Source organism: Thunnus albacares, chromosome 9 (genome assembly GCF_914725855.1).
Source record: "Thunnus albacares chromosome 9, fThuAlb1.1, whole genome shotgun sequence".
Lineage (NCBI taxonomy): Eukaryota > Metazoa > Chordata > Actinopteri > Scombriformes > Scombridae > Thunnus > Thunnus albacares.
In genome coordinates, this window is record NC_058114.1 from 23,910,956 (window position 1) to 24,042,471 (window position 131,516).

At 39.3% G+C, this 131,516-nt stretch overlaps 8 protein-coding genes and 2 long non-coding RNA genes across 10 annotated transcripts; 1 reads left to right on the forward strand and 9 right to left on the reverse strand.

Annotated features, from left to right (window-relative positions):
* Positions 1-29,587: 29,587 nt before the first annotated feature.
* On the reverse strand, positions 29,588-32,194 carry LOC122988369 (granzyme G-like). The gene is made up of 5 exons (XM_044360620.1): positions 31,614-32,194; positions 31,313-31,472; positions 30,859-30,991; positions 30,451-30,672; positions 29,588-30,344 (listed from the first exon to the last, which is right to left on the reverse strand). The coding sequence occupies exons 1-5, from the start codon at positions 31,669-31,671 to the stop codon at positions 30,192-30,194; spliced, it is 726 nt and encodes a 241-aa protein (XP_044216555.1). The 5' UTR covers positions 31,672-32,194; the 3' UTR covers positions 29,588-30,191.
* Positions 32,195-47,140: 14,946 nt separating this feature from the next.
* LOC122988371 (kallikrein-11-like) lies at positions 47,141-48,074 on the reverse strand. Its single transcript, XM_044360623.1, has 3 exons — positions 47,968-48,074; positions 47,451-47,671; positions 47,141-47,346 (listed from the first exon to the last, which is right to left on the reverse strand). The coding sequence occupies exons 1-3, from the start codon at positions 47,977-47,979 to the stop codon at positions 47,202-47,204; spliced, it is 378 nt and encodes a 125-aa protein (XP_044216558.1). The 5' UTR covers positions 47,980-48,074; the 3' UTR covers positions 47,141-47,201.
* A 10,442-nt stretch (positions 48,075-58,516) lies between these two features.
* LOC122988373 lies at positions 58,517-60,800 on the reverse strand. Its single transcript, XR_006404784.1, has 2 exons — positions 58,784-60,800; positions 58,517-58,590 (listed from the first exon to the last, which is right to left on the reverse strand). It is a non-coding gene; the product is annotated as an uncharacterized LOC122988373 (long non-coding RNA).
* A 2,959-nt stretch (positions 60,801-63,759) lies between these two features.
* Positions 63,760-66,225, reverse strand: LOC122988370 (granzyme E-like). The gene is made up of 5 exons (XM_044360622.1): positions 65,921-66,225; positions 65,643-65,796; positions 65,215-65,350; positions 64,704-64,931; positions 63,760-64,590 (listed from the first exon to the last, which is right to left on the reverse strand). Exons 1-5 carry the CDS (start codon positions 65,976-65,978, stop codon positions 64,462-64,464), a joined length of 705 nt encoding a protein of 234 aa, XP_044216557.1. The 5' UTR covers positions 65,979-66,225; the 3' UTR covers positions 63,760-64,461.
* Positions 66,226-69,990: 3,765 nt separating this feature from the next.
* LOC122988364 (granzyme E-like) lies at positions 69,991-72,617 on the reverse strand. The gene is made up of 5 exons (XM_044360616.1): positions 72,156-72,617; positions 71,878-72,031; positions 71,448-71,583; positions 70,935-71,162; positions 69,991-70,821 (listed from the first exon to the last, which is right to left on the reverse strand). Exons 1-5 carry the CDS (start codon positions 72,364-72,366, stop codon positions 70,624-70,626), a joined length of 927 nt encoding a protein of 308 aa, XP_044216551.1. The 5' UTR covers positions 72,367-72,617; the 3' UTR covers positions 69,991-70,623.
* Positions 72,618-81,852: 9,235 nt separating this feature from the next.
* Positions 81,853-82,585, reverse strand: LOC122988372 (kallikrein-11-like). Its single transcript, XM_044360624.1, has 2 exons — positions 82,163-82,585; positions 81,853-82,058 (listed from the first exon to the last, which is right to left on the reverse strand). Exons 1-2 carry the CDS (start codon positions 82,388-82,390, stop codon positions 81,894-81,896), a joined length of 393 nt encoding a protein of 130 aa, XP_044216559.1. The 5' UTR covers positions 82,391-82,585; the 3' UTR covers positions 81,853-81,893.
* A 564-nt stretch (positions 82,586-83,149) lies between these two features.
* LOC122988374 lies at positions 83,150-86,222 on the forward strand. The gene is made up of 3 exons (XR_006404785.1): positions 83,150-83,214; positions 83,276-83,896; positions 85,022-86,222. It is a non-coding gene; the product is annotated as an uncharacterized LOC122988374 (long non-coding RNA).
* A 9,660-nt stretch (positions 86,223-95,882) lies between these two features.
* Positions 95,883-97,758, reverse strand: LOC122988365 (granzyme E-like). Its single transcript, XM_044360617.1, has 5 exons — positions 97,626-97,758; positions 97,351-97,510; positions 96,922-97,057; positions 96,416-96,643; positions 95,883-96,302 (listed from the first exon to the last, which is right to left on the reverse strand). The coding sequence occupies exons 1-5, from the start codon at positions 97,681-97,683 to the stop codon at positions 96,138-96,140; spliced, it is 747 nt and encodes a 248-aa protein (XP_044216552.1). The 5' UTR covers positions 97,684-97,758; the 3' UTR covers positions 95,883-96,137.
* A 4,031-nt stretch (positions 97,759-101,789) lies between these two features.
* Positions 101,790-104,014, reverse strand: LOC122988368 (granzyme G-like). Its single transcript, XM_044360619.1, has 5 exons — positions 103,880-104,014; positions 103,605-103,764; positions 103,176-103,311; positions 102,670-102,897; positions 101,790-102,556 (listed from the first exon to the last, which is right to left on the reverse strand). The coding sequence occupies exons 1-5, from the start codon at positions 103,935-103,937 to the stop codon at positions 102,392-102,394; spliced, it is 747 nt and encodes a 248-aa protein (XP_044216554.1). The 5' UTR covers positions 103,938-104,014; the 3' UTR covers positions 101,790-102,391.
* Positions 104,015-107,525: 3,511 nt separating this feature from the next.
* Positions 107,526-109,803, reverse strand: LOC122988367 (granzyme E-like). The gene is made up of 5 exons (XM_044360618.1): positions 109,671-109,803; positions 109,408-109,567; positions 108,978-109,113; positions 108,467-108,694; positions 107,526-108,353 (listed from the first exon to the last, which is right to left on the reverse strand). The coding sequence occupies exons 1-5, from the start codon at positions 109,726-109,728 to the stop codon at positions 108,189-108,191; spliced, it is 747 nt and encodes a 248-aa protein (XP_044216553.1). The 5' UTR covers positions 109,729-109,803; the 3' UTR covers positions 107,526-108,188.
* Between the last annotated feature and the right edge of the window lie 21,713 nt (positions 109,804-131,516).

The window sequence follows — 131,516 nt, forward strand, 5'->3', positions numbered from 1 at the left end:
AGCTTGCGCCACAGAACTCCACCATCACTTCATGGCAGCAGCCAACATTCATTGTGAGAGACAGGTGCTCCAGTCTGGCTTTATGCTTATTCATCCCAGAATGTTCCTGGTACAAGAATATAACCCTGTGTCTGTGTATGAGTGACTGTTTGTGCAAGCGAGCGTGTGTGTCTGTTTGTTCTCTCATTTCCCATTTCTCATATCTCATGTCTGTGGTTTCACAGACAGCAGGGCCCATCTCACGAGAGCTGAGGCATGACTCAGACCTACGCAGACTTGTGGCTGGCGGCTGTGACTCAGAAAGGAAGGGAAAGGGAGAGGAGAGGAAAGGAGAGGAGAGGAAAGGGAAGGAGTCAAGGGGGAGGGAGCAGAAAGAGAGAGAAGTGGAGGGTGTCAGAGATGGGATGTCTTCTCCCCACTCACTCAGGGTAGCAGAGATGAGCAGCTGGCCATGAATACATGAGTGGCAGCATCACTCAACATGCACACACAGTACCCACATGCATACACAGACGCTTATACACACATGCAGACACACAGGAGCAGCTGAAAATAGCAAAACAGAGGCCTTCCACAACATCTGCTAATTATCTGGCAGAAAGCAGGCCTGGGCCCAGGATCAGAGTAGTCCCAGCTGTGGGCCTGGACTGGATGATGGCACTGATAGAAAAAGAGAATGAGAGGAGAGAGAGAGAGGGCTTGGTGAGAAAAAAATTGTCAATAACAGACAAAGGGCTTTACAACAAGCAAACTGGGTCCCAGTGCGACAGGCACATAGATCAGTCTGTCATAAACACATAGATTTATTTTATCCATATGTGCCGCAGAGAAACAACCGGGGCCCCAGCCTTCCAACAGCATTGGCAGCAATCACAATATCCTTGACAGTCAGTCAGTTTGCCCACCTTCCCTCCATCTCCCATCTCCATCCCTCTCTCCCTCCCTTTGGTCTCCTCTGCGCTCAGAAAAAGAAAGACAAACTCATTTCCATACAAATGGAGTGAGAGCCTGCAGCCCAGGGACCCAGTGGAATTGCAAATATTTCATCTTTGCCTGGGAGCCGTACGCTTTTACTCCTTGGCCATTATCCTCTCTCTTTCATTCTTCTTCTTTTACTTTCTACCTCTTCTTTGCTCTCATACCGACCCACCTCTGCTATCCACCCATGCTTATGTTGACTCCTTTCTATCTCCTTCTATTGTCTATTCTTCAAAATCACCATTCTAACCAAAAAAAAAAACATCTTCCTACAATGTTCACAGTATTACAGCCACTCACTCTTCACTCTGGTCTTGTATCTGTACAGTAAAAAATAACTTTACTACAAAGCTACACTCAATTTAAGCTTCCAATCCAATCTGTGCATTGTAGTTACACTTCACATTTTCAAAGCAACTTTTGGTGCAAACATTATCATGACTTTCAAGTACTGCAGCTCAACCAGAGAGCAACTGCTGTCCTTCAGTTTCAACTTCTTCCTCTGTCTTTCTCTCCCGAAACATCCCTCCATCCTCGCCTCCTTGATAGCATCTGCCCAGTGCCCACATTCTTGAGCACACATGGTGTCCAGCAGCTGCCAGGTCAGCATAGGTGCTGGAGCACAGATTGCCTGGCGCTGGTCTCCTACCCAGGCGAGCTGCCAGTTGTGGACACAGAGACAGCAGGGAGGTGCTGCAGAGGGTAAAGGATTTAACAGACTTTATACGGCACAGTATGTCGGTTACATTCTTTAATTCTTCCATTACTGATCAAAAGTATGGAAAGCATGCAGAGATAAATTGCCAGAAGTTGCCAGATATTAATCTATACAAGAATGGTAATTGTCAAATAAGTATCGGATTTTCTGACTGGAATCATTCAATTAACATTAAAATTTAAATTTGACATTTTAGCTATCGTGGAGATATTGATGGGGCCACTGAACCTGCAAATCTCAAAAGCATTGAGTATTCCTTTTCTATTCGAGCTTGCCAAATTTCCATCGAGCATACAAAACCTCTCCGTACTGCCTAGTATTTTCTGCTTGCTCTACATTTTATTCCCAAGAGGAAGGCCCTGGACGGGAGATAGGGAGTCCTTTACATGCCTGATTTTACTAGTATACAAAGAGGAGCAGAGGGAGGACAGGCTAGGCCCCAGATGGACAGTGTGTAATGTTGTTAGCTATAGTTAGCCAATTTAGTCACACTGCCAGCAGCTCTCATTACATGATCTAATTCTCCTTTTCTATCTCTCTTTCCCTCCTATTTCTCTAACAGCACACACACACACACACACACATAGGCCAGAGAGGACGGAGTGAGAGCCAAGAGGTGAAAGACAGACAGACGTGTGTGTGTGTGTGTGTGTGTGTGTGTGGACGAGAGGAGGGGGTGGAGCTGCAGCAGTACCAGTATGTGTTCAGGAGGTTATGCAGGGCCTCACTCAGGAACTTCTAGTTTTCCACCAAGAGAAAGGCATCAAAATTGAATGAAGATATTAATAATTCACCATCAAATTTCTCCAAGAAAACAGGTTTTCTGAAACGATAAAGCAAAAATCAATGCTGCCTCTCTTCTCTCTGTCTCTCCTTCGCTCCCCATCTCTTCATGCATGCGTGGAGGAGAAAGGAAGAGGGGGTGGAGAGGATCAGCGTATGTGGCTGTATACCTCTTTGTTTGCGCCCCATGTGTGGGAGCTTCTGTTGGTGTGCTTCTGTCTGTGTTTTAGCAGGGTGGACATCAGCTTCGTGCCCAGCAGCCTGTGCTGTTACTCAGTGAATCCCCTGGAGGCAGGAGCGCTGCTTCAGCCTCGCCACCTCCAGACTGGGTCAGAAGAGAGGAGACACCACGCGGAGGGAGGTGCAAATCTCTGTGGGGAAAAATAGGCACACATGCACAAGCACATGTAAGCATAGACCCATCTGAGCACACACACTTAACAAAAGCCCTCGCTGCAAGACAAACAGGCTGCTCATGCCTTTTGAACAAAGCCGTCCTGTTGATGTGGTCGTGTGTCCATTGTGAGGATGATGTGTTGAGTCAACCAGCATACAGCATGAGGTAATTATCACCTCTGTATGAAGCTGTCTGGAGAGGAGACACATGCAGGTACACACCCAGTGCATGCATGTGCGTGTGTGTGTGTGTGTCACCGTGTGCGTGCATGTCTGTTCGTGTCAGGATGTCAGACGCACCACTGTGTCTCTGCTTGGTGTTGTCTTTTTTTATGTCTCCAGTCCAGAACACCAACTACTACGCTGCCTCTCCCACTTAACCCACAGAGAGCTAAATGTAAAAATAATACAAAAATATGTCATCTCTCTCTCCTCGTCTTTGCTCAGTGGTCGCATGGATGGCTTGTCAGTTTTCTTCCACAGTAATTTGAAGTCGGGGAGTTTGCAGCAAGACCGTGTGGGCAGGGTAGTTTACCAATGTTTTTAGAAACACTTGACTCGTAAGGTCAGTTGGTTCAGACATTTTTGGCTCTGACGTGATGAGGAGGAGGAGATGTAAATCAGAGACACAAATTGGAGGATAGTTTGTTAAACAGTTTTCTAAATAAAAATACATTTTATTAATTAAAGCGATTGCACACAGAGATTGCACACAACAACATGGAAACCTTTAAAATATAATGCAATCCAAGGTGATGGACATGCAATGAAAACAGTACATTCACATTTATAATGTTACTCTTTTGCTAATTGTGTTCATAGAGGTTTTTAATCAACTGTGGTTTTAACAAAGAAAAAGATGTTTTAATGTTAGAACAATTAAAAGATAATTAACATCAAAACCTCTGTGCTTGTAGAAGTATGTACATTTTTTTTCTTCAGTAAAGTACCAGTATATAAAGACGTGTGTGGACATTTTTGGACCTTACATATTGTAACATATCATATCATTTCATATCAGCTCACCACAATGTTTTTTTAAAACATATTTTAATTATATTCCATTGTTCTTCAGATAAAAGTGTTTCTTTAAATGAAGAGCAATGATGAAAGAAAGGCTTTATGGGTAGTGATATAGTGCTCTATAGGGTAGTGAGTGCCCTTATTTGCTGGAACACATCCTCCTCTGGGAGATAAGAAGCACCACGGACTAACTTCCTGTGATTGGTGAGGACAAACGATGAGGCCTTCTGTGTTTATGTGTGGGTGGCACATCTGGCACTGGAAGCTAATAATCTGTGTGTGTGTCTTTTTCCGTGTGCCTGTAGGGACAAGTATCTACTTCTGTTCAAGTGCTAAGTGTGTGTATTTGTACTGTATGTATTTGTGTCTATGTGTAGTCGTACTCTCTGATGTATGTGTGAATGTTACGAGCATGCACAACACAAAGTTTCTACGCGCATATGTGTGTACATTCGTTCCAAGTGTGTGTTTGGCGTGTTGCGAGAGATGGAGGAGGTTCTGCTCCTCTGACACAGCCACTGTGTCATGAAGACATATCCAGAGTAGAATAAATCATTACACTATGTTCTCCGTAATAAATTAGTGGGTTGAGGTAACCCAAGGCAAGGTAATACAAGGTTAATAATGCACTCTTATTCCCCACTGGCAGAAATAAACAATCTCCTCTGTTTATTTGCCTTCGCTACACTCCCACGAGAAGCCAGAAACAGCAGGACAGAGGCGTGGAAAGAGGGAAATGGAGGGAGAAAAAAGATCACAGGATGAGAGTGAGAAAGATAGATGACAAATAGATGATGCTCCATTCCCACTCTGACACCCACCTACCCCTCCTGCCGTGTCCTTCGTTTCACTGCTGAGAAAAATTAAAACAGGTCGACCCACGTTTTTTTTTTTTCTTTCCCTCTTTCTCTCGTCCCTTATTCCTTCCTAAACATCAGGCCATCTCTCTCTGTTTATCTGTCTTCCTTTCTCTCTCTTCCTCCCACTCGCCTGGTCATTGCATGGGTCAGGATGGGAGTCACGACAGGCGCTGGGATGAACCCCCCACTATCTGTCATTCATCACATCCCACAATTGACAGCTGCCTCTACCCACTCACACTTTTACCTCTGCATTTCTCATGGAAGACAATGTGTTGCATGTAGCAGCGATATACCAATACACCTATTTATATAGCTCCTTGATATATTCACCATAGCACATGTGTGTGTTTGTGCATAAATAATTTTCCACCTGAGAGGATAGAAGTCATGGCCCATTTCTCTGTGATACTCCAAACACAGCAGGTGATTGTGGAGCTTTTATGTAAAATGAACTATTAGGTGTGGGGAGCTGATTAAGTGAAATTTTTAAAAAAAGCTGAAATTACAGTATAGTGTATTTACGTACATGCAATAAAGGGGATTTTATGTTCAGGTTCTTTTATTGGGGGGAGAGCAGCACTGGGTAACCAAGGATCACACAAATAAAATGAGTATAAATAATAATTTATTACAAAATTTTAAATGATATTACAGTAAATGAAAACCCAAGTTGAAAATGCTAAAAATATCTATGACAAATTAAAAGACAAATTAAAAAGCTTTAAAACTTCTGCAACTAAAAATAATTAAAAAGACTCAGGAGCAGAGTTTCTTAAAATATCTTTTAAAAAAAGAGAGGGGTAAGGTAGCTAGCCTACTTAAGTGTCCTTAGGTCTGCACTGGCACACCAGTCTGCTAGGCTCGTCCTCCCTAGGGCCGCTTTTAATAAACTCTGAGCTGGATGGTGGTTCTAATTATGTCCCCTTAAGTTTGCCAAATATGTTAATACTAGCTGTGTTCTTCTTATTTCATCCATTTCCACCTGTAAAGCTGATACTGGCGTAGTCTTTATGGCCCCACAGCACAGTCTCAAAACTTAATACTGGATTGTGTCCAACTTTTTAAATAATGTCTTCGATGCTGATTCATAGATTATACATCCATAATCAAAAACTGACCTGATTAAACCGATGTAGTTTTCAAATCAGATCTGCTATCCCACTCTCTGCCCCTCAAACATCCAATAATATTCAGTATCTTCTTACTGTTTTCTGTTTTCCAAGTGAGCTTCTTCAAACCAAATCCCCAAATACTTGAAACAATCTACTCTTTCTAAGTTTCTCCATATATAGATTAAGATTGACTTCATTATCAAGTTTCTTTTTGGTAAAAACAAACAAAAAACCTTTGTCTTTATAACTGAAAATCTAATACCCCATTCCAGTGCCCATGCCTACATACATACATTCTCTATTGCTTGTTGTCTTAACTAAAAACTCTATATTTCTTCCCCTTTTCCACATAACCTCATCACCTGCAAATAATGAGACGTCAGTAGACCAATCTACATTGCTAAATATTTCATTTATTATAACTGAAAACAATATTGGACTTACTATACTTCCTTGAGGGGCTCCACTTTCTACTAAAATCTTTTCCTATTCTTACTGAGATCACCCTCTTTTTCTGCTTCCTGCTGCCCCCTTTGACCTCTGGCAGGTAGCTAGTTGTACCTTCTCTGGAGGTACAGTTCCACCTCATTGGGGTACTAGACTGTGCACAGGAGTGGGTGATCTGTGACAGCACAGGTAGATCAACATAATAAACATGCAAAGAAAATACAAAGCAAACTAACATGCAAAGCAAATTACAAAAAGAAAAGATAACTCAAAATACATGCAAATGATACAACAATCAATCTAAAATAAATACACAGAAAGAAAGAAAGAAAGAAAGAAAGGAAGAAAGAAAGAAAGACAGAAAAAGTTTTTCTGTGTCAGAGATGATGCACAGTCTGCCATGACTTCTGTGAGGACAGTGTGTGTCTTCATGATCATGCAGCAACACAACAAGGGACAGAGAAGAGATGGATAACAAACTTGTCATGTTTTATTGCAAGAGATGGTGTTCCTTCTTCATGACAGTTGTCCCTGTGGTGACATTCAGGCCCCCGCAGCCATCATCCGATGATCTCACTGGTGACACTCACGCATACATAGAAACACACACACACTGAGCTGCCCAGTCATGACCTCAATGCTCTTCCTGAATAGGCAATTCTCAGAATCAAGCTTAAGCAGAAACCTGGTATGTATGAGAAGCCCACACATGAATGGCAACACACACACACACACACACACACACACACACACACACAGATGCAAAGGTTGCAGCCGAAAGGTGTAGTGGACTGATCATTGCACATGCAACCCGTCACCTGCACAGTGAAACATGACAGATAATGCAGGAGTAGGAGGTAGAGGCCAGAGATACAGAGCTGAGTGGGTAGCAGTGTGAGAGAGAGATAGGAAGTGAAGTAGCTAAAAACAGAGCTCAAATGTGAGGCGAGCCTGTCAGAAGAACTACTAAAACCCACCACAGGGACTTACTAACTAGGTCACACAGGACCTTTGGGTGTCTGGGTGAGCGCTGCACTTTTCAAAGAGAGGCCAACTTCTCTCCATTAAGGTAGAGTAGAGGAGTTTTGGATCTATCATGTCCACCTTAATCTCCACCAGGGGAATGCTCATTATGCCCTATCTACCACTATGATCATTTTTTTTTAGCATTTCCATTTCCCTAGGTAAACACTTATTTTCACCTCAGGCCAGCATTTGTGCTGCGTGTGCATCACTAAAATGAGGTCGACATATCCCTATTGATTCCTTTCAAATGAGTACTTCTCTGTAAAATTCATTAGATTGTTGCTCTTAAGGTGTGCTTAAACGGAATTAACCTGTACTGGTGAAAACACACAGTAAACCATCAATCAAGCAGTTTGAATACCTACACCAGCAACAATATGGCATATTCAGATTCAACAGATTTTGTTTTGTTTTGAATAAATAGAACATCCTCCCTTTCAAAAATGTGCTGCTGACTGATAAAATCCCAACAGGAAAATCTCATTATAGAAAATTATTGTTGTAGTTATATGAATACTGGATTCCCTTTATTCTTTTAAGTCCTGGCAAATTTCCTCAAATTTCTTGTTTTCATTTTTTTGGTTTCACAATTGTATCACTCCAGCTTGCACACCAAAACAAGAAATGTATTATTAAAGGTGCTCTGCCTAGTTTTCTCATTAAAAAGCACAAGTTATATTTACATTCCGTGGCATTGTGCACATGCTCAAGGTCTAACAAAAGTGCTGAGGCACTTTAGCAGGTTTCTCTTGTTTGAAATGTGCATTGTTTACATCCATGTTTACTAGCATACAGTCTCTGATTCTTCCCTGCCTTTTGCTGGTGCATTGCTGCATTTCTTCACACATTACCATCACCTGTCAGGCGGTGGAATAGTGTGAAACCATTAGTAGGACTATGTATTATTTCATGTGTGTGTCCACATGCACAAGACAAACAAAAGCTTCCAATAAGAAGCTGTACCTTGTTCAATTCTGCATCTGTTTAGAGCCATGATTCAACATTTCAAAGACTCTTAAATTATGAGTACCGTAATGCCTATTTCAAATTTGATCTACAACATGTACCGTTAATGTCACGGCACATGTGGTAAAATGTTTTGCTGTTAGATATAGAGGGTTTAATTACCACTAAGCCTTACAGCTGTACTAAGAGGCCACAACATATACTGAACGTCGCAACTGGCAACAACAAACAAGGGTGAAGACCTTACCTAAACCCCAACTCGCTTTTCACTTTAGTTTCACTTGTCCCCTGCAGCGATGACTCACTCGACTGGGTGGTTGAGGCCAGCCCACTCCAGGGTCCTCTTCTCTTATAAAACATGGGCTGAGCTCAGCGCTGGTTTCAGCTCATTTAGGTTAACAAATAGATGTAGACAGAAACTAAACCAAAATACTTCAGGGATGAGGGTTACTGTCCATTGAAGTCTCAAAAAAAATTTCTTGCTTTCGGCGTCTTACCCCTGATCAGCCCGTATTAAGGCGGAGACACACATGACAACTGTTGAGCCGATCATGAATAGGATATGGGTGCGATGACTGATGGTGTTGACAGTCAGCAGATAAAATCATATAGCATATGATATGAAAACATTATCATCTGAACTCTTAAGATGCAGTCGCTGACAGTTCTTCTCATAAAGATTTATTTAAACATATTTTCGACTAACATCGGCAACCGATGATGGCACTTGTGTCAGCTGAGGGAGACATACCGGTAAGGAAAAGCTACTTACTACAACATAAAATCAAAGACATACACACACACAAAGTTTACTTACCTCCAATTCCCTCTGTAGGCTCTACAGTCCACATTACCTGTGCCTCTCCGTCCAGGATCTCACCCAAACTCAGTGCTTTTTTTTTGTTTGTTTTGCCTTTTCAGCACAAATTGCTCTGCATATAATCTGTACAAGTGGCTGGTTGCCGTCCAGATTTGTACCCATCTTATAACCAATAGAACCAATAGGAAAAAGGACAACCTGTGACCATGATACAAGCATTTATTAACAATGTGAGCAATGGTACATAATGTTCTTGGCATTTTTATAGTCTCTATAAAGATAGGAATTAATTCAACATGTTCGAACATGTTTGCCAATACCTGTTGTACCTGTGAGAATGTATACATGTGATCACTGCAACAGCTGGGAAGGAAAGAGAAAGTGTGTATGTGTGGATGTGCATATACATGATCAAATCTGTGTGTACACATCTGCTGTGCTTGGCTCAAGGTTGTGACAGACAGAAGTGCTTAAAGTTCTTGGCTCAAAGAAACTGTAATCAAACCAACACCCAAAGCCCACACAGAGCAGAGGGGCCAGCAGCCCACACACGCACGCTCACGCACACGTGATCACACACATCCCCACATAGAAACTCAAACACTCTCTCTCTCTCTCTCTCTTGCTCATACAGGCACACCTACGATCTCACATAGCTTTAAGCACTTACCTGCAGCTTTTAATTGTACTTCCTGTGTTCTTATTCCACAAAACTCCAGACACCCACAACCTCTTTGCTGCCTACCTTGCTCATAATCCCTTTTCTCTCCTTTAAGACACCATGCAGCCGCATTTTCTATGACTACGCCTGTGAGTCAACTCATTACATCCTCTTTTTGTCTTGGTTTTATTATCTCAACGCAGCGGGCTCGGTCTCCAGCCTGTTTACATACATGCAGTATATGGTCAGTTCCATATGGGTGGTCAGGCAAGGATGTGAATGAGATCTAAGCATTTCTGTATGATTAATGCAGGATGACTCATTCGCCACAGCCTCTCGTCATACACACACAGACTCATAGGGGCACACACACACACAGCACATGCACATCATTAAATATATAAAAGGAGTATATGTATGTATTCATTTTACACACCCACATACATTTCAGTACTCAGAGAGTTCTTGTCAAATGTCAAATGCTTTTGTGCATCTAATATGTAGGCTGTGCCTGTTGATGTTCTTACTCAATTTGACTCTGCGTCAGATTACTCTGCAGTTAACATTCAGTCCATTCAAAGGCTAACATCGAGTGCCGAAGCTTCGTCACAAGAGTGTCTCCTTTCACAGAGCCTACCCATATTTTTTATGGTTTTCTGTCATTTTGGGTGGTTCAGAGCCTGTACAGTAATTCCATATGTGTCAGCAAAGAAGGAATTCAGTGTGGGTGATTGTAAAACATAATTGCTTGAACATAAAACCTCAACTTTTCCTGAAAGTGAATAGTGTGTTACTGGATGATGTGACACGTGACACGCCCCTCCCTTCTCGCCCTCATGTCAATTAGACTTAGTTAAGATGAAGAGGCATCTGTTTTGATCATTTCAATCTCTGTACAGTGGCCAAGCTACAGTGTAAGATCCACCCAGACATTTTTTTCTATGAAGTACAAATGTGATACTTACTGGCGTGTGGGCAGATCAAGAAAGCATTTTCATAAGGCTGATAACATACACAATGTATATTAACAACAGACCCCAGTTCCCCTGAGAGAAGGAGCATCTATGTTTATTAATATGTATGATCCTGCACATTTTCATCTGTTCATTAAAGCATGCATGACTTTGTATATAACAAACCTGTGTGCATTATGTACTGTAGGCCGGTGAAGACCAGTAAAAGTATTCTGTCCTGTTGTGTGTGTTTCTCTCCCTGCACTTTGTCACTCACAGCTCCTCTGGTTACGACCTAGCCCCTCTTGGGGCCTCTGGGGCCCGCTGGCTAAATTAGTTTCAGCAGCACCAGGAACCAGAGTTGCAGGCCCCTAACCTCTCTTTGGATTACAGAACTCTAACCCTCCTCTCTGTCAAGGCCTCCTAAGGCCTTTGAAGTTGATCATGGCTTTTCCTTCCTCACGCCACTCGACTCCAAATGAATGATCTACCCCCACCTCTGCCCTTCACCGACCCTCCCTTGTACTCTCACCCCTTTTTCTGCTATCTCACCAATCGTCCTCCTCCCTCTTTCCATCTCTGCCTCCAGGTTGAGGTCCCCCTCCTGTTTTTGCTCCCTTCCTTGATTTCCTCCCACTCCACTGGCCTTTATCCCTCTCCCTCTTACTTTGGTCCTCATTCCTCATTTCTTTGTCTCGCCAACCCTAAAAGCACCTCTCCTGTCCTGTCCTGATCCTCCTCCTGTCTCTATCTCCATCTTTTTGTCCTCTTTCCTCTCCGCCTCTGGTATCTAAACATCACTACTCTTTTCTTCACCGAGGGCTTAAAATATGTTTCCTCTCCCACTCTTTTTCTCAACTTCTCACATCATCCTGTATTTCCTTTTTCACGTCGTATTCTTCTTCACCTAATTTTCTCTTTACCCACTCTCTTGTTCTCTTCCATTTTCCTCCCCCTTCCTTCCTTTCTTCACCCCTCCCTTCCTCCTTTGGACTTTGTCCCCAGGGTTTTTTGCGTGCCTCACACATTCCTTTGCACTGACTGGCTCTGTTTACATTGACATCCTCTATTCTGTGTGTGGACCGCGGCACCACAAACCCGAGAGCACAGAAGCACACAGAGATGCACCCAAACCAAGTTCATTAACCCCCTTCTTCTCTCATTCCAGAGAAAATAAATGAGAGTAGGAATAAATAACATAATGAAATAAATAGAAAGTTCAGAAATAGAAAGTAATGCGTCATTATAACCACCAGACAGAGGAACATACCATGCTTTATGTCTTCACATTCTACGACCCATTGACTTTTCTCTGCTAATTACACTTGCACATGGTAGCGTGCTCTCTAAAGGTGGACATTTTTCATCCACATGCTGGGACGGCAGGATAGTTGGAAGTTCAAATGGAACTCAAACACATTAGAGTACATTATGCCAGCAGAGGTTATGGAGTAAAGTCAAGAGCTGCCAAACTCTAATAGCACCCTTAATCATATACCACCTGATCCTGCTAAGTGAAAGCAGGGGAGGCACAGCCCAGATTCATTGATAAATAAATGCAGCCAAGTGGATCTTTTCATAGCTCTGGCAGCCAGAGGACAATATGTAGCCATGTGAGCTATGTTTATTTTATTAAACTAAGTAAGAAAGAGAATAAGGTAGCATGGGTGGGGGTAGGGGCGGGTAGGGTAGAACAAGACAAAGGTCAGCAACAGGGCTAGAGAGTGAGGGAGAGAAAAGAAGGGAGCATTAACAGTTGATCTATCATAAGGTCATCTTTTTCCGCTGCATACACGTCACCTGTGCGTTGCCTACCAAAGGACAGTCAGCACATTCAAATGTCAGTCTGCTGCTTGTATTGTGTAATGCTGCGCTCTCACATCCACACACACATGCCTCTGTGTGCTATAGTGAAGCATAGCATACATTGATCGCATGTATCTGCTCAGCCCAACCCAGTCCATTCCAGGTACTGTGTTGCACAAGGCACTCCCACCCCATCCAACTCCTCTCCTAAACTCACCCATATTAGGTTGTTATTTCTCATCCATGACATAATGTTTGTCTGTCACCATTTCCTGTCTTGTGCTATTCTTGTATTCACCTGTCAGTCTGGCTTAATGTGTTTCATTATTTGCTGAGATAATGCTCCATTGTGGACAAGCCTTAGATATTCACTGGAATGACTCAATAACAGTTGGCTTTATCACTAATCTGCTATTGTTAAACACTTATACAGCCAACATTCATGATTTAGCGTAGCTTGACTAAACCTAGTGTTTATGGGTTAAACACAGGCATGACCAATCCAGGGCTCCTCCTCAGTCTACCCTGTTTCATCTTGTGTTGTTCTTTCCCTCACTGATTGATCCTGTACTGTGTATTCACTTGTGTGTGTGTGTGTGTGTGTGCTGACACGTCCATCATGCCAGGTCACAGTTAATTGCCAGGCAGATTATACGGTGTTGCAAATGGATAAAAACATTTGCGCAGTGAATCATTTCTACTTTACTGGCACACACGCCTTGACTTCCAGTAAGGATCCATAGCTGCACGCCCGCCTCTTCCCCAGGCTTCCATGAAAACCGACATTGATGCCAGCGACTCTGGAACTGCCCAACAAGGAGTTAACACCTCAGATGGAGAGACATAGTGGAAGGAGGAGTGGGAGGAGAAGGAAGAGGATGGTGTGAAGGAGAAAAGGAGTGGCTGAAGGCAGGCGCAAAGGTGGTGAGCTCAGGGCTGTGGAATCAGGAACTGCTCTTTGCTCTTTACTCTGCTACGCCCCTGCACTACCGCCACCGCAACACCCACACCTCCACCCATACTCTCTACCCGTACGACCTCTGCTCCACTCTGGTCTAGCTGGAATGCTGACTTTCACCCCCACCCACCCCCTCCTCTCTCTGTTTCTCACCCCTCCCTCTCTTACAAAATAAGAAGAAATAAAGGGGAAGCAGCGGCCCCTGTTACTGCTTGCGGCTTTGTGTGACTGCCTGTGAATGTGAATCAAGTTTCCAACAAAACTCACAGAAAAAAAAAAAAAAACTTCTAAATCAGAGCTCTACCTTCTGTCTTGGTGTACTGCAGAAGTGCCACTGTCTGACTAAAAATATCTCTCCAAGCAGCAGAAGGAAAGTCTGATTCCACACGAGGCTCTATTAAAACCCACAGATTCGGCAGTGCAGACCTCAGCGTGATTCCAGTGAGGATCATTCCTGCCTCCAGAGCTGGAGTTTGTACTGATTGAGAGCAGGAAAAACATTCACACACAGTCTCAGTTGAGGCAAATTCCAGTAAAAGCAATTTGTGTAAAATATGTGTCCAGGGAAAAAGCCTTCAGAGTGGGTGCGCTGATCTAAAAAATATTACTTTTTAGCCTCGAATGAAGAGATGTTATCGCTCTTACATGAATACACAATTCCTTGTAATATTTCTGAGTGATACAAGATGTATCCTCTCTATGGTTCAGGAAAGCATGGTAAGGCATCTTTTGTATGTCTGCTCCTTTTAACACCTCAGCCTCTTACATGAGACAGATCAGGTTAACCTTCCCCCTGACTTCAGACGTTTCAGGCATAGCTGGCATGAAATACTCATCAACATATTTGTCACTATCTCTTTTGTGGTAATGGACCATAGATGCTGTCTGTCTCCTGTTCCATGATATGACTCATTAAACTATAGCACATGAATAAAAGCCTTGTGTTTCTTGATAACGAAACATTTCCAGTTGGCTTTTTTAAGTGTTAGTTGGCCTTTGTTTCTGATAAAGATGAAGATAAGTATGTTTATCTGATGGAATAATTTATCAAACAAATAAAACTTTCCTTTGAAAAGAGTTCAGAGTTGTTTGCGGTAGCTAGGTCAACAGCAGCATAATAGATGAGTGCTTAGAGAGAGAGAGAAAGAAAGAAATAGGGCGGTAGCTGGCACATCTGTCATCCATTTGGGGTGGGGAAGGAAGGGATGGCTTTCTGCTTACCTGTGCACCGTCAGCCCAGGAGGGGTGGCGAGGACATTTGTCATGGAGCCGGGGAGTAAATAGTGAAGAAACAAACCGCCATCTGTCTGGGCCCATTGATTTTCACATGAAAAGCAAATACATCCTTTTTGTTTGCGCTGCCTCCCAGCCCTGTCTGCCTGTTGGGCGGGCGCAGAATTAAAGTTTACCTTTCGACATCATGTTCCTTTGATAATCTTTATATATAACTCAACCTCGAACCTGATGACTCCCTTTTGTGGGGTGCCACCGGCTGAAAAAAGGAGCAAACATGAAGTGCTTGAGCCCTAGTGAGTCACAGAGAGTCAGCAGTGCCAGAACAGCGGCAGGTTGGCGAGGTAAGCAGATAGCATGTCTGCTCTTAACAACAATGAACAATACAGAGCCATGGTGACGTGTACATGGCTGACCTGAACAGAGGGCAGTGACAATGAAGGTCAAGGATCCAGCCTCTCACATCCTGTGCTTTCATAGCACCTTTGAAAATGCATCATTTTTCTTCTCTATCCTCCAGCATGCACCTCAAAGGGAAGATGTCCATTCACATCTGCGATATGTCACAAAGGTGTGGCACGAGAAGAAAAGACAGAAAGAGCGAGATGCAGAGATTGATGCCACGAAGGAGAGAGAGCTTAAATGTCTTGTGTCACCACCACCTGCCTCCTCTTATGAAATCTCTTCATGTTCCACCCACTGAGTTTCCAATCCTCCATTCTGTCCTTTAACAGACGCTAATTCAACCACTGAATCTAATCCCTAATGTAAAGACCTGATAAATTCCTTTCACTGCCACCATGTAAATGTTTATCATTAAATGGGGGTATTCACAGAATTATCACTGAGGGGCGTAATGACTATTTATGAGGTCTGACTAAGGTTTGTGGGCAGATAACCTAACAAAGAGCGCCTAGGTGCTCTCTGTGTGTATTATCCTCCCTATTTGGCTTTGATCGTTTTGGCATTTTGCTGCAGACACTTTAGATATACAGCTGATGCAACCAAAATGTCATCCCTTCTTTTTGTACAACCGCTGGAGTGAGGGCCTTTTCATTTAGGGGGAGAATTTGAAACAGCTCTAACCTTTCATCAACAATGCTGCCACTTTACGCTGTGGAATTCCTAATTCAATGAGAGGCGTACCGAGGCACCTGCTTTCATCAGTGCTAAGGTCCTCTGAGAAAGTCAGCGGAAAGAGAGAAAAAAGGATGGAGAGAGGCATTAGCAACTTGTTGACAAGACCGGAGTGTCAAAAACAAAATGAAACACGCACCTAAGGGCTTGTGATGTCATGTGGCACAAACAGGTTTTTACTGTTGAGACAAAAACAAAACAGATACACACACACGCACACACACACACACAAACACACACACACAATATATTATCTGGATCACCTTGTGGTGATGACAGAGACACTGACACATCATGCTACGTCATTAGATAATTATATATGAGTATGCGTATTCGTGTGTTTGTGCATGTAGAGTTTGTGTGTGTGTGTGTGTCTGTGTGTGTCTGTCATTGTTCTGTTCCCATGCCCTTTCTTGTACATGTCAATCCCCACCTGTTCAGTAAAAGACGGAGTGGAAAACCTTCAACTATGCAATCCCCTCAAATGGTCTTCTCTGCTAGGACCCGCATGATGTGTCATTGCTGGCTTTGTTGTTACATTCCCGTCCCTGTTCTCACATTATCTAATTACCACACAAACAGTCTGATGAGAAAACTGGGTATTATCACAAGGGCCATTTAATATCATATTTCATATATCACATATCATATTTTGTTTTACTCAGCCTTTCCTCATCTTTTTCTTTCTTTCCTCATTCAGTTCCCTGTCCCTCCCCTCCCTTTATATCCCCCATATCAGCCTCTTACAGCCCCCCCCCCCCCCCCCCCCCCCCAACTTCTCCTCCCCCTCTCCGCATTCCTTGGTGAGTGGGTGGAAAGTTCAATGGGGATGTGGGATCCCAGAAGGGCAGGGGGTTTGCCTCTTACCAGAGCACAGTATGTGTGCAAACCGGGGGCTTCTTATCAGCCCATCCAATCTCTCTCCCTGCATGACTGCAACTCAACAGCAAGGCCCCTGCTCCTACACAGTGTCAGCAGTGGTGGTGACTGCTTGTAGGTGTTGTGGTGTGGTCCAAAATGTGTCCCAAAGAGTCATTCTATAGTGCGGTAAGTGTTTAAAAGACTTCTCATCATTAGATTTCATATGAATAGATTAAACTTTGTACGCATCTACTCACCTTTACATTGTTATAGCAGGGGAGGGGGGGGTCCCTGAATTGTTGTGTTCTCCTTGCTGTAAACACCTATCCACTTCTGTTCCCCACTTCAAGATGGACTACAGAGACAGACGCTGACAACACTTAATGAGAGAAGGACCTCTGCTGGATATGTCTTGATACTGCAACCCTTCAGTTATCTCTTAAGGGAGGAATGAGTGTCAAGCTTTGTTGACTCCACTCTCAGTTTGAAGGTATAACTTGTTTAGAGTGTGAATATAAGATTTGAATTAATGTTGGGCTTTGATCATGTAGTGATAGGGTGAAGTTGACAGACTGCTCATCAATTTAAGTACAATCTTTCATCTGTTGTTTCTCTTGTCATTGTAACACCTCATTGCCTCACTTCACATACTTGGCAAGTAGAAAATGACAGGGTAGGGCAGTGTGGGCAGGTCATTTCCAGCAACTTGCATAACCTTCCTATAGTGACAAACCCATCACTATTTTCTTAGTGGCATACCGTACCCTTTTGTCACTGTGTTTACCTTTGGTTCTATCTTATCTCTGTTGCGCTGCAGCAAACTGGTTTTAGTAGCAACTCTGGTCCGTGGGCTGTGAGTGTAGGAGACACACAGGAAGTGGTGGGCGACCAGTAAACTGTATTTCCTCTTCCTGTCTATGTCCTCCCTCCCTCCCTGCCTGCCCTTTGGCTATTAATGCAACTCTGAGCTACCCACCACACACCCACATGGCCACTGGGAGCTAGTGTGCACTAGAAATCACAGACACGGACACACACACACACGCACGCACAAAAACAAATATGCATACAGTCCCACCAGCAGATGCCAAGTGATATCAGTGTAAATAATTAGTGGCTAAACAAGCAGGCAGCATATTAGGTTGTACAGAGAGCCACACAAAGAGCACAGTACAGTATGTGCCCTCATGGCTGGCTCTCATATCAGTCCATTAGCTCTTGCTTCTCCCTCCTACCTTGCTGGTACATAGACAACAGACAGCAGGGTGCAATTAAATAGGTGTCCATCACTCAATCATGATGTCTATCACAGCTAAGGAGGAGGTGGATGTAGAGTATGCATGCACAGTTGGAAAATACCACTGGTGTGATAACAAGGTTGCCCATTCTTTAAGCAGCTGCACCTGCCTCTGCAGACTACCGGGCACGTGTACATCAAGCAGGGATGCACACACATACACACACACACACACACACACACACATACACACACAGCCACACACAATACAGATGTACCATTGCAGTTGGCTGTGAAGGGAATTATTGTTTTTTTTTCTGTTAGCTATTTTTTCCTCCCTCCTTCAAGTAGGCCTGATTTTTCTGAAAGTGGGCTCAAAAGTGGGCTGACAAATTTGGCACTTCAAATGTGCACTTTCAATCTCTCCATCTCTTTCGTTCTTTGTTCAATTTACCACTTACACACGTGGCACAGCCTACACACACACATGCACACATACACACACACACACACACACACACACACACACACCCATGATCCATGTTCCCATTGCAGTCCTTATCTCCTCCCCCCGGTCATCCAGCTCATCTGTGAGAACAGAGAGAACACACACGAGCATGAATCACAATGAATCATGCAGCCCAAATAGCACCCAAAGAGAGGTGTTGCATTTAACCAGGACACAGACTATTTATAATGGCCTGTGTGCACATTCTCATTATAGGCCACGGAGGATGCTGACAATGGACAGGCAGATGAGGGGGTAGTGACTCCTTTTAAATGTCACCAGCAATGTATCTTCTTATCTACAGGCTGTTGTGGTGGCGGTCTGTCTGAATACAATATTTAGAGCAGGGTGAATGAACTGGAATAGACGGGGAGAAAAGATCTTTTATAAAACATTGGCTTTGACACAATTATTTGCAGAGGAGGGGGCACAGACGCTCTATCACCATATAAGATTACTGATTTATTAGATTTAGTCAGTCCTGTAGTAGAGGGCTCTGACATTTCGCCTGCTTAGAGTGAAGTCAGCTAATTTGATTAAGATCAGCCTTAATGATTTAAACACTGATTATAGGTTGTTAATAAGAGCATGTATAATTTCATCAATGGTGATTCAATTCTGATTTAAAAAAAGGTAAAATAAATAAAAACAGAAACACAAAAGGCAAGTCTGTATACAAGCAAAAAGTGTCTCTTCCATGCAGACCTCTGCCTAATAAGCTTGTTTAAGTCTAATTAGTGTAACAAGTATCCGGAAAATAAATAAACATAATTATCATATCAAATACATTAGCTGTTGGGGGGATGATAGACTAATTTGACAAACACTTTGTTCTTCTGTTTTCTTTTGGCTTATTTTCTCTCCGCACATGCCAATCACGCTCAATGCATCACATCAGGACCAGAGAGTTGGGAAGTGCAGGCTCATCAATCCTTGGCAAACTAACATTCAAATTACACTGTGTCTGATCCTGAAAGCAACAATGCACTGAACCCCCACCCCCCAAATTTGCAGAATAGCAGGGTAGAAACCACACTGAAACAGCTTCGAGAAGCAATCAGCACCTGAACAATTACATCTAGTGAATTGATGAGATATTGATTGAAGGTAGCCAGACACCTGACCAGAATCTGCAGATTCTCAACACCCACACTACAAATCAGTATATAGGCCTATGCCACCCACCAACACAATAATGAAAACACAGTATGATGGTAGAGGATACAGAACACTGGAAACCCAGTGTGCACCGTGACAGTCTTTCTTCTATTCCAGTGGAAGAGGCAGAGGAGAAGAAAGGAGGGGCGATTTCATTACCAGCCAACATGTAGACTCATGCCGCACGGCTTTACCCAACCAACCGTTGTCATGGTAGCAACTTGTCATGTCATCTGCGTCTCACCTTGAATGAATGGAGACCTGTGGGACATGTGTCCTCTCCTGGGAGCGTGCACGGGGTCTGTAGTGGAAGTGCGTCAGCCCTATACGAACAGCTGGGGACACACCCACGGCAACATGCACCACTGTTTGTGTGCATGTGTGTGTTACGTATGTGTCTGCTCTCTTAGGAGATAACAAGGGAAGCTGGCTTCCTCAGAACCACATCGTCACCACAGCGAAGACAACAACAGCAACAACAGCAGCAGCAGTTGACCAGCTGCTCCTCCATCTGAAACCTGCACTTCACTATAGGGTCATTCCTGTTCTACCTTTGATCAAGGAGCTATTTCTGTGTTTGGGAAAATGTAGTCATAAACTTTTGCCTATGGGTTATCGCCTGTATCACCACTGAGTTTCAGTTTTTAAATGTGCAAAAATGACTAACTGGTATCAGTTTACATAATATACTGTGTGTATTTTGCCTTCTACAGCGAGAAATGACTGTTGTGTTTATCTTTGAGGTGACAGCAACGTTTCTTTTGAAAACTATCTGCAAAAATCTATCTGGCTGCTGAAGAGCTGTAGAATCTGTGTTGCTTTTTCTGATGGTGTGCAATAACATCGATCATGTATCTCATTTCTGGTCTGATGGCAATAACAACAACAAGGCAATTCAGACTAAAATTATCTCTTATTTGAGCTGGAGATCATAGAGTTAATTTTCTAAGGAAAGTTTCACTTTTACCACTACTGATCAGTTAGTCTCATGAAAGAGTCAATGTGTTCAGACTGCATCATAATAATTAGGGTTAGGATAGGGTTGTACTTTTTTAATAATTTCTTGTATCTCTCTGTGTTACTCTGCATTCTATCCATAAGACTTAGCCATCATTTTTCTGCACTGTTTCTTGACGTCGTCCATGTCGCTTGAGTTTATTGAATAGAAGCGAGATAGCTTTGTGTGTATGTGTGTATGTGTGTGTGTGTGTGTGTGTGTATACAAGTTTGAGTGTGCTGAGGGGATGATGAGGGGAGAGGAGGAAAGGCACAGCAGGTTTCTATGACAACAACTTTTTATTTGTGCTTCCTCAATGGTGTTGGTGGAGTAGATAGATAGATAGATAGATAGATAAATAGATAGAGAGAGATAGAGAGAGAGAGAGAGAGAGAGAGAGAGAGAGAGAGAGAGAGAGAGAGAGAGACAGAGAGAGAGAGAGACAGAGAGAGAGAGACAGACTAAGAGAGTCTGGCGAGTTCTTTGGAGACAGGCTAGTAGGCTGGGGTGCATGGGCAGGCGGGGGTGGAGGAAGGCAGCAGAGTTGTATGCCTGCATGCTTGCTTTGTCTAGAACAGAATGTCCTCTTTGTATACACCCCTCCCTTGTTGGATGACAAGTAATCAACAACTTGCTTGCAGTTACCCAGAAATACCTTGTGAATATGATGACATGTGTCTATACTATCTGATAAGGGCTAAGCATTCCTTCTCAAGAGCAAATGGAACAAAACTCATTTGCCTTAACGTTCAGTGTGGGAGGGCACGTGCGTGCTTGCCTTTATGAGTATGTGTGTGTTTCTGTACGGAGACTGTCCTGGTGAGATGAATAATAAATGTGACACACATGCAGCACCTAAACAAGTGATCTTGTTTCCAGATCAGTAGAACGTGAAAGAACTTGCTAGTGAAACTTCTAACTGTCCTCATTTAGTTTGATGCCGAGACCACATGAACATGACGCCCACCATGTGCACCGGAGTAGAGTAGCCCAAAAAATGTAGTCGCTGTGCATCTGCAACATAAACAAATGAAAGTTTTGCACACATGAACGCACAAAGACGCAAACAATTGATAAAAAGTGTGCAAATATACTATCTGAATGCATGTTTAAGAACTAAATTTGTTGCTGTTTTGGTCAGTCCTCTTTTTTGTGTTTGCTTGTTTTTGAAAATATAGGTTAAATAAAAAATACAGATAAATTCTCTTAAAATAAAAATGATGCCCTGTTGCCCTCATTTAGTCTGATGCTGAGCCACGTGAATCTTACGCCCACCTTGGGCATCAGAGTCAGCTGCCCTAAAACCAGAGATAGCCTATCCACTACACACAAAATCACAAAAACATACACACAGAAAAGCACAATGTATACAGTGGTATTCATTCTCCTTCACTCTGTTGCCAGCAGCCTTATTTTATTCTCTCGACAACAATTTGGGCATGTGGGCACACATAAACAAAAACACATGTGTGCGCACGCACACACACACACACACACACACACACACACACACATTGATAGACTGTCTATCTGTGTGGGGAATGACTCACCTCCTCCACCTGGAGTAGAGCCAAGTCTTTCTCGCCTCCTCCCCCTTCATCTGTGTGAGCCCTTCACTTCACTCACTCCAGCTTCACTATGGAAGCATTTCAATCATTCAAATTAGCTGTAATCACAGCCAAAGGCATAGAGTGGGAATGGCAGCACGTCACTCTGTATACTCAAGAACACTTAATACATTGATTTTATATTGAGCATGCTGTGTTTCAAAAAGGGAGCTGGGGAGGAAATAAATAAGCTATCCAGGCCAAGCCTTTTCTGCCACGCATGCTTCCAAGACAAAGGATGGAAGCAGGGATGAGAGGCCGGCTTTATAATGAACCACGCTAAGACTCCTTTCAGTCTTCAGCCCTGACATGTGAGAAGCAGTGCATCAGTGGCACCAGCTGCAGTCTTCATATAATGACACAAATTATTGGCTTGTTAATGGGCAGCTTAGCCTTGAGTGTTCAGCCTGCAACACCATTCCGGAGAACAGGGGAACACGGGATCAATCTATGCCTCCTTGGACGTTGCTGTAAAGCACGGGATGCATCCTAAGGACATCTTATCCACATCGCAGTGTCTCTCTCTCTCTCTCTCTCCCTCTTTTTCTAATCCATACTGGCCCCTGGAGACTCATATTATGAGACTCCTACACACGCCCCTCCCACACCTACTCTCTCCCCCACACACCACCCTCAGAACCACTATCTGTCCACCTCCACAGTCGGCTTGTGGACAAACCCAGAATAACAATGTGATCTTGCCTCTTAAAGGCACACGGGCAGCTTTTCACATTATTATCTTTCAGTTCATGACTGTGTGACTACATTTATGTGATCCTCATAACACTGATATTGGATAAAATATATTTAAAAAAAAAAAAAAAAACGGTCACACATGAATCTCAGGTGGATATAATTATTATTTCTGGAATGTATCTGTTGGTATTCAAGTGTGCACTGATTTGTGTTATAGGGTAAATTAAATAATAATAAATAAATCATCATCTGAGATAAACAAAGCAGCATCACAGTCAAAATGCATATCTGACAGACAGCATCAAAACACCAAGCCTCTGCAAAGCTGTGGCTCCGGAATAGCAATCAACATCAAACAGAGAGTCAAGTGCAGGCACTTGTGGGCTGCAGTCAATGAACCTCTCAGAGGAGGTACTGGTCCACACTCCAACTTGCATGAGGAAGCCTGCAATGGGTTTGCTTAGAGTGCCCCCTTCTGTCATATCAATTAAAATAACATAAATGACATGGCAAAAATAGAAAAAAACAAACATTCACAGTTTCAAACACTTAAGAGAGAAGCATTTTTATTATGTAACTAACTGGCTGATTGCTTAATTGACAGATTTCTGTCGTCAGTTTGTCTGGTTGATTGATTGATGGAAAAAAATCTGACATTAAATCAACAGGTGTGCACCAGAATGACAGTTAAGGCATTCATTTTTCAGACTTAGCATAAACATAGCTCTTCAACATGTGCATTCTCTTTGAATATCTCAGCAGGACTATTTTGCAGGTTCTCACCTGATTAAAGTTGTAAGCGAAACTTGACGGGTCTTAGAATACCACAATGGAAAACTGTGGTGTTGCACAGGAAGCCATGAGGTGTATTGTGTGTAGGAGGTGCTGAGGTAGAAAAAGGGTAGTACAGAAGTTAAGAGTGCTTACTGCAACAGTATCTACTTCTATTTTTAACTTGACTGTAGTCTTAACTTTCTAATCTTAATTGCCTACAGCAAGAGCGTTTGTTTTAGAGACACCCCAGGATTACAGTTTCAGAACAGCTTATTGCAAATAGATCTGATTTTATTTCTGCTCAGTAGCCTGCAGTTGTAATTGTAGTTAACTATAACTTATATATTCATCATCTTCCTCCTTTATTGCATCTTTTTTTCTTTTTAGTAACTTTAGCTAACGTTTGGAAGACTTGTATAATGATTACACCATATTTGTCAAATGCATTCAACTTATTTATTTACACATTTTCTTGTTATGTCATATTGCGTACTAAATGTCATTGATATAATTGTCTTTGCTGCATCTCGTTTGGGTACCACTTAGGTGAAATGTCAGGTGTCCCTCAACTGAAGCCTACTGTAAATTTAAACCAAACTATGCTCCAAATTGTATGCAGCAGCAAATGGTTCTGTGAGGAATATTGTTGTTGTTGATTCAGTGGTTCCACCTAGTGGACAAGGGGGTGGAAAGCATCAGTTTGTTCAAGCCTCTTAATATACCGCTTTTTCAATTGTCTTGAACATACAGCTTTTTGGCAGAGGCCATTTTAACAGCATTTCCATACACCAAACCTCAAGTCAATGTATTTACTATTGTTCAAGATAACATAGAAAGAAAGCGTTGAGAAGAAACTCTCTATTGGGAAACATTAAAATATAGTGGACCTACATGCTTCTTGCAAACATTTAAGGAACAGATTAGATGGTGCATAACCAACCACTTGTCTATAGGTTATTTTAGGTGAGCCATCTCCAGGGCCCAGGTGTTGTGTATGCAGGCTCATTTATTATCTCTCATCTAATGTAATAATCATCAATCATTATGTAATCATGACATTATTAGTTGCACCTGTGCCTTTGCTGCTATGACAAGTCAAATGGCTGCCACGAAAAAGGCTGGTGAAATATTACTGGACTTTTTTTTTTGTTTTTTTGTTCAATTATAAGCTACAAACTACAATGGTAGCCTTTTTTCTGCTCAATTGGGAAACAGCCATGGTTGTAGTTAACTCTTGCATGAGCTCTATCAATGAATTTAACCAAGGAGGAACTACATCATTTTTTAGCTAGTCAACTCTTTAAAGTAGCATAAAGCTGCGGTAATCTCTTTAGCTGTCCTTTTACCGGTCCATTTGGCTAGATAGGAATATTTTTCCAGCTCTTAACCAACTACTATCTTATAGAGTATTTATTATTTATGAGCTCTGTTTAGCTAGCTACAACAGAACATTATTATTTCTTTATCAGCCAAAATAGTTATGTGAAGTTAGTATTGGGCCTACTGGGGTTTCAGGACTAATGTTAGGCTGTTAAAATGAGTTTTGCTTTATCCTAGTGTTGGGGTAGTGCTTACAAATAAAAATCATAAAATGTTGCAGGAGTATTTTGGAGGCTAATCATAGGTTTACCTAAAAGTTCAGTTGTACTTGGTGCATTAGATTGTGCAGTTGCTGTACTAATGTGTCGCCACATACTGGTACACATACTTGAATAGCTTGGAACTAATCTTTCCAGTAACATGCAATCAATTCTAATTTGTAAAGCTTATAAGATTAAGTTTCTTATTGTCGGTGTCTGTGTAGTGTATTACAATTATAATTTTTTTTCTTTTTTTCTTTTGAACAGAAGAAGTTGAGGAAATTAATATGTTGGAGCAGTTCATTCCCCATTTGGTTTAAGTGAATGATGCAGTTGCTGGATTCTTATATTTGGTGGTTTCTTCTTGGCAAAAATATTATTATTCAAAATATTCAGAAAAACCTATAAACTCCCCACATATGTGTGCCTCCCTTCTTTCATAGGTGCAGAAGATATGGTGTTCATATGAATAGAGACTTGATACAGGGCCAGCAGGATCAAGAGATATGAAGTCAGTGAATAAAGCCCCTTCGGAAAAAGATACAGGAGTGCTGGTGGATACCGAGATAGCAGGGGAGACAACACCTTATCAGCAACGGTCAGTGTTCACAATACAGTAGACAGTCAACATATTATACATGGTGCTTGTGACAACAATGTTAAATTTTGAAGGTGCAGACAAGAAGTAATCTTAAGTAATATTTTGAATAGAGCTGTTTTAAGTGGTTAATGTTCCTTGTTTCTCCTACATTTCAAAAGTGACCCAGGCATGACATGGAGATCCTCTAGGGGACTATACAGAGCCAACTAGCTACTGTATAACAGCTGTGGTGAGTATCACAGTGATGTAACTGAAGTAGATTTTTATGTAGTGTTTTCACCATAATGTGCAGCTATGCTGAGCCCTCATGATGCCTTGCTAAAACAGTTGCTGAAAACTCTAAAAGCTCTTACCCTAACTTATTACTATGATAAATATTCAACAACCCTTTAAATATGTCCATCTACCCATTACAAAATATAGAAGAATTAGAATTTTGCAGTGTTCATTTTACTTTAGTGGTTCAAGATCTCAAATTCCCCTTTATAGAGTCAGAGGCATGCTTATATTGTCCTTCAACATAACACTCTACTGTATTGCTCCAATGTGGAGAAAGGTTTATAGAGTCAGAGGTTGCTCATATAATTAAAGCTGCAAGCAGTGTTGGTCGGGACCTCGCACTATGGCCCGTCGGGATCAGATCATTTTGCTTTTTAAAAATGAGGGATATTTATTACAAATGTGGTGTGCTTTTATTTTGAAAGATTGATTGACAGGATGAGAATTTTCTGCAGGGTGAGACATGTCTGTCTTGCTCACACCTGTGTCATCAAAATCATGCAAGTTTTGGGCCCATTCACTTGAATTTCAATTAGTAAATTGAATTGTTTGTGTGTAAAACAAATTATTTTCCTCATTTTCATCAAGTCTATTTTTAGAAAAGGAAAGACTTTTAACCCACATGACCTGGTCAAAGTTTGATTTGGAGTTTGAATGGAGAGTGTGAGCGAACCCACACCTTTTTGAACATTTACTGCTTCCACATAGTTTTAGATACAAACTTCATTTGAACTTTAAATGAGTCACGAGACTTTGACCTATAAATCTTGAATTTACATGTTTTTTCTATCTTTTATTGTTTTTGAGATATTAGAGAGTGAGTTTTAAAGTCTTTTCTTGCTCTTCCTGTGATTTTATAATGAGTGTGTATTGCGGAATGTTTCACAGCACTGAGGGAGTGACATCACCAGGAGCAGTTGGAGAGGAGGATTTTAGAGTACGCTTTTTGTGAAATCTCCTCATAAATCCCATGACTTTGGCCAAATCTTACATAATTTAATTTCATATTTTTTAGTAGGAAATTTCATTGTGAATCCATTCATACAGGTTTGAAAGTAGTCAGGAGTTTAGACGTCAGAAGCCTCTGTTTGACACAAAGTCCATGCCCATAGATTGCCTCCCCATTGGTTTACATTGTAAGGTGTGATGTGGCACTGCAACCGTTCGAGTTATTACAAAGTTTTTAACACCTTTTTTCAGCATAGTGTCATAAGTCACCCATTAAAGTTTGAAGCTGATACCATTAACGCCCTCAGAGGAGATAGCGTTTGTTCGGGGGCCAAAATTGGGGCAAAGTCTTATTTTGAAAGGCTAATTGTGGACTTCCTGTTGGATTTAGGTCAGGGGTGTCAGTGTATGATTTGTAGGTCTTGTTGAGACAAATAATTGAGTTTTGGTTTGATTTCTCTACAACATTCCTACGGGCCATGGCGGCCATTTTAGTTACATAGGTGGTGCTAGAGAGCACATTTTGGCACTTTAGGGGTTCATTTTTACATTTTATCAAATTTTTCACCAGACCTGATGTGTGTGCCAAATTTGGTGAGTTTTTGAGCATGTTTAGGGGGTCAAATTTAGGTTTTGAGTCCTGTAATAATAAAGAAAGAAAGAAAGAAAGAAACAAACAAACAAACACATGAAAAACAATAGGGTCCTCGCCCTTAGGTAAGGACTGCTGTTTTACAGTAGTCCTCTGCCTTTTGGGCTCGGTCCCTAATAATACTCCAATATAGAGAAAGATTTGTGTCTTCATATACTTAAATGTCAGTGTCTATACTTTCTATATTCATGTATATCTTAACCACAGACCACCACGCAATTATGTAACTAACTTCAGTATCCTCTTTTTTTGCAACCAATAAGCTTTTATTCATATTTCTGTTCATTCAGTGAAGTGTATTAAACCGTTACATAAAATAGTTCTGTTCTTGTATACTTGTATCAAAACCAATGCTTAGAGCAGGATGACTCAAGACTGCAGAGTTACATCAAAGCCACAGATACATTTACGGTACAAACAGCACCAGGTTAGAAAAATCTGCACTCTATGAATCAGGTATTAAGGCTATCGACAGAGGGTTTTCCTGAGTAAAGGAGCACAGGACCACACCTCTGACAACACCATAACAACAGCTCTGAGACACTAAGTATATATTATCTTTGTGTCCTGGCCCCTGCCCATCTCTAGGTCCCTGAATTATTCAGAGTAAGTAGGAATAAGAGACTTCTCAAGATTGTGGGAAGGGTGAACAGAGCAACATACTGGGAGTTTTTCAGAAAAATGCACGCATCCCTCAGATTGAGATTTTAGCAGCCATAACCCCTTTAAACAGTTGATATAGAAGTTCACAGATGGTCTGACAGAGCATGGAGTATCTGCAAGACAGATAAACCACCTGAGAGCTGTATCAAGTGACCACTAGAAGATCTACATCTTGAGGCAACTGTAAATTGGCTTCAACATTGAGGCATATTGGCTGCTTCCTCATCTGAATACATACAGAACCCGTCAAAAGTTCACACACAGTTTTGACCAGTACTGTATGTAAGTTCAATATTTTCAATAAGTAAAACCTAACAAATGGGTTTTCTGCATGGATTATTATATTTATAAATATATATTTTGTGCATTATTAAACAGATGCATATGTGTTTATTAATACAATCACCAATATGGTGTCACAAACTGATTCAGAGTCAGCAACAAAAAAGGGAATCACACATGAACAAAGCTTCTAAAACAACATTTACTGTCAACTTAAGATAAAATATAATAATGTTAGTCAGCTAAGTCAGTAATGAATACAATGCGTGGATGGGTGAAGTATGTGAGACATGCAAACAAAACCCTAACCCATCTGGCTGGTGGAGGCCTGGGAGGAAGAGAAGAGCAAGAAGCCACCCATATAGGCTGAGGCCTAAACTACCCAGATGCAAATGACGATGGTCATGTAAAAATGGAAACTGCCTGTTGGTGGTGCTACAGGAAAGCATATGCAGTCACCAAAATCAAAACCGTCTTTAGTCAAGACATGCTGGTCAGATTTAAAAATTGTCAAACAGAGGATTGACTTAAGAGCCTCACTGTTACCTATAGAACATGTTTAATCATTTTGTTTTGACAAAAATTAGGAATATACAAAATCAGTTACATTTGATTCTTACATTCTTCTCAGTACAACTATCCTGACAGTTGTTATACCTTTCATCATTTGTATGGTTTCACTTTGTTTTAAATGAAATGCTTTTACAAATTTCTGTCACCAGTTTTTGATAATAGATTTCATGTACTGCACATATTTTCTCATATTATTGTAAGCTATCAAAAGACATTGCAGTTACAGTACAATATCACTCTTGTCCCAGATGTCATAGCTGGAGGAGGATATCAAATGATATTCAGCAGAACTGATTGGTCATATAGCAACAGTTTATTGTTTAAAAAGATGGTACAAAACAGGATTCTTTGTTTTCATTTCATCAATTCAAAACTTAGATGCAAAAGCAGTAATGTATTTAATATATAGAATGCATTTAAGAGCAGTAGGACATATGTATCTAATACTGTATCAATAGATATTTACACTGATTAAACATCACTGAGTCTAAATTTTTGAATGGTACCCCAACCCGTCACTCCAACCTATACTGTGTGCCATTATTGGTGTATTGAAGTCTAGCCTCGAAAAACCCACATACTTGGTTTAAATTTGTAATGTGTCTAGAATAACCTAAAATGCATTGACAGAAACTATAGTTATCAATTTTGTAGCCTACTGCAGCAGAAAAACAGCTTAAGCATAAAAAGCAGAAACATGTCACTCTCTTCAATTAACCAAACCACATTCATATATTTTATATCGTTTGACTGAACTTGCCAAAAAAAAAAGTCATATGTAGCATATTTTTATTAAATCTGTGTAAAGCAAGGAAATCCAAACTTTTGTATGGCAGCACTGTAAATTCAAATGTTTTGATTTGGTCAATCAAGTGTTACATGTATAAGAACTCTTTTATGTTTTCATAATTGTATCAATCCAGCTTCTATAGTCAGAAATCTTAACATAATGGTAGACTTTTGGGCCACCTCCATGTGGACTGAAGGTGGAGGACACCACCCCGTATGCCTTTCCATCTTCACAGACCAGTGGACCACCAGAGTCTCCCTGGAAGTACATATACAGGATGCAGTTATTCCTCAACAACAGTGAATTAAGTATCATGGTTAACCAGATTAAGTTTGTCCATGTTGTGTTACATAAATGTACGTACCACATCAGGTCCATTGTGTCCCTGAGAGCAGTATGATTTTTCTTTAACACACGTCTCAATTAGTTTTACATTGATTTCCATGAGTTTAGGAGCCATATATTTATTGCTGTTCTCCGTTCTGCCCCAGCCAGAGACAATACATGATTGTGGTAGTGAGTCACCACTTTGATCTGCGAGAGCAATGGATTCCACATTTTTGCTAAATTTTGCCTTGGAGTGCAACTTGAAGAACAGGGAGAAAAAAAATATAAAAAATATAAACATCAAACTGTACAGTATTTTAGTACTCCATTTGATTAATGCATTTAATAGATAATTTAATACTATGATGAGAGAAAAATTGGAGATGAAAAACACAAAACCATTTTTCTGCTACTACAGGGGTTTTACAATTTTTTTTTCTTTTACCTTGAGTAACATTATGTCATTTTTGTATTCAGCTTCATTGTATTCTTCATGTGGAAATGCTTGTTCCACAGATATGTTCTGTTGGCCATCATTTTTTTGGGCATTGTGAACTCCTAGTGAGACGTTGTAGGACCTGAAATGACAAAATTAAAAGCAAAAAAAAGTTAACTGGGAATTCATTGATTAGGAATTTTTTCTTTGAGTTTTTGTTTCTTTTCTTTGTGTGTTTGTGTATGTATTTTTGTCCTTAACTATGATTAAAAAAAACAGATTTGTGAAAGCATTATATTCACAAAATAAAAACATCAAAAGACTTGAATTTATGTCACAATTCATGAAGAATATTTGTCAAATTGATGCTATAAAGTTGAAATCTTAATTCATGTGGGGACATAGAAAAAGAGTCTCAGAATCATCCGTGTCAGTAGGTAAACATAAAGTTTGTTCAACTTACTTGGCTTGACAGTGGGCTGCAGTCATCACAAAATCCTCATTCAGAAGAAAGCCACCACAGTGTTTTTTTTTACCACTTGGCATCTCCCTCTCCAAAAGCACCATGTAGGGCCTGCTATGTGCCACAGCCTCATGACCTCCAATGATTTCCCCTGTATGAACTAGAGGAGAGGTAAATAAATGCACTATACTACACAGTACTGAGAGTGGAATGTAGTTTCTCATGTACTGCGATCTAAACTGCATGTTATAATAACCTGTGTGTACATTATATAATACCGTAAAAACTATGTTTAACTTACCTTGATCATCAAGAGTCAGCGCAAGTATCAGCATAACAAGTTTACACTGGATATTCATGATGAGATCACAGTCCACTTGAGCTACTGAAGATCAATGGCACACATCACCGATAGTTTCAGTCTTTAAATACTCTGCTGCTTAGAGAAAGAAGGAAGTGTTTGCGCAATGTGCATGTGCAAACTATGGGGCTTTGAAGAGGAAGCCTCTATAACAAAAGTTAGATTTTCAAGGAACAAGTCAAAAGTCTTTATACAGTGTTTGATAAAGTACATATGGTGTATGTGGTTTATTGATGACTGTTGTAACACACAGCCTTGAAGATTTATTGAAGATCATTTCGTCCTCAAGAGCATTTTGTCCTCAGTGCTGTGGCTCTCTCAGAGATCACACAACACATAGAAGTGGTTTGAAAGTGTTGTTTGTGAAACTTGTAGTAACATGACATTAAACCTTTTAGCTACCAAAAAAAATTAAAAACTCATCAGAGATTAGTCGACACACATTTTTATTACTGTAATTAAATTATTAGGCATTACAGTGAAGTAATATTTTGATGAGTCTTTAAGGTTTTGAAATAAAATGATTCCCCACCAAATTCTGAATCCTGAATTGTGAGACAGGCAACAGTTAGTAAGTAACATTTCTGTAGTCTTTTACTGTGCCAACCACTGTTAGATCTTTTTCCTGAACATAAGCCACTGGCGTCCTCTTCATGCCCCTGTTCCTTTACAGTAATAAAATCAGTTGTGATGAGGGAAGGATTTGTTTCTATTTTGTCAATTATTTCTGTTTTGTTTTTTCTTTTTTTCTGAACTATTGTTGTATTGCCTATTCATTCATGTGTTTTCAAGTTTGTACTGATGATTTAAAGTATGGATATAAAGACAGCATTATTTGAGTATTGCAGGGTAGAACTATTTAGCCTTAGCGTTATAGTACAGTATTCTAAATAAAATTGTAATCTATGTTATTACCTTTGTTGTAATTAATGAAATTTTATTCATTCTAACATAACCCTTGGATGGTTTGAGTGCTTATATAGAAAAACCTACACAGACAAGCAACATGGTGATTATATTTATGCTGTGGTGTTTGTATTTTCAAACGGTATGCTTTACTTTTAAAAGCGAAAGTATTTGAGTATGAGGAATAACCAAAAGGTGTTTGCAAAGGAAACACAAATGCAAATTTGGCTGGAGTTGCTAGAGCAGGGGTGTCCAAACTTTTTTTTCCTGAGGGCCACATACAGAAAAATATACAAAGGACTGGGCCACTCACTAGACGTGAGGTATACTGCCTCACTTCTAATGCACTAATGCAGGTAAATTACGTTTGATAACTGAACATGTTTGAAGAAAAAAAGCCTCCATCACAGCTCTCCATTAGTAGATTTTCATTTTATTTTTTACAAAGAGGTTGGCAGGTCATTCTCTCAGTGACAGCCTCAGATTGTTTCTTAGGGTGCTGATCCCCCTTCATTGTCCTGTATGAAGAGAGAGACAAGAAGAGAAATAGAGCTACGTTACAGCCGTGACCTGACTTCAGCTGCTGAGTTTTACCATGATAACACTAACATTAACACAAACAAACAACTAGCTTTACAATATAACGTCGGAGCAGAGATGTGGCGCAACTATTACAACTTATGAGGCTGAACATAGTGCTGTCGAATCAGACAAAACAGAGTATGGAGGAGAGAGCAACCACGGGAGCTATGGAATAGCAGCAGCTGAAAGAGGCGCTACAGTCAGACAGGCGGCTGCAGCATCGAATACTGGTGCCCAGTGCAGAGGGAATGGAGACAGAACAGAAAGCCCTGTGATGCAACAAACTTTGCAGTGCCTTGGTAAACCTGACTTTGTTTTCTGACAGAATATTATATTGGATTTTGCCAACTCTGAGCACAGAACAGAACTACAGTGACTGGGTGACTACAAATAGGTCCCCGTTCATCATCATCCAAAATAGGTAAAAGAAACAGTATTTCCTTGCAGTTTCTCACCCTTTTCCCCCATGATTGTTTCCCAAAACAAGCTGAAATGACAATCACAGACTCAAAGGTTTTTTTAACTGTCCACTGGCACCGTGCAGCACTCGGTAAGTTTGCAATGATCCACATAATGTTAACTGACTGCAGCGCACCGTTTGTTTTATGATCCTTGCACACTGGTACGATATATCCCAACTTGATGAGGAAAAAGTTTGTAAATGAAAATAAGCCTTAGTAAAGAGATATAATGCTGCTCACGAACTTTGTCTCTGAAACTTTGTATCTGTACTCGCCACCTGCATTCCATAAACACACCATCAGTAGATGACTGAACGGGATGTGCACAATGCATTCTGCTTGTTGTAGGATTCCCCCCACAGTGGTATGGGGAATCTACAGCCTTTTTCTCAGTTTTCTCTAGTCTTTGGGCACCAATTTCAAAAATAATTGCACATTTTTACTATATAGATGACCTAGTTTAAAGAAATCATCATATTCACAGTGATGAATTTTCTCTTTCACTGGATATGGCTCTGCCACTCAACCTTGCTGCCTATTTTTCCTAGTGGCTTCTCGCAGTATTGCAGCAAAAAACTCCCCTGTAGTCCTAAAAAGTAGTTTCCCCATAGACCACCATTATAAAAGAGACATCTGTAAAACTGTTGACAGGACACCTCAGAGTGCAAATAAGGTCAAGTATTAGCCTTTGTATTGTGAATCTTTAATCCATGAAGGTTTTATATTTGTAAAACTTTCCAAATATGCAAAGGAGAAACACTACTTCACATATTCAGTGGGCCACATGAGGCGGAAGCAAACCCAGAAGCTAGAAACTTCTTTGGCTCATGTGCCAGGTGAGCAAGTAACATTCAGTTGAATTGGCACCATCTTTGAGTCTTTCTTTGAATCAGTATCCAGAGGGGTGTACTATGAAATGACATTAATGGGTTAGTGAGGTATGTTGAGCCTAAAGCCAGAGTTTTCAATGTCATGAAGGTGACTCTCTTTTAACCTGGCTAAACTGCCATGGTAACTTATGCTGTATACCTAACCTGCTCCAGAGGACGTTATGTTAAGAGTTTCAGATTTAAATCGTCTATAAAAAGCACCGTTTGGCTTTTCCGGGCAATTCCGAGCGATATAGATGAGGGAATACATGACATATGAAAATTTGTTGAGCCATTCATTAGTAATGCAGTAGCGTAAACTGCATGGATTACGTTTCTTGCCTGGAACTTACATGCATTCAGTTGGTGATGCAGGCAATCTGACCAAGAATACTGTATGCTGCACTATTCACAAGGTTTTTTTGCTCTCATGAACTACTGAATATGTTTGTTGTGTTCCCTGGCCATTTGCCCATGCTGGCTATAAAAGAAGCCTTCTATAAAATCGCAGGTAACATACATTGTTGTATGTTCACTATATTATTAATCAGTATGATGTTTACTTGCATATGAAATATATAAAACTAATTCCTTCATAGGATTCTCTAGGGTCATCATCACTGGAGTCTTAGCAGAACGTTAGGGCGATTTTGTTAATAGAAAGTCCTTTCACAGCATCAATATTCAGGTAAACTATTTGGTACTCATTTTTGTTGGGTGATTGGTAGCACATATGCACATTGCATGCTGGTACACTAAAGTTTTGTCACAGTGCTGCACAGTAGACAGAAATATTCACATAAAACACAAAAATTGTTACAGTACTTTGTCACCATTAATAAGCACAATGGGTTCCCTTTAAAAAGCCTTCACTGGTAACTTTGTCTCAGTGCTTTCATTGTGAAATTAACCTGAAATGCCATTGCAGATGACTTGTGACCACCAATTAATGTTCACAAGTGTGGATGCTAAACAGCCTGGCTTGGTTCATGACTCACACATTTTCCGAAAGTCATCACAGGGTGATGGTTTGAGCAAGGTATGGCAAATACACACAGTTAATTCTATTGCTTGTTTAATTGTGACACTGATTAAGTAGTTTCCTCTCCCTTTATTAACAGAACATTTTAAAGGACTTCTACTGGGGGACAGAGGATAGGCATGTACAGGATACTTGATGACCCCTTATCCTGACCCACAGAAACCACTACAAAGGTGTTTTAATGTGGCAATGTGGTAAATGCAGGTTTCAGGATAGAGATGACCTTTGGAGTCATCAAGTCCTGTTTCAACTGCCTCCATGGCCTTAGGGTCTCTCCCAAGTGGGCTTGCCAAATAACATCAGCAGGTGTGGTGTTCCACAACATTGCCACTATAAAGAAAGAAAGAGCCCCTCATGTGCCATTGGTGGCACCCGACGTTGTGGACTCCATCACCCTCGATCACCCTCGATCACCCCACTGGTATAGCCATCAGACAGGCCATCACTGAACAATGTAACAACAACAACAACAACAAAAGAATGAACCAATCACTTATTTATTATCACTTATTTATTCATTAAAATGTCTGCCTTTGCTGGGAAAACAAAAAAAAAGTAGTATACAATGTCGATCATGCTTAACCAAAAAAAATTAAGTACCATTTCCTGCAATACCTCTTTCTCATACTCCAGTTGCTCAATTTCTAGTTTGAGCTTTTTAATCATGCTGTGGAATCAGAAACAACAGGGTGTGTAGGAGGAAGTGACCACAAGAACAACATCATAGCTGCAGCCTGACTTTAGCTGCTGAGTTTCTCCATGATAACACTAACACTAACACAAACAAAGACATAGCTTAACAATATAATGACAGAGCAGAGATGTGTTGCCAATATTAGACCTTATGAGGCCGAATATAATGCAGCTACACTAAGGCTTTGTAATAGCGCTGCACAATAGACTTTGCACATTTGTCAGAAATATTCACATAAACCACAAAGTTTGTTACAGTACTTTGTCACCATTAAAAAGCACAATGGGTTCCCTTTAAAAAGCCGCCACTGGTATCTTTGTCTCAGTGTTTTCATTGTGAAATTAACCTAAAATGCCGTGACCCCCAATTAATGTTCACAGGTCTGGATGCTAGATGGCCTGGCTTGATTCATGACATTTTCTGAGAGTCATCACCGGGTCATCGGTTTGAGCAAGGTATGGCAAATATACACAGTTAATTCTATTGCTTATTTAACTGTGACACTGATCAAGTAATTTCCTCTCCTTTTATTAACACAACATTTTAAAGGACTTCTACTGGGGGACAGAGGATACGCATGTACACGATACTTGATGACCCCTTATCCTGACCCACAGACAGCACTACAAAGGTGTTTTAATGTGGCCCTCAGTAAATGCAGGGTCAGGATAGAGTTGACTGTCAGGGTCATCAAGTCTTGTTTCAACTGCCTCCATGGTCTGAGGGTCTCTCCCAAGCAGGCTTGCCAAATAACATCAGCATATGCGGTGTTCCACAACATTACCACTATAAGGAAAGAGAGAGCCCCTCCAATGTTGTCGACCCCATCACCCTTGATCACCCTGCTGGTAAAGCCATCAGACAGGCCATCACTGAACAATTTTTCATGTAACAACAAGAACAAAAAATAAATAAATAAATAAACCAATCACAGGATGTGTTTCCCTATTTCTTAATAATGTCTGCCTTCGCTGGGAAAAGAGAAAAAAGTCAAAGCATACAATGTCAATCGTGCTTAACCAAAAACATTTTCAAGTACCATCCACTGCAATACCGCCTTCTCATACTCCAGTTGCTCAATTTCTAGTTTGAGCTTTTTAATCTCCAACTCTTTTTTAATGTCCAGCTCCAGGTTCCGTTTATAGAGGGACTTCACATTGCCTGCGTCAACCTGTAAAAATAGTTTTAGTTGATAGGACACTGAGGTGTTCATCAAGCAACAGAGATGACTGGGATAGACTTTTCAGTCATGTTGATGTTGTACTGTGTTCATGATTCATTTAGCGTGGCGCAAAGCTCACTTTATAAGATGGACATAAGACTACTACAAAATGTAAAACCCTTACCATTTGCATTGTTGAAGTCACTTAGAGAAGTGTTGGAGTGTTGCATATGAGGCAGTTAAGCCTATGTGCAGACTACCACAAGCCTTTCATCGATACATTAGTTGTAATTGGGTCCACATGATAAAAATAAATTTACCCCTAAAGCCATCCCTGAGAACACAGACAGTGTCTCCTCATCATTGATCTCCACCTAAAGAATGATTTAAGAGAACTGCATGAAGTGGATTCAGCACATCGGCAGACATTGATAAAAACACATGACAACTTGCTTTGACAGTTGACTCTGTGTGGGGGTCAACAAGGGTGTGTGCTGTAAATTAGATAAACACTTTTCAGACTTGATGGCCACTACAAATATGTATTCAGTACTTTACCACCAAGCCATGTATACGTACCCTGAACATGCAATTGTTGCTGGGAGCTGCCAGCCCCAGGATCAGACTGGACTCCCCCCTCCATTACTGGCCGACCTTGATTGTTAGAAAGGGTCAGCTCCTCTGAAATTGTGTAGTCTGGTGGAGATGCCCCCTCTCCAATCTTCCTCCTGTCATTTTTTTCCTGTTTGCTTCAGATAATATTAACACTTTACACACCATATCATCCATATACTAAAAAATGATGAAAGCACAACAGCTACACTTTGGGTTATGTTTTTATACTTTGTCCTGATTTGCTGCCAAGTCTGTTTTATACTGCTGGTACCGCAGCTAATGGAATAGAGAATTGATTAGTCTATTGGTATTTATCATAGATAATATTCAATCAATAAAATTCATTTCATTTTGATTTGGCCAAAGAGTAAAGTTATTTTCACTTATCCTTCATTATGGGACAGTGTCAGACCTAAATGCAGTTCTTGAGTATAATGTTTAAATATGCTGTATCAAGTTTAAAGTTTAAGAGCTCTACAGTTTTCACAATAGAAATAAACGGGAGGCATTGAGAGTGCATTGGGTATGAAATAAATATATTAACTTTCAAATTTACACAATTTTCTGCCAGAATTCCTCTCTTGCCTTATTTGCAGCAACAGTATTGCTTTTTGCCATAATAATATTTTTATATTCTTCATAGCTATCCATTCTAACAACCTGTTCCTCTTGATTGAAGTAGGCAGCACACGATCAGTCCATTTTCTGCAGAAGAAGAGTCAAATGATGTGCCAAACGTCCTCTTTTATGGGGACACGCAATACCCATTATTGCTGAGTGGGGTTTTAGGTTTTGTTGAGCCAGCTAACGCAAAGAAAGCCTGGCTATGTCAAACTTACTTCATAGTACACCCCTCAGTTCTTATAATAGATCCATGGTATAGACTTACCCAAATCAAACAAAGAGCACGACAGAACCGCTATTGTTACTCTAAACTCTTACTCTCAGACATTGTAGCATCTTGGTTCCCAGTGATTATTTATTGCCTTGAATGGGTATGTAACACCACATATTAATATACTTAGCTAATGACATGTCCCTTTTGAATTAATACGGGTTACTAATGTGGGTAGTAAGCTATTTACATAAATGGGCATAGTAACATTTGCAGTGTATGTTACATATAAACACAGTTTAATCTATTCCTTATATTTTTGGTCTTGTGTTTTTGTTTTTGAAAGGTGATAGAAAAGCCACCACTCCCCAAACTCTTTAGATATTGATCTTAATATAGGCCCATGCATATCTCTGTATGTGGAGAGATCTAAAGCTTGACAGGCATGCCATGCCTAGTTACACTGTTAAGGAGGGCAAACAGTCAACTGGATAGTGTGTAGTGACAGTGTAGGCTATTCATTTGATTTGCATACATATTTTGTGACTAATATCCTGAGGGTCCAGCACAGCCCCACAGTGTTCTATTTTAGCTTGTTTTTATTTTATGTTCTCTTAGCTCTTTAATGACTCTTTCTGTTTGTATTTAAATGTCCTTTTATGTTGTTTCTTTTGCACTTTATCTTGATGCTTTAAATATTTTATGTAAAGCACCTTGAATTTCCTTGTTGCTGAAATGTGCTATATAAATAAACCTGCCTTGCCTTGCATTTTGATTAAGCTTTTTTTTTATCATAATTCTTTAATGCATCCCCTTTCTTTGCACTGCATAAGCCTTCCATTTTTGGTACTATTTAATAATACTAATAATAATAATTCATTTTATTTGCTGTCGCACCCCACCGAACACCCAAGGACACCTTACAATGCACCAAAAAGAACTAGAGCAGTATGAAGTGAACACAACAGAAAATTAAGTGGCAAAAGTTAAAATAGGAATGAATATGGAATGGATAGAACTGCACAATAGAGTCCAGCTGACAGACGTGTAGAGTGAGTTCTTGATAAAAGTCTCCCTCGCTTTAATTAATTGAAAATAAAATAATTATTTTTGGAAGCAGTATCTGATTCCAGTTTACTCTGTCTTTTTCATATCTGTTTGAAATGTGCTGACATGGTTAGTGTTGAAACTTACAAGAAGTTCAGATTTATATCATAAACCACTTCCTCTGCCCTAGTTGTGTGACAGCAGAATATGGTACCTTGATTATCTGTCATCATTAAGAACTTATTAAGAACATTCAGTGATATATATACTGTGTCTAGAATCACTAGATACCATTCCTTTTGAGTTTCTAATGGAAGTACTTAATTGGACAATCACTGGACCCTCGGCCTTCCAGTGCTGAGACAGGAAAGACATTCAGCACTGCACGAAGTGTTCCACTGTGACCCTAATGTTCCTCACTCACACTCAGGAAAGTCAGTAAGACATGGAGGATTCCTTGGGCAATATGCAGGTTATTCCAAGATATGTAGCACCTGACCTTATTATATTTGGAGTGAAATGTATGAATATATAGAAGACAAAAAGGTTTATGCAAGATTTGATTTCCTGCTTTGAAATAAGGAGTCTATCTATAGCAAAACCGAGTTTCATGGAATTAAAGTAAATCTAGGAGATGCCATCATGAAATCAAAGACTTTAGAATCTACATTTCTCCCTTTTGACTTTGGATTTTTCTCTCAAAGGAGAACACAGGACAGGTTATTTAAAGAGTAGATATGTCTGCTGTATTAGACAAATTTAATTTCTGTTTAACTTAGTGTGGAGCTCCAGTGTTCTCCAAAGTGACATTTGGAAACAGTAGCTGTCCTGCTGCTTTCAGATGGCTGCAGGGATTTAATGAACTGAAAGAGATGCTTTTCATACAGAAAGTTATTATGCAGCTCCGGACAACCAATATTGTAAGAATCACTCATATTAATTTATAGATCAATGCAGACTGATTTAACCACATTAAACATTATTTTTTGATGCTGAATCACATCTACTGAATGGTAAGTGTTAAGCTAATTCAAATTGTTTATTAACATGTTAATTATAATTCCATTATTGCTGCGTATTTGCCTCAAGTAAGATGCCACTGAAGTGAGATTGTGTATATTTTCAGTGTCAAAGACCCAATTTCCACCATAATACCCACAACTTGCATTGTATTGTCTCATTTAAATGAACCTCACCAGTGTGTCATGCATCCTGCCCCTGATACCACACAAACAGGCCAAGCAAACTTCAGTGTTTGGAAAATAACAAAATATCATTCCGCTTGTCGTTGCACCAGCATCAAAATCAAGCACGTAGTTGAGAAACCACATGAAAGCAGTGTATTAAAGCTGTAAAGCCAGCATCTGATAGAAGAACTACATGTTGAGGCACTTGCAAAGTGAAAAGACATCAGACATAGAAAAGTCCTATTTTCTTTAATAAACTTGTCAATTTTTTAACATAACATTGGCACAGACGACTAATGTCACTAATGGCCAAAAGCAGACACATTCTGTTCTTAAAATGTCCTCAGCACAAGAACTCTGACAGTAAAAACTAATTTATTCCTCTTACTGTATATAGAGTCATATTTAATTTGTATTATTTAAAGGTGCAATAAATGACATTGAGCCTCACTGGATGTCAGCAAACAACTATGTGCTATGTAAGGATGTAGCCGAGTAATGCAACCTGAGCAGTGACTGAAGTCACACTCCTTCTGTGTGTGTTGTTATCCGAGCATCTGTTCTTGGTGGCCACACTGGCCGCATTTGCATGTTAGTGCATTTGAGTCCCTTCGTGTCCTGCACGTCCATTTCCAAGAAGGCAGCCGTGTCACAAACTTTCTCAAATTACAGCTAAACAGTACACTAAAATATGTTTCTGAAAACATTTGAGGTGAGAAATAGGCAATGCAGTCATAAGGTTTTGATCCATATTTGATCAGCGCTGCCTAGTTTGACAATTTGATCTGAGTTTCGGCTTTCTTTTTTTTTTTTTTTCAACTTTATTGAGTAAACGAAACACGTTTGTTTTGGTCTGAGATGTTGGTGCTATAGTGGGACATCTAGTGGCTGAATGTCATGTACTATAACTTTAAGCATGCTTAACGTGCATGTTTTAAATGAAATGCCTTATTAATGTCCATACCCATTTTTGTTCATATACCTCATGGATGTACATAAAATTAATGAAACTATCACAAGACATTTCAGCATCACTCCTGTTCCTCCTTAAGGACAACTTTGAAATTTCCCCTGAAGATATAGTTTGAGCAGTTATAAAATGACATTTAATTGTAATTCGAATAACAGGTAAACAGATGGACCATAAAAAGCCAAAACATGTCACTCTCTTAAATTACCCAAATCACATTCATATACTTTTAGTCTTTTCTGCCAAATATGCATTTAAATTGAGCCATTGATATCATTTGGAAGCACCAAAATGAAGTATGTCAATAAAATATATAAGGTAAGTCAAAAGTCCAAATTTTGCTTTATGGAATTAGTCATGATATTTGCATCTCAATAATCAGTTTTCAAGTTCTCCAATGTTATGCAAAGAAACTGAAATAAACACATTTAAATTAAAATGCTGTGGCTTAGTCATTTAACTGCATTAACAACACTGTCTCCAACAAATTACTTTTATACACTTTCCTTGATTGCTGATGATTGAATCGATCCAGCGTCTGTGCTCAGGAATCTTGGCTTAATAGTGGATTGTTGGGTATCAAGCAGTGGTTCCTATTTGATGGTTTGCTATCCAAACGTGGACTGTGGGTCTGTTCTGAGAGTAAAAACACCTTTACTTTAAAGCTCTGCAAAGGCCCAACTAGGAGAAAAAGAGCTAAACTTCAAGTGGAGAAAGTTAACAGCAATGAGGTGGCAACTTCAGCCAATCTGGAATATAACAAAGGTGCACAGTCTCCTGCCACCTTCTGATGAGAATTCAGTGACCATTTGTTAAATGATAGAGAAAATAGTCATTGTTAGTAAATAGCCTATAAAAATTTACATTCTTGAGCACCATAGCAACACAGTCGGATGACAGTGTTTCGGAACGAGGCTATTGAAGATGGCTTCTCAGAATGCATTGATCAAGTTTTTGTCGTATTTAGTCCTTAGTACAGATAAAGTAATTATAGTAGGTGATTTTAATATTCATGTGGACGTTGATAATGACAGTCTCAGCACTGCATTTATCTCATTATTAGACTCAATTGGCTTCTCTCAGTGTGTAAATAATCCCACTCACCGTCTTAACCACACCCTAGACCTTGTTCTGGCTTATGGGATTGAAATTGAACATTTAATAATTTTTCCGCAAAATCCTATTTTATCAGATCATTTTTTAATAACTTTTGAATTCCTATTACTGGATTATACACCATTAGACAAATATGTCCTCACTAGATGTCTCTCTGATAGTGTTGTAGATAAATTTAAGGAAGCAGTTCCGTCAGTACTGAATTCACTGCCATGTCTCAATACTACAGAGGACTCTTTTGTTAACTTTAGTCCCTCCCAAATTGATAATCTTATTGATAGTGCTGCAGGCTCACTAAGACAAACACTCAACTCCATCGCCCCCTTAAAAAAGAAAATAATAAAACATAAGAGGTTAGCTCCATGGTATAACTCCCAAACCCGCAAATTAAAGCAAACATCGCGAAAATTGGAAAGGATTTGGCATTCCACCAAAGTAGAAGAATCTTGCTTAGTCTGGCAAGATAGTCTTAAAACATATAGGAAGGCCCTCTGTAATGCCAGAGCCGCCTATTACTCAGCATTAATAGAGGAGAATAAAAACTGCCCTAGGTTCCTTTTCAGCACTTTGGCCAGGCTGACAAAGAGTCATAACTCTACTGATCCATGTATTCCTATAGCTCTCAGTAGTAACAACTTTATGAGCTTCTTTAATGATAAAATTCTAACTATTAGAGACAAAATTAACCACCTCCTGCCCTCAACAGGCACCGTTCTCTCCCCAAACACAGGAACCTTGGTAACGGCAGTAAATTCTGACATATATTTGGACTGTTTTTCTCCAGTAGACTTGTCTGAACTAACTTCAATGAATTGTTCAGCTAAACCATCAACCTGTCTCTTAGATCCCATCCCAACTAGGCTGCTTAAGGAAGCCTTACCCTTAGTGAGCACTTCTTAACTAGATATGATCAATCTGTCTTTAGTAACAGGCTATGTACCACAGTCCTTTAAAGTAGCTGTAATTAAACCTCTTCTTAAGAAGCCTACTCTTGATTCAGGCGTTTTAGCCAATTATAGACCTATATCTAACCTTCCATTTCTATCTAAGATCCTTGAGAAAGCAGTCTCTAATCAGTTATGTGACTTTCTACATAACTATAGTTTATTTGAGGATTTTCAGTCAGGATTTAGAGCGCATCATAGCACAGAGACAGCACTGGTGAAAGTCACAAATGACCTCCTAACTGCATTGGACAAAGGATTTGTCTCTATACTTGTCCTGTTAGATCTTAGTGCTGCATTCGACACAATTGACCATCAAATCCTTTTGCAGAGACTGGAACATTTAATTGGCATTAAAGGAACTGCATTAAGCTGGTTTAAGTCCTATTTATCAGACCGATTTCAGTTTGTACATGTTAATGATGAATCCTCCGTGAAGGCAAAAGTTAGACACGGAGTTCCACAAGGTTCTGTACTTGGACCAATTCTATTCACCTTATATATGCTTCCTTTAGGTAATATTATTAGGAAACACTCCATAAATTTTCATTGTTACGCAGATGACACCCAATTATATTTATCAGTGAAGCCAGATGAACCCAATCAGTTAAACAAACTCCAAACAGTCCTTAAGGACATAAAGACCTGGATGACCTGCAATTTTCTACTACTAAATTCAGATAAAACTGAAGTTATTGTGCTTGGCCCTAAACACCTTAGAAACACATTATCTAATGATAAAGCTACTCTGGATGGCATTACCCTGGCCTCCAGCACCACCGTAAGGAATCTGGGAGTTATCTTTGATCAGGATATGTCCTTTAACTCCCACATAAATCAAATCTCAAGGACTGCCTTTTTTCACTTACGTAATATCACAAAAATCAGGCACATCCTGTCCCTAAAAGATGCAGAAAAACTAGTTCACGCATTTGTTACTTCTAGGCTGGATTATTGCAATTCCTTATTATCAGGCTGCCCTAACAAGTCTCTAAAGACTCTCCAGCTGGTCCAGAATGCAGCTGCACGTGTTCTGACTAAAACTAGAAAAAGAGACCACATTTCTCCCATTTTAGCTTCACTACATTGGCTTCCTGTAAAATTTAGAATAGAATTTAAAATCCTTCTCCTAACTTACAAAGCCCTTAATGGTCAGGCACCATCATATCTTGAAGAGCTCATAATACCGTATTATCCCACTAGAACACTGCGCTCCCAGTATGCAGGCTTACTGGTGGTCCCTACAGTCTCTAAAAGTAGAATGGGAGGCAGAGCCTTCAGCTATCAGGCTCCTCTTCTATGGAACCATCTACCAGATTCAGTCCGGGATGCAGACACCCTCTCTATGTTTAAGAGTAGGCTTAAAACTTTCCTTTTTGATAAAGCTTATAGTTAGGGCCGACCAGGCTCGCCTTGGATCAGCCCTTAGTTATGCTGCTATAGGCCTAGACTGCTGGGGGACTTCCCATGATGCACTGAGCTCCTCTCTCCTCCTCCTCCTCTCCATCTGTATGCATTCATGTAACATCAATGCATGTCACTAACTTTGCTTCTTCCTCGGAGTTTTTTTGTGCTTTCTCATTTCACAGGAAAACCTGAGTCCCGGGCCGAACCTTCGTGGTCCTTCACAGTCCTGATGGCATCCTTCCCTGGCTGTTGCTGCTTGTGCTTGTTGTTGTTGTTGTTGTGATTTTTTTCTTCTGTCCCCCCTCCCCCTTTCCCTCTCTCTTTCTCTCTCTCTACCCAACCGGTCAAAGCAGATGGCCGCCCACCAAGAGCCGGGGTCTGCTTGAGGTTTCTACCCGTTAAAGGGGAGTTTTTCCTTACCGCTGTCGCCAAGTGCTTGCTCATGGGGGAATTGTTGGGTCTCTGTATATTAAAGAGTACAGTCTTGACCTGCTCTATGTGAAAAGTGCCTTGAGATGACTTCTGTTGTGATATGGCGCTATATAAATAAAAATTGATTGATTGATTGATTGAAGTGAAAGAGTTGTGTTGAGCCACATCAGTGCGACTCCAGCTTTTTTATTCAATGAAACATGTCCATTTAAAGAAACCATTCACTCTGACTTTTCATCTGTAAATAGAAAATGAATGACAAAGTTAAACAGCTAACAAAAGACATTGCAGTTGCATTTCAGCATCACTCCTGTCCCTCCATAAGCTACAACTTTGAAATTTCCCCAGATGTGATAGTTTGGTGAGCTATAAGGATATCCAATGATATTTGACATAAGTGAGCTGCCTAGTTGTACACAATTAATTAAAAATGTCTACATTTGGAGGAATAATAAAGCAAAGTGGCCTTATTTAATGCTGAACCAGTCTCAAAATCATCATCATCAGATACTGTTAAAAATGCAATTACAGGGTCTTTTCAAGAACAGGCAGAGACTTGATAAGAAGAGTGTCAGCTCAGACTTCAAAAATACACTTTGTTCACAAGGAGGCAGTGTTGTCTTTTTTGTTAATTTAATTCATGCTCAAAAAGCAAAGCATACAGAAATACTGAGAGAACATGCAGAGAGAGCAAAAGTTTATTTGGTAGAAAACAAACTAAAATGATTCTGTTCTCATTTAATCTAGTCTAAAAGAAGATGATCAGAGCATTAATGTATTTCTTACATGCAACATTGTATTTAAGAGACAGGACATACTATGTTTAAATATCAATAGATATGACGTCTCTAAAACAGCATTGAGTGAACACTTAAATGTCTGGTTTTAACTGTAGCAATACCTGGAATTTGCCTGGAATATCCTACATTTCATTGACAAAACATTTTTGCAAAAGCCAAAACATGTCACATAAACTGACCAAATCATATTTATCTTCTTACAATGTTTTGATTCAACTTGCCTAAAGAAAATTTCATTGATATGATTTAGAAACATTGAAGTAAAGTATATTTTGAATTTTTAAATCTGTGCAAAGCATATTTAGCAGTGTCATTGCTATGGAGCAAATGATAACAGCAACTTAATTATCAATTTTGAAATTCTCCAGTGTTATACAATTTAAATGAAGTAGTCTACCGTAAATTCAAATTGGATTTGGTCAATTGAATGTAACATGTATTAGAGCTTTCCATTATATTTCATGAATGAATCGATCCAGTATCTATAGTCAGGAATCTTGGCATAATTGTACATTTTTGGGCCACCTCCATGTGGACTGGAGGTGTAGGACAATACCCCGTATGCCTTTCCATCTTTATAGACCAGTCGACCACCAGCGTCTCCCTGGAAGTACATATACAGGAGGAAGTGATTCCTCAACACCAGTGAATTAAGTATCATTGTTGACCAACGTTTGTTTGTCTATGTCATGTTATAAATGTACGTACCACACCCGGTCTCCCTGAGAGCAGTATGAGTTTTCGATAACACACTGCTCTTCATCACTTAGTGTTACATTGGCTTCCATGAGTCTATGAGACATATGTCCTGTGTTGCTGCTTGTTGTGCCCCAGCCGGAGACTATACATGATTTTGGCAGAGAGCCGTCACCTTGACCTGCGAGACCAATGGGTTTCACAGTGTTGCTGAAATGTGCCTTGGCGCTCATCTTGTGGAACAGGGAGAAATAAAAACAAACAAACAAACAAACAAACAAACAAAAGTATCAAGGTAAAAATCAATTCAGATTTCTCCAGTACTCACATTTATCTGTTACTAACACATTATCTGATTATTTATTGTTCAGGAGTAGGCATGCATTATTTAATTCCTTTTTTAAAGTATAAAATGCGTTCAATTAATCATTTGAAAATAATCACAAACATTTAAAATTCCAAAAATAAACAAAAATAAAATTTTTGCCATTAACTGCAAGAATTTTGAAGGCAATATTTTATGTTTTACCTTGAGTAACATTATGTCATTTGTCAAGTCAGTTGCATCGTAGTCCTTATGTGGAAATGCAGTTTGTAGGTAAAATTTCTGTAGTCTTTTACTGTGCCAACCACTGTTAGACCTTTTTCCTGACTGGCGTAATACTGGCGTCTTCTTCATGCCCCTGTCCCTTTACAGCAGGCCTGTTCAACTAGCGGCCCGTGGGCCGGATACAGCCCTTTCGAATTTTTCTATGGCCTGCAAGAGGCTGCCTGCAAATCAGGCTAGCATGGTAACATTTATTTTTATTTTTTTGTATTTGTTTAAGGGGACAGATAGCTGTGGTTCACACTCCAACATAGTAAGTGGCAGTAATGCGCCTTAACGCTGGTTGCCATAAAAACGATAAAACAGCCATAAAACGGAAAAAAGAAGAAGTATCACACCCGCTCCACACCTGCCATTTGCTCACTGGGTCAAGTTGCGCTCTGGGCTGGCAGGCCCGGGCGGGCCACAGAGAAACTCACTTTACCTAACAGCAAGCTTCAAAATGTCCCGGTCGAAGCTAGAGAGACGTAAAGTTGGTTGTGAAAATTGCCAATTCTAAAGCGAATGGACTGAGAAGTATTTATTCACTTTGCCAACTGCAACAAGTAATAAACCGGTGTGTTTATTGTGAAACAAATGCATTGCTGTGATGAAAGAATAAAACGTGAAGAGGCTTTACAAGTCAAATCATGGCTCGTTTTCTGCCAGTTTTGCAGAGGGCTTGGAGGAACGGAGAAGGAAAGTACAGTGACTGCCAGCATCTTTTCAATGGAGTCAAGTGGCCCTTGGTCGCTTTTGCACGGAACAAGAGAGAGCCATGATAGTATCCCTGCATGTAGCCTGGACACTAACCAGAGAGAAGAGGCCTTTTACCGAGGTGGAAACCGTTAGAGATTGCATGCTTGCTGTCATTGATGAAATGGTTGTTGATGAAATAGTTAAGGAAAGCGTCACTTCAACCATTAAAAAAGTACCTCTCTCGGACACATCAACTCTTCGCAGAGTGGAACTACTTGCAAAGGATGTCTCAAGAAAGCTTTTGGAAAACCTTCAAAAAGCAGAGGTGATGTCTATCGCTGTCGACGAATCAACTGATCGTACCGACATGGCCCAGCTATGCATCTATGTCAGGTTTTTCGACGGAGTGTGCTTTTGGGAAGAACCTCTGGGACTTATTCCAGGTTACTTACTTACTTACTTACTTACTTACTTACTTATTCCTTATACAGGTGAGGTGATTTTTCAAAAGATTGTCTCATTTTTTAATGAGCGTGAACTGGATTTACAAAAAGTTTGCCTGTTGGTTAATGATGGCACTCCAACTATGATTGGTAGAGTGCAAGGGCTGGTGGCGAGGCTATCAGCCATAGCCCCACATATGCAGTTCATCAGTCTTTGCTGTGTGCAACGCTCGGTGGTGGTCTGAAAAACACTATGGACACTGTTATGAACATTGGGAATTTTATTCGATCAACCTCCAGCCTGCAACATTGCCTCTTCCGTCAGCTACTTGCTGACACCTCTGCAGAACACACTGACTTATTTGTCCATAACGACCTCAGATGGCTCAGCAAAGGAAAGTTTCTGGACTGTTTCTGTCAACTCAGCCAGGAGATTGTGTCTTTCCTTTGCATGTGTAAACACAAACGGGCAACAAACCTCATGGAGTGCATGTTGGATGAACAGTTTATGGCAGAAGTCCACTTTCTGTATGACATTTTTGGACACTTGAACACTTTGAATTTGGAAGTGCAGGAGTGGGAAAAATCTATTGCTGATTTGGTTGAGAGGCTTTGTGCCTTCAAGAAAAAGCTAACGATTTTCACAACAGACCTAATGGTAACAAAAGTGCTGCACTTCCCAGAACTCCGTGCATTCATGAGCACAGCACCTGGGGCACACATAACACCCGTCATGACAGACTTCATGACAAAATTGACTGAGAACTTTACTGAGAGATTCCAAGGCTTCAGCATTCCCATTGAGGTATTGCAGTTTGCTTGTGTAATGGAAAAAACACACTTTGTATCCTCTGCACCACATTTCAGACTTTGCACTTTGGATAAACTCACATTTCACCTTAACCTATAACCTTGAACATGTAACCATCTGGTCGTATGCTCATTATTGGTTTTTGTCAGTCCCTTTTGAGACAGCTTTGATGACATCCGGCACTGCACCCCACACACATCCTGATACTGTTTCCCACACTCCTTGTCTATAAAGAGTATGTACACTTTGTATTTGATTATCAGTCTGCAATTACACTTTGCTGTGACTGTACACTGATCCCTTGCAAGGTTCTCATTAAAAGACAAAAAGACAGCTTGGTCATTGTCAGATTTTTTTTTCCAGATTTCTACCACAAACTGGTGTCAGAAGTGGGATTGCTCGACTGAGGGTGTCTGGACTCGGAGTCGAAGGAGGCCGATCATCCTGAAGCCAAATCTTCAGCCTCAACCTCGGCACAAGGATGGGTGAGACGGAGGGCCTAAAACCCGAGGCCGGACTCACTCAGCGCTAAAACCAATGATCCTGAACTGGTGAGAATCTGGAAATTGACTCAGAGAGAAAAAAAAGGGGTACTAAAAAGGTTGAAAATATTAATGGTGAAATAAGAAAGAGATTTTGATCTACCGATCAGGAAAGAGTCCCAACAGTTTTTTTAACCAAGGTTTAATAGAAAACCTGGAGGTGCACTGACGAGTCCACCTCAAAGAGAGTTTACTGTAATCACAATAGTGTGTGGAAGAATTATTACTTGGTAATACTTATAATATTGTGTGAGGTAAGACTCAGAAAACGCACATAGGAAACATAGATAATTTCTCTGTTCTGATCACCCTGTTTTGATGAAAAAAAAAAATTGAGAATTTGACAGTAATAAGACACCATACTGAAATTGGTCACATTATTTTGGGTATACTAACATTGATTAGTTTTCTGATATTCTTAACGGGTGTACTTTGGAGATTAGTTGAACACATAACTCAAATCTCTTACTACATTTTTTTTCTTTTAATCTGCCAAAATGCGTAGCGTTAACAATAAAAATCATACAAAGTACAAATATGATAATGTGAACCTGTCCGCTCCAAATATAAACTACATGAGAGTGAACTATGGTGATTCATCTGTGAAACAAATAATAATCTGGATTACTGAATGTGGCTTTCTGAGCACAGGAAGTTTCAGTATCAGACAGCTAAATCAGCTGAAGGAGAGACTGCAGGAGAAGGAAAAAAAGACTGAGGATAAAAAGGCAAGAGGAAGTTCATAGGAGATTGGAAAGCTTTTAGTTTATGGATGAAAGAAGCACAAAAGAGGGACAGAAAACACAGGCAGGGACAGATAAAACCTCATCTGTGTCTCAGTGTGTCAAAATGCAGGATTCTGAATTCAACTGGGTGCTGCCCAGGAGACGCCTCAACCCGCCACAACAACAAGATGAACCAGCAGCCCAAGCTCATCAGACGCCTGATCCACGGCCAAGAGCTACACCACCATATAACTCTAACCTTCCCCCATCTCATGTTCCCCTCATCTACCCTGATACATCTGGCTTACGACAACTTTTGGATGAGGCCACAGCAACAACAAATCAACAGGACAAAGCTGCCTCCCCTTCTTATACCAGGTCTGGTCTGGTATTCAAAAGATCTCAAAATCCAACCATCGTCCCTGTGCTTTCATTCATCACCCCCCATCTCCAGTGAGACCTGACACAGAGGGAAACGTGGACCGGATCCCGAATCTCCCCATGATGGAGGTAGAAGGTGCACCTTTCATCACCATCAAATGGAGGTGGTGTGAAATTTGCAGCTGAACTGATTCTGTTTTGCAGAGCGTTTCACCCAACAACCTCTGAACTGAGATGGCTCCTGATGGTAAAGATGGGCAATAATTGGGCAAAGATCTCAGCAGGATATCCAGAGAACGATATGACACTGGCTAACCCCAACTGGGTGCATAATGACAACGCAGCCCACAGAGTACACATCACAGATCTCTGTGAGCACATCAAAGCAGCATTCACTGTGAGATTGGACATGAGCAAAATCTCCTCATGTAAACAAGAAGATGATGAGAGTGTTCACAACTATCTCACTCGTCTGACAGAAGTTCACAACACACACAGCGGGCTGACACCTACAGCTGACCTGAATGATAATGCTATTACAGCATGGGAAGTACATTTGAGAAACAGCTTCCTGAATGGACTGGAACCTGATATCTCCTACATAGTGAAACGTATATTCATCACCTGGGACTAAACGCAAATTAAGCCTCATTGAAGCACATGCTGTGCACGCTGAGAAAATCCTCAAAGAAAGCCAAGTGAGGAAAGGAGAAAAGAAAGAGAAAGATCTGCACATTGCTGCATTGACTATGTTCCAAGGACATGCCAGAGGGCGCAGACACAGCCGTGGCAGAGGCGGACTTAGAGGTGGCTGTAGAGGATGACACACAACTGATCCAGATTCTTGTTTTCATTGTGGTGAGAGAGGACACTGGGCCAAAGACTGCGTAAAGAAAAATCCAACTTTCAAGCACAAGGCCGATTGACTCGGGGCGGCAGCTCAGGGGGGGGAGGAATCAGCACCTTTAACTTTGACCACACTGACGCACGATGAGAGACAACCTACACATCAGACAGGTGATTGCACCATGCACACACATATGCACACACTGATTGATGATGCCATAGCTCAGTTAGAGAAGAAGCAGGAAACAGCAAACACACAGCATGTAGGCACATATGCTAAATACTCAACTGATGCTTACGCAGGCATGCCGACACACACGCTTCTTGTACATGGTAAGCATGCAACATTTCTTGTTGATTCTGGTGCAACACAATCTGTTATTAGAGCTGACACTTTTTTAACACCTCCAAAGATGAGCGGAAGATACATGAAGTCTGTAGGGGTGTCAGGTGACACAGTTCTGGAAAAATACAGATCTCCATTATCATGCACTGATGATGTTACAGGTAAATTTAAGCATTCATTATTGTTGTCAAACTGTTGTCCAATCAATCTAATGGGAAGAGATGTGATGTGTTTCTTGGGTATTTGTCTTGTTTCGACATCAAACGAACAAGTGAACTTGAGTTCCCTGACACTCACGTATTTGTGAAATACAGCCCTGACACACTGCTTTATGTGTATGAACGCAAGCTCTGCACATCAGCTGTGACTTCCGTAAACACTGCTGTTGTTGAGAGTTCATGCACACTCACATTCAACATAGACACAGACTACATGCAACCACAAGACCTACACTGCACTGCACACATACATGAAGGGGGAGATGCAGAGTTTGAGAAAAGATGGTTCAAAGATGGTTGTCTGAGCGAAAAGCTAACATTAAGTAACATGTTTTGGAATAAACACAGATATGCCGTTTCAGTGACCTTGCCTGAACAAACAAAATCAAAGCAAATTGATGAATCTTCACCATATTTCTCTTTCAGTGATTCAGGTTCCAATTCTCTTTTTGACATTCCTGTTTCATATCCACATGTCAAACACAGGGAAGGAAAATGGCAAGATTTGGGTCCATGGGTGAGTCAGTGTGTTAGTGCACAAATGTGGGAGTCAAAATCTGATCCTTATGTTCAATATAATCCTGTTTTGAAGGTTTATCGACAAAAATACACCTCTGTTGTTCACACACTCAGATCTGTTCAGCTGATACCAGACACAACACACATCTGCATATATGCACGACACCTGTGATGTCATAAACAGCCCAGCCCTACAGGAAGTCCCAAAGACTCTGTGGGCCCAAGGCAAACATGATGTTCGTCTGATTAAAGGAATGCAGCCAGTTGTTATAACATCAAAATCTGATTACAGACCCTGCCAACCACAATATCCTCTCAAAAAATAAGCGGTTGAGGGCGTTACACCAGTCTTTAATGCTTTATTAAAGGCAGGTGTAATCATTCCTTGTGAAAATTCTCCTGTGCGCACACCAATCTTCCCAGTGAAAAAAATCAGGGATGAAGGATAGCTAGGTGAATGGCGTTTTTTACAAGACTTGCAAAGTGTGAATGATGCTGTACAACAATGTGCTTCAAATGTCCCTAACCCATATACTATTCTTTCTCAGGTGCCGCCTGGTTTGCATTTTCTTTCAATGGCAAAAACTGCACATTCACACGATTTTGTCAAGGGTTTTGTGAATCACCTACCATCTACAGCGTTGCGTTGAAAGAAAGTTTGAGCTCATTAAAACTGTCACCAGGAAGTGCACTGTTGCAATATGTTGATGATTTCATGATCTGTGCTCCAACTCAAGCTCAGTGTGAAAAAGACACAATTGCACTGTTGAAACATTTGGATAAAGAAGGTCATAAAGCTACCCTGTCAAAATTGCATTTTGTACAACAAGAAGTGACATTTTTGGGTCATGTGATCACATTAGAGGGCAAATCCCTCTCCCCAAAAAGAATAAAAGCAATCCAAAACATTCCACGACCAATTACAAAGAAACAAGTCATGTCTTCTTTAGGAATGTGTTCTTATTGCAGATCATTCATTCCCAACTATGCTGTCCTCGAGGTGCCCCTGAGCGCAATCTCACACGGGCGAGGCCTGCAGGCACCACAGTAAGGTGACATGGACTGCTGAACCAGAAAAAGCATTTGTTGATTTGAAACTTGCTCTCCAAACGACTCCGACTCTTGGATTACCTGATCCAAGTCAACCTTTCACCTAGACTGTTGACAAAAATGGAGGATGCGTGACTTTAGTGCTGCTCCAGGACCATGGAGGCAGACAGAGACCTGTAGCTTACTTTTCAAACTTGACCCTGTAGCTGCAGGACTTCCTACATGTCTGAGAGCTGTTGCGGCTGCAGAAAAAGCTGTGATGGCTTCCAGAGACATAGTGGGGTACTCTGACCTAACTTTGCTCGTTCCACATGCTGTTTCATTGATTTTGCTCAAACAGAAAACATCTCATCTTTCTGCAGCAAGATGGCTCCGTTACAACACTGTGTTGCTTGAAATGCCTAACATCACTGTGAAAAGATGTAATGTTCTTAATCCTGCAACTCTTCTCCCCACAGAAGGTGATGGAGAAGAACACAACTGTGTTGCCACAATAAGTTTGTGCCACAAACAACATTGGTATTGGTATTCAAACACCACAAGCAGCACACCCTCCACCAGAAAAAAACATTTGATCACTTACAAATGGATTTCATTGAACTAACACCAAGTGGAGGAAAGAAATATTGTCTGGTAATTATTGACATGTTTTCCAAATGGATCGAAGTTTTTCCCATATCAAAACAAGACACTGGTGCTGTTGCTAAAGCTCTTATCATTGTCAGGAATTCCGGGAAGAATTAGCAGTGATAATGGAACACCGTTTGTCTGTGCTGATCTAAAACAAGTTGGTGAATATTTTGGCATTGACATGAGACAGCATTGTGCTTATCATCCAGCCAGTGGTGGTGCTGTTGAGCGAGAGAATGGCACCTTAAAAAATAAATTGGCAAAAGGAAACAGGCTTGTCTTGGACAAAGACACTCCCAATTGTTCTTATGCAAATGAGAGCTAGGGTCAGACCAAAATACGGCCTTAGTCCATTTGAAATCCTGTTTGGGTGAGCAGCCAACACAGGCATTGGACCTGTCAAAAGACAATTACCGTCCACAGTCCACTGTGAAGATGAAATGCTTCGTTACTGTGCTAACTTATCTTCTTTTCTATCTAATATACACAACCAGGTGAAAGAAGCACTACCAACTCTAGTCACAGGACCTCTTCATGACCTGCAGCCTGGTGACAGGATAGTATTGAAAGACTTGAGAAGAAAGGCTTGGCGCTCTAAGCGGTAGACGGGCCCATTCCAGGTGCTGTTGACCACACAGATGGCAGTAAAGGTCACTGAAAGAGTCACCTGGATCCATGCCAGCCACTGCAAAAGAGTTCCACCTCCACCAGAGACACCTACAACAGAGTAAGTCACCACAGCGCGATTGAGGACTCTACGAGAGTGTAGGTGGATTGCTGCTCTCAGGTGACCAACACAAAGACATCCATTCACACACCAGGAAGAGAAGTAGAAGTGACAGTATTGGCATACTGTCCGACAAGAGCGGGCCAGGCTCCAACTAAGTGATGTGCTGAGTGAATCTCAGTGTCACCATCGTGGGATCAATGATGGAACCCGAACGACGGCCATGGCATCCATTCAGATGTCCTGGATGGTGTGGTTTGCGAGGTTCAATGTGTTCTCTTTTTGTGATTTAATTGTTCTCTTAATTGTGATTCCAATCAGCTTCAATTTAGACAGTCAACATGCACAAACAAATACCAACACAACACCAGGGCCACAACCAGCTAATGTTACCACATTGTCGCTTAAAAGCAACCAACGTTTTGCATACAAAACTCCTTTTGACCACCCTGACTTTATGAAAAACAATGCCTGGTTGATGTACACTAACTACACCACACGAGAGCATGCTAACCACTCTTGTTTGTTCTGTATGCCAGCCCGCCCTGAGCTAATGATCATGTCAACTCCACACACCCCACAAACATCCTGATACTGTTTCCCACACTCCTTGTCTATAAAAAGCATGTACACTTTGTATTTGATTATCAGTCTGCAATTACACTTTGTTGTGACTGTACACTGATCCCTTGCAAGGTTCTCATTAAAAGACATTAAGACAACTTGGTCATTGTCAGCTTTTCATTTTTCAGATTTCCACCACACTCGTGACCCATTTTCCATCAAACCAGAGGCAGACTTCTGTGTAAAAGCAAAAGAGGTAATGTCTTGTATTGATGAGAACATCTTTCAAATGGAATTGGTTGATGTGCAGCCCTCCTTTGCTTTAAAACAGCACTTGCAGTCTGAGGGTGCAGTGGACTTTTGGTCTAAGCATGTTAGCCAATATCAGTACCTCAGTAAGGAAAGTGGCCTTGCTAATACTGACAATGTTTGGATCCACTTACACTTGTGAGTCTAGTTTTCTCGTATGAATGCCATCAAAACAAGGGCACATTGTTCAATGACCAATGACAAGTTGCATGAGTGTCTCAGGATTGCCCTTACTATTTATGAGCCAAACTATGTTGAAATAGCGAATCAAGGCAGTGTAATTTCTCTCGTTGACTCAAACAGGCTCAAAATGACAGAAGTCTGATTTGTATGGTAGTTCTGTAGTAGTAAATCACCTGATTGAGGCATTTAATGCCATCTTAGTGAAAATGCAAAGACTACAGATCTGTTTTATGATGATTCAACAAATATGGATATGGACCTGCTATAAGCACCATATGTCTGCTTGGAATTGTTTTTGATAATACCATGAACAGGCCCATTTATTATTAGTCTGATGGCTACTGTTTTACTATGTTCATCTTGCATTTAGCATTTAAGGATATGGACCTGTTTTAAAAGCTCTTTATGTATGCTTGGAAGTGTTGTTGAGGATGTTATAAACAGGCCTACTTACTGTTAGCCTGATAGATACTGTTTTACTATATTCATCTTGTTTTCTACATTTGTGGATATGGACCTGTCAGAAAAACACCTCATGTCTCCTTGGTTTTTAAATTGTTACTCTTTGCACTTCTGTTTCAAGCTTTGTAACCATAGCTTTCCTACTTTTTGTATAGACTGGCTGCTGTCTGGAATTGATTGTAATGATACAATTAAAGTGAAAGAAAAGGGATGCACGTGACTAGTTTATTCTATGTAGTTATATATCTATTAACATTATACTGTAAGTTATTTGTAACCATTAATTGACAAAGTATTATGTGTGGCCCGCAGACCCCCAGTGATTTTCCTATTTGGCCCAATTGCTATTGATGTTGAAAAGCCTTGCTTTATAGTAATAAAATCAGTTGTGATGAGGGAAGGATTTGTTTCTATCTTGTCTGTTTTTTCTGTTATTTTTTTTTCTAAAATATTGTTGTATTGCCTATTCATTAATTTGTTTTCAGGTTTGTACTGATGATTCAAGGGATGGATATAAAGAGCATTATTTGAGTATTGCAGGGTAGAACTACCTTAGCGTTATAGTACAGTATTCTAAATAAAATTGTAATCTATGTTATTACCTTTGTTGTAATTAATGAAATTTTATTCATTCTAACATAACCCTTGGATGGTTTGAGTGCTTATATAGAAAAACCTACACAGACAAGCAACATGGTGATTATATTTATGCTGTGGTGTTTGTATTTTCAAACGGTATGCTTTACTTTTAAAAGCGAAAGTATTTGAGTATGAGGAATAACCAAAAGGTGTTTGCAAAGGAAACACAAATGCAAATTTGGCTGGAGTTGCTAGAGCAGGGGTGTCCAAACTTTTTTTTCCTGAGGGCCACATACAGAAAAATATACAAAGGACTGGGCCACTCACTAGACGTGAGGTATACTGCCTCACTTCTAATGCACTAATGCAGGTAAATTACGTTTGATAACTGAACATGTTTGAAGAAAAAAAGCCTCCATCACAGCTCTCCATTAGTAGATTTTCATTTTATTTTTTACAAAGAGGTTGGCAGGTCATTCTCTCAGTGACAGCCTCAGATTGTTTCTTAGGGTGCTGATCCCCCTTCATTGTCCTGTATGAAGAGAGAGACAAGAAGAGAAATAGAGGATGTGGATATTGCAAGCTTATTACACAAATAAATTATTGGGCTTGTTAAAACATCAACTAACGTTTGTTAAAAAATTATCATCAACTTTAATTGACTGAATTTATTAAGTAATTGGGCTTATTAACACATGAAAACTGTGTGTATATTTTCGACTCACCTGTAATGGGAAGAATGTTGCGCTCAGTGGGAGCAGTGATGCTGCGCTTTGGTCTGAAGGAGAGCTGGCACGTCAGGAGTAAGTTTGGTGGTTGAGATGTGAAGGACATCATGGAGAAGGCTGTCGGTCATTCTGGTTCTCAATCTACTTTTGTTCAGCGTTAACAGCGAGAATGTCTGCTCACAGAGGTATGTTGAGCCGAACAGACTCATCATTCGTTTTGCGTGGCGTCTTATCAGAGGAAACTTGGCCTTTTCCAAGCTCCGGTAGAAGTCAGGTAGGGAGAGAAGCTGATGTTGATTCTTCAGAGAATCATCACACTGCATTTCGATCAGTTCTAATTGCAGACTCTCACTTCTTCTGCATCCACTGAAAACGGAGCCGCAAACAGTGTGATTTCCTTCTCAATGACAGAAAAATCTTGAAAGCGCTGAGTGAATTCTGTAATGAGAGATGTGATCACAGACACATATTCTCCCATTTTAGCAGAGAGCTTAGCATTTGGAAATGCGCATTTGATTTCAGTCAGTGTTGGGAATTGCGCTACATTAAAGTTGCGCAGTTGTGACTCGAAGAGACGGAGCTTCGCAAGGAATGCTTGAAATTCTCTGTGGTAAAGCCCTCGTGCCCGAATTATGTTGACAGTTTTCACAACCGTGTTCATCACGTCGCCAAGCTGTACTGTCTTGGCACAGAGGGCTTCTTGGTGGATGATGCAGTCCATTTTGACAGCCTCACCTCCGCTCTCCCGCACCTTGGCGCATACCAAAGTTGCCATTCCTTTGCGCTCGCCTGTCATCGCTGGAGCCCCATCCGTTGTAATTCCACACAGCTTGTCCCATTTAAGTCCAGCCTGGTCAGTTGAATCTGAGACAGCTTCAAAAATGTTCTTCCCAGTTGTTGTCCTCTTTAGACTCCGAAGATCAAGCAGTTCCTCCGTAATGTAAAAAGTATCATCCACTCCCCGCAAAAAAATGAACAACTGTGCAGTGTCCGTGGCATCTGCGCTCTCATCACACGCAATCGAGTAAAAATCAAAAGCACAAGCTTTATGTGACACTTGCTGTTTTAAGTTGTTTGACAAGTCTTCACTGTATTTCTGGACATGCTGACATTGTTGAAATCCTGCATTTTCTTCGGGCACATTATTCCCACGACTTTAGTGAGGCACTGTTAGATGAAATCACCGTCTGAGAAAGGTTTCCCGTGTAGGGCAATGAGTTGAGCTACTTCATAACTGGCTATTGTTGCATTTTCTTGAGCTTTGTTAGCACGAAAAAAAAAACTGTTGCTGCGTTAGCAGGCTAGCTCTTCCCACTCAGCGCCAGTGTAGGACGTGAAGGTCTGATGTTTCGTTTCATAATTCCTTCGTACATTGTACTCTTTCATCACGGCAACACTCTCATTACAAATCAAACAAACACACTTCCCCTTGTTTTCTACGAAAAAATATTCATTTTTCCACCGAGTCTGAAATTTTCTGCACTCGCTAGCAATCTTGAGTGTAGACCATGGATGTATTAAATGGAAACTTTGCTGATTTTCAACCAGCACTGTATCCTTACAGTATGGGTAGTATATGGAAATGAATAATGTTTAACCTCCTTCCATGTTGCCTGCACCCAGAGTTCCCCTCTCAAAGGTGGGTCTCCCAAAACACTCCATCTAGCAAAAAAAAAAAAAAAAAAAGCAGACACTAAAATATCATTCTACTAAATACTTTAAAATATCATCATATTTGGAAGAAAACTTGTTTCATGATACAAGGCTGAATATCGCACTGTGGAATCAGAGACAACAGAGTGTGGATGTACAAAACCCCCTGTTGCTGCTACAACTTGGGCTCACCCGTGACATCACAGACAATAGGGGGCAGGGAATACGGACTAGATCCGCAAAGAAAACATCCGCACATGTTCAGTCCAGTTGTGTACTGAGTTCTTTCCTCCATTTATGGACTTACTGTTCACTTTGTTTGTGGACATGTGTGTGCGTTTATGAGCATGTAAACTGCATTCTGTTCTGTGACACTCTGTGATTGAAAGAGGGTAATGTTAGCAAGAGCAGGTGGATGATGCCATGATATGTAGCTTCATGGGTTTGTGCTAGTTCAGGAGGATACAAGGCAGTATTCAGCATTTGTACAGACTAATCAAGGAAATAATTCATGTGTTATGTTGATAAATATGTTTAATCTGTTGTACATGTGGCAACGTTCATATCTCGTAGCTTTGCGTACACAAGGTTGAAGAAGCATCTGGCTACCCTATATTGTTATAAGCCGTTAGTTCATTCTTATTGATATGTTAATTTATGTTATCGTTACTGCTCTATGTGTCATACTAGCCTGAACATTGTGATACTACTTACATCTACTACTTATTATCTACTTATTTATATATAATAATAATAAAAATAATAATATGGCATTTAACACCATTTATTACCATTGATTGTGTAGTGGACGGTTCAACTGGTACGTGTCATCCTAGTGTGTTTGGCCACTAGAGGGCATTATTGCTTCATTTTGGATTATCCAGCATATGTACTCTATGCCCTCATGTACATAAAGGGAAGCAGTTTCCTGGAGATTATCATTCATTATATTTTTTCCATTGTTTATTTCAGATATACCACACATTGTACATGATGATGATATTCCACAAACAACCCTTCAGTAAGGTATTCTGGCAGTGAGAATGAACACAATCTGTGGAAGCTCTTTCTTCATCGAATAAATTGCCTAAGCCTTCTGACAGAGGCCAGGAATATCAGGTTGTAGCACACCAGTGACTATCGCACACAGTGTCCCCTACAGTGGAGGAGGAAGCAACCACAGGAACAACGTTATAGCTACAGCCTGACGTCAGCTGCTGAGGTTCTCTGTGATAACACTAACACAAACAAAGAAATAGCTTTACAATATAATTTCAGAACAGGGATATGGTGCTAATATTACAACTTATGAAGACGAATATAATGCAGCTGCACTAAAGCTGTGTAATAGTGCTACACAATAGACTTTGCATATTTGTCAGAAATTTTCACATACAGCACAAAGTTTGTTATAGTACTTTGTCACCATTGAAAAGCACAGTGGGTTCCCTTTAAAAAGCCTTCACTGGTATCTTTGTCTCAGTGTTTTCATTGTGAAATTAACCTAAAATACCGTTGCAGATGACTTGTGACCGTTAGTTAATGTTCACAAGTCTGGATGCTAGATGACCTGGCTCGGTCATCACCGGGTCATCGATTTGAGCAAGTTATGGCAAATATACACAGTTAATTCTATTGCATGTTTAACTACTAAGTATACAATGTCAATCATGCTTAAACAAAAGCATCAGGTACCATCCACTGCAATACTGCCCTCTCATACTCCAGTTGCTCAATTTCTAGTTTGAGCTTTTTAATCTCCAACTGTTTTTTAATGTCCAGCTCCAGGTTCCGTTTATAGAGGGACTTCACATTGTCTGCTCGAACCTGTAAAAATAGTTTTAGTTGATAGGACACTGAGGTGTTCATCAAGCAACAGAGATGACTGGGATAGACTTTTCAGTCATGTTGATGTTGTACTGGGTTCATGATTCACTTAGCGTGGTGCATTCTTGGTAAGGCTCACTTTATAAGATGGACACAGGACTACTAGAAATTAAAAAAGCCTTACCATTTTCATTGTTGAGGGCCTAGAGGTGGAGGCCACAGGCTGAGGGAAGTATTGCACACCTGAAGCAGTTAAGCCTATGTGCAGACTACCACAAGCCTTTCATTGATACATCAGGCATACTTGGGTCCACAATTTCACCATATGATGAAGATAAATTTACTCCCAAAGCCATTCCTGACTACACAGGATGACAATGTTTGAGGAGCGAGTCCATTTAAGATGGCTTATTGGAATGCACTGATCAAGTGATGAAGATAAATTTACTCCCAAAGCCATCCCTGACTACACAGACAGTGGTTCCTAATCATTGATCTCCACCTGAATGATGGTTTAAGAGAACTGCATAAAGTGGATTCAACACATCAGCAGACATTGATAAGAGTACATAATGGCTTGCTTTGTGTGTGGCTCAACAAGGGTGTGTGCTGACAGCTTGCGCAAAACCATAGTATCTCCTTTAACTGCAAATTAGATAAAGACTTTCTTTCCTTTCCGCTCTGTCATCTCCTTTAGGATGACAATGTTTTAGGAGCAAGTCCATTTAAGATGGCTTATTGAGATGCATTGATCAAGTGAAAGAGCTGTGGTGAGCCACATTAGTGCAACTCCAGTTTTTTTATTCAATGAAATATGTCCATTTAAAGAAACCATGCACTGTGAATTTCATCTGATGTCACATTTGGAAATAGTAATGATAATCAAAGTGTATTGAGGCAGTGGTGCATTTGAGATGTGAAGCAGTTTTATTTTCTGAGATATGGACTTACATCTGGTTGAATAGCCATCGTTTCTGTTGCAGTAAGGGGCAAAACTAGCAATACTGTGGCTCAATAAGTGGAGTAATAAATAATTATGTTCTTGTATTACTATTGCGGTGACACTTTACTTCAAGTCCCCATATTTAGCATTTATAAACATTATATAAACGAATGATGAATGGTTTATAACACACTATAATGTAGTTTTAAGCAGATATAAGTGTGTATTAATGTATTTGTCAACAAGTATAACTCCTCCTGTGAGCACCCATAACTGGATCTTGGTATGTAAACAGAAAATTAATGACAAAGTCAAACAGCGAACAAAAGACATTTGAGTTGCATTTCAGCATCACTCCTGTCCCTCCTTAAGATACAACTTTGAAATTTTCCCAGATATGATAGTTTGGTGAGCTATTAGGTTAATGATATTTAACATAAGTGAGCTTCCTAGTTGTATACAATTAATTAAAAATGTCTACATTTGGAGGAGTAATAAAACAAAGTAGTCTTATTTAATGCCGAAACAGTCAGTTCACAAGGAGGCAGTGTTGTCTTTTTTGTTGATTTAATTCATGCTCAATAAGCAAAGTGCACAGAAATACTGAGAGAACATGCAGAGAAAGCAAAAGTTTGTTTAGTACAAAACAAACTAAAATGAGTCTGTTTTCATTTAATCTAGTCTAAAAGAAGATGCACAGAGCATTATTGTATTTCTTACATGCAACATTGTATTAAAGAGACAGGACATACTATATTTAAATATCAATAGATATGACGTCTCTAAAACATCATTGAGTGTACACTTAAATGTCTGCTTTAAACTGTAGCAATACCTGGAATTTGCCTGGAATATCCTACATTTCATTGACAAAACATTTTTGTAGCCTCTGTAGCAGAAAAACCGCTGTGCCTTAAAAAAGCCAAAACATGTCACATAAACTGACCAAATCATTTTTTTTTTTTCAGAGTTTTGGTTCAATTTGCCTAAAGAAAATTTCATTGATTTAGAAACAGATATGATTTAGAAACATTGAAGTAAAGTATATTTTGAATTTTTAAATCTGTGCAAAGCATATTTGGCAGTGTCATTGCTATGCAGCCAGTGATAACAGCAACTTAAATATCAATTTTGAAATTCTCCAGTGTTATACAATTTAAATGAAGTAGTCTATTTTAAATTCAAATTGGATTTGGTCAATTGAATGTGACATGTATTAGAGCTTTCCATTATATTTCATGAATGAATTGATTCAGCAGCCATCGTGAGGAATCTTGGCATAATGGTAGATTTTTGGGCCACCTCCATGTGGACTGAAGGCGGAGGACACCACCCCGTATGCCTTTCCATCTTCACAGACCAGTGGACCACCAGAGTCTCCCTGGAAGTACATATACAGGATGCAGTGATTCCTCAACACCAGTGAATCAAGTATCATTGTTGACCAACGTTTGTTTGTCCATGTTATGTTATAAATGTTATAAACGTACGTACCAAACCCGGTCCAATGTCTCCCTGAGAGCAGTATGAGTTTTTGGTAACACACTGCTCTTCATCACTTAGTGTTACATTGGCTTCCATGAGTCCATGAGACATATGTCCTTTGTTGATGCCTGTTGTGCCCCAGCCGGAGACTATACATGATTTTGGCAGAGAGCCGTCACCTGGACCTGCGAGACCAATGGGTTTCACAGTTTTGCTGAAATGTGCCTTGGAGCTCAACTTGTGGAACAGGGAGAAATAAAAACAAAAAACAAAACAAGTATGAAGGTAAAATATCAATTCAGATTTCTCCAATACTTACATTTATCTGTTACTAACACATTATCTGATTATTTATTGTTCAGGGATTTGCATGCATTATTTAAGTTCTCTTTTTGATAAATGCATTCAATAGAGCATTTGCAAATAATCACAAACAAAAATTTAAAATTCCAAAAATAAACAAAAATAACATTTTTGCTATAAATTGCAATAATTTTAAAGGCATTAATCTATGTTTTACCTTGAGTAACATTATGTCATTTGTCAAGTCAGTTGCATCGTAGTCCTTATGTGGAAATGCTTGGTCCACAGGTATCTCCTGTATCCCATTAGTTTTTTGTCCGTAAATGTGAACTCCTAGTAAGACTGTGTAGGACCTGAAATGACATGAAATTAAATGCAAAACATGATCTAAGAATAAACTGTTTTTTTTCTGTGTAGGATTTGCATTCACAATATGAAAATATTAAGAGACTTAAATTTATGTTGTATTCACAAAGCCATCACAGAGCATATTTACTACATAGATATCATGTATTGCTGTAGTCTTAATACATGTGGGGACAAATAAGAGAGTCTTGGTTTTTGGGATGAGGAATTCTATCAGGGGACCAAGAATTCCTAGAATCATCCGTGTCAGTAGGTAAACATAAAGTTTGTTCAACTTACTTGGCTTGACATTGGGCTGCAGTCATCACAAAATCCTCATTTAGAAGAAAGCCACCACAGTGTTTTGTTTTACCACTTGGCGTCTTCCCCTCCAAAAGCACCATGTAGGGCCTGCTATGTGGCACAGCCTCATGACCTCCAATAATAGTTTCCACTGTATGAATTAGGAGAGGAAAATAAATAAATGAATATAAACATATATATACATGCTACTATAATGCCACTATAATACCCTGTATGTACATTATAAAATGCCATAAAAACTATGCTTAACTTACCTTGATCATCAAGAGTCAGCGCAAGTATCAGTATAATAAGTTTACACTGGATATTCATGGTGAGATCACAGTCCACTTGAGCTACTGAAGATCAATGGCACACATCACCGACAATTTCAGTCTTTAAATGCTCTGCTGTATTAGAGAAAGAAGGAAGCGTTTGTGTAGTGTGCATATGCAAACAATGTGGTTTTGAGGAGGAGGCCCTTATCACAAAGGTTAGATTTTCAAGGAACAAGTCAAAAGTCTTTATTCAGTGTTTGATAAATTACATATGGTGTGTGTGGTTTATTAATGACTCTGATGTGACACACAGTCTTGCAGATTTACTGAAGATCTATTAGCATTTCATGCTCAGTGCTATGGCTCTCTTAGAGATCACACAGCCCCAAAGGAGACATTATTCTAATGTTATCATGTCATAAGACAGTGCGTAAACAAGCAGTGGTTTGAAAGTGTTGTTCGTGAAACTTATAGTAACATGAAATTAGACCTTTTAGCTGCCAAAAGAAAGGAAAAACTCATAAGAGATCAATTGACACACTCAATTTTTATTACTGTATTTAAATTATTGCACATTACGGTAAAGTAATATTTTGATCAGTCTTTAAGGTTTTGAAATAAAATGATTCCCCACCAAATTCTGAATCCTGAATTGTGAGACAGGCAACAGTTAGTAAGTAACATTTCTGTAGTCTTTTACTGTGCCAACCACTGTTAGACCTTTTTCCTGAACATAAGCCACTGGCGTCCTCTTCATGCCCCTGTTCCTTTACAGTAATAAAATCAGTTGTGATGAGGGAAGGATTTGTTTCTATTTTGTCTGTTTTTTCTGTTTTGTTTTTTCTTTTTTTCTGAACTATTGTTGTATTGCCTATTCATTCATGTGTTTTCAAGTTTGTACTGATGATTTAAGGTATGGATATAAAGACAGCATTATTTGAGAATTGCAGGGTAGAACTACTTAGCTTTAGCGTTATAGTACAGTATTCTAAATAAAATTTTAATCTATGTTATTACCCTTGTTGTAATTAATGAAATCTTATTCATTCTAACATAACCCTTGGATGGTTTGAGTGCTTATATAGAAAAATATACAAGGACAAGCAACACAGTGCTTAGATTTATGCTATAATGTTTGTATTTTCAAACAGTATGCTTTGCTTTTAAAAGAGAAAGTATTTGAGTATGAGGAATAACCAACAGGTTTTTGCAAAGGAAACACAAATTCAAGTTTGGCTGGAGTTGCTAGAGTGTAGACCATGGATGTATTAAAGGGAAACTTTGCTGATTTTCAACCAGCACTGTATCGTTACAGTATGGGTAGTATATGGAAATGAATAATGTTTAACCTCCCTCCATGTTGCCTGCACCCAGAGTTCCCCTCTCAAAGGTGGGTCTCCCAAAACACTCCATCTAGCAATAGGGAAAAGCAGACACTAAAATATCATTCTACTAAATACTTTAAAATATCATCATATTTGGAAGAAAACTACTTTCATGATACAAGGCTGAATATCGCGCTGTGGAATCAGAAACAACAGAGTGTGGAGGAGGAAGCAACCACAGGAACGACGTTATAGCTGCAGCCTGACGTCAGCTGCTGATTTTCTCTGTGATAACACTAACACTGTCACAAACAAAGAAATAGCTTTACAATATAATGTCAGAACAGAGATACGGTGCTAATATTGCAACTTATGAGGCCGAATATAATGCAGCTACACTAAGTCTTTGTAATAGTGCTGCACAGTAGACTTTGCATATTTGTCAGAAATATTCACATAAAACACAAAATTTGTTACAGTACTTTGTCACCATTAATAAACAAAATGGGTTCGCTTTAAAAAGCCGTCACTGGTAACTTTGTCTCAGTGTTTCATTGTGAAATTAAACTAAAATGCTGTTGCAGATGACTTGTGACCACCAATTAATGTTCACAAGTCTGGATGCTAGATGGCCTGGCTCGGTCGTCACCGGGTCATCGGTTTGAGCAAGTTATGGCAAATATACACAGTTAATTGTATTGCTTGTTTAACTGTGACACTGATCAAGTAATTTCCTCTCCTTTTATTAACACAACATTTTAAAGGACTTCTACTGGGGGACAGAGGATACGCATGTACACGATACTTGATGACCCCTTATCCTGACCCACAGACAGCACTACAAAGGTGTTTTAATGTGGCTCTCTGTAAATGCAGGGTCATCAAGTCCCGTTTCAACTGCCTCCGTGGCCTGAGGGTCTCTCCCAAGCAGGCTTGCCAAATAACATCAGCATGTGCGCTATTCCATAACATTGCCACTATAAGGAAAGAGAGAGCCATTAATGGCACCCGACGTTGTGGACCCCATCGCCCTCGATCACTCCACTGGTACAGCCATCAGACAGGCCATCACTAAACAATGTAACAACAACAACAAAAACAACAAAAAAGAATAAACCAATCACTTATTTATTCATTAAAATGTCTGCCTTTGCTGGGAAAAGAAAAAAAGTCAAAGCATACAATGTCAATCGTGCTTAAACAAAAACATTTTCAGGTACCATCCACTGCAATACTGCCTTCTCATACTCCAGTTGCTCAATTTCTAGTTTGAGCTTTTTAATCTCCAACTCTTTTTTAATGTCCAGCTCCAGGTTCTGTTTATAGAGGGACTTCACATTGTCTGCTTGAACCTGTAAAAATAGTTTTAGTTGATAGGACACTGAGGTGTTCATCAAGCAACAGAGATGACTGGGATAGACTTTTCAGTCATGTTGATGTTGTACTGGGTTCATGATTCACTTAGCGTGGTGCATTCTTGGTAAGGCTCACTTTATAAGATGGACACAGGACTACTAGAAATTAAAAAAGCCTTACCATTTTCATTGTTGAGGGCCTAGAGGTGGAGGCCACAGGCTGAGGGGAGTGTTGCACACCTGAAGCAGTTAAGCCTATGTGCAGACTAACACAAGCCTTTCATTGATACATCAGGCATACTTGGGTCCACAATTTCACCATATGATGAAGATAAATTTACTCTCAAAGCCATCCCTGACTACACAGACAGTGGTTCCTAATCATTGATCTCCACCTGAATGATGGTTTAAGAGAACTGCATAAAGTGGATTCAACACATCAGCAGACATTGATAAGAGTACATAATGGCTTGCTTTGTGTGTGGCTCAACAAGGGTGTGTGCTGACAGCTCGCGCAAAACCATAGTATCTCCTTTAACTGCAAATTAGATAAAGACTTTCTTTCCTTTCCACTCTGTCATCTCCTTTAGGATGACAATGTTTTAGGAGCGAGTCCATTTAAGATGGCTTATTGGGATGCACTGATCAAGTGAAAGAGCTTTGGTGAGCCACATTAGTGCAACTCCAGCTTTTTTATTCAATGAAATATGTCCATTTAAAGAAACCATGCACTTTGACTTTTCATCTGATGTCACATTTGGAAATAGTAATGATAATCAAAGTGTATTGAGGCAGTGGTGCATTTGAGATGTGAAGCAGGTTTATTTTCTGAGATATGGACTTACACCTGGTTGAATAGCCATCGTTTCTGTTGCAGTAAGGGGCAAAACTAGGAATACTGTGGCTCAATAAGTGGAGTAATAAATAATTATGTTCTTGTATTACTATTGCAGCGACACTTTACTTCAAGTCCCCATATTTAGCATTTATAAACAATATATAAACGAATGATAAATGGTTTATAACACACCATAATGTAGTTTTAAGCAGATATAAGTGTGTATTAATGTATTTATCAAGAAGTATAACTCCTCCTGTGAGCACCCATAACTTTATCTTGGTATGTAAACAGAAAATTAATGACAAAGTCAAACAGCGAACAAAAGACATTTGAGTTGCATTTCAGCATCACTCCTGTCACTCCTTAAGATACAACTTTGAAATTTTCCCAGATATGATAGTTTGGTGAGCTATTAGGTTAATGATATTTAACATAAGTGAGCTTCCTAGTTGTATACAATTAATTAAAAATGTCTACATTTGGAGGAGTAATAAAACAAAGTAGTCTTATTTAATGCCGAAACAGTCAGTTCACAAGGAGGCAGTGTTGTCTTTTTTGTTGATTTAATTCATGCTCAATAAGCAAAGTGCACAGAAATACTGAGAGAACATGCAGAGAAAGCAAAAGTTTGTTTAGTACAAAACAAACAAAAATGAGTCTGTTTTCATTTAATCTAGTCTAAAAGAAGATGCACAGAGCATTAATGTATTTCTTACATGCAACATTGTATTTAAGAGACAGGACATACTATGTTTAAATATCGATAGATATGACGTCTCTAAAACAGCATTGAGTGTACACTTAAATGCCTGGTTTAAACTGTAGCAATACCTGGAATTTGCCTGGAATATCCTACATTTCATTGACAAAACATTTTTGTAGCCTCTGTAGCAGAAAAACCGCTGTGCCTTAAAAAAGCCAAAACATGTCACATAAACTGACCAAATCATATTTATCTTTTTTCAGAGTTTTGGTTCAACTTGCCTAAAGAAAATTTCATTGATTTAGAAACAGATATGATTTAGAAACATCGAAGTAAAGTATATTTTGAATTTTTAAATCTGTGCAAAGCATATTTGGCAGTGTCATTGCTATGCAGCCAGTGATAACAGCAACTTAAATATCAATTTTGAAATTCTCCAGTGTTATACAATTTAAATAAAGTAGTCTATTGTAAATTCAAATTGGATCGGTCAATTGAATGTAACATGTATGGCGGTTTCCATTATATTTCATGACTGAATCGATCCAGTGTCTATAGTCAGGAATCTTGGCATAATGGTACATTTTTGGGCCACCTCCATGTGGACTGAAGGCGGACGACGCCACCCCGTATACCTTTCCATCTTCACAGACCAGTGGACCACCAGCGTCTCCCTGGTAGTACATATACAGGATGCAGTGATTCCTCAACACCAGTGAATTAAGTATCATTGTTGACCAACGTTTGTTCGTCCATGTTATGTTATAAATGTTATAAATGTACGTACCCCACCCAGTCCAATGTCTCCCTGAGAGCAGTATGAGTTTTTGGTAACACACTGCTCTTCATCACTTAGTGTTACATTGGCTTCCATGAGACTATGAGACAAATGTCCTGTGTTGATGCCTGTTGTGCCCCAGCCGGAGACTATACATGATTTTGGCAGAGAGCCGTCACCTTGACCTGCGAGACCAATGGGTTTCACAGTTTTGCTGAAATGTGCCTTGGAGCTCAACTTGCGGAACAGGGAGAAATTAAAAAACAAAAAACAAAACAAGTATGAAGGTAAAATATCAATTCAGATTTCTCCAATACTTACATTTATCTGTTACTCACACATTATCTGATTATTTATTGTTCAGGGATGTGCATACATTATTTAAGTTCTTTTTTTGATAAATGCATTCAATAGAGCATTTGCAAATAATCACAAACAAAAATTTAAAATTCCAAAAATAAACAAAAATAACATTTTTGCTATAAATTGCAATAATTTTAAAGGCATTAATCTATGTTTTACCTTGAGTAACATTATGTCATTTGTCAAGTCAGTTGCATCGTAGTCCTCATGTGGAAATGCTTGGTCCACAGGTATCTCCTGTATCCCATTAGTTTTTTGTCCGTAAATGTGAACTCCTAGTGAGACTGTGTAGGACCTGAAATGACATGAAATTAAATGCAAAACATGATCTAAGAATAAACTAGTTTTTTTTCTGTGTAGGCTTTGCATTCACAATATGAAAATATTAAGAGACTTAAATTTATGTTGTATTCACAAAGCCATCACAGAGCACATTTACTACATAGATATCATGTATTGTTGCAGTCTTAATACATGTGGGGACAAATAAGAGAGTCTTGTTTTTTATTGATGAGGAATTCTATCAGGGGACCCAGAATTCCTAGAATCATCCGTGTCAGTAGGTAAACATAAAGTTTGTTCAACTTACTTGGCTTGACAGTGGGCTGTAGTCATCACAAAATCCTCATTTAGAAGAAAGCCACCACAGTGTTTTGTTTTACCACGTGGCGTCTTCATCTCCAAAAGCACTATGTAGGGCCTACTATGTGCCACAGCCTCATGACCTCCAATAATAGTTTCCACTGTATGAATTAGGAGAGGAAAATAAATAAATGAATATAAACATATATATACATGTTACTATAATGCTACTATAATACCCTGTATGTACATTATAAAATGCCATAAAAACTATGCTTAACTTACCTTGATCATCAAGAGTCAGCGCAAGTATCAGTATAACAAGTTTACACTGGATATTCATGGTGAGATCACAGTCCACTTGAGCTACTGAAGAGCAATGGCACACATCACCGACAATTTCAGTCTTTAAATGCTCTGCTGTATTAGAGAAAGAAGGAAGCGTTTGTGTAGTGTGCATATGCAAACAATGTGGTTTTGAGGAGGAGGCCCTCATCACAAAGGTTAGATTTTCAAGGAACAAGTCAAAAGTCTGTATTCAGTGTTTAATAAATTACATATGGTGTGTGTGGTTTATTAATGACTCTGATGTGACACACAGTCTTGCAGATTTACTGAAGATCTATTAGCATTTCATGCTCAGTGCTATGGCTCTCTTAGAGATCACACAGCCCCAAAGGAAACATTATTCTAATGTTATCATGTCATAAGACAGTGCGTAAACAAGCAGTGGTTTGAAAGTGTTGTTCGTGAAACTTATAGTAACATGAAATTAGACCTCTTAGCTGCCAAAAGAAAGGAAAAACTCATAAGAGATCAATTGACACACTCAATTTTTATTACTGTATTTAAATTATTGTACATTACGGTAAAGTAATATTTTGATCAGTCTTTAAGGTTTTGAAATAAAATGATTCCCCACCAAATCCTGACGCCTGAATTGTGAGACAGGCAACAGTTAGTAAGTAAAATTTCTGTAGTCTTTTACTGTGCCAACCACTGTTAGACCTTTATCCTGAACATAAGCCACTGGCGTCCTCTTCATGCCCCTGTTCCTTCACAGTAATAAAATCAGTTGTGATGAGGGAAGGATTTGTTTCTATTTTGTCTGTTTTTTCTGTTTTGTTTTTTCTTTTTTTCTGAACTATTGTTGTATTGCCTATTCATTCATGTGTTTTCAAGTTTGTACTGATGATTTAAGGTATGGATATAAAGACAGCATTATTTGAGTATTGCAGGGTAGAACTACTTAGCTTTAGCGTTATAGTACAGTATTCTAAATAAAATTGTAATCTATGTTATTACCCTTGTTGTAATTAATGAAATCTTATTCATTCTAACATAACCCTTGGATGGTTTGAGTGCCTATATAGAAAAACATACACAGACAAGCAACACAGTGCTTAGATTTATGCTATAATGTTTGTATTTTCAAACAGTATACTTTGCTTTTAAAAGAGAAAGTATTTGAGTATTTGAGTCGAGGAATAACCAACAGGTTTTTGCAAAGGAAACACAAATGCAAGTTTGGCTGGAGTTGCTAGAGTGTAGACCATGGATGTATTAAAGGGAAACTTTGCTGATTTTCAACCAGCACTGTATCCTTACAGTATGGGTAGTATATGGAAATGAATAATGTTTAACCTCCCTCCATGTTGCCTGCACCCAGAGTTCCCCTCTCAAAGGTGGGTCTCCCAAAACACTCCATCTAGCAATAGGGAAAAGCAGACACTAAAATATCATTCTACTAAATACTTTAAAATATCATCATATTTGGAAGAAAACTACTTTCATGATACAAGGCTGAATATCGCGCTGTGGAATCAGAAACAACAGAGTGTGGAGGAGGAAGCAACCACAGGAACGACGTTATAGCTGCAGCCTGACATCAGCTGCTGATTTTCTCTGTGATAACACTAACACTGTCACAAACAAAGAAATAGCTTTACAATATAATGTCAGAACAGAGATACGGTGCTAATATTGCAACTTATGAGGCCGAATATAATGCAGCTACACTAAGGCTGTGTAATAGTGCTGCACAGTAGACTTTGCACATTTGTCAGAAATATTCACATAAATCACAAAATTTGTTACAGTACTTTGTCACCATTAATAAACAAAATGGGTTCCCTTTAAAAAGCCGTCACTGGTAACTTTGTCTCAGTGCTTTCATTGTGAAATTAACCTAAAATGCTGTTGCAGATGACTTGTGACCACCAATTAATGTTCACAAGTCTGGATGCTAGATGGCCTGGCTCGGTCATCACCGGGTCATCGGTTTGATCAAGTTATGGCAAATATACACAGTTAATTCTATTGCTTGTTTAACTGTGACACTGATCAAGTAATTTCCTCTCCTTTTATTAACACAACATTTTAAAGGACTTCTACTGGGGGACAGAGGATACGCATGTACACGATATTTGATGACCCCTTATCCTGACCCACAGACAGCACTACAAAGGTGTTTTAATGTGGCCCTCGGTAAATGCAGGGTCAGGATAGAGTTGACTGTCAGGGTCATCAAGTCTTGTTTCAACTGCCTCCATGGCCTGAGGGTCTCTCCCAAGCGGGCTTGCCAAATAACATCAGCATATGCGGTGTTCCACAACATTACCACTATAAGGAAAGAGAGAGCCATTAATGGCACCCGTCGTTGTGGACCCCATCGCCCTCGATCACCCCGCTGGTAAAGCCATCAGACAGGCCATCACTGAACAATTTTTCATGTAACAACAAGAACAAAAAATAAATAAATAAATAAACCAATCACAGGATGTGTTTCCCTATTTCTTAATAATGTCTGCCTTCGCTGGGAAAAGAGAAAAAAGTCAAAGCATACAATGTCAATCGTGCTTAACCAAAAACATTTTCAAGTACCATCCACTGCAATACCGCCTTCTCATACTCCAGTTGCTCAATTTCTAGTTTGATCTTTTTAATCTCCAACTCTTTTTTAATGTCCAGCTCCAGGTTCCGTTCATAGAGGGACTTCACATTGTCTGCTTGAACCTGTAAAAATAGTTTTAGTTGATAGGACACTGAGGCATTCATCAAGCAACAGAGATGACTGGGATAGACTTTTTTAGTCATGTTGATGTTGTACTGTGTTCATGATTCATTTAGCGTGGCGCAAAGCTCACTTTATAAGATGGACATAAGACTACTACAAAATGTAAAACCCTTACCATTTGCATTGTTGAAGTCACTTGGAGAAGTTTTGGAGTGTTGCATATGAGGCAGTTAAGCCTATGTGCAGACTACCACAAGCCTTTCATCAATACATTAGTTGTAATTGGGTCCACATGATAAAAATAAATTTACCCCTAAAGCCATCCCTGAGAACACAGACAGTGTCTCCTCATCATTGATCTCCACCTAAAGAATGATTTAAGAGAACTGCATGAAGTGGATTCAGCACATCGGCAGACATTGATAAAAACACATGACAACTTGCTTTGACAGTTAACTCTGTGTGGGGGTCAACAAGGGTGTGTGCTGTAAATTAGATAAAGACTTTTCAGACTTGATGGCCACAACAAATATGTATTTAGTACTTTACCACCAAGCCATGTATACGTACCCTGAACATGCAATTGTTGTTGGGAGCTGCCAGCCCCAGGATCAGACTAGACTCCCCCCTCCATTACTGGCCGACCTTGATTGTTAGAAAGGGTCAGCTCCTCTGAAATTGTGTAGTCTGGTGGAGATGCCCCCTCTCCAATCTTCCTCCTGTCATCTTTTTCCTGTTTGCTTCAGATAATATTAACACTTTACACACCATATCATCCATATACTAAAAAATGATGAAAGCACAACAGCTACACTTTGGATTATGTTTTTGTACTTTGTCCTGATTTGCTGCCAAGTCTGTTTTACACTGCTGGTACCACAGCAAATGGAACAGAAAATTGATTAGTCTATTGGTATTTATCATAGATAATATTCAATCAATAAAATTCATTTCACTTTGATTTGACCAAAGAGTAAAGTTATTTTCACTTATCCTTCATTATGGGACAGTGTCAGACCTAAATGCAGTTCTTGAGTATAATGTTTAAATGTGCTGTATCAAGTTTAAAGTTTAAGAGCTCTACAGTTTTCACGATAGAAATAAACGGGAGGCATTGAGAGTGCATTGGGTAGTGAAATAAATATATTAACTTTCAAATTTACACAATTTTCTGCCAGAATTCCTCTCTTGCCTTATTTGCAGCAACAGTATTGCTTTTTGCCATAATAATATTTTTATATTCTTCATAGCTATCCATTCTAACAACCTGTTCCTCTTGATTGAAGTAGGCAGCACACGATCAGTCCATTTTCTGCAGAAGAAGAGTCAAATGATGTGCCAAACGCCCTCTTTTATGGGGACACGCAATACCCATTATTGCTGAGTGGGGTTTTAGGTTTTGTTGAGCCAGCTAACGCAAAGAAAGCCTGGCTATGTCAAACTTACTTCATAGTACACCCCTCAGTTCTGTAATTATAATACATCCCTGGTATAGACTTACCCAAATCAAACAAAGAGCACGACAGAACCGCTATTGTTACTCTAAACTCTTACTCTCAGACATTGTAGCATCTTGGTTCCCAGTGATTATTTATTGCCTTGAATGGGTATGTAACACCACATATTAATATACTTAGCTAATGACATGTCCCTTTTGAATTAATACGGGTTACTAATGTGGGTAGTAAGCTATTTACATAAATGGGCATAGTAACATTTGCAGTGTATGTTACATATAAATACAGTTTAATCTATTCCTTATATTTTTGGTCTTGTGTTTTTGTTTTTGAAAGGTGATAGAAAAGACACCACTCCCCAAACTCTTTAGATATTGATCTTAATATAGGCCCATGCATATCTCTGTATGTGGAGAGATCTAAAGCTTGACAGGCATGCCATGCCTAGTTACACTGTTAAGGAGGGCAAACAGTCAACTGGATAGTGTGTAGTGACAGTGTAGGCTATTCATTTGATTTGCATACATATTTTGTGACTAATATCCTGAGGGTCCAGCACAGCCCCACAGTGTTCTATTTTAGCTTGTTTTTATTTTCTGTTCTCTTAGCTCTTTAATGACTCTTTCTGTTTGTATTTAAATGTCCTTTTATGTTGTTTCTTTTGCACTTTATCTTGATGCTTTAAATATTTTATGTAAAGCACCTTGAATTTCCTTGTTGCTGAAATGTGCTATATAAATAAACCTGCCTTGCCTTGCATTTTGATTAAGCTTTTTTTTTATCATAATTCTTTAATGCATCCCCTTTCTTTGCACTGCATAAGCCTTCCATTTTTTGTACTATTTAATAATACTAATAATAATAATTCATTTTATTTGCTGTCGCACCCCACCGAACACCCAAGGACACCTTATAATGCACCAAAAAGAACTAGAGCAGTATGAAGTGAACACAACAGAAAATTAAGTGGCAAAAGTTAAAATAGGAATGAATATGGAATGGATAGAACTGCACAATAGAGTCCACCTGACAGACGTGTAGAGTGAGTTCTTGATAAAAGTCTCCCTCGCTTTAATTAATTGAAAATAAAATAATTATTTTTGGGAGCAGTATCTGATTCCAGTTTACTCTGGGTCTTTTTCATATCTGTTTGAAATGTGCTGACATGGTTAGTGTTGAAACTTACAAGAAGTATAGATTTATATCATAAACCACTTCCTCTGCCCTAGTTGTGTGACAGCAGAATATGGTACCTTGATTATCTGTCATCATTAAGAACTTATTAAGAACATTCAGTGATATATATACTGTGTCTAGAATCACTAGATACCATTCCTTTTGAGTTTCTAATGGAAGTACTTAATTGGACAATCACTGGACCCTCGGCCTTCCAGTGCTGAGAAAGGAAAGACATTCAGCACTGCACGAAGTGTTCCACTGTGACCCTAATGTTCCTCACTCACACTCAGGAAAGTCAGTAAGACATGGAGGATTCCTTGGGCAATATGCAGGTTATTCCAAGATATGTAGCGCCTGACCTTATTATATTTGGAGTGAAATGTATGAATATATAGAAGACAAAAGGTGTATGTATTTAGGCCAGATAGTATTGCCTTAGATGTTGGCAAAGTGTGGTAAGACACATAAGTACAACTCCTCACTGTTTAAGTTATTTTGTTTGTTAAAGTTAGATTAAAAAAAGGAGACTTTAGCAGGAAAACTACTGTGGGTTGTTGTTCAGAGTCTGTGGCTCTAGTGTTACGTAGCTGTCTGGCTCAGTGTGACCGTCTGCTCTGCCTATGATTGAACGCCATGTTGTTGCTTTATGCAAGATTTGATTTCCTGCATTGAAATAAGGAGTCTAGCTATAGCAAAACCGAGTTTCATGGAATTAAAGTAAATCTAGGAGATGCCATCATGAAATCAAAGACTTTAGAATCTACATTTCTTTTTTTTTCTCTCAAAGGAGAACACAGGACAGGTTATTTAAAGAGTCGATATGTCTGCTGTATTAGACAAATTTAATTTCTGTTTGACTTAGTGTGGAGCTCCAGTGTTCTCCAAAGTGACATTTGGAAACAGTAGCAGTCCTGCTGCTTTCAGATGGCTGCAGGGATTTAATGAACTGAAAGAGATGCTTTTCATACAGAAAGTTATTATGCAGCTCTGGACAACCAATATTGTAAGAATCACTCATATTAATTTATAGATCAATGCAGACTGATTTAACCAAATTAAACATTATTTTTTGATGCTGAATCACATCCACTGAATGGTAAGTGTTAAGCTAATTCAAATTGTTTATTAACATGTTAATTATAATTCCATTATTGCTGCGCATTTGCCTCAAGTAAGATGCCACTGAAGTGAGATTGTGTATATTTTCAGTGTCAAAGACCCAATTTCCACCATAATACCCACAACTTGCATTGTATTGTCTCATTTAAATGAACCTCACCAGTGTGTCATGCATCCTGCCCCTGATACCACACAAACAGGCCAAGCAAACTTCAGTGTTTGGAAAATAACAAAATATCATTCCGCTTGTCGCTGCACCAGCATCAAAATCAAGCACGTAGTTGAGAAACCACATGAAAGCAGTGTATTAAAGCTGTAGAGCCAGCATCTGATAGAAGAACTACATGTTGAGGCACTTGCAAAGTGAAAAGACATCAGACATAGAAAAGTCCTATTTTCTTTAATAAACTTGTCAATTTTTTAACATAACATTGGCACAGACGACTAATGTCACTAATGGCCAAAAGCAGACACATTCTGTTCTTAAAATGTCCTCAGCACAAGAACTCTGACAGTAAAACTAATTTATTCCTCTTACTGTATATAGAGTCATATTTAATTTGTATTATTTAAAGGTGCAATAAATGACATTGAGCCTCACTGGATGTCAGCAAACAACTATGTGCTATGTAAGGATGTAGCCGAGTAATGCAACCTGAGCAGTGACTGAAGTCACACTCCTTCTGTGTGTGTTGTTATCCGAGCATCTGTTCTTGGTGGCCACACTGGCCGCATTTGCATGTTAGTGCATTTGAGTCCCTTCGTGTCCTGCATGTCCATTTCCAAGAAGGCGGCCGTGTCACAAACTCTCTCAAATTACAGCTAAACAGTACACTAAAATATGTTTCTGAAAACATTTGAGGTGAGAAATAGGCAATGCAGTCATAAGGTTTTGATCCATATTTGATCAGCGCTGCCTAGTTTGACAATTTGATCTGAGTTTCAGCTTTCTTTTTTTTTTTTTCAACTTTATTGAGTAAACGAAACACGTTTGTTTTGGTCTGAGATGTTGGTGCTATAGTGGGACATCTAGTGGCTGAATGTCATGTACTTTAAGAGCACATGTGCTTTCATCATTTTTTAGTATATGGATGATATGGTGTGTAAAATTTAAACAACTTTAAGCATGCTTAACGTGCATGTTTTAAATGAAATGCCTTATTAATGTCCATACCCATTTTTGTTCACATTTTTGTTCATATACCTCATGGATGTACATAAAATTAATGTAAACTATCACAAGACATTTCAGCATCACTCCTGTTCCTCCTTAAGGACAACTTTGAAATTTCCCCTGAAGATATAGTTTGAGCAGTTATAAAATGACATTTAATTGTAATTCGAATAACAGGTAAACAGATGGACCATAAAAAGCCAAAACATGTCACTCTCTTAAATTACCCAAATCACATTCACATACTTTTAGTCTTTTCTGCCAAATATGCATTTCAATTTAGCCATTGATATCATTTGGAAGCACCAAAATGAAGTATGTCAATAAAATATATAAGGTAAGTCAAAAGTCCAAATTTTGCTTTATGGAATTAGTCATGATATTTGCATCTCAATAATCAGTTTTCAAGTTCTCCAATGTTATGCAAAGAAACTGAAGTAAACACATTTAAATTAAAATGCTGTGGATTAGTCATTTAACTGCATTAACAACACTGTCTCCAACAAATTACTTTTATACACTTTCCTTGATTGCTGATGATTGAATCGATCCAGCGTCTGTGCTCAGGAATCTTGGCTTAATAGTGGATTTTTGGGTATCGAGCAGTGGTTCCTATTTGATGGTTTGCTATCCAAACGTGAACTGTGGGTCTGTTCTGAGAGTAAAAAAACCTTTACTTTAAAACTCTGCAAAGGCCCAACTAGGAGAAAAAGAGCTAAACTTCAAGTGGAGAAAGTTAACAGCAATGAGGTGGCAACTTCAGCCAATCTGGAATATAACACAGGTGCACAGTCTACTGCCACCTTCTGATGAGAATTCAGTGACCATTTGTTAAATGATAGAGAAAATAGTCATTGTTAGTAAATAGCCTATAAAAATTTACATTCTTGAGCACCATAGCAATACAGTCGGATGACAGTGTTTCAGAACGAGGCTATTGAAGATGGCTTCTCAGAATGCATTGATCAAGTGAAAGAGTTGTGTTGAGCCACATCAGTGCGACTCCAGCTTTTTTATTCAATGTCCATTTAAAGAAACCATTCACTCTGACTTTTCATCTGTAAATAGAAAATGAATGACAAAGTTAAACAGCTAACAAAAGACATTGCAGTTGCATTTCAGCATCACTCCTGTCCCTCCATAAGCTACAACTTTGAAATTTCCCCAGATGTGATAGTTTGGTGAGCTATAAGGATATCCAATGATATTTGACATAAGTGAGCTGCCTAGTTGTACACAATTAATTAAAAATGTCTACATTTGGAGGAATAATAAAGCAAAGTGGCCTTATTTAATGCTGAACCAGTCTCAAAATCATCATCATCAGATACTGTTAAAAATGCAATTACAGGGTCTTTTCAAGAACAGGCAGAGACTTGATTGGGTTCAAACTTCATGATAAGAAGAGTGTCAGCTCAGACTTCAAAAATACACTTTGTTCACAAGGAGGCAGTGTTGTCTTTTTTGTTAATTTAATTCATGCTCAAAAAGCAAAGCATACAGAGATTCTGAGAGAACATGCAGAGAGAGCAAAAGTTTATTTGGTAGAAAACAAACTAAAATGATTCTGTTTTCATTTAATCTAGTCTAAAAGAAGATGCACAGAGCATTAATGTATTTCTTACATGCAACATTGTATTTAAGAGACAGGACATACTATGTTTAAATATCAATAGATATGACGTCTCTAAAACAGCATTGAGTGAACACTTAAATGTCTGGTTTTAACTGTAGCAATACCTGGAATTTGCCTGGAATATCCTACATTTCATTGACAAAACATTTTTGCAAAAGCCAAAACATGTCACATAAACTGACCAAATCATATTTATCTTCTTACAATGTTTTGATTCAACTTGCCTAAAGAAAATTTCATTGATATGATTTAGAAACATTGAAGTAAAGTATATTTTGAATTTTTAAATCTGTGCAAAGCATATTTAGCAGTGTCATTGCTATGGAGCCAGTGATAACAGCAACTTAATTATCAATTTTGAAATTCTCCAGTGTTATACAATTTAAATGAAGTAGTCTACCGTAAATTCAAATTGGATTTGGTCAATTGAATGTAACATGTATTAGAGCTTTCCATTATATTTCATGAATGAATCGATCCAGTATCTATAGTCAGGAATCTTGGCATAATTGTACATTTTTGGGCCACCTCCATGTGGACTGGAGGTGTAGGGCAATACCCCGTATGCCTTTCCATCTTCATAGACCAGTGGACCACCAGAGTCTCCCTGGAAGTACATATACAGGAGGAAGTGATTCCTCAACACCAGTGAATTAAGTATCATTGTTGACCAACGTTTGTTTGTCCATGTCATGTTATAAATGTACGTACCACACCCGGTCCAATGTCTCCCTGAGAGCAGCATAAGTTTTCGATAACACACTGCTCTTCATCACTTAGTGTTACATTGGCTTCCATGAGTCTATGAGACATACGTCCTGTGTTGCGGCTTGTTGTGCCCCAGCCGGAGACTATACATGATTTTGGCAGAGAGCCGTCACCTTGACCTGCGAGACCAATGGGTTTCACAGTGCTGCTGAAATGTGCCTTGGAGCTCATGTTGTGGAACAGGGAGAAATAAAAACAAACAAACAAACAAACAAACAAAAGTAACAAGGTAAAAATCAATTCAGATTTCTCCAATACTCACATTTATCTGTTACTAACACATTATCTGATTATTTATTGTTCAGGAGTAGGCATGCATTATTTAATTCCTTTTTTAAAGTATAAAATGCGTTCAATTAAGCATTTGAAAATAATCACAAACATTTGAAATTCCAAAAATATCAAAAATAATTTTTTTGCCATTAACTGCAAGAATTTTGAAGGCAATATTTTATGTTTTACCTTGAGTAACATTATGTCATTTGTCAAGTCAGTTGCATCGTAGTCCTTATGTGGAAATGCAGTTTGTAGGTAAAATTTCTGTAGTCTTTTACTGTGCCAACCACTGTTAGACCTTTTTCCTGAAAGTAAGCCACTGGCGTCTTCTTCATGCCCCTGTCCCTTTACAGCAGGCCTGTTCAACTAGTGGCCCGTGGGCCGGATACAGCCCTTTTGAATTTTTCTATGGCCTGCAAGAGGCTGCCTGCAAATCAGGCTAGCATGGTAAAATTTATTTTTATTTTTTTGTATTTGTTTAAGGGGACAGATAGCTGTGGTTCACACTCCAACATAGTAAGTGGCAGTAATGCGCCTCAACGCTGGTTGCCATAAAAACGATAAAACAGCCATAAAACGGAAAAAAGAAGAAGTATCACACCCGCTCCACACCTGCCATTTGCTCACTGGGTCAAGTTGTGCTCTGGGCTGGCAGGCCCGGGCGGGCCACAGAGAAACTCACTTTACCTAACAGCAAGCTTCAAAATGTCCCGGTCGAAGTTGGAGAGACTTAAAGTTGGTTGTGAAAATTGCCAATTCTAAAGCGAATGGACTGAGAAGTATTTATTCACTTTGCCAACTGCAACAAGTAATAAACCGGTGTGTTTATTGTGAAACAAATGCATTGCTGTGATGAAAGAATATAACGTGAAGAGGCTTTACAAGTCAAATCATGGCTCGTTTTCTGCCAGTTTTGCAGAGGGCTTGGAGGAACGGAGAAGGAAAGTACAGGGACTGCCAGCATCTTTTCAATGGAGTCAAGTGGCCCTTGGTCGCTTTTGCACGGAACAAGAGAGAGCCATGATAGTATCCCTGCATGTAGCCTGGACACTAACCAGAGAGAAGAGGCCTTTTACCGAGGTGGAAACCGTTAGAGATTGCATGCTTGCTGTCATTGATGAAATGGTTGTTGATGAAATAGTTAAGGAAAGCGTCACTTCAACCATTAAAAAAGTACCTCTCTCGGACACATCATTCTTCGCAGAGTGGAACTACTTGCAAAGGATGTCTCAAGAAAGCTTTTGGAAAACCTTCAAAAAGCAGAGGTGATGTCTATCGCTGTCGACGAATCAACTGATCGTACCGACATGGCCCAGCTATGCATCTATGTCAGGTTTTTCGACGGAGTGTGCTTTTGGGAAGAACCTCTGGGACTTATTCCATTGGAGGGACACACTACAGGTGAGGTGATTTTTCAAAAGATTGTCTCATTTTTTAATGAGCGTGAACTGGATTTACAAAAAGTTTGCCTGTTGGTTAATGATGGCACTCCAACTATGATTGGTAGAGTGCAAGGGCTGGTGGCGAGGCTATCAGCCATAGCCCCACATATGCAGTTCATCAGTCTTTGCTGTGTGCAACGCTCGGTGGTGGTCTGAAAAACACTATGGACACTGTTATGAACATTGGGAATTTTATTCGATCAACCTCCAGCCTGCAACATCGCCTCTTCCGTCAGCTACTTGCTGACACCTCTGCAGAACACACTGACTTATTTGTCCATAACGACCTCAGATGGCTCAGCAAAGGAAAGTTTCTGGACTGTTTCTGTCAACTCAGCCAGGAGATTGTGTCTTTCCTTTGCATGTGTAAACACAAACGGGCAACAAACCTCATGGAGTGCATGTTGGATGAACAGTTTATGGCAGAAGTCCACTTTCTGTGTGACATTTTTGGACACTTGAACACTTTGAATTTGGAAGTGCAGGAGTGGGAAAAATCTATTGCTGATTTGGTTGAGAGGCTTTGTGCCTTCAAGAAAAAGCTAACGATTTTCACAACAGACCTAATGGTAACAAAAGTGCTGCACTTCCCAGAACTCCGTGCATTCATGAGCATAGCACCTGGGGCACACATAACACCCGTCATGACAGACTTCATGACAAAATTGACTGAGAACTTTACTGAGAGATTCCAAGGCTTCAGCATTCCCATTGAGGTATTGCAGTTTGCTTGTGTAATGGAAAAAACACACTTTGTATCCTCTGCACCACATTTCAGACTTTGCACTTTGGATAAACTCACATTTAACCTTAACCTATAACCTTGAACATGTAACCATCTGGTCGTATGCTCATTATTGGTTTTTATCAGTCCCTTTTGAGACAGCTTTGATGACATCCGGCACTGTACCCCTCACACATCCTGATACTGTTTCCCACACTCCTTGTCTATAAAGAGTATGTACACTTTGTATTTGATTATCAGTCTGCAATTACACTTTGCTGTGACTGTACACTGATCCCTTGCAAGGTTCTCATTAAAAGACAAAAAGACAACTTGGTCATTGTCAGATTTTTTTTCCAGATTTCTACCACAAACTGGTGTCAGAAGTGGGATTGCTCGACTGAGGGTGTCTGGACTCGGAGTCGAAGGGGGCCGATCATCCTGAAGCCAAATCTTCAGCCTCAACCTCGCCACAAGGACGGGTGAGACGGAGGGCCTAAAACCCGAGGCCGGACTCACTCAGCGCTAAAACCAATGATCCTGAACTGGTGAGAATCTGGAAATTGACTCAGAGAGAAAAAAAGGGGTACTAAAAAGGTTGAAAATATTAATGGTGAAATAAGAAAGAGATTTTGATCTACCAATCAGGAAACCAACAGTTTTTTTAACCAAGGTTTAATAGAAACCTGGAGGTGCACTGACGAGTCCACCTCAAAGAGAGTTTACTGTAATCACAATAGTGTGTGGAAGAATTATTACTTGGTAATACTTATAATAATGTGTGAGGTAAGACTCAGAAAACGCACATAGGAAACGTAGATAATTTCTCTGTTCTGATCACCCTGTTTTGATAAAAAAAAAAAATTGAGAATTTGACAGTAATAAGACACCATACTGAAATTGGTCACATTATTTTGGGTATACTAACATTGATTAGTTTTCTGATATTCTTAACGGGTGTACTTTGGAGATTAGTTGAACACATAACTCAAATCTCTTACTACATTTCTTTTCTTTTAATCTGCCAAAATGGGTAGCGTTAACAATAAAAATCATACAAAGTACAAATATGATAATGTGAACCTGTCCGCTCCAAATATAAACTACATGAGAGTGAACTATGGTGATTCATCTGTGAAACAAATAATAATCTGGATTACTGAATGTGGCTTTCTGAGCACAGAAAGTTTCAGTATCAGACAGCTAAATCAGCTGAAGGAAAGACGGCAGGAGAAGGAAAAAAAGACTGAGGATAAAAAGGCAAGAGGAAGTTCATAGCAGATTGGAAAGCTTTTAGTTTATGGATGAAAGAAGCACAAAAGAGGGACAGAAAAACACAGGCAGGGACAGATAAAATCTCATCTGTGTCTCAGTGTGTCAAAATGCAGGATTCTGAATTCAACTGGGTGCTGCCCAGGAGACGCCTCAACCCGCCACAACAACAAGATGAACCAGCAGCCCAAGCTCATCAGACGCCTGATCCACGGCCAAGAGCTACACCACCATATAACTCTAACCTTCCCCCATCTCATGTTCCCCTCATCTACCCTGATACATCTGGCTTACGGATGAGGCCACAGCAACAACAAATCAACAGGACAAAGCTGCCTCCCCTTCTCATACCAGGTCTGGTCTGGTATTCAAAAGATCTCAAAATCCAACCATCGTCCCTGTGCTTTCATTCATCACCCCCCATCTCCAGTGGGACCTGACACAGAGGGAAACGTGGACCGGATCCTGAATCTCCCCAGGATGGAGGTAGAAGGTGCACCTTTCATCACCATCAAATGGAGGTGGTGTGAAATTTGCAGCTGAACTGATTCTGTTTTGCAGAGAGTTTCACCCAACAACCTCTGAACTGAGATGGCTCCTGATGGTAAAGATGGGCAATAATAGGGCAAAGATCTCAGCAGGATATCCAGAGAACGATATGACACTGGCTAACCCCGACTGGGTGCATAATGACAACGCAGCCTATAGAGTACACATCACAGATCTCTGTGAGCACATCAAAGCAGCATTCACTGTGAGATTGGACATGAGCAAAATCTCCTCATGTAAACAAGAAGATGATGAGAGTGTTCACAACTATCTCACTCGTCTGACAGAAGTTCACAACACACACAGCGGGCTGACACCTACAGCTGACCTGAATGATAATGCTATTACAGCATGGGAAGTACATTTGAGAAACAGCTTCCTGAATGGACTGGAACCTGATATTTCCTACATAGTGAAACGTATATTCATCACCTGGGACTAAACGCAAATTAAGCCTCATTGAAGCACATGCTGTGCACGCTGAGAAAATCCTCAAAGAAAGCCAAGTGAGGAAAGGAGAAAAGAAAGAGAAAGATCTGCACATTGCTGCATTGACTATGTTCCAAGGACATGCCAGAGGGCGCAGACACAGCCGTGGCAGAGGCGGACTTAGAGGTGGCTGTAGAGGATGACACACAACTGATCCAGATTCTTGTTTTCATTGTGGTGAGAGAGGACACTGGGCCAAAGACTGCCTAAAGAAAAATCCAACTTTCAAGCACAAGGCCGATTGACTCGGGGCGGCAGCTCAGGAGGGGGAGGAATCAGCACCTTTAACTTTGACCACACTGACGCACGATGAGAGACAACCTACACATCAGACAGGTGATTGCACCATGCACACACTGATTGATGATGCCATAGCTCAGTTAGAGAAGAAGCAGGAAACAGCAAACACACAGCATGTAGGCACATATGCTAAATACTCAACTGATGCTTACGCAGGCATGCCGACACACACGCTTCTTGTACATGGTAAGCATGCAACATTTCTTGTTGATTCTGGTGCAACACAATCTGTTATTAGAGCTGACACTTTTTTAACACCTCCAAAGATGAGCGGAAGATACATGAAGTCTGTAGGGGTGTCAGGTGACACAGTTCTGGAAAAATACAGATCTCCATTATCATGCACTGATGATGTTACAGGCAAATTTAAGCATTCATTATTGTTGTCAAACTGTTGTCCAATCAATCTAATGGGAAGAGATGTAATGTGTTTCTTGGGTATTTGTCTTGTTTCAACATCAAACGAACAAGTGAACTTGAGTTCCCTGACACTCACGTATTTGTGAAATACAGCCCTGACACACTGCTTTATGTGTATGAACGCAAGCTCTGCACATCAGCTGTGACTTCCGTAAACACTGCTGATGTTGAGAGTTCATGCACACTCACATTCAACATAGACACAGACTACATACAACCACAAGACCTACACTGCACTGCACACATACATGAAGGGGGAGATGCAGAGTTTGAGAAAAGATGGTTCAAAGATGGTTGTTGTGGATGGATGTTTTGGAATAAACACAGATATCTGGTCGTATGCTCATTAGTGGTTTTACACTTTGTATTTGATTATCAGTCTGCAATTACACTTTGTTGTGACTGTACACTGATCCCTTGCAAGGTTCTCATTAAAAGACATTAAGACAACTTGGTCATTGTCAGCTTTTCATTTTTCAGATTTCCACCACACTCGTGACCCATTTTCCATCAAACCAGAGGCAGACTTCTGTGTAAAAGCAAAAGAGGTAATGTCTTGTATTGATGAGAACATCTTTCAAATGGAATTGGTTGATGTGCAGTCCTCCTTTGCTTTAAAACAGCACTTGCAGTCTGAGGGTGCAGTGGACTTTTGGTCTAAGCATGTTAGCCAATATCAGTACCCCACAATAAGGAAAGTGGCCTTGCTAATACTAACAATGTTTGGATCCACTTACACTTGTGAGTCTAGTTTTCTCGTATGAATGCCATCAAAACAAGGGCACGTTGTTCCATGACCAATGAGAAGTTGCATGAGTGTCTCAGGATTGCCCTTACTACTTATGAGCCAAACTGTTGAAATAGCGAAATCAAGGCAGTGTAATTTCTCTCATTGACTCAAACAGGCTCAAAATGACAGAAGTCTGATTTGTATGGTAGTTCTGTAGTAGTAAATCACCTGATTGAGGCATTTAATGCCATCTTAGTGAAAATGCAAAGACTACAGATCTGTTTTATGATGATTCAAACAGGCCTACTTATTGTTAGTCTTGATACTGTTCAACTGTTTTCACCCTTAACAAATATGGATATGGACCTGCTATAAGCACCATATGTCTGCTTGGAATTGTTTTTGATAGTACCATGAACAGGCCCATTTATTATTAGTCTGATGGCTACTGTTTTACTATGTTCATCTTGCATTTAGCATTTAAGGATATGGACCTGTTTTAAAAGCTCCTTATGTATGCTTGGAAGTGTTGTTGAGGATGTTATAAACAGGCCTACTTACTGTTAGCCTGATAGATACTGTTTTACTATATTCATCTTGTTTTCTACATTTGTGGATATGGACCTGTCAGAAAAACACCTCATGTCTCCTTGGTTTTTAAATTGTTACTCTTTGCACTTCTGTTTCAAGCTTTGTAACCATAGCTTTCCTACTTTTTGTATAGACTGGCTGCTGTCTGGAATTGATTGTAATGATACAATTAAAGTGAAAGAAAAGGGATGCACGTGACTAGTTTATTCTACGTAGTTATATATCTATTAACATTATACTGTAAGTTATTTGTAACCATTAATTGACAAAGTATTATGTGTGGCCCGCAGACCCCCAGTGATTTTCCTATTTGGTCCATTTGCTATTGAAGTTGAAAAGCCCTGCTTTATAGTAATAAAATCAGTTGTGACGAGGAAAGGATTTGTTTCTATCTTGTCTGTTTTTTCTAAAATATTGTTGTATTGCCTATTCATTAATTTGTTTTCAGGTTTGTACTGATGATTCAAGGGATGGAGATAAAGAGCATTATTTGGTATTGCAGGGTAGAACTACTTAGCCTTAGCGTTATAGTACAGTATTCTAAATAAAATTGTTATCTATGTTATTACCCTTGTTGTAATTAATGAAATTTTATTCATTCTAACATAACCCTTGGATGGTTTGAATGCTTATATAGAAAAACCTACACAGACAAGCAACACGGTGGTTATATTTATGCTGTAAGTGTTTGTATTTTCAAACAGTATGCTTTAATTTTAAAAGAGAAAGTATTTGAGTATGAGAAATAACCAACAGGTGTTTGCAAAGGAAACTCAAATGCAAATTTGGCTGGAGTTGCTAGAGCAGGGGTGTCCAAACTTTTTTTTTCCTGAGGGCCACATACAGAAAAATATACAAAGGACTGGGCCACTCACTAGACGTGAGGTATACTGCCTCACTTCTAATGCACTAATGCAGGTAAATTACGTTTGATAACTGAACATGTTTGAAGAAAAAAAGCCTCCATCACAGCTCTCCATTAGTAGATTTTCATTTTATTTTTTATAAAAAGGTTGGCAGGTCATTCTCTCAGTGACAGCCTCAGATTGTTTCTTAGGGTGCTGATCCCCCTTGTCCTGTATGAAGGGAGAGACAAGAAGAGAAATGGAGGATGTGGATATTTCAAGCTTATTACACAAATAAATTATTGGGCTTGTTAAAACATCAACTAACGTTTGTTAAAAAATTATCATCAACTTTAATTGACTGAATTTATTAAGTAATTGGGCTTATTAACACATGAAAACTGTGTGTATATTTTCGACTCACCTGTAATGGGAAGAATGTTGCGCTCAGTGGGAGCGGTGATGCTGCGCTTTGGTCTGAAGGAGAGCTGGCACGTCAGGAGTAAGTTTGGTGGTTGAGATGTGAAGGATGTCACCGAGAAGGCTGTCGGTCATTCTGGTTCTCTATCTGCGTTCAGCGTTAACAGCGAGAATGTCTGCTCACAGATGTATGTTGAGCCGAACAGACTCATCATTTGTTTTGCGTGGCGTCTTATCAGAGGAAACTTGGCCTTTTCCAAGCTCCGGTAGAAGTCAGGTAGGGAGAGAAGCTGATGTTGATTCTTCAGAGAATCATCACACTGCATTTCGATCAGTTCTAATTGCAGACTCTCCTCCACTTCTTCTGCATCCACTGAAAACGGAGCCACAAACAGTGTGATTTCCTTCTCAATGACAGAAAAATCTTGAAAGCGCTGAGTGACTTCTGTAATGAGAGATGTGATCACAGACACATATTCTCCCATTTTAGCAGAGAGCTTAGCATTTGGAAATGCGCATTTGATTTCAGTCAGTGTTGGGAAGTGCGCTACATTAAAGTTGCGCAGTTGTGACTCGGAGAGACGGAGCTTCGCACGGAATGCTTTCATGTGTGCATACAGCTGTGGTACCAGCTGCTCTTTGCCTTGTAGTCTCTTGTTCAGGGTGTTGAGATGATCAGTGAGATCAACTAAAAAAGCCAGGTCTGCCAACCATAAAGGGTCACTGAGCTCATGCAGAGGTCTGCCCTTTTCTTTCAAAAACTTGCCGATATTTGATCTCAGGGAATAAAACCACTGCAGCACGGAGCCGCGACTGAGCCAATACACTTCAGACTGGTAGAGTAGGTCCCCGTATTCAGCATCGACATCAGAGAGTAATGCTTGAAATTCTCTGTGGTAAAGCCCTCGTGCCCGAATTATGTTGACAGTTTTCACAACTGTGTTCATCACGTCGCCAAGCTGTACTGTTTTGGCACAGAGGGCTTCTTGGTGGATGATGCAGTGCATTTTGACAGCCTCACCTCCGCTCTCCCGCACCTTGGCGCATACTAAAGATGCCATTCCTTTGCGCTCGCCTGTCATCGCTGGAGCCCCATCCGTTGTAATTCCACACAGCTTGTCCCATTAAAGTCCAGCCTGGTCAATTGCATCTGAGACAGCTTCAAAAATGTCCTTCCCAGTTGTTGTCCTCTTTAGACTCCGAAGATCAAGCAGTTCCTCCGTAATGCAAAAAGTATCATCCACTCCCCGCAAAAAAATGAACAGCTGTGCAGTGTCCGTGGCATCTGCGCTCTCATCACACGCAATCAAATAAAAATCGAAAGCACAAGCTTTATGTGACACTTGCTGTTTTAAGTTGTTTGACAAGTCTTCACTGTATTTCTGGGCATGCTGACATTGTTGAAATCCTGCATTTTCTTCGGGCACATTATTCCCACGACTTTAGTGAGGCACTGTTAGATGAAATCACCGTCTGAGAAAGGTTTCCCGTGTAGGCCAATGAGTTGAGCTACTTCATAACTGGCTATTGTTGCATTTTCTTGAGCTTTGTTAGCACGGAAAAAAAACTGTTGCTGCGTTAGCAGGCTAGCTCTTCCCACTCAGCGCCAGTGTAGGACGTGAAGGTCTGATGTTTCGTTTCATAATGCCTTCGTACATTGTACTCTTTCATCACGGCAACACTCTCATTACAAATCAAACAAACACACTTCCCCTTGTTTTCTACGAAAAAATATTCATTTTTCCACCGAGTCTGAAATTTTCTGCACTCGTTAGCAATCTTGCGTCTCTTCGGGTCCGCCATTTCTGGTGACCCTCAGCATTTTTTTTCTTTGATTGCTTGCTTTGAAGAGACGCTGCCTTGTTTAAGACAGTAGCTCCACCTAGTGTTTTAACTAAGAAGTACAACACAGTTAAGCACAAATATTATGTGTGGGCCGTAGTCCATTATATTTTTAGACTTTGATACAGGCCAATTAAAAATGGATGGCGGGCCGTAGTTGGCCCGCGGGCCGTAGTTTGGACACCCCTGTGCTAGAGTGTAGTCCATGGATGTATTTTAGGGAAACTTTGCTGATTTTCAACAAGCATTGTATCCTTACAGTATGGGTAGTATATGGAAATGAATAATGTTTAACCTCCTTCCATGTTGCCTGCACCCAGAGTTCCCCTCTCAAAGGTGGGTCTCCCAAAACACTCCATCTAGCAAAAAAAAAAAAAAGCAGACACTAAAATATCATTCTACTAAATACTTAAAAATATCAGCATATTTGGAAGAAAACTTGTTTCATGATACAAGGCTGAATATCGCACTGTGGAATCAGAGACAACAGAGTGTGGATGTACAAAACCCCCTGTTGCTGCTACAACTTGGGCTCACCCGTGACATCACAGACAATAGGGGGCGGGGAATACGGACTAGATCCGCAAAGAAAACACCCGCACATGTTCAGTCCAGTTGTGTACTGAGTTCTTTCCTTCATTTATGGGCTTACTGTTCACTTTGTTTGTGGACATGTGTGTGCGTTTATGAGCATGTAAGCTGCATTCTTCTCTGTGACACTCTGTGATTGAAAGAGGGTAATGTTAGCAAGAGCAGGTGGATGATGCTATGATATGTAGCTTCATGGGTTTGTGCTAGTTCAGGAGGATACAAGGCAGTATTCAGCATTTGTACAGACTAATCAAGGAAATAATTCATGTGTTATGTTGATAAATATGTTTAATCTGTTGTACATGTGGCAACGTCCATATCTCGTAGCTTTGCGTACACAAGGTTGAAGAAGCATCTGGCTACCCTATATTGTTATAAGCCTTTAGTTCATTCTTATTGATATGTTAATTTATGTTATCGTTACTGCTCTATGTGTCATACTAGCCAGAACATTGTGATACTACTTACATCTACTACTTATTATCTACTTATTTATATATAATAATGATAAAAATAATAATATGGCATTTAACACCATTTATTACCATTGATTGTGTAGTGGATGGTTCAACTGGTACAAGTCATCCTAGTGTGTTTGGCCACTAGAGGGCATTATTGCTTCATTTTGGATCATCCAGCATATGTATTCTGTGCCCTCATGTACAAAAGGGGAAGCAGTTTCCTGGAGATTATCATTCATTATATTTTTTCCATTGTTTATTTCAGATATACCACACATTGCACATGTTGATGATATTCCACAAACAACCCTTCAGTAAGGTATTCTGGCAGTGAGAATGAACACAATCTGTGGAAGCTTCTTCATCGAATGAGTTGCCCAAGCCTTCTGACAGAGGCCAGGAATATCAGGTTGTAGCACACCAGTGACTATCGCACACAGTGTCCCCTACAGTGGAGGAGGAAGCAACCACAGGAACGACGTTATAACTACAGCCTGACGTCAGCTGCTGAGTTTCTCTGTGATAACACTAACACAAACAAAGAAATAGCTTTACAATATAATTTCAGAACAGGGATATGGTGCTAATATTACAACTTATGAAGACGAATATGCAGCTGCACTAAAGCTGTGTAATAGTGCTGCACAATAGACTTTGCATATTTGTCAGAAATGTTCACATACAGCACAAAGTTTGTTATAGTACTTTGTCACCATTGAAAAGCACAATGGGTTCCCTTTAAAAAGCCTTCACTGGTATCTTTGTCTCAGTGTTTTCATTGTGAAATTAACCTAAAATGCAGTTGCAGATGACTTGTGACCACCAATTAATGTTCACAAGTCTGGATGCTAGATGGCCTCGCTCGGTCATCACCGGGTCAGCGATTTGAGCAAGTTATGGCAAATATACACAGTTAATTCTATTGCATGTTTAACTACTAAGTATACAATGTCAATCATGCTTAAACAAAAAAAAGGAAAGTACCATTTACTGCAATACCTGCTTCTCATACTCCAGTTGCTCAATTTCTAGTTTGATCTTTTTAATCTCCAACTGTTAATGTCCAGCTCCAGGTTCCGTTTATAGAGGGACTTCACATTGTCTGCTCAAACCTGTAAAAATAGTTTTAGTTGATAGGACACTGAGGTGTTCATCAAGCAACAGAGATGACTGGGATAGACTTTTCAGTCATGTTGATGTTGTACTGTGTTCATGATTCACTTAGGGTGGTGCATTCTTGGTAAGGCTCACTTTATAAGATGGACACAAGACTACTAGAAATTAAAAAAGCCTTACCATTTTCATTGTTGAGGGCCTAGAGGTGGAGGCCACAGGCTGAGGGGAGTGTTGCACACCTGAAGCAGTTAAGCCTATGTGCAGACTACCACAAGCCTTTCATTGATACATCAGGCATACTTGGGTCCACAATTTCACCATATGATGAAGATAAATTTACTCCCAAAGCCATCCCTGACTACACAAGCAGTGGTTCCTAATCATTGATCTCCACCTGAATGATGGTTTAAGAGAACTGCATAAAGTGGATTCAACACATCAGCAGACATTGATAAGAGTACATAATGGCTTGCTTTGTGTGTGGCTCAACAAGGGTGTGTGCTGACAGCTCGCGCAAAACCATAGTATCTCCTTTAACTGCAAATTAGATAAAGACTTTCTTTCCTTTCCGCTCTGTCATCTCCTTTAGGATGACAATGTTTTAGGAGCAAGTCCATTTAAGATGACTTATTGAGATGCATTGATCAAGTGAAAGAGCTGTGGTGAGCCACATTAGTGCAACTCGAACTTTTTTATTCAATGAAATATGTCCATTTAAAGAAACCATGCACTTTGACTTTTCATCTGATGTCACATTTGGAAATAGTAATGATAATCAAAGTGTATTGAGGCAGTGGTGCATTTGAGATGTGAAGCAGGTTTATTTTCTGAGATATGGACTTACATCTGGTTGAATAGCCATCGTTTCTGTTGCAGTAAGGGGCAAAACTAGGAATACTGTGGCTCAATAAGTGGAGTAATAAATAATTAAATAAAACAGAAAATTAATGACAAAGTCAAACAGCGAACAAAAGACATTTGAGTTGCATTTCAGCATCACTCCTGTCCCTCCTTAAGATACAACTTTGAAATTTTCCCAGATATGATAGTTTGGTGAGCTATTAGGTTAATGATATTTAACATAAGTGAGCTTCCTAGTTGTATACAATTAATTAAAAATGTCTACATTTGGAGGAGTAATAAAACAAAGTAGTCTTATTTAATGCTGAAACAGTCAGATCACAAGGAGGCAGTGTTGTCTTTTTTGTTGATTTAATTCATGCTCAATAAGCAAAGTGCACAGAAAAACTGAGAGAACATGCAGAGAAAGCAAAAGTTTGTTTAGTACAAAACAAACTAAAATGAGTCTGTTTTCATTTAATCTAGTCTAAAAGAAGATGCACAGAGCATTAATGTATTTCTTACATGCAACATTGTATTTAAGAGACAGGACATACTATGTTTAAATATCAATAGATATGACGTCTCTAAAACAGCATTGAGTGTACACTTAAATGTCTGGTTTTAACTGTAGCAATACCTGGAATTTGCCTGGAATATCCTACATTTCATTGACAAAACATTTTTGTAGCCTCTGTAGCAGAAAAACCGCTGTGCCTTAAAAAAGCCAAAACATGTCACATAAACTGACCAAATTTTCAGAGTTTTGCTTCAACTTGCCTAAAGAAAATTTCATTGATTTAGAAACAGATATGATTTAGAAACATTGAAGTAAAGTATATTTTGAATTTTTAAATCTGTGCAAAGCATATTTGGCAGTGTCATTGCTATGCAGCCAGTGATAACAGCAACTTAAATATCAATTTTGAAATTCTCCAGTGTTATACAATTTAAATGAAGTAGTCTATTGTAAATTCAAATTGGATTTGGTCAATTGAATGTAACATGTATTAGAGCTTTCCATTATATTTCATGAATGAATCGATCCAGTATCTATAGTCAGGAATCTTGGCATAATTGTACATTTTTGGGCCACCTCCATGTGGACTGAAGGCGGAGGACACCACCCCGTATGCCTTTCCATCTTCACAGACCAGTGGACCACCAGAGTCTCCCTGGAAGTACATATACAGGATGCAGTGATTCCTCAACACCAGTGAATTAAGTATCATTGTTGACCAACGTTTGTTTGTCCATGTTATGTTATAAATGTTATAAATGTACGTACCACACCCGGTCCAATGTCTCCCTGAGAGCAGTATGAGTTTTCGGTAACACACTGCTTTTCATCACTTAGTGTTACATTGGCTTCCATGAGTCTACGAGACATATGTCCCGTGTTGCTGCTTGTTGTGCCCCAGCCGGAGACTATACATGATTTTGGCAGAGAGCTGTCACCTTGACCTGCGAGACCAATGGGTTTCACAGTGTTGCTGAAATGTGCCTTGGAGCTCAACTTGTGGAACAGGGAGAAATAAAAACAAAAAACAAAACAAGTATGAAGGTAAAATATCAATTCAGATTTCTCCAATACTTTATCTGTTACTAACACATTATCTGATTATTTATTGTTCAGGGATGTGCATGCATTATTTAAGTTCTCTTTTTGATAAATGCATTCAATAGAGCATTTGCAAATAATAACAAACAAAAATTTAAAATTCCAAAAATAAACAAAAATAAAATTTTTGCTATTAATTGCAATAATTTTAAAGGCGTTAATCTGTGTTTTACCTTGAGTAACATTATGTCATTTGTCAAGTCAGTTGCATTGTAGTCTTTACGTGGAAATGCTTGGTCCACAGGTATCTTCTGCATGCCATTAGTTTGTTGTCCGTAAATGTGAACTCCTAGTAAGACTGTGTAGGACCTGAAATGACATGAAATTAAATGCAAAACATGATCTAAGAATAGACTTTTTTTTTTTCTGTGTAGGATTTGCATTCACAATATGAAAATATTAAGAGACTTAAATTTATGTTGTATTCACAAAGCCATCACAGAGCATATTTACTACATAGATATCATGTATTGCTGCAGTCTTAATACATGTGGGGACAAATAAAAGAGTCTTGGTTTTTGGGATGAGGAATTCTATCAGGGGACCCAGAATTCCTAGAATCATCCGTGTCAGTAGGTAAACATAAAGTTTGTTCAACTTACTTGGCTTGACAGTGGGCTGCAGTCATCACAAAATCCTCATTTAGAAGAAAGCCACCACAGTGTTTTGTTTTACCACTTGGCGTCTTCATCTCCAAAAGCGCCATGTAAGGCCTGCTATGTGCCACAGCCTCATGACCTCCAATAATTTTCCCTGTATGAACTAGGAGAGGAAAATAAATAAATGAATATAAACATATATATACATGTTACTATAATGCTACTATAATACCCTGTATGTACATTATAAAATGCCATAAAAATTATGCTTAACTTACCTTGATCATCAAGAGTCAGCGCAAGTATCAGTATAACAAGTTTACACTGGATATTCATGGTGAGATCACAGTCCACTTGAGCTACTGAAGAGCAATGGCACACATCACCGACAATTTCAGTCTTTAAATGCTGTGCTGTATTAGAGAAAGAAGGAAGCGTTTGCGTAGTGTGCATATGCAAACAATGTGGTTTTGAGGAGGAGGCCCTTATCACAAAGGTTAGATTTTCAAGGAACAAGTCAAAAGTCTTTATTCAGTGTTTGATAAATTACATATGCTGTGTGTGGTTTATTGATGTCTCTGATGTGACACGCACAGCCTTGCAGATTTACTGAAGATCTATTAGCATTTCATGCTCAGTGCCATGGCTCTCTTAGAGATCACACAGCCCCAAAGGAGACATTATTCTAATGTTATCATGTCATAAGACAGTGCGTAAACAAGCAGTGGTTTGAAAGTGTTGTTCGTGAAACTTATAGTAACATGAAATTAGACCTTTTAGCTGCCAAAAGAAAGGAAAAACTCATAAGAGATCAATTGACACACTCCATTTTTATTACTGTATTTAAATTATTGCACATTACGGTAAAGTAATATTTTGATCAGTCTTTAAGGTTTTGAAATAAAATGATTCCCCACCAAATCCTGAAGCCTGAATTGTGAGACAGGCAACAGTTAGTAAGTAAAATTTCTGTAGTCTTTTACTGTGCCAACCACTGTTAGACCTTTTTCCTGAACATAAGCCACTGGCGTCCTCTTCATGCCCCTGTTCCTTCACAGTAATAAAATCAGTTGTGATGAGGGAAGGACTTGTTTCTATTTTGTCTGTTTTTTCTGTTTTGTTTTTTCTTTTTTTCTGAACTATTGTTGTATTGCCTATTCATTCATGTGTTTTCAAGTTTGTACTGATGATTTAAAGTATGGATATAAAGACAGCATTATTTGAGAATTGCAGGGTAGAACTATTTAGCCTTAGTGTTATAGTACAGTATTCTAAATAAAATTGTAATCTATGTTATTACCCTTGTTGTAATTAATGAAATCTTATTCATTCTAACATAACCCTTGGATGGTTTGAGTGCTTATATAGAAAAATATACAAGGACAAGCAACACAGTGCTTAGATTTATGCTGTAATGTTTGTATTTTCAAACAGTATACTTTGCTTTTAAAAGAGAAAGTATTTGAGTATGAGGAATAACCAACAGGTTTTTGCAAAGGAAACACAAATGCAAGTTTGGCTGGAGTTGCTAGAGTGTAGACCATGGATGTATTAAAGGGAAACTTTGCTGATTTTCAACCAGCACTGTATCGTTACAGTGTGGGTAGTATATGGAAATGAATAATGTTTAACCTCCCTCCATGTTGCCTGCACCCAGAGTTCCCCTCTCAAAGGTGGGTCTCCCAAAACACTCCATCTAGCAATAGGGAAAAGCAGACACTAAAATATCATTCTACTAAATACTTTAAAATATCATCATATTTGGAAGAAAACTAGTTTCATGATACAAGGCTGAATATCGCGCTGTGGAATCAGAAACAACAGAGTGTGGAGGAGGAAGCAACCACAAGAACGACGTTATAGCTGCAGCCTGACGTCAACTGCTGATTTTCTCTGTGATAACACTAACACTGTCACAAACAAAGAAATAGCTTTACAATATAATGTCAGAACAGAGATACGGTGCTAATATTGCAACTTATGAGGCCAAATATAATGCAGCTACACTAAGTCTTTGTAATAGTGCTGCACAGTAGACTTTGCACATTTGTCAGAAATATTCACATAAAACACAAAATTTGTTACAGTACTTTGTCACCATTAATAAACAAAATGGGTTCCCTTTAAAAAGCCGTCACTGGTAACTTTGTCTCAGTGCTTTCATTGTGAAATTAACCTAAAATGCCGTTGCAGATGACTTGTGACCACCAATTCATGTTCACAAGTCTGGATGCTTGATGGCCTGGCTCGGTCGTCACCGGGTCATCGGTTTGAGCAAGTTATGGCAAATATACACAGTTAATTCTATTGCTTGTTTAACTGTGACACTGATTAAGTAATTTCCTCTCCTTTTATTAACACAACATTTTAAAGGACTTCTACTGGGGGACAGAGGATACGCATGTACACGATACTTGATGACCCCTTATCCTGACCCACAGACACCACTACAAAGGTGTTTTAATGTGGCTCTCTGTAAATGCAGGGTCAGGATAGAGTTGACTGTCAGGGTCATCAAGTCCCGTTTCAACTGCCTCCGTGGCCTGAGGGTCTCTCCCAAGCAGGCTTGCCAAATAACATCAGCATGTGTGGTGTTCCACAAAATTGCCACTATAAGGAAAGAGAGAGCCATTAATGGCACCCGTCGTTGTGGACCCCATCGCCCTCGATCACTCCACTGGTACAGCCATCAGACAGGCCATCACTGAACAATGTAACAACAACAAAAACAACAAAAAAGAATAAACCAATCACTTGTTTATTCATTAAAATGTCTGCCTTTGCTGGGAAAAGAAAAAAAGTCAAAGCATACAATGTCAATCGTGCTTAAACAAAAACATTTTCAGGTACCATCCACTGCAATACCGCCTTCTCATACTCAAGTTGCTCAATTTCTAGTTTGAGCTTTTTAATCTCCAACTCTTTTTTAATGTCCAGCTCCAGGTTCCGTTTATAGAGGGACTTCACATTGTCTGCTTGAACCTGTAAAAATAGTTTTAGTTGATAGGACACTGAGGTGTTCATCAAGCAACAGAGATGACTGGGATAGACTTTTCAGTCATGTTGATGTTGTACTGTGTTCACGATTCACTTAGGGTGGTGCATTCTTGGTAAGGCTCACTTTATAAGATGGACACAGGACTACTAAAAATTAAAAAAGCCTTACCATTTGCATTGTTGAGGGCCTAGAGGTGGAGGCCACAGGCTGAGGGGAGTGTTGCGCACCTGAAGCAGTTAAGCCTATGTGCAGACTACCACAAGCCTTTCATTGATACATCAGGCATACTTGGGTCCACAATTTCACCATATGATGAAGATAAATTTACTCCCAAAGCCATCCCTGACTACACAGACAGTGGTTCCTAATCATTGATCTCCACCTGAATGATGGTTTAAGAGAACTGCATAAAGTGGATTCAACACATCAGCAGACATTGATAAGAGTACATAATGGCTTGCTTTGTGTGTGGCTCAACAAGGGTGTGTGCTGACAGCTTGCGCAAAACCATAGTATCTCCTTTAACTGCAAATTAGATAAAGACTTTCTTTTCTTTCCACTCTGTCATCTCCTTTAGGATGACAATGTTTTAGGAGCGAGTCCATTTAAGATTAGAGGCTTATTGAGATGCATTGATCAAGTGAAAGAGCTGTGGTGAGCCACATTAGTGCAACTCCAGCTTTTTTATTCAATGAAATATGTCCATTTAAAGAAACCATGCACTTTGACTTTTCATCTGATGTCACATTTGGAAATAGTAATGATAATCAAAGTGTATTGAGGCAGTGGTGCATTTGAGATGTGAAGCAGGTTTATTTTCTGAGATATGGACTTACATCTGGTTGAATAGCCATTGTTTCTTTTGCAGTAAGGGGCAAAACTAGCAATACTGTGGCTCAATAAGTGGAGTAATAAATAATTATGTTCTTGTATTACTATTGCAGCGACACTTTACTTCAAGTCCTCATATTTAGCATTTATAAACAATATATAAATGAATGATGAATGGTTTATAACACACTATAATATAGTTTTAAGCAGATATAAGTGTGTATTAATGTATTTGTCAACAAGTATAACTCCTCCTGTGAGCACCCATAACTTTATCTTGGTATGTAAACAGAAAATTAATGACAAAGTCAAACAGCGAACAAAAGACATTTGAGTTGCATTTCAGCATCACTCCTGTCCCTCCTTAAGATACAACTTTGAAATTTTCCCAGATATGATAGTTTGGTGAGCTATTAGGTTAATGATATTTAACATAAGTGAGCTTCCTAGTTGTATACAATTAATTAAAAATGTCTACATTTGGAGGAGTAATAAAACAAAGTAGTCTTATTTAATGCTGAAACAGTCAGTTCACAAGGAGGCAGTGTTGTCTTTTTTGTTGATTTAATTCATGCTCAATAAGCAAAGCGCACAGAAATACTGAGAGAACATGCAGAGAAAGCAAAAGTTTGTTTAGTACAAAACAAACTAAAATGATTCTGTTTTCATTTAATCTAGTCTAAAAGAAGATGCACAGAGCATTAATGTATTTCTTACATGCAACATTGTATTTAAGAGACAGGACATACTATGTTTAAATATCGATAGATATGACGTCTCTAAAACAGCATTGAGTGTACACTTAAATGTCTGGTTTTAACTGTAGCAATACCTGGAATTTGCCTGGAATATCCTACATTTCATTGACAAAACATTTTTGTAGCCTCTGTAGCAGAAAAACCGCTGTGCCTTAAAAAAGCCAAAACATGTCACATAAACTGACCAAATCATATTTATCTTTTTTCAGAGTTTTGGTTCAACTTGCCTAAAGAAAATTTCATTGATTTAGAAACAGATATGATTTAGAAACATTGAAGTAAAGTGTATTTTGAATCTTTAAATCTGTGCAAAGCATATTTGGCAGTGTCATTGCTATGCAGCCAGTGATAACAGCAACTTAAATATCAATTTTGAAATTCTCCAGTGTTATACAATTTAAATGAAGTAGTCTATTGTAAATTCAAATTGGATTTGGTCAATTGAATGTAACATGTATTAGAGCTTTCCATTATGTTTCATGGCTGAATCGATCCAGTGTCTATAGTGAGGAATCTTGGCATAATTGTACATTTTTGGGCCACCTCCATGTGGACTGAAGGTGGAGGACACCACCCCGTATGCCTTTCCATCTTCACAGACCAGTGGACCCCCAGAGTCTCCCTGGAAGTACATATACAGGATGCAGTGATTCCTCAACACCAGTGAATCAAGTATCATTGTTGACCAATGTTTGTTTGTCCATGTTATGTTATAAATGTTATAAATGTACGTACCCCACCCGGTCCAATGTCTCCCTGAGAGCAGTATGAGTTTTCGGTAACACACTGCTCTTCATCACTTAGTGTTACATTGGCTTCCATGAGTCTATGAGACATATGTCCTGTGTTGCTGCTTGTTGTGCCCCAGCCGGAGACTATACATGATTTTGGCAGAGAGCTGTCACCTTGACCTGCGAGACCAATGGGTTTCACATTTTTGCTGAAATGTGCCTTGGAGCTCAACTTGTGGAACAGGGAGAAATAAAAACAAAAAACAAAACAAGTATGAAGGTAAAATATCAATTCAGATTTCTCCAATACTTTATCTGTTACTAACACATTATCTGATTATTTATTGTTCAGGGATGTGCATGCATTATTTAAGTTCTCTTTTTGATAAATGTATTCAATAGAGCATTTGCAAATAATCATAAACAAAAATTTAAAATTCCTGAAATAAACAAAAATAAAATTTTTGCTATTAATTGCAATAATTTTAAAGTCATTAATCTATGTTTTACCTTGAGTAACATTATGTCATTTGTGAAGTCAGTTGGATTGTAGTCCTCATGTGGAAATGCTTTGTCCACAGGTATCTTCTGTATGCCATTAGTTTGTTCTTCGTAAACGTGAACTCCTAGTGAGACTGTGTAGGACCTGAAATGACATGAAATTAAATGCAAAACATGATCTAAGAATAAACTAGTTTTTTTTCTGTGTAGGCTTTGCATTCACAATATGAAAATATTAAGAGACTTAAATTTATGTTGTATTCACAAAGCCATCACAGAGCATATTTACTACATAGATATCATGTATTGCTGCAATCTTAATACATGTGGGGACAAATAAAAGAGTCTTGGTTTTTGGGATGAGGAATTCTATCAGGGGACCCAGAATTCCTAGAATCATCCGTGTCAGTAGGTAAACATAAAGTTTGTTCAACTTACTTGGCTTGACAGTGGGCTGCAGTCATCACAAAATCCTCATTTAGAAGAAAGCCACCACAGTGTTTTTTTTTACCACTTGGCGTCTTCCCCTCCAAAAGCACCATGTAGGGCCTGCTATGTGGCACAGCCTCATGACCTCCAATAATTTCCCCTGTATGAACTAGGAGAGGAAAATCAATAAATGAATATAAACATATATATACATGTTACTATAATGCTACTATAATATCCTGTATGTACATTATAAAATGCCATAAAAATTATGCTTAACTTACCTTGATCATCAAGAGTCAGCGCAAGTATCAGTATAACAAGTTTACACTGGATATTCATGGTGAGATCACAGTCCACTTGAGCTACTGAAGAGCAATGGCACACATCACCGACAATTTCAGTCTTTAAATGCTATGCTGTATTAGAGAAAGAAGGAAGCGTTTGCGTAGTGTGCATATGCAAACAATGTGGTTTTGAGGAGGAGGCCCTTATCACAAAGGTTAGATTTTCAAGGAACAAGTCAAAAGTCTTTATTCAGTGTTTGATAAATTACATATGCTGTGTGTGGTTTATTAATGACTCTGATGTGACACACACAGCCTTGCAGATTTACTGAAGATCTATTAGCATTTCATGCTCAGTGCCATGGCTTTCTTAGAGATCACACAGCCCCAAAGGAGACATTATTCTAATGTTATCATGTCATAAGACAGTGCGTAAACAAGCAGTGGTTTGAAAGTGTTGTTCGTGAAACTTATAGTAACATGAAATTAGACCTTTTAGCTGCCAAAAGAAAGGAAAAACTCATAAGAGATCAGTCGACACACTCCAATTTTATTACTGTATTTAAATTATTGCACATTACGGTAAAGTAATATTTTGATCAGTCTTTAAGGTTTTGAAATAAAATGATTCCCCACCAAATCCTGAAGCCTGAATTGTGAGACAGGCAACAGTTAGTAAGTAAAATTTCTGTAGTCTTTTACTGTGCCAACCACTGTTAGACCTTTTTCCTGAACATAAGCCACTGGCGTCCTCTTCATGCCCCTGTTCCTTTACAGTAATAAAATCAGTTGTGATGAGGGAAGGATTTGTTTCTATTTTGTCTGTTTTTTCTGTTTTGTTTTTTCTTTTTTTCTGAACTATTGTTGTATTGCCTATTCATTCATGTGTTTTCAAGTTTGTACTGATGATTTAAAGTATGGATATAAAGACAGCATTATTTGAGAATTGCAGGGTAGAACTACTTAGCCTTAGTGTTATAGTACAGTATTCTAAATAACATTGTAATCTATGTTATTACCCTTGTTGTAATTAATGAAATCTTATTCATTCTAACATAACCCTTGGATGGTTTGAGTGCTTATATAGAAAAACATACATGGACAAGCAACACAGTGCTTAGATTTATGCTGTAATGTTTGTATTTTCAAACAGTATGCTTTATTTTTAAAAGAGAAAGTATTTGAGTATGAGGAATAACCAACAGGTTTTTGCAAAGGAAACACAAATGCAAGTTTGGCTGGAGTTGCTAGAGTGTAGACCATGGATGTATTAAAGGGAAACTTTGCTGATTTTCAACCAGCACTGTATCGTTACAGTTTGGGTAGTATATGGAAATGAATAATGTTTAACCTCCCTCCATGTTGCCTGCACCCAGAGTTCCCCTCTCAAAGGTGGGTCTCCCAAAACACTCCATCTAGCAATAGGGAAAAGCAGACACTAAAATATCATTCTACTAAAGACTTTAAAATATCATCATATTTGGAAGAAAACTAGTTTCATGATACAAGGCTGAATATCGCGCTGTGGAATCAGAAACAACAGAGTGTGGAGGAGGAAGCAACCACAGGAACGACGTTATAGCTACAGCCTGACGTCAGCTGCTGAGTTTCTCTGTGATAACACTAACACTGTCACAAACAAAGAAATAGCTTTACAATATAATGTCAGAACAGAGATACGGTGCTAATATTGCAACTTATGAAGACGAATATAATGCAGCTACACTAAGTCTTTGTAATAGTGCTGCACAATACACTTTGCACATTTGTCAAGAAATATTCACATAAAGCACAAAATTTTTTACAGTACTTTGTCACCATTAATAAACACAATGGGTTCCCTTTAAAAAGCTGTCACTGGTAACTTTGTCTCAGTGCTTTCATTGTGAAATTAACCTAAAATGCCGTTGCAGATGACTTGTGACCACCAATTCATGTTCACAAGTCTGGATGCTAGATGGCCTGGCTCGGTCATCACCGGGTCATCGGTTTGAGCAAGTTATGGCAAATATACACAGTTAATTCTATTGCTTGTTTAACTGTGACACTGATCAAGTAATTTCCTCTCCTTTTATTAACACAACATTTTAAAGGACTTCTACTGGGGGACAGAGGATACGCATGTACACGATACTTGATGACCCCTTATCCTGACCCACAGACACCACTACAAAGGTGTTTTAATGTGGCTCTCTGTAAATGCAGGGTCAACATAGAGTTGACCGTCAGGGTCATCAAGTCCCGTTTCAACTGCTTCCGTGGCCTGAGGGTCTCTCCCAAGCAGGCTTGCCAAATAACATCAGCATGTGTGGTGTTCCACAACATTGCCACTATAAGGAAAGAGAGAGCCATTAATGGCACCCGACGTTGTGGACCCCATCGCCCTCGATCACTCCACTGGTACAGCCATCAGACAGGCCATCACTGAACAATGTAACAACAACAAAAACAACAAAAAAGAATAAACCAATCACTTGTTTATTCATTAAAATGTCTGCCTTTGCTGGGAAAAGAAAAAAAGTCAAAGCATACAATGTCAATCGTGCTTAAACAAAAACATTTTCAGGTACCATCCACTGCAATACCGCCTTCTCATACTCAAGTTGCTCAATTTCTAGTTTGAGCTTTTTAATCTCCAACACTTTTTTAATGTCCAGCTCCAGGTTCCGTTTATAGAGGGACTTCACATTGTCTGCTTGAACCTGTAAAAATAGTTTTAGTTGATAGGACACTGAGGTGTTCATCAAGCAACAGAGATGACTGGGATAGACTTTTCAGTCATGTTGATGTTGTACTGTGTTCACGATTCACTTAGGGTGGTGCATTCTTGGTAAGGCTCACTTTATAAGATGGACACAGGACTACTAAAAATTAAAAAAGCCTTACCATTTGCATTGTTGAGGGCCTAGAGGTGGAGGCCACAGGCTAAGGGGAGTGTTGCGCACCTGAAGCAGTTAAGCCTATGTGCAGACTACCACAAGCCTTTCATTGATACATCAGGCATACTTGGGTCCACAATTTCACCATATGATGAAGATAAATTTACTCCCAAAGCCATCCCTGACTACACAGACAGTGGTTCCTAATCATTGATCTCCACCTGAATGATGGTTTAAGAGAACTGCATAAAGTGGATTCAACAGATCAGCAGACATTGATAAGAGTACATAATGGCTTGCTTTGTGTGTGGCTCAACAAGGGTGTGTGCTGACAGCTTGCGCAAAACCATAGTATCTCCTTTAACTGCAAATTAGATAAAGACTTTCTTTCCTTTCCGCTCTGTCATCTCCTTTAGGATGACAATGTTTTAGGAGCGAGTCCATTTAAGATGGCTTATTGAGATGCATTGATCAAGTGAAAGAGCTGTGGTGAGCCACATTAGTGCAACTCCAGTTTTTTTATTCAATGAAATATGTCCATTTAAAGAAACCATGCACTTTGACTTTTCATCTGATGTCACATTTGGAAATAGTAATGATAATCAAAGTGTATTGAGGCAGTGCTGCATTTGAGATGTGAAGCAGGTTTATTTTTAACATAAGTGAGCTGTATACAATTAATTAAAAATGTCTACATTTGGAGGAGTAATAAAACAAAGTAGTCTTATTTAATGCCGAAACAGTCAGTTCACAAGGAGGCAGTGTTGTCTTTTTTGTTGATTTAATGCTCAATAAGCAAAGTGCACAGAAAAACTGAGAGAACATGCAGAGAAAGCAAAAATTTGTTTAGTACAAAACAAACAAAAATGAGTCTGTTTTCATTTAATCTAGTCTAAAAGAAGATGCACAGAGCATTAATGTATTTCTTACATGCAACATTGTATTTAAGAGACAGGACATACTATGTTTAAATATCAATAGATATGACGTCTCTAAAACAGCATTGAGTGTACACTTAAATGTCTGGTTTTAACTGTAGCAATACCTGGAATTTGCCTGGAATATCCTACATTTCATTGACAAAACATTTTTGTAGCCTCTGTAGCAGAAAAACCGCTGTGCCTTAAAAAAGCCAAAACATGTCACATAAACTGACCAAATCATTTTTTTTTTTTTCAGAGTTTTGGTTCAATTTGCCTAAAGAAAATTTCATTGATTTAGAAACAGATATGATTTAGAAACATTGAAGTAAAGTATATTTTGAATTTTTAAATCTGTGCAAAGCATATTTGGCAGTGTCATTGCTATGCAGCCAGTGATAACAGCAACTTAAATATCAATTTTGAAATTATCCAGTGTTATACAATTTAAATGAAGTAGTCTATTGTAAATTCAAATTGGATTTGGTCAATTGAATGTAACATGTATTAGAGCTTTCCATTATATTTCATGAATGAATCGATCCAGTATCTATAGTCAGGAATCTTGGCATAATTGTACATTTTTGGGCCACCTCCATGTGGACTGAAGGCGGAGGACACCACCCCGTATGCCTTTCCATCTTCACAGACCAGTGGACCACCAGAGTCTCCCTGGAAGTACATATACAGGATGCAGTGATTCCTCAACACCAGTGAATCAAGTATCATTGTTGACCAACGTTTGTTTGTCCATGTTATGTTATAAATGTTATAAATGTACGTACCACACCCGGTCCAATGTCTCCCTGAGAGCAGTATGAGTTTTCTACAACACACTGCTCTTCATCACTTAGTGTTACATTGGCTTCCATGAGTCTATGAGACATATGTCCTTTGTTGATGCCTGTTGTGCCCCAGCCGGAGACTATACATGATTTTGGCAGAGAGCCGTCACCTTGACCTGCGAGACCAATGGGTTTCACAGTTTTGCTGAAATGTGCCTTGGAGCTCATCTTGTGGAACAGGGAGAAATAAAAACAAAAAACAAAACAAGTATGAAGGTAAAATATCAATTCAGATTTCTCCAATACTTACATTTATCTGTTACTAACACATTATCTGATTATTTATTGTTCAGGGATGTGCATGCATTATTTAAGTTCTCTTTTTGATAAATGCATTCAATAGAGCATTTGCAAATAATCACAAACAAAACTTTAAAATTCCAAAAATAAACAAAAATAACATTTTTGCTATTAATTGCAATAATTTTAAAGGCATTAATCTATGTTTTACCTTGAGTAACATTATGTCATTTGTCAAGTCAGTTGCATTGTAGTCCTTATGTGGAAATGTTTGGTCCACAGGTATTTCCTGTATGCCATTAGTTTTTTCTCTGTAAATGTGAACTCCTAGTAAGACTGTGTAGGACCTGAAATGACATGAAATTAAATGCAAAACATGATCTAAGAATAAACTTTTTTTTTTTTCTGTGTAGGATTTGCATTCACAATATGAAAATATTAAGAGACTTAAATTTATGTTGTATTCACAAAGCCATCACAGAGCATATTTACTACATAGATATCATGTATTGCTGCAATCTTAATACATGTGGGGACAAATAAGAGAGTCTTGGTTTTTGGGATGAGGAATTCTATCAGGGGACCCAGAATTCCTAGAATCATCCGTGTCAGTAGGTAAACATAAAGTTTGTTCAACTTACTTGGCTTGACAGTGGGCTGCAGTCATCACAAAATCCTCATTTAGAAGAAAGCCACCACAGTGTTTTGTTTTACCACGTGGCATCTTCATCTCCAAAAGCGCCATGTAAGGCCTGCTATGTGCCACAGCCTCATGACCTCCAATAATTTTCCCTGTATGAACTAGGAGAGGAAAATAAATAAATGAATACAAACATATATATACATGTTACTATAATGCTACTATAATACCCTGTATGTACATTATAAACTATGCTTAACTTACCTTGATCATCAAGAGTCAGCGCAAGTATCAGTATAACAAGTTTACACTGGATATTCATGGTGAGATCACAGTCCACTTGAGCTACTGAAGATCAATGGCACACATCACCGACAATTTCAGTCTTTAAATGCTCTGCTGTATTAGAGATAGAAGGAAGCGTTTGTGGAATGTGCATATGCAAACAATGTGGTTTTGACCCACATTCATAAGGAGGGTGCCTCTGTCACCTACAGAGCATGACAAAAGATTTTGACATTTTCATGTCTGATTACATACTGCCTGAGTATATTTGCTGAGTATATTTGTTATTGTATTTAGATATTTTGATATTTCAAGTCAAGATTTTTGATAGGTAAACAATGCTTTAAATTTAACACTTTTTTTATCACAAATATCTGGCCTGGATTTTAATTTCCTGAAATTTACATCACATTAAAAGTCACTTCTTAAGTATGTCCATGACTGCAGGGTAATGGCACACGCTTCAGCATAAATCAGATCAGTGTAGTAAACTGTGTTATACCTGGTCACCATTTAGGTACTGATTCCTCTGTGGTAACATGCACCGCTTTGAAGACCTCTAGGAGCATTTCTTGTTCAAAGTCGTCACTCTCTCAGAGCAGCCTGTATGTCTGTCACACGGTCCCAAAGGTAACATTATTCTGATGTTATCACATCATAACACAGTGCATGAAAATAGATGAGTTTGAAAGTGTGGTTCATGGAACTTAAAGTTAAATGTGACCACTGAGCTACCAGAGGAATGAAGAAGTCATCAAGGTCTGTTGAAGGGAAAAGGAGATCAGTCAGTAGACTGCATTTTTATAAATCAGCATTAAAGTAAAATAATATTTCGGTAAATCTTAATTTTTCCTTTTAAGAAAGGAGCCAAACTATAATCATTTCTTTATTAGAAAAATGCATTTGTGACATAAATCAAAAGCTCTTTATAATGTCTGTTCATAGCTTGTGTGCTCAGCAGGCCTATTTGTTTCAGTTTGGCACACATGACGGAAAATACACTTTCAAGGCACTGCTGTATCGTAGGCTATGGCTGTGTTTTAGCAACCAATGAGAGATGAAAAAGGATTTTGGATGGTGGATCAGAACAATAATTTTGGACCAAACATGTGAATGAGGCTCTGTATCAAAAAGATTTGAAGAGCCATGCAACACTGAAAATAGTTTCACAAGCCTGAAAGTATGCAGCCAACTGACCACAGAATACAAATATGTCCGTTACATCTCTTCACACCTCAGTCTAGACTCAAGTATGTCCGCCTGATATCTTAGTCAAAAATGTTATTATAATAGTTTTGAAAGATGCACAATAGAGTTTGCGTGTGTTGAAGAGGGGGGAAAAAATACAAGGTGGGGGAGGATGAGAAGGACATGAGAGAACAGGTTTTTGGGATGTGAGCTCCTGGAGTCCAGGACCATAATGGGAATTACAGGATGGGATGCAGAGGAGAACTTGCTTGGTAAAGCAGGGCCTTTATCTTTAGGCCATCACTTTTATAGGCACCATGGGGCTGAGAGGACTAGCTGGTTTAGCCATTGGACACAGCAACAAGGAAAGGGGGAATGCAATAACAGTCATAAAAAACATCAATCACGGTGCAAATTGCATGTTTATTAAGAAGAAAGGAAAATGACAACAATGAAAAGCAACAGACATAGAAACAGACATTCCTTAAACATTCACAGTATCAAACTGTGGGTTTAACCGAAATCACATATGGTAAAAGAGATTCATGGCCCCCAAGCCACCCTGATGTGATACTGACTGTTTTCAACAATTATCTACATATTAGCTGACTCATGTCTGTGTTGTTCTTACATATGTCTTTCTTGTTTTACACAAATATAGTCAGAGTTATTCAACTTCATCCTCACATCACTCTTTCTCCCACCTATAACCGTGCATCCCTGATGTATGCTCTTTCATATATGCTCTTTCTCACAGTAGGATTATGGCTTACTAACTGTGGAGTGGCCCAGTGTTCTGGAGATGCAAGCTGCCAAACAGAAGCACTTCCTGTCCACAAGAAAGGACAGGACAAGTCTGGATTCCAAGACTGTAGCTCAGCCTCTGTGATGGGAACACATCACCGTTTTCAGGAGAAATAAGACAGTTCCCAGACAGAAATAAGACAGCATTCCCAAATGGGCTCCACACACTCACACACACACATATGCTCACACATTCAGTTTGGCTGAAATTAGACAATATTGCTGACCTCACAAGATGGTTATGATATACTTCCACAAAACCAGACTTAATTTCTGTTTATTGACACTATCACTCTTCAGTTGCACAATATGATGCCAACAAAACACTGATGACGCCTGACCTGACCTCATCTTGTCCTTTTAGCAGTCTCATTATTGCACCATGGTCTAGGTTGTTAACCATAGATAATCATCGCAAGATAGATTAGATAGATTCTTGAAAATTTTCACTGTTTGCTCAAGAACTACTCCACTTACTTGAAAGAATACAATCTGGCACATGTATTGTATGGTTTGCTATCACTATGTGCATTTTAATGCTGATCCAGATTCAGAAGAAAATACCAAAACATTTATTGATAATAAAGTTACAAATTTAGAGGACTCTGCTGAGGTTTTGTTTGATGTTTTCAGTGCATACATACAACTGTTCTGCACTACATCAGCAGGAAGGAAGAAGAGTGTTTTCAATACTCATACACATAATTCAGCCAGTGCTCAAAAAAAGTTCTGAGGTTTGACACACCACCCTACTAAATTGAACATCCGTTTATGAAATTCACACTGATAATGCTTGTTCCACAGCATCCCATAAGGTCTGTGACACAAACCACAGTAAACTGCTATCTTTTTGCTTTGATGTTGTCATTTACACTGAAATGGAAACTACAGAACAAACAGCACGCATAGCCTTGTGGTTATTCAAAACATGATGCAATCAGCAGTAAACATTTCCTTTCTCAGGATGAAAAGATTTAACATACAACTGCATTTTCTAACTAATGCCTCATGCCTAATCACCTGTCCTCTAGTAATATGAACAGAGTAGCTGTCAAACAAGCGAAGGTTTGTAATTACACCTCCAGCCACTTGTTTTAAGCCTGCATGAATAAAAGGTCATTCATTCATTTTAAAACTATTTAAGCAGTATTTTCACAGCTGGAAAAGTAATGCTACACAAATAGACAGAGCTAGCTGTTGATGCCTGGAGAGATTTTGCAAGAGAAAGACAAGAAAGCATTGTCAGGTGCACCTGTGATTTCAATAAAACATTTTTCTTCCAAGTCAGGCCTTTGACTGTTTATACTCACTTAAAATGAGGTATGTGCTGTTCAAATGAACTTTGACAGACAGTGCATAATGAAAACATCCAATAAACTAGAAAAGGATGTAGCACTGGCAGTTATTTTGATTTTGCCCCCAAGCTCAAAATGTGTGTTTTCTGTATAGCATTGCCTTCACCTCACTGATAAATCTGAATTTTAATGCCTCTCCACAAAGTGCCTCTCGTTTTCTCTTAATGTCATTGTACGGTGCTGTGATCTGTAATACATGTGAGTTTCATTTAAAATGACCAATTTCATGACAAAAATGCCAAAAAAATGTAACTGTCACCACTTTAAAAACAGAAATTGTTCAGACTTCATGCAGCTCTATAGTTAGGAAAGCTCTGAAAATGACTCATATCTTAAACCTGCAGTGCATTTTATTTAAATGGCACTAATTGAAATAGCAAGAGAAAGGTATTAATAATGGACTTGTCAATTTGGAATAAATACTCATAAGATGCAATGTTTTCACTGTTGTGAAACACAGGAAAATGTGTTTTTCTTATCAAAGTGTGTGCGTGTTTGCATGTGTGTAAAGTTCACTTTCCCACCACAGACTCACATTTCATGGAAAAGACTTCTGATGCAGACTTTGGCCTCTCATCTGACAGTCAGTCCTACTGCACTTACCAGAACCTCAGTAGCAGACCAGATATTCTTCCATATGATTCAAACCAATATGTATATCTAATAAACCAATATCAATATCTTAAATTGATTAATCTTATTTCTGCTTGTGCTTTCTGTAGAGGATGTGCTGTTACCCTCAAGTAGCACATCTCCAGCACATTTCGCTCCACTACTAAGCCATGCTGTGTTTATTTCATCAGAGGCTTCTTGTGGGTGTTAACTGCAAACAAACTACATCAGTGGCACATCCTTAATTTCTTGTTGACTGTTTTGTTCATTCACAGCTGTCCAATGTAGTTGTGTAAGCACCCACAAACCCCCACAATATTGACCTAAACAATGAAAATATGAATACTCAGACAGTTTATGAATGTTTGTAATTACCTGAGAAAACTACAGGTGGCTTAATGCCAAAAACTGATTCTCTGCTCAAATAACAAGGCAAGAAAAAAGAGAGAGAAAAGAGACAAATAATTTGACTGAGCCTTGAACGACATAAATTATATCAGCTCTATGGGTGTTTTTCTTTTCTGCTTAAACCATTTCAATCCAAAAAACATATGGTGTCTATCCGCTTTAGACATGGAATTCATATTTAGATGTATCAGATTTAAACCAGCATAATAAGAGGATGGGAATTTTCCTCTTTTTACTCCCTTTCATTTTGTTGAAGAATGAAGCTCTTCCAGCAAAACATTTAGGCCCCATTTTTTGCAAGAAAAGTGATACCGGTAGCTAAAAAGCTTTCGTGTATTAATTTCTACTATTCGTCAAGCCTTTGAAGTGGACCAGTCAAAAATGAGGAAATGGTATAAACCCACTTTTAAAACGTGTACAACAAGACCTGAATCTTGGTCTGGTTCAGTCTAGTCTGGGGTTATTACATGAAAAGGGTTAGGGTTAGGGTTATAGAGTTTGAGAAGTCAAGTCTAGTCAGTTTTATTTATCTAAGCCAATATTCCAATACTGGGCTTGATAAATTGGGATATATGTGATCATTGTGATAAATTGTGGGGTTTGTGTTAATAACCCAATATTACAAGCCCCATCCACCCAAACCTCCCCCCAAAAAATACAGAAAAAAATTGAAGAAATCTCAGAGGTGAAGATAAACATCTAATTTCCCTTGTGATATAAAGCAAAAACTAACATTATCCAGTGAATCAGACGATTTGCTTAATCCCACCCCCCAATAGTTACTGTTGCTATGCTCTGGCACATATGCAGTTAACAGTGATGACAGTTGCAGATTACCTCTAGAAATTCTTGGTAAAATCTTAAACAATGGTTCAGTGATTATAGACAGAAAGTAGACTTCTCATTTCTAGCCAGCAACCATTGATTTTGTTGACTCCTGCTGTTGGCGTTTTTGTCAGAATATCTAGCTAGCTAATTAAGCTAACATTGGCTCCATTAATTGGTTGAAAACACTGCCTCCAGCTGACCTTTTAATGTTTCCAGTTTGCTTGTTTTAAAATGAGAACCCTGTAAAGGAATCATATATATTAATTTAATGGCTGCATGTATGTGCTAAAAGACATGAGTTATCCCAAGCAAAATATTCAAATAAAGAAAAAGCATTTGTGGAACATGGAACTGAGTGTTGAGGCACTTATTATCGAAAGCTTCTCCTTGGTCTACAGTGGCTTGGATTGTACCTCATTTGCACATCACTTTGTAAGTACAAAGCATCTGCCAAATTTATAAATGTAAATGTAACCCCTGGAACCCCACAAAATAATGTAGAATGAAATTCTGCCTTGGCCTTGAAATAATGTTGGGTTACCATAGGTAGTAAGCTAGTTAGCCAGACATACTAACATTTGCAGCTTATGTTAGAGCAGGCAAATACAGTGTTAAATCTGAATTGGAAAAGGAGGTTGCGCTTCAACAACGATTCTCAGTGGAGTGCTAAACCCAAAATCCAGTAGGCATGTTCCAAAAATATTTAAAAAAAGGTAGCACATCTCAAATTTCCTAGTCAAGGAGGGCAAAATACTAACATTTCACTTTTTTCACTATGACTTACACTTTTGCTCTCTGATTTTATAGTGTTAAAAAAGAAAACCACAAACCATTACTCTTACTACAACCCCATGCATACCACTTCAACATGAAGATAAATCCAAAGCTTGACAGGCCCGCCATGCCTAGTTACAGCTGTTAAGCGTCGACTGGACAATCGCTGTTCAGGGAAGGAGTTTACAAAACTGTCATAAATTGGGTAAATTCAAACAGTTGCCGTAGTTCTTATTCCTCATCAAAAGAGACACATAAAGGGTCTTTTTTACAGTACTTAAAGTCTGACTGAGACATTCAGAGTCTCAGGTAATCTAGAAATATAGGGTGACATCTGCCTCACTCTCATACACACACACACGCAGATATATGCATATACACATGCTTATACAGAATACCTTCGCGGTATGCAGTGTCTCCTCATCAGTTCGGCTGTCTGAGCACACAGATCCAGTTTTCTGACCACACAGAGCGCCTCTGAAAGAAAAATGCATTGGTCAAACAGTATGGAAACAAAAACAGACCTTTGAAAGGGTGCTGTATAGGTTTTCGCTGTGGTGCAAAACAGGTCTGTAAGTAGGCAACATAAGACTAATACATCAGCCCTTTTTATGGAGGACAACGTAAGGGTCAGATGTAATTAATAGGAATGGTAAGATTATATTTAGACATTCCCATTACCCTCAGTATAGCTGAGGGAGATGATCGAAGTGCCAGATGCTGAAGTTAGAACTAGCTCCATCTGATAATATCATATTGGGTTATGATATCCAACATATAGCCTGTTCAGTTCAGGACCCATCTCTATGTCTGTGATGGGTTGTGAGCAGATTTTCTTTTGTTTTTTTAAAGTTAAAAAGACAGAATTGGAAAAGTCATCATTATTGTAAGGACAGGTTCCCTGAGGAATAGTGCGACAGGTAGCCACTTTGATTTTTAGCTTCATTCCCTGAACCATGACATGTTAAACTCTCTCCCTGCCTTCTCTGCTCTAGGAGGCTGAAGTGAATTTCACTGGAATCATCTGTTTTCATCCAGCATCTGTTTTTACATGGCTGTTTCTGATTTGGTGTGAGCGAGTGCATAGATTTAACACAACTTGAGTTGTGTGTTTTAAACAGTCCACAACTTATTAGATGTGTTGCTTTAATTTCTTAAAGGTATGCTATGCAGGATTTGTCGGTTGGTGTTTGTAAACACACAGCATTCTCGTTAAGGGAGGCCCCTACCTCCCTTAACGAGAGAGCGGCAATGGTCGAGTGAGCTAGAGAGTGAATGAAGAGAGCGAGCGGCACTGGTGAGAACAAAGCTGTGAATCAGACAAATAAAATCTTATATTCTCATTGTTTCACGGCAGTTACATTCTAAACCACAAATAAACAAACCCACACCTCTGCACCACCCTGCAGGAAGGTGCCGCATTATCGGATTTTGTGTGAATGCAGAGCTTCATCCGCTCCGCTGTGGCCTCTCTGCTCTCTGAATGTGCAGCTCAGACCCGCTCAGTCAAGCAGACACACAGACCTGCAACTCTTTATACATCCATTACACAGAGACAGAGAGCAGAACGGAACAGAGGAGAGAGATGGAAACAGCGATGTAACCTGGTCGCTACACTACAAGTCCGAGTTATGTACGAGTTATTGGCTGGGGACTTCACACCCACTGCCCAGGGGTTGATGCCCAGAGGCTTTCCAAACACAGCAAAATAATGAGAAATAAGAAAATACTGGCAGAGGGCAAAGTCTCTGCAGATAAATACACTGCCACACACTTCTAATGGGTTGTAAGTTGTTAAGTTGTGATATGAATCAGGTCACACTTTTGAACACCTCTTCCGCTTAAGGTGTCTTCACTGTATTTTGCAATAAGGGGATTTTACAAAGATATTTATACATTACTGAGAAGTATCTACCATTATCTGATAGTGCAAAACGGGAATACCTGCAGTGCAGTGTAGATGCATTTTATTGGGGCCAAGCTTCTCAGTGTTCAAGTCCCCAGAGATCACTTTTACACAGGAAACCTTGAATAGATTGGTCCCACCAGATGGAAAAGAACACTGGTATTCTGAGTATTTGGCAGTCAGCAGGAGAAGAAAAGGCAGGTATTTGGATACACAGTGGACAGACAGGAGGTGAATAAAGAAGATGAGAACAATAGAGTGCGTATCTTTAGAGTGGCCTTTCCGAGAGGTGGAAGAGGAGTCAGACAGTCTGTGTTTGTCATTAAAGGAGATTTTTCAATAGAGAAAACAGATGAGCACTTCTTATCGGATGATTCCTGACAGCTGTTTTCAGACAGGAGGGGGGTGGTGTGTTTGTGTCTGCGCACGTATGTGCATTTGTGCCTAATGGGTCTATATGGGTATATACTTTTGTGAGTCATTGCTTTGATAATGAAAATATGACGTGGTTCATTTTCCAAAGACCACCCCTACTACCACAAATGTGCTCTAAGGTTTCTTTGTGGGTTGGAAGTGTGTTTGACTGAAAGTAAGATTTACAACAAAAAACTATAATAAGCCTCACTGTACATTGCTGGACCCTCACCATGAGAATCTACTGCTGTAAGAGTCAGAGCCGTTTCATTGCTTAGCTAATTGTTCTGGCTACATGTTAGAATAACTTTCCTTTGTGCTTTGTTGTGGTTTTATACACCAAAGCTAGCCTGCCCTCTCTCTTAATGATTTAGTAGTTGTGTAACATGACATCAACAGTTCAGTCACTCACATAATAGCTGCTATTTTTCACTGTCACACCTGCTGTTTATTGACCTAGCTCTGACTCCATTTGGCTGGGTAAATCAGGACCATTTTGAAGAACTGTTCAAAAGGAAATGAGGAAAGACACGCAGGAATCAACAGGAGGGAGCATGAGGTTCTTCAGCTGATAGTAAGAAGGATGGTGTGATGGGATACCTGAGGGGGTGGTGATGACAGTTGGTATCTCATTCCCATCATATCCAAGCGGTTTGTGCGTGCCCCCTCCTCGATGGGTAGATCATGTCAAGCTAATCAACATCTCTCTGACCCAGGGGGCCCCATGTCTAGGTTTAGAATTTAGTATATCTAATTTATATAACAATAATAATTCATAAAAATTCTCAATAATTATTGAGAATTTTAAAATTTTGACACAGCGTTTCTATTTGACCCGGCACAGCTTTTCTTTATGGCACTGGTTTAGCCACCCAGCAAACTCACACAACAATTGCATGTATCGTAAATCATCTAACATGGTGCTACTCAGCCAATCAAACCTGTGCATTCTGATAAGCATTGCGATTTGAGTAACACACACAAACAGGGGAGAGATGTGATGAGAGATTACAGATGGAGAAAAGTAATTTCACATGGCATGCTCTAAAAAGAGAAAAGTAGACAGCGAAAACAGAGATTTTAATCAAGAATGAACAGACTCTCACATGTTCATTCTTCCCACAGGAAGTTCAAAACCAGTATGTCTCATATGTTCTGAGACCGTGGTGATTGTGAAGAGCCGCTTCGAGACAAAACGCAAATCTTTTGAGCAAACATACCCACTCAAATCTGAACTGAAGGCACAGAAAATAAACAAGAGAAAGAAAAAAAGAGTCCAGTATGATCAATCCACTTTATTTCAAGATGCACATTTTTCAAAAGCTCTCTCTTATGTATTTTACTTTTAAACGCAACCCTTATTTTATAATTAAGCTTTTTATGGTTTATAGTTTTATTTAATCATTCTCTTCTCCAGGCAAAGTAAGGAGGGCCCCCAAAGAAAATCTTGCCTAGGGCCCCCTGTTGTCAAGAGCCGGGCCTGTGCATACTTCAAGACATATTTATGGCATAACTGCAGATCACTTCGGAGAGAAATTGTGGCCCCAGTACCTTCAGTTTCTCCCTCTAAAATTGAAACACTATACAACATAAACACCAATTCTAGATCACATTTTGCTGCAACAACTGATTTTCAAGATTGCTGAGTTGCTGTTAAAAATAGGACCAGTCACCATGGACTGTCTGCACATATTACCTTATAGACTGTAGGAGTTTAGTAACTGATGCATACGCATATTATTTTGATGCAGTAAAGCTTCATCCACAGGATACACAGAGCCTTTATGACCTCTGGAAAGGAAATATTGTTTTGCCTTGTTTGACATGCTTAAAGGATGAACACTAATCTGTTTTGCCACAGTGATTCATGTTTCAAATGTCTGGCCTTGTGCTGCAGTCCCAGTATGATACTCTCCTCAAACTCCCAGAGTGTTAATATTACAGGCCACTCATGATCTGGGAAAACAAATTGTGAAATAATGTAGGATATTGCTGAGGTCTGATGCAATAGTGGAGATGTTATTATCATAAACACTCATGAATTTAACATTGTAAACTTCTTTTAGAAAATCTGAAGTTGTTAAAACTTGTCACTATGAGATTATTTTGTTACACAGCTGTGCAACACTGGAAAATATTTAAATGCTGCAGGATATTTGACACTCATGCTGACAATGCTGCTGTAAAGTTATTTCATTTTATGAAAAAAATGACAAGGTCAAGTGTTTACTGAAGAAGAATTTTACTTCCTACAGTACCATGACTGCAGGAGTGTTTTATCTGCCTAAGCAATATAACCTCTGGAAAAGAAGAGTAGGCAGTCCGGATTGAGGGACGGTATTTGGAGCAAAAGAGAGGGCTTGAATTCACCTCTTTAAAAAAATATGCACAACTGCAACTTCAAACAACCATGTGCAATAAGTACAGATTCAGCAAACCCATACAGAAATTTATTTTTAATTTAGAGGAAGTGGAAATTCCATATTATCCACATTTGTTTAAGTAACTTCAGTGTTTTGCTCATTTGCCCTTCTTTTCCATTCTTGCACACTTTATCCTATCCAACCCCTCAGACAAGTAGTACAAAATAAAAAAGCATAAGAATGAGAATGTAACGAGGCCATGTTACATGACAGAGCAGCTGCTGCAATTATCTGTGGTTTGATCTGAGACCCAAGCCACAACAGAAAGTAGTTCATAAACTCCTAAGACGGTGACCTGTGGTTAAAATGTGCTTGCATGTTTCATCTTGTTTATAAGAGATTAGAAGTAGAGATAAATATCATAACCCACTTCCACAGCTTGAGTTGTGAAGCAGTAGAATCTCTCCCATCCCCGTCACTCATTCTTTCCAGGCTTATTATCAGTGATATATGTTCAGCTGCCAGAATCACTGGATCTCACTCCCTTCAGTTGCTTATGAGGTACTAAATTGGATAATCACTGGACCTTTGGCACACCAGATCTGAGACTGGAAAGACACTCAACACCTCATTAAAGCTGGGGTAGACAGTGTTCTGGTAAAGACAAATTTAAAAAAAGCCAGAATTTGAAAATAAAGCCCTCCTTCTGCAGCTCTCCCCCCTCTCTTCTCTGTCCTAAGCCCCTCCCACCAGAGGAGCATGGACATATGCACACGCTTCATACTCGCACGCAACACAACAGTTTAACAGCTTACTAGCCTACTGCACCCATTCACACACACAACTTCCTCTCAAGGCACAACAACCTTCAGTAAACTGTAAACTGTAAACCAGACCACCTCTAACCTGTTTGAAGTCCACCACAAAAGTAATGAGTGTCCCATCTACCTGCTCGAGTGAAATTGTCCGTCTCCAAAACTTCCTCAGTCACCAGTCCGTCAGAGAGCCGGCCCCGCAGCTCCGAACCCAGTAGCTCAGTATCTGACCTGAAGCCGCAGTGATGTGTAAAAATATATCGCTGCTTTTCACTTTTGGGAGCCGAGTTCACTTCCATTGAAAGTCTTGTTGTTTATAAGGTTATGCACTGTTCAGTTTCCCCAATGCTACAGGCAATAGTCCGGTGATTGCACATTGCTTTTCATTCTGCTTTCTGTTGATAATCTTGTCTTTCTCTTCTCTCCTTCTACTATTCATGCAGTCCCGTCACTTCCTGTCCGTCGGTATCCCACTGCTCACCTGGCCTCTAAACTTTCTATGTCATGCGCAATGAGTGCACAGGCTGAGTGCGCGCAGATAGGCAGGTAGTCTATCCAATTATTTCATTCAGGCTGAATGAAATGATTGGACCAACTTCTTACAGGCCTGTGCCAGCCACAGATACTGGATATTTTTCTTTTTATTGTCAGAGCATTTGATTTATTGATTGCTGTCAAGATGTACTGAGAATTTCAACAAATATAACAAAAAAATGCCTCTAAAATACATTACCTACTCAGCTTTAAGTGTTCCACTGCGACTCTAATGCTCCTAGCTCACACTCAAAGGAAAGTCAGGAAGACATGAAGGATTCCCTGGGCATTATGCAGGTTATTCCAACCAGGTAGCTGTGGCCATGACCTAGTTTTAGCAAGTGCAACTTTTTATTGTTGCCAGATCTGCAGTCAGATGTAGGAACATGTGGAAGCCAAGAGGTGTCTGAAGATTTAGCTTCCCCAGATGTTAGTTAAGCTACTTGGAGAAGCTGACATACAGCACTTGCACCAGTGAAAATGAGCCCCACTTTTAAATCAAGGCAGAACCGGGCAAAGCATACAACTGCCTGGAGGCTCCCAGTCACCAGGGCCCCAAAACCCTACATTCATTGTGTATCAGTTGGTTTGTGGTAATTGGTAATTGATGTGGTTCAAAGTGGTTTGTCTATATGCACCACTTAATCAGAAAATTAGTGCTAAAGACCTTAAGGTGATAATTATTGCCTTGTTTTGTAAGTGGGGCCTCTGTTAAATACAGTTTGAAGACTATTATTAATTTTAGTGGATATTGTGTTTACATGGTGCATATTTCCAAAATAAATATTGTGTTATCAAATTACCAAAAATTGGTACTGGTTGGTATGTGGGGCTCAAGCCAAAATATAATAAAGCTGCCATGTGTATTCTGCCATGTGCTGTGTAAACAATGGGCACTTGAAGGTGACTTAGTTCATGCACAATACACACAGGGTGGAAAAAACAGGGGATCAGGAGGACACATTATTTGTACAAATGGTAAGACACTCTGTTGAATCAGACTCATTGGACAGAAGGAGGATTTGTCACTCAGCAAAGTCTGGTGCAACTCTCTCTCAGTGAGACAGTGTGGTTACTTGAGATGCATGCCTATAAACTTTGTTATTCTTATTTTACCATCACCGCTACAAGATGAGAGTGATAAGAATTTTAGGAAATGGATGAGTAATTTGTGTATTCTGCAAAGAGAACATGCCTTGCAGAAAGACTTCAGTGTGAAGTGTTGCAGATGCATTTTGAGATAGAAAAACAACACGTTTGAAGCTGGGTAAATATACAGCTGCTGTTGTTGTAGAGAGCTGTAACAGTACTATTACAGGAAATAGCATTCTTTCCTACATAGGCCATGTCCACACTAATGTGGAAAACATTCAAAACATTCTCCCTTTGTTTGGCCTTCCATCCAGTTTCTTCAACAGTTCAAATTTTTACTCACACTCTTCAAGAGCACTGTCTGTCAGCTGATCACGCAATACACCTTCTGTCATTTCCATTGGTTATGTTTATGCTGCCAGATGAATTTGCAAGCATAAAATAAGGATTTAGTCAAAGGTAGCAAAGCTGCAGACTATGAATTACAGTTTGTCTTGATTAGAAGGTGTTAGTTATGTATCTGACCCTTGACATAATGCTTATGCTTATATCCCACAACAAAAAAAAGAGCAATGACAACACATGCACATTTGTACTTCATGTGTTAGTCATTACTGAAACACAAATAAGTAATCACAAGTTTTAGACAACAAGACAGAGGTTTAACCAACTGGAGGGCAAAGGGCGGTGATCTTTTTTAAAAAATGATCCAAAAACAGTATTGTGGATGGAATCATATTTGTAATATAAACAGAGTTTTCAAAATTATTATTGTGAAAATTGCCTCAATCTCCCTGAAGATGGCACAAGAACAGCTAACATGCTGAGATTCACTCTATGAGACCTTTGTTTCTGAATGCTCACTTTCCCAGATGGATGGGTCCCCCCTTACAAATCTATCCCTCCCCCATAAGTCCCTCATTGAGGCAGCCTGGCTGGAGAGGCTGTTTGACCAAGTGCTATGATGTGGTTAGAAGCTGCAGGCCAACACAGATTTCATCTTTCCTTTCATGGTCTATCGAGTGGCCCTTTATAGAGCTGAGCTTACTTTTCTCGAATCCTTACATTGAGTGAGACCAGCCTAAACATAAGATTGATAGACATGTCCAGTTTGGTGTTATTTTAGTGATCTTTTACCTCACCTCAGGCCATTACACCATCCTCCTTGATGGAAACAGGAGCACATGTTATATCTATTGATGTTGCAATATATGAAGCTGAATTTCTTTCTCTTCTTTTTTTTCTTTGCTTCTGTTGATCTCTTGAGCAAAATTATAGCAGGGTTGGTATATATCTCTCAAGTTTACAGCCCGGGAGATATCTTTTACCAAATGGACTGTTTTATAATCTCTCTCTAATAAAACAAAGGGCACACACACATGAATTAAATTTGTGTTTACTTTGTTAGAAAGCCATTGGCCCCCATTATCCAGACTCTGATCCAGACTGTAATATTCTTTCATAATATGGCCTCTCTTTGCTTTTGGAAGTCAGGAAGTACAGTATGTCCCTTTAAGAGTGCTCTAATGGGACACATGCACATCATTGAGGCTTGAAGTATCCATGAGAGGAAAACTAAGATTTAGTTTTAAGTCGAGGATGGAATCTGCAGCAACCGTCAGTCTTGCTGATGGCAACAGACAGGAACAGTCTTAACATGTCTCTGTGGGCTACTTTCAAATGCAATGTTCCAACAACAGCTTCTCTCTCTTTTTCTCTGTCTCTCTCATGGAGCACTAGCAACCAATTATTTTTGTCCAAACTTTGATTCAAATGTGCATTTTGTACAATAACGCACCGGAATCCATGCATCGTATTTAGTGTTTCCTCTACAGTACGTCCTTTACTATCTGCTATCTCTGATAAGACTGCAGTAAATTTGTGTTTACTGGGTCCAATGTGTTATGTGCAGGCAAAGGCAAAAGGTGCTGTGTTTAATATTTTCATTTCATTAGTCTAAATTGGCAGTTGGCCTCATGGCTTACAAGGCATTACTAATTGAAGGCTGTTGGGCTCTGGTGGAGCCAAAATTATTATTTAAGTTGCTCTCTGTGTGCCTCAGGGCTGAATATGAATAATATGTTGAGTTGAAGGAGCTTGATGTATTTCAGAGGGTCTGGTGTGTAGACGTCTGCAGACTGAGGGAGAGTCAAGTGATTATAGGTCTGTGAGTAGAACACTGTGTTCTGTGTACTAAAGGTAGTGCTAATCATGGTGTCTGGTGTTTTAGATGTGGTGTGTGTGTTGTTGTTTTTTTTTACTTTTACAATGTTGCACACAGGTTTGTGAGTTTTGTGTGTGTGTCTCTGTTATCTGCCTGTGTCTGTGTGTGTATGTGTGTGTGCACATTAGTGTGAGTGTGTGTGTTGGCGGGTAGTGCTTGCACATGTATAGGAAATGTGACTGAAAGTATGTGCATGTTAAATTTTGTCTTGTTTTATGAATGGAAGAAATAGATGTTTTCATCGTTATTCTGTACTTTGTTAATAAAGGCATTTTTAAAATTTTGAATCCAAATCTCTATCTCAGTTCAGATCAATGCATGTTTTTTCACATGACATTTTGTTCAAAAAAATATTGTCTCAGCTTATACATAGTCATAGTCATACATGTAGGCTGACAACAGTCTTTTTGTATCTTTATGTCTTTATTAACAGTCAGTAAAAAGATGACAGGAAATGAGGGAGAGAAAGTGGGACATGACATGCAACAAAAGGGCCCTCGCCACCTACAACATGCATTTCATCACCCTTGTGTCTTATCACTCACAAAGTTTTATGAAGTAAAGAAAGCAGAAAGAAAATGTTTCATGCATGCCTCCCAGATGTTGTCTAGATGAGAATATTTATACTGTATTGACACTATAACCATGTTTTTAGCCTCTTACATCATAAAGTTCATGAAATGGCCACTATGTGACCCAAATTACAGGCTGTGATTACTTTGAATTTCCCATGTAGTCACAAATCATGAACTGATTAATCTGTGCCTCTTTAAAACTACACAATGCATCACCACCACCAGCAGTATTTCCTCCATCAACACAATCCAACATAAACCATACGGCACACCGTAAAACCATCATCATTGAGACACAACTACACGTCTGCATTTTCAGATGGTGAGCTCCTGCCTCCTGGTCAGTCTGCTTAGCTGGGAACCTTGAAGAACAAGACGTATTGTGTCTGGATATAATCAGAACTGAAGACATTAAGGAAGGAATGTAGCATAGTCTAATCTCTCCTGCAGACATGTATGCTGTGGAGGTGGATATGTGGGGGAGCGCAGTCTTTACAGAGAGTGACTCAGCGGCTCGATGTCATGGCCTTGCTGTCTCATAGGCACAATTAAATGATGTCTTTCCTCTACAAATTGGTTGGAGGAAAAACATTCAGAGGTTTAAGATGTGTGCAGGTCAAGTCAGGTACACTTGACTGAATAATGCCATTTGGAAAATTTGTATGAATCTTGCTCTCTGTCCCCCATATTGTCAGACTGTTTTTAAGTAGTTCACCCAGAAATTTATGCTGTACAGCATCATTTCAGCTGACCTATCCAGTCACATTACATCTCCAGGAAAACAGCATGCTGTATCTAAATGTCAACACTAACCTTTACACATGAGAAACGGCATCGGTAAGTACCATTAAAAATACCAAAGTGATTTTACATAGAGATGTATGTTGACAAGTGGCGATAGCAGACTGTGGGCGGAGAGGAGAGTAGGAAGTGTTTGCATTTACTTACATTTCAACACCATCGATCACACTCTTATGAGTGAACTTAGAAAGTCCAACCTCAAGAGAAGCAAACAAGGCCATTAATCAACATTTTAAACTCTGTGTTCTTCACTTCTGTTTGAATCTTGATCCACACAAGTAATCTTGCGTGATAGAGGTGGAGAACATAACCACATTTGAAAAATGTCTGACCTTGAAATAATTACATCACAATAATAAATCAGGCTACACAGATGACACATATTAAGTTGATTGATAATTAGCAGGAAGAGGTCTATTCATTGTCCTGCTTTCTTCAAGTTTCCAATATTCACAACCAAATTTGGTCCGGTGAGTCATCTCATCTTTCACTCATTTTCCTTCCTCCAGGCAACTTTATGTTTGGAATAAGCCAAAGGATGCCTTCAGTGTTCATTGACTTCTGCCAACAGTTTAATATTGTGGATCTGTAATGGTGTGAGCAGCCATCTTGTGTCATTACATCTGATTATTGCTCTGCCATATAACAGCCAAAGAATGAGACCATGTAAAGGTCCAAGTGGCACAAACACTGTTCTCTCACAGTGATACTGTTTTCCAAGATCATGATGTGCACATAAACACTGCTAAACAAATCAAAGAGTGTTCTCATGGACACTAAAGAGCAAGAGCCTTCTGAACACTAACCTTTATGAGATCAGGAGAGTGTGGCGTTGTATCCCTCCCAACCTTCAAAACTGGAGGATTTCTTTCTTAACAAATGACTCAATATCCCACTGCACAGTATTTGTGTGGCTTATCCTTACTATTTGGTGTTTTTATTGTGTTGTCCACCCCCTGGACCTAAGACTTGGTATGAACTGTGGTTGACTCTAATCAGCGTTCTCTTTCTCTTAGGATCTGGCATTACAATATTTCTAGGGAGGCAGGATTTCTGCTACAGTACAGGAGGCCCAGTCCTAATGTCAACCTTGAGCCTTAAGCACTTGAAACTTCTCAGACTTTGATTAATGTCATCTGTGTGATCAGTTGCGCATGTAAAAGGATGCAAGAAGCCAAAATGCTCCTTGGGGAATGGGCCCTTTTCACAGCAAACATTTTGACTTGTCATAGCAGGAAAAGCAAAGGTGACACTAATGACATTAAAGATTGCTCCTTTCTATTATTCCCTGTGAAGTTTATCAAAATGTGACTGTTGCTCACTTTGTAGATTGGATTGGAGCCAGTTTGAAGCCTTTGCTGCCTATGGTTGGCACCATATTTTATTTTTGGAGCCAGAACCTTCCAGTAAGGAGTGTGAGATGCTGCCTTTCATGCTCTGGAAACACACTCTGCTACCTCTGACCGAAGCAAACACTAACTTACTGGGAACCAGTGGTGGAAAGTAACTAAGTACATTTACTCAAGTACTGTACTTAAGTACAATTTTGAGGTACTTGTACTTCACTTGTAGTACTAGTATTTCCATTTGATGCTACTTCATACTTCCACTCCACTACATTTCAGAGGAAATACTGTACTTTCTTCTCCACTACATTTATTTGGTAGCTTTAGTTACTTTTCAGATGAAGATTTGACACAATGGATAATATAAAAATCTTTTAAAATTCAACACATTGTTCAAGATGAAACCAGTGGTTTCCAACCTATTTGGCTTTTGACGTTTTACAACAAGCAGTGTGTAGTCGGGATCACATTTCAGATGTCTATGAGTTGTTAACAGCTCCATCAAGTGGAGTGATTTTTCCCTTTAAACCTCTAACATGGTTTCATTTCAATAAATGTTCAAATGGTCCAATATTTCACCAAAAATCAAAGATTCCAAAAACTATAAATAGGTTTGTGCATCAGAACTTTGTTTTTTCTTCTTTTCTCTCCAATTAATCATCTCACAACCCCTCAGATTTAGCTGGTGACCCTTTAGGAGGGTGCCGACCCCTTGGTTGTGAACTGTCTATGAAGTAGTTCAAACTAGCTCCAAATCCAGCAGCTACAACAGTAACATGCTGCTTACACACTGATACTTCAGTATTAATAATCTAGTGATGTCATTTATAATAATATATCGGTCAGAGGGATGAAATAAGTACTTTTACTTACTTAAATAATACTTTAAGTACATTTTGCTGCTAATGCACTTTTACTTATGTAGGATTTTTCATGCAGGACTTTTACTTGTAATGGAGTATTTTTACATTGCAGTATTGGTACTTTTACTTAAGTAAAGGATCTGAGTACTTCTTCCACCACTGCTGGGGACACCAAGCAGTGCACACTTGGACTAACGTTAGCTACTTTAACTAAACTGTGCTGGCAGATCAGATAGGTCAGATATCGTAACATTAAACTTACTGAAAGAGTGCAACAATAGTCCGACTCAGTACGAGTCTCAGAGCCAGGGAGAGCAGCAGGTGAGCAACTGTCAATCACAGCTGTCTATCAATCAACACCCACATTGTCAAAAAAATTTCTTCTTAATGACCATTAAACAATAGAGACCGGAGCCGAAGTATCAAAATTTAACATTTATTTTCTTGTACAAGAAGGAGCGTTTCACAATGCAACACACAGGATGAGGTTACAAAGAAAAAGGCTCCTCGAGGAGCGCCTACAACAAGTTTTTACACTCCTTAAGTGGGCGTTACAGTTCTTTTCTTAATCTATCAAAATACAGACTTATAGATAACGTCATGTCTGTTTTCAGTTCTCCTGTCCAGGGGCAATCTTGCCCAACTGACCCCCCCCCCCCCCCCCCAGATGATATGTCTCACCCTGTCTCCAACAAATATAATGCTGAACTCCCTTTAACTTTACCTGATGAGTCTGCTGATGTTGCAGAGTTGCAGTACAAGACAGGAACAATTCATCATGATCTAGATAAAATAGTAACACTCATATAGAGTGTAATCATAATTTTTATAACACACATGGCAGACATAAAAGCTATAAGTCTTTAAATATTACAAACAGAGCAATATTTTCCAAAATGACCAAAAGCACACATATTAGAGCCCCTGACTTTAGCAATTGAGACCATAATGACTTGTTGAAAAAAATTATTGACTTAGTATTTCTAGAGAGAAGTTGAGACTTTTTGAATGGGAGTCAGTTGGAGCCAGGGTTTTTTTAGAGCCAGCATCCAGCGGCTGCCTGTGGCATTGCCCTTTAAGGTACTTCTGCATTGGCTTCCGTCTCAAGCCGTGGTAGATGCCATTTGGTCTTTACACAGTATTATTAGTAATGTCATTAGTTTTAGTGGTAATGTTTTTGTGTCTTCATAAAATAAAGAAGTAACAATGCTTGCTGGTACATGTAAACTTGCTCTTGATGATTTCTGACTTCCTGACATCCTCTATTTCTAACATTAGAGTTCTATGAATGCAATTTCCTCGAGAAGAGTCTGTAGCATTGCAGACTTTAACAAAGTGTACATAAAGAACTAAAAATGTTTATGAAAGGACTTTCAACCACTTATCGTTTTCACAGTGGGACAGCACTGAGCCTTTGGGGCTTATTGGGAATGCAGGTTTGTGAGTCAGTGAGGGCAGACATTGGGACTGGGCCGAGGAGTCAGTTGTGGGTTTAGTTTCCTGTCCACTAAACATCAAAGTTGAGTCTGGATTCGCATTTGGAGTGACATAATGACATGATGGCTATTCATGTCCCACAGTTATGGAGTACAGCAAGCACCAAGCAAACAATAATGCTATCCCAAATTGGAACTTTAATCATGCTGTCTTCATATTGGTACATGAAACAAGAAGCACTTGAATGACAAGATCTATTATAACAAGGAGCAAAGCACGCAAGCAGTGGTGTTTTGAGTTTGGCTGAAGCATTTGCTTTGCTAATGAAAACCACGTTGGTTGGAGAGCTGCTCTTTCATCCATCCTTGGCAGATGAGTTAGGAGACATTTAAGGGTGGGTGCTGGGTTGTAGACAAGAGGAGGCTAATGATGGATGGTTTGGGCTCCACTCACAGTCTAATTTCTCATCTGCCAGACTTTCTCTACACCAAATTTTGCCCCATGCACATAGTTACACTGTCCAGTGGTCAGAGTACTGCAATGCAAAGTCAAAGAAATTTATGGACAGTACAATACTCCTGCGATCACTTTGGGCTGTCTCTCACTTTCTCCAGCTTTGTTTATTATTCCTATCCAGCCTGCTGATTCAATTTTTCCACAATACATCATTTTGATTTATGTAAATTTTTTTTCTCTCTACAAACTCAAATCATTTGGAGCTCATTTAATTTGATTCCCAGCATGTACACATCAAGTTTTCTCACCTTTCAGCATGCCAAAGCAGAGCTGTTGGTGATCACTGTCAGTTTGTCAGTGCAACCTCATACCTGCAGACTGTCCACTCCACTGTACAGCTTTTTGGCTGATCATTAGAGTTCTCTAAAATCCTCCTTGGCCCATTTCATAACCTCAGGACCCAACCCTTTAATAAGTAATACTTGGCTGCATTATTTAATATAAACAACTCTGGTGATTTTCCAATCTATCCCTGCTGTATGGATGGAGGCTGCATGACTCAAGTCTACCTGTACTGATTGGCATGCCAAAATATTCCCAGCTGTGTTTCATACTGGTCACTTGTGTTTTATTCTGTGTATTTCCACAGAAATGCTACAATGAAATACTGCGAAATACTCACCAAAGCTGAGAGACAAGTAGCCATGAATTATATCATTTTTCATGTTCAGTAGCTGTTATTTGACAATGGGTAATAAGTCATGCTAGGCTAAATTGGTCCTCTATTTGATAAATACATGAGTAAATTTAGAAAATCATGGATTATTGTGATTTGTTTTATAACCTAAACATGATTAAGGCTGATGATAACATTTCTGTCAAGCTGCTTAGGCTGTTAGCTTAAACGACGGGTTCACAATTTTCAAGTCTGACCATTGAAATAGTTTTTGTCTTGCCATATTCATTCCTCATGTTCATACTGACCATGAGAAGATCCCATCATAATGCACTTGCAATGTAAGTAATGGGG

Bases quoted from the DNA above. Each gene is read 5' to 3' on its own strand.
- LOC122988369 (XM_044360620.1), bottom strand. From the start codon at position 31,671: ATGAATATCCAGTGTAAACTTGTTATGCTGATACTTGCGCTGACTCTT. The intron at 31,473-31,613 runs GTAAGTTAAACA...CCTCTCCTCTAG, and splicing joins GCTGACTCTTGATGATCAAG to TTCATACAGGGGAAATCATT. The intron at 30,992-31,312 runs GTAAGTTGAACA...TTGTCATTTCAG, and splicing joins GCAGCCCACTGTCAAGCCAA to GTCCTACAACGTCTCACTAG.
- LOC122988371 (XM_044360623.1), bottom strand. The intron at 47,347-47,450 runs GTACGTACATTT...ATGTACTTCCAG, and splicing joins TCTCAGGGAGACCGGGTGTG to GGAGACGCTGGTGGTCGACT.
- LOC122988370 (XM_044360622.1), bottom strand. From the start codon at position 65,978: ATGAATATCCAGTGTAAACTTATTATACTGATACTTGCGCTGACTCTT. The intron at 65,351-65,642 runs GTAAGTTGAACA...ATGTCATTTCAG, and splicing joins GCAGCCCAATGTCAAGCCAA to GTCCTACACAGTCTTACTAG. The intron at 64,932-65,214 runs GTAAAACATAGA...CTGTTCCACAAG, and splicing joins ATGACATAATGTTACTCAAG to TTGAGCTCCAAGGCACATTT.
- LOC122988364 (XM_044360616.1), bottom strand. From the start codon at position 72,366: ATGAGGGCCTCCTCCTCAAAACCACATTGTTTGCATATGCACACTACA. The intron at 72,032-72,155 runs GTAAGTTAAGCA...TAATTCATACAG, and splicing joins GCTGACTCTTGATGATCAAG to TGGAAACTATTATTGGAGGT. The intron at 71,163-71,447 runs GTAAAACATAGA...CTGTTCCGCAAG, and splicing joins ATGACATAATGTTACTCAAG to TTGAGCTCCAAGGCACATTT.
- LOC122988372 (XM_044360624.1), bottom strand. From the start codon at position 82,390: ATGAGCTCCAAGGCACATTTCAGCAGCACTGTGAAACCCATTGGTCTC. The intron at 82,059-82,162 runs GTACGTACATTT...ATGTACTTCCAG, and splicing joins GAGACATTGGACCGGGTGTG to GGAGACTCTGGTGGTCCACT.
- LOC122988365 (XM_044360617.1), bottom strand. From the start codon at position 97,683: ATGAATATCCAGTGTAAACTTGTTATACTGATACTTGCGCTGACTCTT. The intron at 97,511-97,625 runs GTAAGTTAAGCA...TTCCTCTCCTAG, and splicing joins GCTGACTCTTGATGATCAAG to TTCATACAGGGAAAATTATT. The intron at 96,644-96,921 runs GTAAAACACAGA...CTGTTCCACAAG, and splicing joins ATGACATAATGTTACTCAAG to TTGAGCTCCAAGGCACATTT.
- LOC122988368 (XM_044360619.1), bottom strand. From the start codon at position 103,937: ATGAATATCCAGTGTAAACTTGTTATACTGATACTTGCGCTGACTCTT. The intron at 103,765-103,879 runs GTAAGTTAAGCA...TTCCTCTCCTAG, and splicing joins GCTGACTCTTGATGATCAAG to TTCATACAGGGGAAATTATT. The intron at 102,898-103,175 runs GTAAAACATAGA...CTGTTCCACAAG, and splicing joins ATGACATAATGTTACTCAAG to TTGAGCTCCAAGGCACATTT.
- LOC122988367 (XM_044360618.1), bottom strand. From the start codon at position 109,728: ATGAATATCCAGTGTAAACTTGTTATACTGATACTTGCGCTGACTCTT. The intron at 109,114-109,407 runs GTAAGTTGAACA...ATGTCATTTCAG, and splicing joins GCAGCCCACTGTCAAGCCAA to GTCCTACACAGTCTTACTAG. The intron at 108,354-108,466 runs GTACGTACATTT...ATGTACTTCCAG, and splicing joins GAGACATTGGACCGGGTGTG to GGAGACTCTGGTGGTCCACT.